A 144179-nucleotide genomic window follows, 5' to 3' on the forward strand; every position below is an offset into this window, starting at 1 on the left:
GTATGCTGGTCACTCTTTTCAGTATAATGAAAGTCAATGAGCACTGGAACCGTCAAACTCCAAAATAACAAAAAGGCACCATAAAGTTTTATACAATATTTCAAAACTTCTGAATTTATACAGACCAAAAGTCACTATTCCTTGAAAGAGTCTGACTGCTGAATGAATCATTCTTTGAATCAGATATTTTCAGTGAATTAGTTTCATCCAGTTTACAAAAGCATTGTGTATGATTTAAGAATCTACAGCAGTTCTTAAGTTCAACTCAATGACAGTTGCAGCAATTAACAGCCCACTGTAGGGAAAGATTATGAGTGAACAACAACTTACATTTCAAAACTATCGTGTTTCTTATGAACACAAATTATTCGCTTGGACCACCTTTATGATAGTCTTATTGGCCTTTTATGCCCTTTCTGAAGTCTCCATTCATTGGAGTTTCATAGAAGGGTGCCCAACACATCACTCAAAATTTCCAATGAAGAAAGAAATTCATGAGAGTGAATAACTCCTTTATTTTGTGTGAACTAATCCCTCAAATACAACTTTCCCCTCAATGCCAACTGATGTGGTTTCACAGTATCATACATTTCACATAATGTCATAGCATTTCGCTCTTTGCTGTCGCTCCCTATAGCACTCCAGTCATTCTCCACAATGCAACAACATGCCAACTGCTCCGTCAGTCCAGTGGGATTGTTTGAGAGCGAGACAGCCTCAGGGTTGATGGGCAGAAGAAGAGTGTGTGAGGGGCAATGTCATCTGCTCAACTCTGAGTGGATGTGGCAGTGTGAAAAAGCGCTTTCATGTTCAGCGTTTCCATGCCGCACACCATCAATACATAATAAATATAAAACTACACTTATGAGGCTCAGAATGCATGAGAGGTGTGAAAATTGCGAAATGTGGAAGGATGAGCGAATCTATTCAAGGTTCTTGCATCACATAAGTAAGAAAAATCCCAAATGAGACCCCTATAATATCTTAATTGTTTCTCCTAGACAGCACTGACATCAAAAGGAGGACAAAATAAGAGAGACTTGGAATAGTCCACCCAAATTCTATCATCATTTGAGTCACTGTCATTTTTTTCCGTGGAGCAAGAGACATTTGGGCTCTTGTCCACAAGTACAATTCATCTACGATTGTCATGCTCTAAAAAGGACCAAAAAAGGCTGTCTGTATGACTAATTGAAGCCATATGGCAGCCTTGTGAGGAATGGCCCATCAATATTCACAGAAAATATACCCTTTTGCTAAAACTCTGACATTTTATATGCATGTGTGCATAGATTGAAAACCTTCAACCTAAAAAAAAAAAAACTTTAACCTAAAAGGTCTTTAAAGGTAAATGTCAGCACCTTGTAGAGTGTGGGAAGCTGTGATGCACAAATAAAGATTCAGACAATGAAAACCTTTGGCCAGTTTCTACACAGTCCTCTTTAGAAAAATACTTGTAGACCTGAAGTCATTACCGATGTTAATGTTATCATAACACGCTTATTAAGGGATGCTATAGAAAAGAAAGGCAGCGTCAGAGTGGGAGATAAATATCAGTCATGTAGTAGATTAAAAGCAGTGTGAACAAGAGATAAACGCACATATCATAGAAACTGCATTGGCACAGAAATAGATTTTCTAATTAAAGATTTCAACTTGTAAATTGGCTTTCAACAATAGAGATTTCCACAAAGCGGCTTAGGATGTCAACCCTAAGCCCCCCGGTGACCAAGCACAAGGTCACTGCAATAAAAAGTCTAGAAGTGCCAGAAAGAAACCTTGGGAGAAACAAGCCAAAGTTGACAAATATGAAACAATTTTAAGCCCCGAAGTGAAGCTGTCTTTCCAGAATGATTACCGCTCTGAACTGCAGTAATCTTTGGGTCTGAAAAAGAAACAAAACAAAATGTATGACATTGCATCATATGCCACTGGGTAAGTAATAACTAAAAGTTATATTTCCAATACAACTTTATATTTGCCTCAAGTTACACTGACTAAAAGAATATGAAAATATCACACCTATAAATTAACTTATTTTTATAGCTTATTTTCAAATAATAATTATTTCATAATATTCATAACATATATGAAATATAACAAACAAATTGAATATGTTTATATTCTTTAATATTTAAATGTATTATATTAAAATAATATAGTAATATTAATACTTTTTAAATGATCTAATTCCAAAGGATAGTAACGGTTCAGAAGGAACTTTTTGCAAAAGCACATTTACAACTCTTAGTGGCTTCATTTGTACTGTGCCCTGACTGATACCATGCACGTGATTATCAGCTCAAGCAGAGAAAGTAAAGCAAAGTACATCATGAAAACACCTTATACATAGTTGCATACTAAATCTACTCTCTTACAGATTTGATAAGTGCATAAAAACAGCACAAAATCTCAGGAGGACTGCCACAAAAACAGACAAAGTCACGAGGCAACCTAGAAACCACAATGGCCTGAATCCCAAACTCTGCCAGCGAGTATACGTCTATATCGGAGACAGTGAGGTGACACGAAGAAGCTAAATTTATCCATGCGGACTCGCAACTAACAGCCTGCTTTGCATAGAGTCAGCCCATCTCTCCGGCTCTGTGTGACATGAAAGAAACTGAACGCAAACACAACGATCAGTCCCTTATTTTAGAACAAACTTTTGTGTCCCTCAGTCATGCAATGAGGGATAACCGTTGGGTTCTCACAGGATCCAAAATAAAAATGCCAATTCTCATTACCGTCACACAGAGCAACGCAGCAAAGCACTTCCTCAAATCTGTTATGTAGGTTTACTTACAGATTCACTCGGGAGAAAAAAATAACAAATTCAAATCAAGCAAACACGAGGCCAATTCAAATAACTGAATTTAGGGCCAATGCAGCACTGTAACAGCGTTTCTGAGATGCCCTCTGAATCTGTCTGACAGGGTGTTGTAAAACGCATGAATTGTGCCCTACTTTAAATCAATATTAATTTTAAAAGCAAGCACGGTCGACTGGCTGAATATAACTCAACCTCTCCTCTGGATTTGGTGGCTGCTGAAGTCATAGCAGGCCAGTTATCAAGCACACCAAATGAGACCACAATTACAGTGATTAGCACTGAACTGCCAGCCATTTACTTCCAATTAGAGGCAAATCAGGGTTTAATGAGAGAGACAATGTAGAAAGATGATACAAATCGTGAATGTTAATGCAAATTTAAGACTGTATCCAGACCTGCATAAAGTGGCGCCTGAGGTCAAGACTCTCATTCTTTCTAATTCCCACTGCTTAAAATTGATCATCCCTCTCCCAGTTTAAGCCTATCTGTCCTATTCATCACATCTCTTCCAGATAAAGTTCATATATTTATGCGTACATCATAAATTTGTCTACTTTGTCATAATGTCTCACAATTAAGACACTTCTGTTCAGTTTCTAATAATTTTTGGGCATTTATAATGTTTTATGACATTATGGAAAATGTCTCTCCCAAAGGGACGACCAGAGAGAGGAGTTCTTTTCCAAATGAAGGTGGCCAGAGGGTCTGAGGACCGGAGTCCACTTGTGTGGGAATCTTTTTCTAATTAACGTCAAGATTGATGATCACTTGCAAAACTCAGCTGCAGGGTGCAAGCCATTTAAGAGGAATCTTTAAATACTTCAGGGTATTATGCGTATTTTAGGGTATTTGTCATTTTTGTAACTTCTCTTTAACTCTGATTGTCCTTTTGAAGCTATAAATCAGCATTGAACATGCAAATTAATCAATGCTGACTGGAATGCCACAATATCTAATCCAATTCATGAATAAATTGCACTTTATTTACTCCAAATTTTCTGTTTATAATTACATTATATATGCATGAAATGCAAATAACTCAACCCCCAGTTCAAACGGGAAGGCAATGTATGTAACCTTTTCTTATTTTAAGCATACGCTGCCATTCAAAAGTTTGTATTAGATGTTTTTGAATTAAGTTACTTATGCTCACCAAGGCTGCATTTGTTTGATCCAAAATACAATAAAAATAGAAATATGTTCATTAACATTTCAACTTTAATATATTTTATAATATGAGTTATCCTTTAGAAATCATCATTATTATTAATAATTCAAAATTAATGTACATACATTTTTTAATACATATTTCTTATGAAAATTGTAAGATCCTCCTATGGAAAGAAAGTTTAAAAACAGCATTTATTTTAAAGAGATCTTTTGTAACAATGTAAAAATCTTTATGCTCAGCTTTGATAAATTATATATATGTAGCAAAATGTAGAAATGTTTATGCTTAAAAAAAAAAAAAAACCCTTCTATTTTGATCAGTTTTGCTTCTTAAGAAAATCTTGTTTTACATATAAAGAGTTCAGATGCAAAATCCTCTTAACGCCATTTGAAATTTTCTTCTAAAATGGGCATTTTTATCATGTGTAGGTTCAGTTATTTCAGTTTAATGGCAATGAATAGGTTAATTTCATTGCCATTAAACTGAAATGACTGAGCATAAACATAGGAGGCTGAGAACAATGCTAGCAATTTCTGACGGCTCTTATGCATCTGAACTCTTCAAATGTTTAGATTGAAAAACAAGACACATAAAGACAGATATATTACATAATATAAGACAGATAAGTTTTTTTTTTCTGACAGTCCTGTCAATACCCACATCTTCAGTGTTGTTGTTTCTCTCCTGATATCAATCATTGATAACGAGTAAAAAAGAGCAAGCTGTTATCTGATGGGTGCTTCCAGACACCCAGACCATCACTGGATTCATCTGCTCATGTCTATTTTGCATAAATTGCCTGCAGTCACGTTGGCTGTCTAATTGTTCGACATTCTGCATTCTGTGATGCAGAATCCACACTAAAAACCCTCTCTAAATGTCACAGGCATCACAAAGGCTTCTCGTCACATCAGAAACCATAATACAGGTTCATAATTGCTTGATAATGTGGAATCAATCTATTATTAGAGCCTGAGTGAAGTTGTGCACTCATTTAAATAAGGGTGTTGTCGCAGTAGGATGTGCTGGAATTCATTAGAATTGATGTTTGTTTATCAACACTTTGCAAACACTGCGGGACTGAATCATTGTGAAGACATAGGGTGAAATGTAGGCTACACTCCATTGCGCTAAAATTTCCTCCACTCACTTCCAGCATCAATACCACCGACATGTACTAATGAAGTCCTGGTGAGTCAGTAAAGATTTGACTCTTCACTTTCATTTAAGTTGTCCGCTCTAACCTCGCTCGGTAATAAAAACCTTCCGTGCTTGTTACGGTCATGAAACTGGCCATTACATACAGCATCTGTCGTTATGGCAACACTTATCACTTCAATAATAACACAGTGGTTTGCATTATCGGTCGGGGTCCGACAAATGAAATGACTATGGAGAGTATACAATATATGGAGCTTTCCAGAAGGCCGGAACCAGTAGGATAATGTCTAATAAATATCTGTTCTGTTCATAAAGATCCTCACTCTCCAGAGTAAAAAGAGGAAAAAAAAGAAAAAAAAACACCCACACATGAACCATCATCACTTACACTTATAGTGCAATGCCTATATTAAGAAAAGAGAGAGGAAGAAATGAAAAAGAGAGATCCACCTCAGGCATGGTTGTTCTTTTTTGCCCTCTCCTCTCAGCTTTTCCAATATCAGGCCTGCTTCAACCATCTGAAAGAACAGGAAATGAAGGCACCCATATCACAGGCTAATAATACAAAAACAGTGATAGCAGCTCGGCCAAAACAGTCGGTGTAGACAGTACAGAGTCATCATCGGGAGAACTGCCACTATACAGACACTCTCACACACTCAACACATTCACATCCTGCTGCTCCTCACATCTACAAACCTAACAACCGAGCAAAGTGAGGCTTTCAAACGTTCTACTGAGGTTAAAAATCAAAAGATAGGGATTCGAACTCTAGCTTTGATAATAAAGCCATCTTGTTAGGTAAATTGGTTAATTAAACAGTTAAGATAGGCTATTTAAACAACAGTTACAAGTTTAAAAAGAAGTGTAAAAGAAGTGAGAGATGGAAGTAGCCTATCTTTGCAGCAGGTGCACTAACACATTACCTTGACCCAACCATGCCACCTAGTGCACATACAGCAGTGTTACGAACTTCATTGCACATCATCTCTTTTTCTTCTTTATAATTTAGCAGCTATTAATCAAAATCCATTTACAGTTCTCTTACTATACAATACTGTTCCAAGGTTTGGGGTCAGTAGATCTTTTTAAAGAAATTAATACTTTTATTCAAAAAAGATGCATTAAATTGTTCAAGTGTGGGAGTAAAGAAATTTAGAAAGTTACAAAACATTTCTATTTCAAATAAATACAGTGCTTTTGAATATTCTATTCATCAAACAATCCTGAAAAATTTTAATAATGATGGTTTCCACAAAATACTAAGCAGCACAACTGTTTTTAGCATTGATAATAATAAGAAATGTTTCTCAAGTACCAGCATATTAGCATGGTTTCTGAAGAATCATGTGACAGAGGACATAATAGCTGGATTTTCAGTGGCCTTAAAATTTAATATTTTACAATAAGGCCATTTTTACTGTATTATTTATCAAGTAAATACAGCAATAATGAGTATAAGAGAGTTAAAATTCATTGACCGATTACCAGCCCCAAACTTTTTTAGGTTTTAGGGATAGTGTACAGTGTAGGTTCTTTCCGAAGCAGCCTAATGTTAAATGGTGTATACAAAGGTGATGGGTTTCACTAATACTTCTTTTGAATTTATCACAAATCTTGATTATGTCATCTTTGCTTGTCAAACCCATGTGCAGATAATAGCTTTTTTAATTATTATTTTAAGTTACATTAAAAATCAGGTCCAGTTCAGACAATCAAAAGTTGTAAATTTAAAATATAAAGAAAGCAATATTTATGAGCAGATTTAATCTGAATATAGTTCTATCCTCACTCTTCCAACATTTTACTTCAAAAGACACTGAACCAGAGTGCAGAATTAGAGCTAAATTCTGCACAGAATACTGCTCCCAAATAAGATCTGCTTCACTAACAGGGATCAATATCACCGATGCGTGCAAACAAAGTCAAGATTCACCCTTCACTTTCATTTAACTTGTCCAGTACAAATGGCACTGTAAAAGCACACCATTTCCATTGCTTGGAAATCAAATCTTCCATGCTTGAAACAAAAGCTCACAACAAAAACACTGCTTTAATATTATAAAAAAAGCATTTTAAGTTTATTACAGACAACATACAAGCAGCAATACATTTTAATTCTCAATATATTAAACTAAACATACACAAAGCTTTAACCAAGCTATGCATCTGATAGGTAGATATGGCACCTGAGACTGTCTCTGTCCATATATCTCTGTCCATAAGTTTTAAGCAGATTTAAAAACCATTGTTTGATCTGTATTGTCCAGAAACTAAAAGTAACTGCTAATTCATATTTCATACCTGAGACAGTCAAAGTAGAATAAAAGAAACCTGTAACATTCCCTGAATGATGACCTCTGATAGTCATTTTGATCCTCAGATTCTACGACATTTGAACAAACTCTTAGAATATTATTAGCTTCATAGTTGTTTTCCCTTAAGCCTAAAGCATATCCTGTTCTTTTAGTAAACAAATAATTCCTGGTTTAAAATAAATAAATGACCTGAAGTTAAAACTTTCTAGCATGTGAATGCAAAATTATTGATTTAGACCATGATGTTGTCTGAAAACAACATTTGGCTCTATCTTAATGAACCCCTTATTTCTTTTCTTTCTTGTTTTTAAGGTGCATGTACAAGGTGGTCTTTATAAGCACAGCCGCATTGCATTATCTTGCATCATCATCATCTGAGAATTTGAATTTGGCATAAACTATTAGCATAACCACTGACATTACCACACACAAGGAGCCAACTACTAAATAAGCAATGCCCAAGAAGTCGTTCTTCCCTCCCATCCAAGACACATTGCTGAAGACCACCTTCTTACGTCCATCAAAACTCAGTACTGGGTAGTCTGGAAATTATGTGGTTAAGGAACAAACATATTGCATATGCATAAAAAAAATGATTTTTTTTTCTGAAAAAACAAGTGCTTTTGAAAACTTTGCCTTAAAGGTGCACTAAGTGTGTGTTTACGTTGAGCAGGCAGTCATTTTAGACAAGCTTTTTCAGTGTTTGCAGTCACTAATACCATTGTAGAAATCCTCTATTCATTAATATGCATAAGTAATTTATTCCATGTTCAAAAATGGCAATAACAGGAGGGTTAAAAAAATCAAGGAAGATTTCAGCTGTCATGTTGTCCCTTTTTAAAGAAATTAATACTTAACTCAGCAAGTATGAATTAACTTGATCAAAAGTGGTAGTAAAAATGTTATAAAAGACCTTAAAAAACTGTTCTTTTGAACTTTTGTTTTTTAATTCATCAAAGAATCTTGGAGTCTTAAAAATGGATCATAAAACTATTAAGCTGCTCAACTGTTTTCTATATTGATAATAAGAATTGTTGCACCAAATCAGCACATCAGAATGATTTCTGAACGATCATGTGCCATTTGCCATCACAGGAATACATTACGTTTTAAAATTTATTAACATAGAAAAGAGTAACTCTATAATGTAATATTATAATTCACAATGTTACTGTTTTTACTGTATTTTTCATCAAATAATTGCCTTGGTAAGCATATGAAACTACTCGTAAAAACATTTTAAAGAATCTTACAAACCCTAAACTTTTTCAAGGTAGTTTACATTTAAGTTCCTTTTAACTTGTGTCAAAGGGGAAAAAATTACAAGTGCACCTTTAAGACATCTGCTCTTTTGACTGTCCTGCCTTTTCATCAATTTACATATTCAAAACCCTATGATTGTTGCCTCTGCATTCTGCTCTGCACCAGCTAAAAGCCACACACAACCTGCAAAACCTGTTGGCCTGGATCACAGGCAAACATGCTCAAAAAACAGTCTGTGAAACAGGACTGATGCCATATGCGGTCTTGAGGCTGAAACATCTGAAGACTTCCTGATTGAAGGCATGATGAGGCTTTAAGTCCTACAAACTTCAGAACTTGGTAAAATGAATAAAATATGAAAATCCTATTATTAATCTCTGTGTTGAGTGAGTTTTGACTTTCATGAGAAGGATACTGTAATGGACTGTCAGAGAGTAGTTTCCAGCAGGGAGCCCTGCGGCATAATCCCCCTCTGTGATTCGCCGGTACAGCTTCCTGAACTGAGGAAGTGCAGCTCTCCTCATCCACACTAGAAAGTCCTGGTTCAGGAAACCGTTGTTGTTTGGATCTGCAAGGTCCAGCTCATATGCTGTCTTAGGCCAGTTTATGGGCTTCACTGTACCTGTTAATCAGCATTCATAAAGAATTTAAGTTCTATTCCTCAAGTCTCAAATCCTATAACTACTATTACATTACAACTTTAAGGCAAATTACCATCAAACGCGCTTGCAAAGGAGCCATTCACAGACGAAGGGTTCCTGTACTTTATATTGTAATCAGTCCACCAGGAGATTCCTTTACCATCTAATGGAACCTTCTTCGTCGTGCCATTGATTATTTGGTAGAGCTCAAATGTGTCTGCACAAGACACACAAATTATTAGTAGTCCGTTTCAGAGCTTAATACATACATACATACATACATAAAGTTCATCTACAAATCTGAAATGATACCATTGAACATGCTGTTCGCTATAGCTCCACAAGGGACAATGGGGATTTTTTTAGAGTCATGCGAATATGGATTGCAAACTTCTTGTGGACTCTGAAAAGTCAGATGAAAATAAAAATAAAGAAAGTGGAATTCAATACATAAAAGGAAAGATCCAAAAGTTGAAACAATATTTAAAAGATTGTTCATGCCAAATGCAAACCTTGAAATACTGCGTATCGCCAGTGAGCTGATAATAGTCTTTTGACACACCATATTTTCGGAAGTTCTGGTAGTAATTAGACAGGCCATAATAAAAGAAGACAGGGCCCTGTAAGCACCACAGACGTTATTAGTCACTTTCTAACATTGAGGGAGAAATATCAGGCTTCAAAACAGAGTAAAACTCAAAGACTTTACCGTAAACAATGTGCCAAGGGAGAATGTGACTTCACAGGTGCAGTTTTGGAGACTTTGGATCGTACAGCGGAAACAGGGTGAATCCTTCTCAACGCCTGTGTAATCCATCTGTGACATGGTGAGAAAAGATAGCATTAATGTTTAATGAATGTCTCTCACCTTGCACAAAGCACCACGGTATGTCAACACCTCCAAACTAATTCAAATACTAGGTGGTAATGTGGAGTCAGGGGTACATTAACTCTAAAACAGACTTGAATGTGTAAATAGTGTTGTCTATCCTTTAACAAACAAGCAATAACTGACCTCAGTACATTTGTTTAAACTATCAGATATGCTACTTAACCAAAGGATGAACAAACTCTACTGTAAAATGCCATGTCATCCACCCAGTGCAGTTTTTTTCTGTTGTTGTCCCGCAGTAAATGCTTACCTCCAGCACTTGGATGGTCTGTGAGGTCAGAAAGAGGCCAATTCCGATGCCTATAAAAGCCAAACCAATGATTAGAAAGCCAGGAATGACGATGCCAGCGGAGAGTATGGGCTGCCATGCCGGGAGCCGTTGCTGCGTGAATGCCGTGTTGTCAGGCCTTTCAGTCGCCTCTCCCTCGTTCTTCATCCTGATGTCCTCTGAAAGAAAGGACAAGCTTACTGCGTACAACTCAATTTCATAGATAAAATAAACAATACTAAATAGCCCAATGGAAAAGAGATCAGAGTGCGGTGCAAAAAACAATACATCAGACACTGGATCTTTCATCAACTTTGAGAAGTTTTATAACCCAGGAGTTTATATTTTATTAAAAAGAACAGATTTTACCCTTTACCTTTTTTGTTATATGAAGGTTATTTAACCTCTGATGCATGAATTATTAAATCACAGAGTAATATATATATTTTTTCTATGTTTGATTTTACTTTTAAAAATCATGCCTAAACAAATGTGTCAATATATTATATTTTGAGGGAGTTACATATATATCCACTGTAGTGGACACCACGCATCAAAGGTATAAAAAGTGAATCAATAGTACTAAATGTGTGGTCTTAAAAAAACAAAAACACGCTTTTAAAATATTTACTACGTGAAAATGGTTTGAATACACATAAGAACATTCAATAACAACAAGCTATGTCATGACGGCACAGAAATATGAACTGTAACAAACAAAACGTAAGAGTGTGTCTCTATGGAACAGGGGTGTGTGGGGCAGCATGGGGGTGGTGGGCTATTCATACACAGGTGCGCACAAATACAAACACACACACCCTCCCACCACGCACTCAAACAAAATCATGCACACATATATCTGCACTCATACGGTATACATGTATACATGCCTACAGTTTTATATGACCTCATAAATAAATATAGACGGTAAGCATTGAAATAAATGATAAAAGACTATTTAATATTTCTGTACAATAAAACCATTCAAGTGTAAATTATATCATAATTTTAATAAAACATACAAAATAAGGCAGAACCTACATATAGGCCTGTAGGCAGAATTATACCCTTTGGTTCATGACATCCACTGTAGTGGACAGATATATTTTCTGTCACAGAAAAAAATGTACAAGAAAAATATTGTTAAAATATGGATGAATCTATTTTCTGACATCCTATTTAACTGAAAAATATATACAAATATTTTGTACCTGTCTGGTTTTCTGATAATAAAAGTATTTAACACTTATTATGTGGTGCATCCCCTTTTCCCGCCGCCACTTTGAATATATTGTGCAATACCTCAAAATAAAAAAATAAATAAAAAGACAACAATTAAATGGAATCGTAGACAACACTTTGGGGGTTCACCAGTTGGTGATTGGGACATGATGCTGCATCTTAAATGGTTCAAATGGCTTCCAAATATCTGTCCCCTGTAGTGACCACGATGCATCAGAGGGTTAAAGATGTATTAGAAACTTCTTTACTATGCCTTCACCATTGATGACTTTTCAAATAACTTTTTATGTATAAAAATATATTCAATATCTTGAATTTTAAAATATGAAAATTATCATAAAAATATGAATTAATGTTAACTATCTACTACCATAAACCATTTTAATATTTATTGCGTGAAAATTATTTATATACATTTATATATTAAAAAAACTCCTCAGTGGCATCATTTCCACCCCACAGAACAATAATAGTTAACAGCATGCCTGAGATAAAATGTGTTAACGCAAATTCATTTTAACATATAATTTATATTCATTTTTATATATTTTTATATTTCATTTTAATATATATATATTATAATATTATTAAATGGATGATTAATACATGACTTGAGATGCGGTGAATATTACTTAAAAATGACAATTATTCTGTGATGCATGTTTAATAATAATGTTTATTAACTGTAAAATTAAAACAAATAAATCTAGAGACATTAAAAAGTGTTTTAATAAATGTGACTTATTATTAATTGACCATCATAAATCTATTAACTCTGTTTACGGCCATGGTTATAAACAGCTCAAAAGTTTGGCTAACATGATAAAGACTGGATAGGATGTTTGTAAGAATGACCTGCACTACAACAACAACGAGTGACGTCGAAGGAAAACAGAACCGTGCTTCATAGATCTCTATTACCAATCAATCACTTACTCTAAGAGCAGAACCTTTAAAGCTTTATAAACAGATCAAAACTCACCTTTAGAAAAAGATCAGCGCGCTCAGTTTAGCCTATTATAGGTGCCTGCTTTATAAAATGTTGTACATCGACAGCAGACACAGCTTCACACCGTCTTGTACCTGTTTTACCTGTTTTACCTGTCTCGCACCTAGATCAGCCTTTCCCCTTTGCGTTCGCACCTCCCACCGCGCCTACGTCACATACCTGACTCCTCCCGCTTCCACTTCAGTCCGGTGGAATAAATCAATACGTTTGTTATTTCTTAATGTTTTTGTGTCGATTCCAAATGTTACGGTTTATTGGGATGCCTTTGTCTCTGATGTTGCCTGTAGGATAGTAGGCCTATGGCTGATTACAAATAGATGCTTAATTACTAATAAGATAAAAGAAGCTTCTTTTCGAATTTTCCATCGTATATATCCTATTAATAAGATATATATATATACATACATATATATATATATATATAAAGATATCGATACAAGCCGGTATTTGTATTTATTTATTTATTGCTTGCAACAGCACCCGAGAGCCTACAGTGCATTTATTTTGGCACTGCCATTACTCTAAACTGTTGTGTAAAGACCTCTGCTTATTTGTAATTGAGAATATTGATAAAGATTTTTCTTTACTTTGAGAAAATGTTTTGTTTGGATTTGTTAATAATAATAAAATAGTGCATAAATAAATTGTACTTATTTTATCTCCTTATCCTGTTAACAAAATATTATATACATAAATGTAAATTCTCATGTCAGAAGCCACTGTTTTATGCTGAAATACAGCATTACTTTGGGACTATTTCTAACTCATGTAATAAGAAGGCTTTAAAAAGAGCTGAAATTTGTAAGCTGTTTAATCTCTTCTTTTGAATGTTTTGTTTAATTTTATACCACTGTCTAGGAATTTATTTGCTTTGTCATTATAATTATAATTTTTTTTATTAAATTATTTAAAATATTAAATTTTCTTTTTATTATTATTATTATTAGTTTGTATTTTTGTATTGTAACTGCTTTTTTATTGGTTGATATAATGTTCGAAACAAAAAAAAACTTCAGTCCAGTGTATTCTTATGACGGTTTAGCCTATTATAGAAAAACATGTAAAGCCTATATATATTGTTTGTAAGTTTAAAACCTTGTTATTCATTGGGTGAATCTCATATTCATTAATATAACTTAAACTAATTTAACTTAACATTAATATAAAAAAAAATGATGTCCATGTTGCACTTATATATTGTTCAGCAGATTTAGCATTTTAATTGTCGAAATATGTAAATATAAAGACCTTCATTGTAAATAACTTTGTTATTTATCCCTTGCAAATTTACCGACGTCCTCCGGTGGGACCTGAGGGCCCCTGATTCAGTTAAGTTAATTTAAGGTATGGGACCTTTTATGTAATTTATTTAAGACATGAATTTTGCATACAGGTGAACGTTGCATAACAAATTTGCATAAAATGAACCTGAATTTATGAAACATCTGATAGATCGCTCTTATACCCAATTAAAACACTGGAGAATTTAGATCCCGCCTTCTATTCCCTCGTCGTCTATCCGGATTGGTTGAGCGACTCCCGGAGGGACAGGCGTCTGTTTCTTTGTGCTAGACTCCCCACAGCCGCGAGGAGGTAAATATTAATAATATTTTTATAAACACAGCAGAAGACGGTGAATGAGACCAATGCATGCAATTTATAAATGTTTAATACTTTGTCATAATTAGAATGAATACACTGTAATGAAGAATTGTGGTTTTCCTGGAGTTTGATAAGCAGAGAAAACAGCTCGTGTCGCTAGCAGTAGCATATTAGCTAACCAGTGGATGAGGGTACCAGTTATTTTCTTATTTCCTCATATTTTCAAAATGTTTGTCAGCGACTTGAGAAAATACATTCTTTAACATCTTGGCCCACATTCAGAGCTGCGATTTGGTGTAGTGATCTTAAATATGTGCGGTACAGCGTTTGTCTGCTAGCTCTATTAACGCAGTTAAACTTGTAAAACATATTCAAGACGATTATTTATTGCGTTTGGCTGCCGAATTTGTGATCTTGTGATAATAGTGTTTCCACGGTCTATTGAGCAGAGAAATTATGCCAAAATATTGTAAGTTTAGCAAGCTTTAAAGAGAAAATCAATATACAAGGTTTACCCTCATCTCTAATCTCCACTCATACCCGAAAAGCTTGTGTCTTTCCAGCATTGCCTGTTTGTTCAGAGCAGGTGCACAAGTGCGACATTAAACTTATGCAAACCTCATGTGTTTTGAGCTTTCACAACCATTGCTTCATGTGCTCTGTGTTAGAAAACAGTACATTATTTACGTTAGGTTTAGGACCAAAGTGTGGAAGGACTCTAAGATGTTCATTATTAATATATATGTAGATTTATATATAGATAGCATGTTGTATTGTCTCAGTTCATATGTTCTGGTTACCTTTTTTTGGTTCAGCTCTTGTTTCTTCATTTTAGGAGAGGCTTCTTTTATCTGTAATGCTGTCCAGTAAGAAGTCAGACCCAGGTTCCTCCGCTTCCTCAGGGAGTAACGGCGGAGACCGTGCTCCTGAAACCCTCTCTGCTCCTCAGGCTGGTCCAGCTGGTCCCTCTGGCCCAGGTTTAGCAGATGTGAAAAAGAAAGAGAGAGCCTCTCCAAGTGGAGAACCAGGTGGGCCTCCTCTCTTGCACCCTCCTGGACCAGGAGGGGTTGATCAAGACTCTGCAGAAGGGCGCAGGACCAGTCGCCGTAAAAGAGCAAAGGTAAACATCTCTTATGAACTTTTCCTGTTCTTTGAACAGGGATAATTGAGCCAGGCCTATATATTTAGCAGAGTCAAACTGAGACTACTACTCCTGCTACTTTTTATTGCTCTGAAACTTTAAGTCCCTCTAATTACTAATCTAAATATGTACTTGTAATTGTATATTTAAAAAAAAATCCAACATAAAATCTTTAAGTAAAAACTGGATGGATCATTACTAGAAAAAAAAAAAAACAGTTGTGATGTTTTGTCTGAGTAGGGAATAATTGTCATGTTTCACCCCAGGGGAATCAGAACGAGGTTTTAATGAAGCTTTTATTGTGCCTCCTGCTGCAGGTGGAGTACAGGGAGATGGATGAGAGTCTCGCTAATCTGTCGGAGGATGAGTATTATTCGGAGGAAGAAAGGAACGCCAAAGCTGAAAAAGAAAGGAAGCAGGTGATTCCTCCACCAGCCCCACCAATAGAGGAGGAGAATGACAGTGAACCTGAGGAACCATCAGGTATGGAAAGAGGTTGGATTAATCAAATAATTTTCATCTTTTACAGAATTTTAAAAACATTTAAAAATATTTCAGGATGCTTTTGGTCATGAATGTTGTGACTTCTCAGGTGTAGAGGGGGCCGCCTTCCAGAGCCGACTCCCACATGACCGTATGACATCACAGGAAGCTGCATGCTTCCCTGACATTATTGGTGGACCACAGCATACTCAGAAAGTGTTCTTATACATCCGAAACCGAACAGTGAGTTCACAGCTGGAGACATCATTTTGTTCTAATTAAAGGATTTTAGCTTAGTTTTTTAAAGCTGATAAGCAGTCTTATTGACTAATAATACACTGTTCTAAAGTCTGAGCTCAATAAGTTTTTTTTAAATTAATACTTTTATTGAGCAAGACTGCATTAAATTGATATTAATTAATACTTTTATTGTGCAAGACTGCATTAAATTGATAAACTGCACAAACTGCACACAAGTGACAGTAACATGTTACAAAAGTTTTCTATTTCAAATAAATGCTATTCTTTTGACATTTCAGTTTATCAAAGATAGTGAAAAAATGTATCATGTTAAGCAGCACAACAAACACTCGTGTCTTGAAAAACACATCAGCTTGTTAGAATGATTTCTGAAGGATCATGTGACACTAAAGACTCGAGTAATGACTGCTGAAAATTCAGCTTTGACATCACAGAAATAAATGACATTGTAAAATTGTAATAGTATTTCACAAAATGTTCCAGGACTGAGTTTGGAAGTAACTGACCCCAAACTTTTAAATGATAGTGTAGATTATATTCAAAGTTGATTCAATAGAAGCATTTCAGAATCATGTGTTTTCCAGTCAGTTGTGAAAATGTCTTCTCTCGAATGTTCAGCTTCAACTATGGTTGGACAACCCCAAAATCCAGTTGACCTTTGAGGCCACTGTGCAGCAGCTAGAAGCTCCATACAACAGTGAGTCCATTTCACCTGACATTGCTCTGATTCCAAAATCCTTTCTCTGAGAATTCTGATGTTATTACACTTCACCAAATACATAGATTATATTGTGTGTTTTAATATTTATGTGTATATTTTTAATTTGTCTTTGGTTCTTCTCTGCAGGTGATGCTGTCCTGGTGCACCGGATACACAGCTACCTGGAGAGACACGGGTTCATCAACTTTGGAATCTACAAGAGAGTAAAGCCTCTACCAAGTAATTGAGACACTCGATGTTACAACAGAGCAGATCTAGATATATAAATATCCAAGCAAACAGAATGACAACAGTACAAGTCTTTTTCCACAATCACATTTAATTTGTCTGGTGTAGAGAACAATGACAGCTTGTTTGCAGCAGGCATTTAAACAAACAAATGGTACTAATGTAAAGACAGAAAGGGTAATAAACCACAACACAGAAAGCACTCTGTTCTCAAGTGTTGTTTTAATTATACTCTCTTATGATCTTGTAGCAAAGAAAACTGGAAAAGTCATAGTGATTGGAGGTGGGGTGTCAGGCCTGGCAGCAGCGAGACAACTGCAGAGTTTTGGGATGGATGTGACTGTTCTGGAAGCAAGAGTAAGTACATACTGCTTTGAAACTCTACAGCTGAGACAAGTTTTTTATTTTACAAACCTTAATTGTTCTTGGTAGGATCGTGTAGGAGGGAGAGTGGCCACTTTCAGGAAAGGGAACTATGTAGCTGACTTGGGTGCCATGGTGGTGACTGGACTGGGTAAGAATGATCAAATACTCCTCTCTCCAGGAGGTGGCACTGTTGACTATGAAAGACTCATATGTTTAGGCAGATATCTCTGAGGTTTTGCAATAGTTTGAAATGGAATCTCTTTTAGGTGGAAACCCCATGGCTGTAGTCAGCAAGCAGGTCAACATGGAGCTGGCCAAGATTAAGCAGAAGTGTCCGCTCTATGAGGCTAATGGACAAGCTGTGAGTGCTTTTGAAACAAAAATAGACACGCATCATATTAGGATTCATACATTTTTATAATATTACATGTGCGCCAATGTTCTGAACTTAGGTAGAAATATAAGTATGAAGTAATGTAATAAAAGTAATTATTAAAATAGGGATATAATGGGAAAACTCACAATTTGATGTACGGCATCCCTAAGACCTCAGTGCTTTTACAGTGTTATAGTGCAGTTGTTTTTCAGACTAGTTAAACTTGTTTAAAAGTCAGTGCTCCTTCCATTCTCATCTGATCGGCATCTTAATTATGTTTAAAGTCAAGCACTCAGACTAACGAAGAACAAAAGAATAATCTAACGGTCTCTTTCTCTCTCTCACTCTGCCCCCTCTTAACCCCCGGACATTTTCTCATTGCTACATCCCATCCATCTTTTTTGTTTTTATCTCTCACTCACTTTCACTCCATTTTCATTTCTTAAACTGATGGATTGCCCTGGTTATACAGGGAGAGCGCTGCACAAGTGTAAGTATTTCTGTTTATAATACCATTCAACATATGTAATTAGAGGAACTGTTCTAATGGATTTATTTGCACACTTCGAAACAAAACCCAGTGATAACTGCTTATTCAATACAGGTTTATGACTTATGAAAACTTGATGGAAATGAACACCTGTTTAATAGCAGACATCCTGCTTTCATAATGCGTTCTTATCCTGTAAATTTGTCAAGTTAATTATCTGAATTGTTTAGTGATACAACTGAAATTATGAATTAAGCTCTGTGTGTCAGTTAAAGTCAGTGTAATCCCTCAGGGAAAATCTCCATTAATAAAATGGCACAATTAGTTTTTTTTGACACAATTTCAATTCCAAGCACAACATTGTTCCAAATTTTTTTCTTATTAATTTTTTTTGTGTTTAGCACATGCACATAACACACAGATACATATACATCATATATTAAAACTATGACAATGTATTTATGGATAGATTATCCTCCATAATATGAAGTGTTTTGAGTTTGATTGATTGCTCATTTAATGGTTGTACTTGCTCAAGGTCCCTAAAGAGAAGGATGAGATGGTAGAGCAAGAGTTCAATCGCCTGTTAGAAGCGACATCATACCTCAGCCACCAGCTCGACTTCAACTTTCTTAACAACAAACCTGTGTCTCTGGGACAAGCACTGGAAGTAGTCATACAGTGAGTGAACTCTGTGTTTATTTGCTACATATTTTGTTTCTGAGAGTTGAGAATCAAGAGTAAAAGCAATTATTGTCCTTAAAAGTGAAAAGATAATAGCATGCCATTGACGTTGCTCATCTCTGTTCAGGCTGCAGGAGAAGCATGTGAAAGATGAACAGATTGAACACTGGAAGAAGATTGTGAAGACTCAAGAGGAGCTCAGAGACCTTCTGAACAAGGTCTCTGCATGCATGTACTACCTCATTCTGTTACAGCTTACTCATCACACACAATTAATTTAATTGTGCCTGCTCTTGTTCAGATGGTGGCTACTAAGGAGAAAGTGAAGGAGCTGCATCAGCAGTATAAAGAGGCCACTGAGGTGAAGCCACCCAGAGACATCACAGCTGAGTTCCTGGTGAAGAGCAAACAAAGAGACCTCACATCACTTTGCAAGGTAGAAGACCAAACTCACCACATTGACCGAATCCACATGACCTCACCCCACACTGACCATATAAACATTGTGCATGCTTACACGTATAGCAACTCTTATAGGAAACAGCGTCAACAACAAATTCAGATTCTGTCTTGGTTAATTTCTCAATCCCATTCCAGCGGCCAAAAAAAATGGTTTGTGAAAACTGCATTTCTGTTCCTTTCAACTTATCCTTTTTGTCAAATTAAATCTGATGTCTAATTTAAACAAAAGTCCGAAGCCTTAAACTAATTTGTTGTTCTAGAAACTGACCAGCTCGCCAGCAATGCTGATTGCACATTCAACAGCCAAGTATCTCTCACGATGTCTCCTCGTGAAGTGACTGCCGACACCTCTGGATCCGTCATGCTTAATCTTAATATCTTTTTACTGCACAGCAGTGTTTTCCAGCCATGCCAAACACCTCTGCGCTTGGTAATGGAGCATAATACCATTTCAGCCTGCTGTTTCAGTTGGGTTGTTTTAGTACTTTTTCCAAACCGCAGTCTAACACTGCCGTACTCCCTTTAGCGCCCACAGAGTCGAAAGTTAAATTCCTAACTTAAATGGTCTTAACTGGTGAGATTTTAGCATGTTAATTCACATAATCACTCTCAATTGTAGCCCATTAGAGGCGTTCAGACCATTTACGGTTGAAACATGAATTTCGACGCACAAGGGTTTGACTTCATTTGAAACTTTTGAGATACTTTTAGTGCATGACTAATGCAGATATGGCGATAAACCTTTCAGATGAGCAAAAATTTCAATGGTTTTATTTACACTGTCATACACTCAAATAAAAAAAAAATATTTTACATATGCACTTTGGGGTTTTAAGATTTAAAAAAATGTAAAAAGTCTCTTATACTTAACAAGGCTGTACTTGTTTGATCAAAAATATATAATATTTGATATACATTTAAGTTCTGAATAATATTAATTAACTACATAATATATGAACTACATCATAACTGAATAATATTAAATAACTTGCTATATGGTTAGGATTAGGGTTTGATTTAGGGTTACTTGCATGTAATTATGCATAATTTATTGTTATTATAATAGTAAGTACATGTAAGATGTGTAACAAGGATACCTTAAAATAAAGTATTACCAAAATATATTTATACTGTAACTACATTTTGTGGAATATTATTACAATTTAATATAACTGTTTTGAGTTTTATTCCATTTTCAGATGTAATTTATTCTTGAGTTGGCAAAGCTGAATTTTCAGCACTTTTTACTGCAGTCAGAAATCATTCTAATATGCAGATTTGGTGATCAAGAAGCATTTATTATCAACGTTGTAAACCGTTGTGCCACATAATATTTAAAGTTTAAAAGAACAGCACTCATTTGAAATACTTTTTTGTAATGTTATGTCTTTACTCTCACTTTTGATCAAATTAATACATCCTTGCTAAATACAAGAATTAGTGAATATGCTTTCACCTTGTGTGGAAAATAATATCATAGAGTGCGCTTGTTGATTTCATGCGATTTAAAACCTGTTCTTGCTGACTGTAACCATCTGACAGACAGAGAAACTATAGCAGGATAATTGTGTGATGTGGTTTTGGGGGAGGGTTTTCTTTAAATAGTCATGTGCTGGTTAGATGGGTGAACGGCTGGCCCGCTCAGAGAGGGATGACTCTGCCCTCTGGGATGAAACCACTGCCCTCAGCCGTTCAGCAATGAGTGTACACCTCTGAAAACCTCACACTGGGGTGCTGGGGAGATAGGAAGGTCTTATTTTGAACTGTTCCATGTTCATTGCTAAGAATAAACTTCTGGTCATACAAATTTTGTGGCTAATGTAAATTTCGTTCTTTTTTATATATATATTTTTTTTTATTTTAACTGTGTAAAAAGTGTGCATTTGATTCACCAATGTTGCGTCACACATGCTTTCTTTAAAATGCATTATTATCTGCATTGTGTCAGCTATTGACCACCCTGCTCTCTAGATAAAGGTATTGCCATCTTTCATTTAAAAACCCACGTGTGCTGATTTGTGATCCTGTCCTATTGCTGCAGGAGTATGATGAGCTGGTGGAGATGCAGGTAAAATTAGAGGAGAGACTGCAAGAGCTGGAGGCTAACCCACCCAGGTAATCAAATACAACACATGACCCACTGAGGTCACATTTACATACCTGTCTATCCTTCCAAATGGAGTCCAAGTAATATCATTCTGGATCTCTATTTCAGTGACGTTTATCTGTCTTCGAGAGACCGACAGATTCTTGACTGGCACTTTGCAAACCTTGAGTTTGCCAACGCTACACCTCTTTCAACACTCTCGCTCAAACACTGGGATCAGGTACAGCATGGCTACTTTTTTTTTTTTTTTGCAAAGCATCTTTCATGTCTTAATAGTGTTTGTTTAACTCAACTTGTAGAGAATGGTGCTCAATATGGAAATGTCATAGGTTTGATTCTCAGTCAAATCTGAAAACAAAGCTTGCTTCTGCAACCTGTCCCTTTTACTTTTGTGTTTGAGTAGGACGATGATTTTGAGTTCACGGGCAGTCACCTAACGGTGCGAAACGGATACTCATGCGTCCCAGTGGCTCTTGCAGAGGGTTTGGATATCAAACTCAACACGGCAGTGAGACAGGTCCGATACACATCATCTGGTGAGTCAGTCAGTCCAGCTCCTGCTGTTTGGGACTATATTTTGGTGTGATTGTGTATTTACATTTATGACCATCATTTCCTCCATGTCTCAGGTTGTGAGGTGATTGCGGTGAATACCCGCTCCACTACCCAGACGTTCATTTATAAGTGTGACGCCGTGTTGTGTACTCTTCCTTTGGGAGTGCTGAAGCAGCAGCCGCCAGCCGTGCAGTTTGTGCCGCCTCTGCCAGAATGGAAGACGGCTGCTATCCAGAGAATGGGCTTTGGGAACCTCAACAAGGTATGAATAATTCCTGTTTATTCTTTTGCAGACGGGAGGGTGTTGATGTAATAATGACAATGCTGGCCTGTATCAGCATGGGACATTTTATGTGCATATCTAACTAATCCACATTGGCTAAAACAGAGTGAAGCTTAGGGTTGAACTGGTTAGGTCAAGTCATTTTAATATGATAGATATAGGTGTGTATTCAGTGAGTACTTAATGAATTTACCCCCTCACATATTGAGTGTCCAAGATGCGTCATCCTCCCCCTCTGCACTCTCTCTCTCTCTCTCTCTCCCCCCTCACTTCATCTCCTAGTTCAGCTGCAGCAGAAAAATACTGCAGTATTATGCAATTGTCCCGCTCCATTTCTCTGTTTTTGTCACAAGAGGGCACAGTGTGGTACCAGATTAATTCACAGTTCTGCTATATCAGAAACAGCTTTCTGCATACACCGCAGGATGTCAGAAATGTTCATTGAAACGCTTTTTCATTGACTCCATTGAAAACAAGCATCATTTAATACTGCATGTGCTTTTTTATTTTTATCATTTTGTATCTAATCTCTCGATTGTAGCTTTAGGCTTCTTTGTGGCATTTGCACTGTATTGTCAGTTGTTTTCCATTGTAAACATCTGCTAAAATATTTGCATGTGATTAAAAAAAAATTGCATTAGGAAGGTGGTGTAATTTAAAGAGGCTCGTGAGTGGACTTGAATACATTTCAGTTATGTTGATGCAGCATTGGACTGCTAGTGTTTGAATGGGGTTTAATTAAAGGGTTAGTTTACCCCCAAATTAAAATTCTGTCAGTTTCTTCACCCTCATGCCATTCCAAACCTATATGACTTACTTTATTTTGTGAAACACAGAAGATATTTTGAAAACTTTGGTAACCAAACAGTTTTGGTGCCCATTGACTTCCATTGTATAGGCAAAAAAGGGGAAATTTGCACAGGAAAATGTTCCACAGAAGAAAGTCAGTCAGCTATATTTAAAAAGACCCATTCTGTCCTAATCTTTGTTGTCCTTGTCCTAGGTGGTGTTGTGTTTTGATAGAGTCTTTTGGGACCCCAGTGTTAACCTCTTTGGACATGTGGGAAGTACCACGGCCAGTCGAGGGGAACTGTTTCTCTTCTGGAATCTCTACAAAGGTAATCATCCTTCAGTTTAAGGATGCTTCAGTATTAAAGTTTAAGTTAAAGTTTTTGTTGTGGTTGTATTTGTTATTTCTTTATTTTCTTTATTATTCCTAGACATATGATTATTATCATTATTGGCTGTTGATGTATTAGTTAAATTAAATAAAACCATTTACATTGGTTAGACTTTGTTGTCTGATCCCTCTTTTGTTTTGTGGCTTTAAATGAGCGGGTCATAACACAGAACTGGGGGCTCGTCCGGGATAGCTACATGTATAAATAAATGCATGTTTTTGTGTGTTCACCTGTCCAAATGAGTAAACTTCAGGTAGTTAAAGTTTCCTCAGCTGGGTTTATAATCCTTCCTTTGAGGCACTGTTTGCTATTTTAGTTTATTTTTCCTTTCTTATTTTTGTTATTTTGTTTATTTTGATGTAATGGATGATAATGCATGGGGGAAAAAATGATCACAACATTATTTAAAACACAAACAATAGATATTCATTTTGAGATTTGCGAAAGACTACATCTTACCATGCTATTCAACTATTTGTGTCTTCTCAGCTCCCATTCTGCTGGCTCTGATGGCGGGAGAGGCTGCAGGCATTATGGAGAATATCAGTGATGATGTCATTGTTGGCCGTTGTCTGGCAATTCTCAAGGGCATCTTTGGAAGCAGTGCAGTACCTCAGGTGAGCTCGGATGTGCCAGAATATCTTAATTTGTAGTTCTTCACTGTGCAACAAAAGCTTGTGTGAAATAAGTCATGAGAGGAAATGCCAACCTAAACCTAATGAAAAGAGTTCAGTTCTCTAATATATCACACACTGAGACTCTTTCCCGTGGTATGGAGCATCTGGCTCTGCTCCAACGACAACAAACCGACTATGTGTTCTGTGTCTGTCGTCATGGCAGCCAAAGGAAACGGTGGTGAGTCGCTGGCGTGCCGACCCTTGGGCCCGTGGGTCTTACTCGTATGTAGCAGCCGGCTCATCTGGTAATGACTATGATCTCATGGCCCAGCCCATCACACCTGGTCCTGCCATACCTGGAGCCTCACAGGTGAGTGTCATAACTTATTCCTCATTTCCTCTGAGATGCTCTTGTCAGCAGAAGCAGATGTCATGCTGACTGTGTACGTTTCGCAGCCTGTTCCACGTCTGTTCTTCGCCGGAGAACACACGATCAGAAACTACCCTGCCACGGTCCACGGTGCTCTGCTGAGTGGGCTGAGGGAGGCAGGAAGGATCGCCGATCAGTTCCTGGGAGCCATGTACACTATGCCACGCCAAGCCACTGCCAATCCAAACTCACAGCCGTCCCCAAGCATCCAATAAACATCTAAACCCACACATGATGCGCACAGAGAGAGAATGTGAGTTGGGGATTTTCAGCAAAAGAATGTCTTGCTAGATAAAGAGCAGGCGGGCCAAGTAAGGACACCGGGTGACTCCTTAGACTGGGAATGTGTGTGTTTGTCTGCGTGTAAGAACATGCCTTTAGGGAAATCATTCACTAATCTGGTAGCTGGAGATTTAAAGCAACCCTTCACTCATTTACTTTCTGCTGCTGTAGCTTTTCTGGCTAAATTCTATGGCATCTAAAAGGACAGGTGGATGGTTCCAGAAGAATTCGCAGGGAAATTTCGGAATTTACCTGGAATGATTTGTTCCCCACTGAGGCATATATAAGAACAGGGACCATTATTCACACGTAACGCAACACATGTGAAGTCCTCGATCACAAAGTATCAGATGTTTCAAGGCAGAGCATTAATTACAATTGTAAAAACCAAATTGGAGATGGATATGGATGCATTGGTTGAAATCCAACTGCCTACCCAACCTATTCCTTTCTATTTTTTCAGAATATTAAAAAAAGAACAAAGAAAATCAAAAGCAAATGTTATGACTTTGCTATGTCCCTCACTTTGTAGCTTGAATGTTTTTGTTAGGAAAAATTGCTTATTAGCTGGAATGCACATGAAGTTTTGCTAATATGCCTGTTTCTGTTAAAATAGAATATCAGTTATAGCTTTGTATCTTTCTTCATTGGCTCATGTTTTTCTTAAGTTTTATTATGTGTTCATTGTCATTGCAATCTTTTTTATATTTGTGTGTTTTTGGTAGGAAAAGTAAATGTGAAGTCTGCTTCATACCCCCAGCTTTCTGGTAGTTTATGGTTCTTTGTGGATTTTTCTTTTTTCTATTTATTCATTTCAGTATCAGGTTAGCATTTAATAAAGAGGTGGTGTAGAATGAATGCATACTGTGTGTTCCACTGTGATGCTTTTATTTTATGTAAACGTTAAATGTACATTTTTCACATTCTCCTTTAAAACATGTTGAGAACCTTCTGGTTTTTTCCATTTTTCAGTGCTGCGTCTCACATTGACTGCGAACAACCTCACAAGTTTGCCGCCTTAGGTCAGTCATGTTAAAGTTAGTGTAAAATAAAAGTTCTAAATGAATGTTCTTGATCTTGCTGTAAATTTATCAATGAGTGTTTCATTTTTTACCATTTTTAATCAAAATGTAAGAACTTCAGGTAAAATGACAGCCTTCTTTCTGGCAATGTATGCAGGACAACTCCAATCATTCCAACATTAAAATCTTAACCTCATCTCAGCCCTGCGCTCCTTTCTGTTCCTTGAGGTGCATTCCGTTTACCATCGTTTTGTGAAATTTTGGGTGTGTGTAATCCATAATTTCTATAGGGATCCACATATAGAATACAATATTTTGGTTAAACACTCTCTTAACCTGCTTCTTTACCCTTTTGCTCATTTTTCTTCTTTTGGTTATGGCTGTTTCCTTCCCATTTCTGGCTGCTTTGCTTTTTTATTCTTAGTTTATCCAGTCTCTTCACATGTCATGCTGCCCAAAGGGCTTTTTTGGCCTCTCTTTTGGCTCTCTCTGTTCTTGCCATAACCCCTCCAGGCCTCTGGCCTCAGCCCCAGTTTGTGTGGTGTGGGCCCTGGCAGCTGCACTGCATTGTGGGAGTCTGAGGGACCTGAGCTGATATTGGTCCCAGCAGTTTGGTTCATGATTAGAGCCTTGAGCAGCCTGCACCACGATGCCACAACCGTACTTTAATTCATAATACTGCAGTCGTCCAGTGGTTTTGATAATGTGAGTACATTCGGCTCATTGACCGCAGGGCCGAATCACCCTCAAATCATGTCTATTAGATATTACGGTATTTTGTGGATGCTTTTATGTTGAACTGTTAACTGCAGGCAACTTCAAGACCAGTCCTTCTAGATTTATTGACTTTTCTAGAGCCACAAAGTTAGCTGGTAGCAGGAAATTATGCGTGAGCTGCACAGGAGAGACTCCATAGCCATAATCTGGTTGCATAATATTAAAATTGACAATTCAACTCGTATTTTAACACCTATGACGTACTGCAATATTCTCAAAGACACCTGGATGACCTCTGGGATCTCTGATCAATATTTCATTGCGTTAGACTTGGAGGATGTCTGTTTTTGAATGCGATTTCTGATGCACAGGCATTGCAGTAATGGGTACACGAGCATGTCAGAACTCAAACCTGACTCATCCTGTTCACAGGCAGATGCTACTTTTAATCACCCACACACTACAACATCTTCACAATGTGCCCTTCAACACAGAAACCCCCCCACACACCCTGCAGCCCAGAGTGTAGAAACATACTTCCCATGAACTAAAATACTCCCGCATGCGCACAGACACTCATACAACACCTTCACACTCAGATAGACCGTCTAATGTTTCATTTTGTTTTTAATCACCTAGTCAGTTTCATGTTAGCGCTCCATTAAAATGCTTTTAAACTCTTCTTCGACGGGAACAAGACTGACTTCAGTCTTCACTTTTCTAACTTATCCATTTTGAATGTCTTTCAAAATACTGTCCTATTAGGCTGATAAATCTCAGTCTCAGAACAGGATTAAAGCTTTGAGGCGTTTCAAGGACTTGGACAAACAATAGTGAATTCTGATGCTGAGTGAACTCTTAAGTCTGGTTTTAGAGTTAATTGCAGCATCCTGCCAGATTTATGGTATCTTTCCCTCTAAATAGTCTGTTGCTTTATTAACTCCCTGAAATAGTCAATGTTACTTATCAGTACCAAGCCATAAAATACAGAACATAACGTTTACTTTACTATGTACTGATGCCTTAAAAAGGAACAGTTCACAAGTCATTTACTAACCCTCGTTTTGTTCCAAACTGTTCACACCAAAAACAATAACTATATTAGTGTTCACACCAACAGACGATAACATTCAATTAAGTATAAGTGAACGGGTGCAATTGTCGCCAACCTCTAAAAAATGCTCACTTTCTTTAACGTTGTCTGGATTTTGATTGGCTGTCAATGTTTTAATCGTTTATCAGCTGGAAAATAAAATGTTCTGAAAGTGATTCCAGTAATAATGCTGTATAGTTGTGGTGTGGACTTAACTATTCTCATCATAATTATCATTCTTGAAGTAAACGGGCCTTCAAATTCCCAGTGAATTTTTGAATAATATCCAGGATTTTTTTTTTCCCTTATAAAATGTGAATCAGGCTCTCAAGCTTCAAAATGACAAAAATACATGGGTAAACCCCTCATTTTTAGGCATAGCCTACACCTAATGTTTACGGTCATGACTGGAATATAGTGTTGCTTATTCTTAACTGAGGAGTTGTATTTAGATTGATCTATCTGGCACCACACAAAGAATGTTCCTCCAACTGAAATCAAAGGGGTGTGAGTCAAATATACTGAATATCTATCAAATTCCTTTGCTTTGTGTTTTTATTGCGCTGTTATTACCAATATATGTATTAAATGACGGCGGAGCTTCTTGGATGTACATTCAGTCCATCATGCCTAGTAATCAGCTGCCAGCAGATGAACTGACAAAAGACTCTAGACAAAAACCTGTTACAAACAAGTTGCTTTTATTATATTAGCTGGAATACATATAGTCTGCAGTTCAGCCTAAAGAGATGTCCTAGCTCCATGCACAATGCTGAAACATGTTAAGCTGAAACATGCACAAATATTACAGTACAAAGGTGTAAGACTGAAACGGAGTGTGTTATTGCTGACACTGAGAGGCTGAATACAATGAGCATGTTCACCTGTGTCCTCACCGCAGGTTCACGCTATACCAACATCTGTTTGATAACCATTCTGTCTCCCTTCTTTAACGATGCAGGCCTGTATTTATATGTGCAGTGTCTTTGAGACAGTGTAAGCAAATATCAGTGAATTTTAATTCAGTTACTGTGTGTTACAGCATGTTTGCGTATGTGTGTTTAAGGCCTGAAATCTGTCTTTGGCAGAGCTTTTAATACGGCACAGGAGATGAATGAACCCTGAATGAACAGAAGGGAAGCCCACAGTCTGAGCGGTTAATAAAAGATGAGAACAGCACAGAACTGAACCATACTGAGCCTCTGGCTCAACATATCAATCTAACTTTACATAAGTACTTCTCATAGAATGAAAGGGGAAAAAAGCAACATTTGAAAAGCTGGTGAATTAACACTTTTAACTGAGTTTGCTAATTTTAATAGTTCATACAAATTATGAATAAAACATTGAAATTATAAAAGAAAAAACTCTCCAGGAGCCCAATAAGGTACACATCTACACAATAAAAAAAAGGGAAGGGGAGGGGATGGGGGGTTAACATATCTTAAACATGGCCCACTTTACAAAATTACAAGATACTTTTAAATAAAACCTATACGATTGTAGTTTGAGAAGAAAATAAGCAGATAAAGAAGGAAGAGCTTGTCAACAGAAATATTTACCCTTTTAATTTCAATAATGCTTAAGAAGCTGTTTGTTTCCTTGTAAACTACAAAAATATCTTGGAATGATTTTTGGCACATTACGTGTCAACTGAACCAGACGATACAGAGCACTTGACCATACAGAAAAAAGAATAATGACAAATTAAAATAAAACACTTTGCAGTCTATACGAATATTGTGGACAGTCCATTTGTCAACCCCAAAAATACAAGATCTGTCTCACAGTTGCTGCAGGTGAACTTATTCTTTAATTCTGGCCAGTGCACAAACACGTACATATATACACATCTTTGATGGCTGTACAATCAATTAATTAGGGGGAAGTGAATTAGGGGAAAAACAAGCATATTAGAAAATGACATCCATAGAGGTTGAGGAAAAGGTTAAAAGAGTAATTTACGGTAAGTGCTGGTTAAGTGCAGATTCTGGAGGGATATTTCATGACACCGTGACCTATTTTTGACCTTTCAGGACCAATGCCGGCTCACAATGCGGGTATAACACAGCCTTTAAAATTTATCTTCTGTACATTCAATATTACTTAATTGCTTATAAACGACATTTAGAAAAAAATAACTACTCTCCTCAATAAGGCTTAGAAAATTATCACTAAAAATGATTCAAAACCATTCTGAGTCATCATCACCAACTGTCAGAAGCTAAACATGGTTATGCTTACTGACTGGTGTCATAACTAGGTTAAGATTGACCTCATAACTGTACACAAAAGTGACGTAGATGGGAAAACCTTGATGTAGGGAGATATATTTTCATGATTTTGTTTTTTTAAACGAACAGTATGTGAAACTATATAACCTTTGATCTGTTCTGAGACGTGTAATCGAAGCTCACAGCCATTATTTCCACAGAGAGCTAAAGACAGAAGTGAAGGAATGAAAATCAGAGACATGTGTTAGATGACTTCTGAGGGCGAACGGCACACTGACACATTAGTAAATGGGGTTGAGAAATGAGGAAGAATTCCTTGAGAATTGCGGTTTCAGTCGGCCTCTTTAAAAAGACCTCTTTCAGAAACTTTGGACTGTCTTGTGAGCACATAAAAACTATGGTTTCCGACAGCTGCGGTTGCACGTTGAAGCCGCAGAGCAGCCGAGAGACCTTTGCCTGGCCGGGGGGTTGGGAGGGAAGAGTCTGCTGGTATTTCCAGTACAGAGTCGCACTATATCATCACATACATTTGGGTCATGCTGCAGTTTTAGGATCATGTTTGCAAGCTTTGAGCGGGCACAATTTTATTATCGAGGGATTTACAGTTCTTAATGCCTCAAACTATTACATGTTGAAAAATGGCTAAAACTTTACAGAATCCACACTGACCCCCCTGGTTCTTCTTGGTACCACACATGGACACCATCCAAAAGAGTTGGCCATTCACCCTTTCTGCTTCCTCTTTGGATTTTTTTTTTTTTTTTTTTGCTGCCAGCTGGTCTCACTTCCTCATAAGTTATACGCCCATCAAATGCAGCACTGACCTCCGACCTGCAGCCAACCCGGGGGTTGTATATCAGGCCTGCTGCCACTGCTTTAGCCAGCTAATAAAATGGCTTTAGGGACCGGCAGCTTGGATTACAGCAGCTCAGAGCACTAAGGTATTCTGAGAAAGCAAGGGCATGAGATACAGGAACCAGCATGTTCGCTTCAGCCCAAGACCCCTGAACAGGAAGTAGAGGTGAAGTCTGGGCAATGCATTTGGAAAGAGGCATGCTTGGTTTTACTGCGCAGAACAAAGCAGAAACCAAAATTTGTGAAGTACAAAGCCACACTACCGCCTGATGTCTAATGAGTTATTGAAAAACTTTCAGAAATTAATGAAAAAATATGAACTATAAATGCTGTATGGTGTAGAAAATGAAGTCTTAGTTTTATGTTGGGTGGTAAAATCATTACATTATTCGTTACACTTTAAGCCACGTTATGTGTAGTGTCTCCATTTCTGAGGCATAATCCAAACCTAAGCTGTAAAAACATTTATACATCAGAAATGACTGATTTTCAGAAGGATCTAGTCTGTTTTTGTACTTTATAAAACTGTTTTAATGATTTAAGTGCAATTACAAATTTATTAGAACGACTTAAATAAAATAGATCAATCGATAGACAAAAATAAATTTCCACTCGTGTTTCAAAGACTCCATCCAGCCCAAGCAGAGCGATGAATACAGGACACAGAAGCACATGAAACCAGAACAAAGCAAAACTGACCATGATGGTGAGGCGTGGATCTTTTTAAAGCTGTAATAACCAAGTGAGATGCTGCAAAGAAAGCAAACTGCCCACCTGAACATCAACTCCCAGAAATTTACATGTACAGCATTAGATTAAAACAAACAGAAAAATAAAACATCCCACATTCCAGTGACATTGGAGACTGAGATCATCTGTCGGGCCGAGGGATAATAGACCCTTCGCCGTCATCGTCGGGTTCAATCAAGACACGGTATTGTATAAGAGAGATATTAATACACACAGACACTTTAGAGGATTCAAGGACAAGAGGAATCTGAGCCTGAATGAGAAAATAAATCATTGGCGGCACTAGAGTTTAAAACCTAATAGAAACAGTACAAGACATTTCAACTGCAGTAGCTCTATTCAATAATATTTCCGCACGAGGACAAAGTGATGGGCATTCCGATGGTGAGGTCGTTTGTCCAGGCACAGGCATTCCTAACTTAAGCATTCTGGATCCTTTGTGGTGTCATGCTAGCCACCTTCAAGGCTTAACCAGCTTAACAGCTGAAATAACTGAAAACACGACCCATCTAGGTTTTTTTTTTTTTTTTTTTTTTATTAGACTGACTCGGACCAGCAGAATCCCTAACGCTGGTTTCCTGTGACACACTGAGAATTCGGATCAATGTCTTTCTGTGCAAAGTTTGCGAGTAGAGTCGCAGAGCGGCTGTGAGAAGTCCGCTCTGAAAATCCTCCGTAAATGTCCAGCATTTGGGTTAATCCCGGTTAGCTACCGAGATGGACGAGGTCCCATCCAGATGAGCTCTAGATGATTGGATTCTTCTCTAGCTGGTTTGGAATCCAAAGCCAACATCCCTTCAGAGCTACTGAGACGGGGAAGAGTCAACATGCAGATGCGTTTCCCAGCTTTTTAGTGTTGGTGGTCCTGTGCATTCGCTATGCTGGTTGTGAGACCATCAAATCCAGTTAAAGAGATGAAGATGAAGGAATTACACAAACTAGTAAAAGAATACAGTTCAATAGACATGATCAGATACAAGGAGCAAATTACAAATGAGATCAAATAAACTTGGTCACCAGGCATGAAAAACTGGGTATATGTACATTAATGCATACTGAAGACTTAGCATGTGGTTGACTACTGGCTCTATGTGTGAACGCCTGGATAATCAATGAATTTTAGCTGTGTTAAATAATCCCAATGAATTCCTGAATTAAACACCATCCAGAAAAAAAAGTGATTGTCAAACTACTTAAAAAGCCACAAGCTGTAACTTGCTCCTTGTGAAAACACATGAAACTCAAGTTTGGACCTGTGGCACCAGAGAGGACTGTCCGGGGTTCTCAAAATGCTGATCCAAAGCCCCTTTCACATCCTCCAAACACCAAGACAGTCACATGTCTGCGCCTCTCCCTTGTCACATCTGAAGACTTTAAAACACTACGAGGAGCAGAAGAGGATTCATCGCTGTAGGAACATGTGACTTCTGTTCCCAAACGACAGCTGAAAGATGGTGAATCAATACAGGTGTTGTTGATGTAAGAGCACGATGAGGAGGTTCCCAGGGGTCACTGCCTGGAAATCTGTTCATCTGATGGTCTTTAAAGATATGGTGTAACTGAAGAGATGAGATGAGCTTCATTCCTTACGCACAAGAGCCGCTTTGAGATGTAAGAACTGAGGCAATAAAAACACACGAGGATACTTTAGGTCAAGACTCATTAACATGTGAGTAATTAGCTTCTAGCTTGCTTTAAGTATAACCCAGAATCCTCTATGGTATCTAGATTTAGATAAGTTTAACTGAATAAGTTTAAGAAAAACACCTCTATTTGGAAATGTGGGTAATCTGGGTCAGTTGTCCAAATGGCGATTTGACCATGACCGGCTTCCATCAGCTATGCGGTTTCTGCTAGACCACGCTCCACGACTCCCAGACCTATCGTACAGGTCCACGTCACCTGCGGGCTGCCTTTGCCATGAGGATGGAGCAGTTTCTCGATCGTCTGCAGACTGGGAAGAGAACAAACATACAACAAATGTGATAAAGCATACTAATGATTTCAATTGATTTATTTAGCCACCAAATTCTGTCATTTTCTGAAGGGATATAGACCTGTCACAATTGCCTGACTGTGAAATTTTCATCTTATTATATGCAACATTACTGATTGTGGACATAAAATCCCTTTATTTGAATGGCAATATATGTAACTGGCATTTAAAGCAAATAAAGAAATTCCATGAAATGCAATTTTTATTTCTCTCTTCAGTCATATATTATACAATATTACTTTTCCACTCAATTGTGATTATTGTATAAGATGCATTAAAAAATAAAATTAGAGACTGACAAAGAGCATTTTCTAATGGATATAATAGATACATTTATAGAAATTTTGAAGACTTTCCGTGACTTTTTGATACCTTGTCAATTTCCACAAATTTTTCAGGCTGATATTTACAGGTTTTACGCAACTGTAGGAACATGTATATATGTGACCCTGGACCACAAAACCGGTCTTAAGTAGCACAGGTATATTTGTAGCAATAGCCAACAATACATTGTATGGGTCAAAATGATAGATTTTTCTTTTATGCCAAAAATCATTCATATTAAGTAAAGATCATGTTAGTAATATGCATTGCAAAGGACTTTATTTGGACAACTTTAAAGGCAATTTTTTTGCACCCTCAGATTCCAGATATTCAAATAGCAGTATCTCGGTCAAATATTGTCCTATCCTAACAAACCATACATCAATGGAAAGCTTGTCAGCTTTCACATGATGTATACATTTCAAAAAAATGGTCCCACTTCATATTAGGTGGCCTTAACTACGGTGTATTTACATTTAAATTAATAATTTGGTGCAATGCACTTATTGTGTACATACATGTTTTTACATTGTACTAATATTTTTTTAAAACACCTATATGTAATTACATCTGTAATTAATTTCTGATTACAATTATAATTACATTGTTGACCCATCCCTCACATCTTAACCCACCCTTTAACCGACCCAAACCACCAAACCTGCCCCTAACCTCACCCGTATACCACCTCAGTAGCAGCAAAAGTGTCTTGCAATACAATATGACCACAATAAGTACATTGTACTTATTTTTTGATGCAAGTACATAGTGGTTAAGGCCACCTAATATAAAGTGTGACCCAAAACATTGACCCTTATGACCAGTTTTGTGGTCCAGGGTCGCATATATCATGCAAGTTTGGGTTCCAAAATGTAAAAAGAAAGAAAAAAGAAAGAAACAGTGTGAACAACCAAGCAAGGACCTAAAGAGAACTATTTAAACTAAACTAAACTATCTATAATTAAAATCTTTATTGTCAATTCCAACAAAGGCATAAGTATCAGACCAAACATTTATTAGACACGTCAGAAGAGAGAAATTGCTCAGACCGCAGAGCAAGTCCTAATATAGAACGACTATTGTCTCTTTTCTTTACCATGAAGGTGGAGACTTTACACAGCCAACCAAATGGTTTATGACGTCAGTTATAAAAAGTTCCCAAATGAGGCAGCAGGATATGCCACACACTGCTGTGGAATTTCGTACACAGCAGACAGATGCTAATTGTCCATAATAGGGCTTGAGGCCTGCTGGGATATGAGAAGTGGGTGTACAGGAAACCAGTTACGATGCATCGGCTGCCAAATGGGCAGGCACAACCTTGCAACTTCCTGTGCCACTCAGGAAGGGGCAATGGGTGGAAACGACCCAAGCACAATCTTACAGAAAGATGTCATGACGGAATGGATTCCATGTAAATCCATGGTACAGGAAAACATTATGTGAATAATGTGAAGGTACGGCTTGGAACTGTAACTTGCTTCTTGTGGTAGTCCTGAAATAGCAAATGTCTAGAGTTTCTTGCTCTCTTTTTTAAATTATTGACTGGCTAACATAGATCAAGCGTTTATGTACTCCGTAACAAGAGCAGAACATGTGGCCTGTTACAAAAATAAATTTGAAATTCTGTCTTTATCTATATTCAGTGCGATTTATGTGATTATGTGAGTTAAGTATCCTTTTAAAAGTTTTTTTTTTTTTATCTAAAATTCAGTGCAAACTAATTTAGTTTATAAAAAAAAACATTTTAAAATACAGTGGAAAAAGAAACAAAAGGTAACAATAACATGGTATTCTTTTAATGCCTATCATTATCATTCAAAATCATGGCATACTGCATAACAAAGTACTGCAGTATTACCTTCTGATATACTTACTGTACACATTTAATTTGTGTATGCAACATTTTTATAAACTCTAAAAATGATTAAAAGTGAATAACCAATTCTATTTAGTGCTATATATTTTTTTTTTAAATCACACTACACAGATGCCAGTAACCAAAGTGTTATTATATTATGTAAGCAAAGTGTTATATTAATAAGTAGCTAATGGTTGCCTGCCTAAGCACAACTGTCCCATATTAATTTCCAGTAAAAAAACTAAACAAAAAAAAAAAAAAAACCTGTGATCAAAATTCCTCCATAAAGCACTCCAGATTTGTGTATTTATATACGCAGGATGAAAAGTCATTCCAGCTCTAAACATAACATGACATCTGGCCAACCAGGATTACTTTACTTTATACTGCTCTCCACGCAGCAGGAGTATTAATGACTTTAGCACATATATTTGACTCACATAGGCTGTGTCAGAGACATGAAACAGATGACCTTGATCTGTGAGGACAGTCCAGGACACGTGCCTTCATTAATAATGGAGGAGATAATACCTCTGCCCCCATCAGCACAACGACACCACATCATTGATGGACAGATTGAATCTCCCTCTAATCACTGTGGTATTGATCTTATATAAGACACAGTCTGCAAATCCATCTGAAGGTTTAAATAAAGACATCCAAGGTAAAATTATTCCACTAGATACACTGAGATAAAAAAGGAACCAGGAGATGTGATACAGGTCCAGAGACATAAATAGAAATAATGAAACCAACAATTCAATACTGCATTCACAGCTGTGACCACATTTCACTTAGCAGATCTGCTTTACTAGCTGAAGTCTGCGGAGTTTACAGGGCAACTCGTAATTATCTACAAACAGCTAAAAAAGGAACAAATTCTCAGTTTATAGGGTTTCTTCATTTAAACATTGATCATGTTGTGTGTCACAATCATAGTGATAACCCTGAGTGAGGTATTTATTGAGATGATTAGTATACATTCAGAGTTAAAAAAAAAAAAAAAAAAAAGGAAAATCACATGAGTTGGAAATAAAGTTGAATGCATGCCTGACCATGGCTGATTAGATAAATCCTTCCTAATGGACTCCAGATTGAGTGGGAATGGATAAAGTTTGCTTTCAATCAGTTGCTATACTGAGAATATGTAGTTGCTTCTTTAACTATCAACATTTTTATGTCCTAGGAGTTGACTTGTATTCAAACTAAACGGGCTATATTTATGCAACTTTTCAATTTAATGTGTAGATTTTATTGTTTTAGACTTGACCCAGACTTTCAATCTTAAACTATGCAAATCCATTATAAAATATATTTTACATATTTAAAAAATTGTGTAAAAAAACAAAGTGTCACTCTTTACACAAAAAGTATGAAAATATTATTCCATATTTAGTATATATACAAATTCTAGCTGAGAAATTTGCATTATCAAGACAAAGGAGTGAGTTATTTTATTCTAAAATATTTCATTCACTATTATTAAAAATTTGCCATCACCATCATGGCAAAAATTACATAGTAGTGGAAATGAAAACGACTGAACTCAGAATTCTTCTGTGACGTATGAGTAAACACTGTTGGATGTAGTAGAAAAATTAAACAAACTCCCGAGAGAGTGTTTTGATAGAGTTTAATTTTTCCCACAAGGCAAAAAATGCACACAGTTGAAGAAAGGGCCATGTATACATATTTTTATCTGTTTTTCCCCCTTTCAATTTTAAAGGTTTACGGTACAAATCACATTTACATCTACAGATGGAAAGACGCTTTAAGCTGAAAGAGATAAAAGATTAAGGACAGAGAATCGCCGACAGAGAGAAATACGAGAGAATGAATGATTGTGTGATCACAATAGCAGTATATTAACTTACAGCTGCAATGACAGCATGAGGAACCATCTGTAGTACAAAGAAAACTAACCTTCACTGAGTGATAGAGAGAAGAGAGTGAGACAAATGATCTGACCTCTGGTTATGCAAGTGCTAGAATTCACTTGTGCATTAATCTTTCGGCTTTCTCAGAATAACACACATTCATCAGAGCAATAGACAAAAAAAACAAACAAACATGGCATGAAATAGAACGTGAGAAAGAGAGATTGAAGAAAAAGAGGCAGTTTTTGTTTTTGAAGTGCCAGGAAGGGGCCATGTTTGAAGGCCATCTCAGTGAGTTAATTAGGTCTTTGTGGCTAAATTTGTGGGCTGGTCTGTTTGAGATGTTTAATCAGAGGATGATGGTAATGCATGGACTGATAGGATGCAGCTCTATTCTCTTACTTGTATTCTCAGAAAGTGAAAAGGCTGAAAGCTAGTGAAAAGGGCCAGCGTTCCCTGTTTTGTTTTGACTGCTGGGGTGACGCCAGACTCCAATTGGTTTAACTACTGAGACAAACACTGCCCGTTGACCTGACTAACAGTTTTGTTGAAAACAAAGGCATGGCCTCTGACCTGTCCTTCATTAGCTTTCAACACTCTTTACATGTATCAATATCTTACAAAGAAATATTACTTCCAAAAAATCAAAACAGCTTTATTCATATAGGCCTAAATATATAAAAAAAAATGTGTTGGGACCTACATAAAACTGGCTGAACCCATTCATTAGGATGTGTCCACATAATGTTCGCCATTCATTTGGAGTATTATACCACTTTAAAAGGAAGCAAAAATATTAACTTGAAGACTTCAACCTGATCATAAAGTTCCATACTCTGCAAATAGCGATGTCAAGGAAAAAGGGGGAAGAAAGCAGGCTTAAACTACTAATTAAAACAATAAGAGCCTAGTTTATTAATTCACACTTCAGCTTAGTCTTGCATGTACTTATGATCTATTCAAACGCCAAAGACATAGACCGGCTACAACTGGAAAACAATTTCCTGGTTAGGATTCCATATCAAGAAAAACAGAAGAGAAAAGTTACCTCAAGGGCCTATTTTTCTCTTTCGGCAGACAGAGAGTGATCTAAAAATATTTCATGCTTACAAAATATCTGTTCTCTTCACCTTCTTCCAGATGCAGAGGATTACAAGAAAAACTTCCAAATCAAACAATAAAAAAAGTGTTATATTCCGTGGCTAAATATTAAAACGTATTAATTATATTAATAATGAATAATAAGAATTAAAATGGTGGCTACATATATGTGCACAGACCTGGGGTGGGGGTTGGAGGCGTGGGGGGGAGAGAACACAAACTACCTAGTGAATAAACAAGCAATATGCTGAAACAAACAATGCTGACCTAACCTCAATTTTACCAGGATATTTTACGTAGGGATGCTCCGCCCGATCAGCTACTGATCGCTATCGGACAATATCGCTTTGGAAAATATGATTGGTGGTCTCTATAAAGGCCGATCTCAAGCTGACGACACGCCGACATGCCGTGAGCAGTTTGGAATGATATGCAGCGTCTCAATCTCTGTACGGCATGGGTAAAATAATTATAATGCTGAAGATGAGGTACAATTCATATTTCTTTATTAAATAACTTACAAAGTAACTTTCAAACAGCATGAATGAATCAATGCGCGCTCACTATCTTTCCCTCTCAAAATGTGCAAAAACCTTTAAAATCACCACATCGCGTCTGCACTATAAGTGAAATGCATGCTGCACAGTTGACACTGGAATTGTCACTTGCACAATCGTGTCGCATCTTCAATAAAGTTTATAATTTGCATTTCTTTTTAAGTCTTGCCAGTGTTTAAGCCATTCAGCACTCACACACTCTAGAGACTGTGCGCTCATGCACACTCGAAGTCCACACACATATAACCAGTGTTGGGGAGTAGTTAACTACAAGTAGCGACACTACTAACTTAACTACATTTTTCAGTAGCTTGGCAGTAGCTCAGTTGCTTTTTAAACAGTGTAGCTTTTCCAGTAGCTAACTACTTTTTGCAGCAAGTAGCGGTGTAGCGCGAGCAAAAGCTACATTGCGTTTTGTCGAGCCTGCGCGAATCAGCGCGATGCAAGGATATTCTTCTTGTTTGATTACAAACTCATTTTTTGCCATTACCGCCACCTGTTGTTTAATCACGCATCTTGCGGCTAACGGTTCACTGACGTACAGAAGTGGGTTGACACACCCATATTATCCATGATGGAGCAAGACGTGGCGGCAGATTTGGAGGATGGAGAAACAACTAACGTTAATTACCCATGGCCTTATTTGTCCAAGTTATATGTCTCTCAAAGAAACGACAAGTAAAGGTTACACTTTTTGTAACAGTCTGAGATATTTGAGTGTTGTGTGTAATAAAACCATAATTAAACAGAAATCATAATTGTATTGCATTGTTTTAAACACTAAATATTTTACTTAAAACATTCCTCAGACACTTATTCAGTTATTTATAATATACGTTGTTCAAAAAAAATCAAAAGTAGTTTCAATGTAGCTAGCTACTTTTTGATAGTAACTTGTAGTGTAGCTAACTACTTTTCCAAAAGGGTAGCTTGACTGTAGTTTAACTACTTTAACTTACGAGTAGCTTGTAGCTTGTCAAACTACAGTTTCAGAGTAGCTTCCCCAACACTGCATATAACATTCACCTCGCTTCTGCGCTGTTGTACGCGGACCGCACGGTCACAAAAACTGAGCTGCATGTGGCCTGTGCATGGACATCCATGGACACTTCTGATGACGAAAACTGCATCACAAGAACAGTGTGCAGACTGTCCCAGAAAGCTGCAGAATGCAGACGGCCGGAGTTTGGGCTTAAGGCCGCATCACATACAGCTCAAGAAATCAGGATTGTGCTGGGTGTAAGCTATTGTGCCCCATTGTAAAAACAAATATCCTGATAGAAGCACCCTGAATTTTATGCACCTGTTTAACTTTATCTTCATTGATCTAAACTGACCATGTTGAAAAACATCCAAAGGTGGACTGAGCAGTACAAATTTAAATTTGCAAGAAATATAATGCATTCATACTAACAAGCTAGCGTATATCATGATTATTCAAATCATGAATTCAAAGTAAACGTGAAACTATGCTAAACACCTGAATCTTTTAAAAAGGTCAAATAAATTTATAAAATGTATTTAAAAGTTAAATTAATTTATAAAATTATCTATGGCTATGCTTGTCCAGTCTGTGAAAGGAATCTACATTATTATTGAATATGGTCAAAAGGTAAAAATCAGTACTCACCATAGGGTGTTTACGGCCTCTTGGATGAAGTTGCTGAGCACTGACAGGCTCATGTGCAATAGCCCTATCTGGTGAAGGAGTCTTCTTGTTCCGTCGTCCCAGATCAGGGACCGATGGTGCTGCATTGTTGATCCTACGCATGTATACTTCGACTGGACTTGGTTTACCTCCACAATTAGCAACAGTACTGTAGTTTGATGGAGTGTCCAACACTGTAGTTGCCCTATACGCTCTCCAGGTGGTTGCAGACTCGCCCTCATCCTCTGAGCCATCTTGCCTTAGTGCTCGAGCAGATTCATCCACAGAAGCTGTCCCACGGCTCCTCCAAGTGCTCCTGACAGTGACGTTTCTCATTTCTGGCAAACTGTTATCATATGAGTGGTGGTTGTGTTGGCTTCTCCGGCTGGTCATGGTGGTGCTGTTACTGCTGCTCTCAAAGCCAGACTCAATGTCATTGTTCAAGTCTGAAGCTTCCGAAGTCTGGAGACTGAAGCTGCTTTGAGATATGAGGGCTGCCTCCACAGGAGCAGTCTCAAAGTAACTGTGAGTTTCAGAGAAGTCAGCATCAGCCTCACTTTGACGTAGAGTGATCTCACACTTAGGGATGGATATTTCGTAAGGTATAGAGATGCTACCTCTGTGCTCAATACTGGGGCTGATGACAATATTACTTGTGGAAGTGTGCCTTTCCTTGGAAGGAGGCTCGCTTGATAAACTACTGCTCCGACTGCTTGTTCGAGAGGAGCTGGGGTCATTGGGATAGAAGGTGATACTGCTGGTCATCTTGCTAGTCAATACTGGCTTAGTGGAGATCTTGGGTTTCCCACTGGTGGTCAAAGGCTCTGTGACTCCCCCTGACATTACTTCCTTTCTATCAATCTCAACAACAGCTTGCTTGATGATAGCTTTTGACCGGAGGGCTTCACGAGGGCTACATACCCTGCGGACCTCAATACCTGAGGTAGAATGCGTAGTTTCCTGGGTATCCCCTTCCACCGTAAGAGGCCTGTGTTGCTCCTCGCTGAAGGGGACCTTTGAGGAACCATCAGAGTAAGATTCTTGCAGCCGTGAATATCTAGTGTATTTTCTTCCACTTGACATCAGGGGGTCATTTTGCTCACCTGCCGATCGTCTGGAGCCAGTGGATTCTGTTTCAGAGGCTGAAGAGTGACCATCAGAACCATGGTCACTTACAACAGATGGAGATACATGGGATCTGTAAGCAGTATAGGAACCATTTGCTTTGGACATACTCAACATTGCAGAAGCATCCTGATCTAGACTCTGAGGTGCGATTAGTCCTTTCTCAGATGAAGCAATGACAGCAGCACTGGCTGAAAATAGGAGTGACCCATCAGAGTTATTTGATTCACTATCATTTCCAGGGTACCTGGACAACTTCTCTGTTCGAATCTTATTGCTATCACTGTCGATTTGCTTGACCGATGGCTTCCAAGACTTTTGGTCATTAGCAGCAGGAGGATAGCGACTAAGGACTGAAGCTTTCTTGCTTTCACTGAGCGTACTTGATGAGGCACTTCCAATTTTTTCATCTTTCTTTCCATCTTTTGTCCCATTATCAGAAGTAGTACTGGAAGCACCAGTCCTCATACCTTTCCTGACATTATGTGCTGGACTAAGAGTCCTTCGTACAGTCTTTGGGGAGTTTTCTGTGGAGTGACGCAGGTCTTTGTTTCTCTGCTTAGTTTCTCGCCTCTGCTGAGGAGATGCATCTCTGCTTTTGTACTTCGAGGTGACTGGTTCAGAAGCAGCAGGACTCCTATTTAGCAATTTAGGTTTCTCCTGTCTGAAGCCTCGTACATGGATCTCTTCATTTTCTGCCTTGCCATTCTCCAGGACCTTTGTAGTGCTGGTAATTGCAGAGTTTCCATTACTACCGGTGCAACCATTGAGCTGCATTTTCATCTGCTCAACCTGGTCATGGAGAGCTTGACTACGATTTCTCTCCTGCTGGTACTTTTCTATCAATTCAGCATTCTTGGATTCCATGTCCTCCTCCACTAACTCCATCTTCTTCAAACGATTCTTCAGTCTTTCCACTTCCTGGCTGAGGTCTTTAACCTTATTATCCTCTTGCCCTTCTAAGCTATTTTTCTCATTCTCTGACTCATTTCTCAAATCTAGGTCACCTGAATGCTTCAAGTAGTCAAGACGATTCTTCCTGGCCAGTTTGCATGTAAGGCCTGGTGAGAACTCATCCTCGATTCGAAGATCTCTAGAATCAAATCGGCTGTGGTCAGCTGGGCCTAGTTTGCTTTTCTGGCGTTCAAGCTTCTCAGTCAGCTTGAGGATGATTTTCTCATCCTCGCTCTGCCTTTCCAGAAGTCTTTTGCGTTCAGTCACAAAAGTCTGAGTGAAACTCTTTAGTTTCTCCATCTCGGCAGTAAGGGATTTTTCTGCCCTGTCTAGTCGAGCTTCAGAGGTATCTACTTCCTTAACCCGGGCCTTCAAGGCATCAATCTCTGCTGCAAGCTTTTTAGTCAGGTTTTTCTCTTCATTAAGACTAAGGCACAACTGGGTACAGTCTGACTTGCTTTTACCAAAAGCCTCTTCAAGCTTCTCAAGTTCAGTCATTCTACGCTGAAGACGCTCAATCTCTGCTTTAAGATCCTTGGTAAATTTCTCTTCCTGATCTAATTTCTCCCTAACCTCACGACAAAGATCCTCCGCTTTCCTGACCTCTTCATCTTTGCCTTCAATTTTGAGCAATCTCTTCCGCATTGTCTCCACATCGGCGAGCAGTGAGGAATTGCTCCCCTCAGCCTGAATGATTTTGTCCTGAATCTCAAGAAGTTCATCTTCAGCTTTCTGTAGTTTGCCTCTGGCCTCTTCAAGCTCATCCAGACGTCGTCCTAGACTCTGCAATTTGTGTCTCAGATGGCGACTTGTTGTGTCTGCCATTTTTTCTTTCTGATACTAATCTACTGTGAGGTCTTTATGATTGTTTGATGGAGGGGTACACATTTGTATGGTGGTGTTTTCTAAGTGGTTCCGGGACTCTTAAGAAGAAATTATAAAAGGACCGGTCCACGTTTTCCTCCTACTTACAGGAGGATGTTTTGAAAACTTTTTTATTTCAGCCTTGTCTCCACTATCACTGCTGCTCCAAGTGAGTTTTGACCACCTGCAAGACAAAAAAAAAAGATGACAAAGCTTAAGTGCCTGTTGTAAAACAAATACAAGCATATTTATTGTATCTTAATGTCTGTAAAATTAGTTTCACACATCAATGAGTGTTTAGTTAATGACAAAAACCTGAATACATACTGCATCTGTGTTTCCAACCTTCAGTTTCAACCTTCACCCCAACCAATTTTTTTTTTGTTATTTTTAAAAATCAAGCACACATTAAGCCAATAAGCCAATGGAAAGATCTAGCCACTAAGCTAAAGAAGACCTTGGAAGGGGGAAGCGGATGACAAAGGAGAAGGGACATGCACTGCTTCATTGGCCCTCACCACAACCTATGATAATTGCAGCATCGATTTCTTGCTGCACTTTTGCTGACAGCAGCACAACTCACTGATATCGCCCTCTGTCTATATGTCTGTCTCTATGGCAGCATTCATAGTGACAGCCACCCCTAATCACACCCTCAGGATGCTGAGCAAGATTTAGAACGTCTTAGACGCCAGTTCTGGCCACAGCAACGCACACTATAAGTAGCCTACAGGACAGTGCTACTCACATTAAAAATAAAACTTGTGTAGCCATTTTTAATTATAAATTTGATGTTGTGAGCCAGTACATCTCACGAATTTACTGCTTTTATTTTTTATTTACCAATCAAAATCTCATGTATAAAGTCTAATGCAACATGTCTTAATAGCAGTTGTCTGTTAAGTCACCAGTTGTTTGGTAAAACCCCAAGCTTTATTAAATATTCCACTAAATGCAGCAAAAGCACTCACAGTAACAGCAGGTCCAGAGGTAATAGAGCATTTTATACAACTTAATCTAAAGTGAATTTCAATATGACCGTTCGACAGGCAGGCCCACCAAGATGGAGATGGGCCCAAATGAATGAGCTGCTGTGTGTGGATTGCAGGAATTCTGTCATAATACTTTCATAATCCCATAATTTTATGGTGTGCGAGGCACAGGCAGCAGTACTTCTGGGTTTAGAAAGGAAACGAGTTATCCAGTAAATGTACCAGCCAAGCAGGAAGGAGATCCAGCACATTTAAGGCAGATTTCCATGACACATAATCATTCTGGCAAGATCTCTCAGTGAAGGGGCTTCTAAGGTCAGGATTACACACACAATGATTCACATGCACACAAGAGCAAACTAACATATGCATGTCTATAACGCCTATCTACCGTGGATAACGATTCAACAACACATGCAAAGTAAATGCCTTTGGCTTTTGATATAATTTTTAACTATGTAACGAAGCACACTAAAATCAGTAGTGGTGACGTGAGTGAGAGATGGTTATCACAGAAACTCTAGATGCTGAGGATCTAACAGAAAAAAGCAAAATCGGTGACTAATAGTGTGAACTATGAATGGTAAGAAAAAAAAGTTTTGTAAAAAATAATGTAAGCGTAGACGTAGAGACAAGAAAAAAACTTGAAATTTAAAAATGTGTCAAGAAAATATGAAAGGTCCTTGAACATAGGGAAATCTAAAGGATGGTAACAAGTCACTCGTTCCCCTTGAAACCGCTGCAAATGCACAAACATGATTTCACCTAATCAGGCAATTAGGAAGAAAAGTCCTATTGAAAGAACTCTATAATGGATCAATAACTGGGCTCAAACTTTGCACCTTGCACCAGAGATTGAGGAGCAAACAAGGAGCATAAAATGTAATGTCTCATGTAATATCTTTAGAGCTCAAGCTAGAGTACATTTCGCATGACAAGTAAAAAAAACCCTCAAATTTCTCTTGAGGCAACTATAGTGGTGCGAAAGAAATGAAAAACACACCCATAAAGAAAAACATCACAGACACTAAAAGCATAGTAATGCACCTGAATGCAAAGGAAATACTTCATTCTCTTGCTTCTTTGCTTCTAGTCTCTCATGCACACACTTTCTCTTTCCTCCTCAAGAGCCGCACACATGCAATCATGCACCATATCATTAGTTCAAGCCACGCTAAGCGACTCATCGGCCTCCTGAACATTCTGTTCCCCCGAAGAAAAGGGGGGAAAAGACTTTCCCCTGCACTTGACATCAGTTTGGTTGGCCTGCCTGAAGCTCTTTATTCTTTATAAACATCCCTTAATAATCCCTCAAAACCAGAAATCATGCCAATCACAACCAAAAAGAGACAGAGGGAGTGCACGTTTTACAAACATGGCCTCCAGATGAAATTTTTTTGTGATCACTACAAGGTGAGGTTTAAAGCCACACAAACGTCAAGATAAAAGAAAAAAAAAAATAATTCTAGAAAATTAACATGTAAAAATAGAATATATTTTTATCATTATTCTACTTTGAAAAGCAACCAATTCATTTGCACCTAAAACATTTAAGTGTATGGGAATAATTTGCAGCATTGCAGTATTTTGTTTCTGTGTGTGGACAGAAACCACACAGAATAATGAAATGATTTATATTCACATCAATTTCTCCTCCATTTGCCAACATGTGGTCCTGTAACTTCATTTTTATTGGAAGTCCTTGCATCATGTCTTTTCTTATCAGATGGCTAACTGTCATGTTTGCTCTTGACTAATTTGCAGTAAAAAGAATGACTTCTGTTTGCTTTGCTACTGCATGAACCTTCCTATCAGTGCTGATCCTATATTGATTCAATGCTTTGTCAATATTGTACGGTTAAAAGTAATGCCAAGACAGCACACTGAATTGAAAAGAGAGCCAGAGAGAGCGAGAGAGAGAGAGAGAGAGAGATGATGATGATGATGAGTGTGCGTTTGGACTCCACTGAACTCGTGCAGTTCTGGCAGAAACTGACAAACCACAATATAGTGGCAACCTGAATCTTGAAGCAGCAATTTTTAAAATTTTTCCATGAAATCGAAAACCAGCCTATAATGTTCAGTTTGTTGTTTCCTGTGCAGTCATGTCATTTTCTTCTCCCTCTCTTCACCACATTTGGAGAAATGGAAAAGTAAGGACAGGAAGTCTAATGTTTTAGTGGGGCTGTACGTCTGAACGGCCGAGCAGACAGCAGGGCTACAAAAATACTCTGGTGAGAAAAGAACGGTCTAGTGTTTAAAATAAAGACATGTTGAATTCAGATTTGTTTGGGCTTTCAAAAGAGTTAAAGATATAATAAAAAAAAAAAATGGCTAAAAGGACTCATTTAAGCCCCATCAGACCAAAGGAAGACACAAATCACTATACAAGCAAACAAACCCTTCATCATAAAAACTTTGACAATTTGGTTCATACAACAGCTTTAATGCCAAAATACCAAGATGTAAAGTTCATCTGCAGTCTAAATAAGAAAAAGATTACCCAATTTTATCGAATATAAATATACAGCGAGTTCAAAAAGTATCTGGACACTTAAGAGACACTTGAAAATATCTGAATGTTATTGCTTTAGATAAAAACATATCAAACCAAGTGGCATCAAGTGATGCTAGAGCTCTTCTCAGAACTTTAAGACTCTTTAAGATGTTTTTCCTGTTACATTTAACAAACTAAATGTCTGAGTAACCACAGGTGTAGTTTATCACACTAACTTAAAGGGACAGTACACCCAAAAGTGTATTTAATTTACTCATCCTCATGTCGTTCTAAACCTGAATGCATATCTTCTTTCCTCTGCTGAACATACATGAAGATATGAATATTGGTATCCAAACAGTTTCAGTTCCCACGGACTTCCAATGTGTTTTTGTGGAAGTCACTGAGAACCAAAACTGTTTGGTTCCCAACATACTTCAAAATACCTTCCTTTATGTTTTACAGAAGATTTGGAATGACATGAGGGTGAGTAAATGAAATTAATTTACATTTTTGGTAGGACTCTATTTAATGTTTTTTAATATATTTTTTTACTGACATCTAACAACCAGACTGTCAGAATATTTGGAATAATCGGAAACAACGTATCTGTATTTGATGTGCTTTCTTTCTTTCGAATACTTTGTTGTTGTTTTTTATGAAGGCATATATTTTTATTGTAACTTCAATGTCAAAACTAAATATATTTGGGGCCTAGTAGAACACCACGTCATTTTTTTCCATTAATCACACTTTGGAAAATTAGACATTTCAAATCATACATTTAAAATTTCAAAAAAAAATTCTAACTAGATACAATTATAATGAGGACATGCTAAATATTCTACATGAGAAATGAAAGGCAGAGAGAGAGAATGAAGGGTAACGATTTTTAATTATTGGCAGAATGGTAAAAGCAGCTTAGCCACATCTCATGCGCGACCTCATCTTGTGTGTGTCTAAACAAACGTGTTATTTTGAAATTCAAATTGGTGCAAAGATTTGTGTGGCATTACTGCAGTTAAATATACACAGAGATGCTCTACTCTTTAATAATCTTTCATTGTCTTTCCTGTATCTTTCTTATATCAGAACAACATCACAGACCCACTCTCCTCCATCTCCTGGACAACAGGGACAAATACATTAAACGACAAACAGTTAAAAACTGTTAGTTATTTACCTCCGTATTTTGAGGTTTATAGCTCCAGAAACGTAACATTCATACGTCAATTTTGATTTAGTAAAGAGACAAATCATCACACCGGTCACTGACCCCAGCAGACACAAACAAACCGTTTTCAGCCCAACATAGACACTTATCAAACAGGAAAGGCTGGAGAGAGCAAGAGAGTGATCAGCCACATATGTTTGTTATAAAGTCAGGTACTTGAGCAGAATTTATTCTGTTATTTGAGTTTCTGTGGAGATTTCGAGTGAGGTCTAGGACTCACTCACTGTGTGTATGTTTGCAATTGTCTTTTGATTATGTGTGCATTTCTGAGAATACCAGTTTAGGTCCCTATAAAGCAGGGATACAAAATTTCACTGGCGTTTCTGAAGCGCTGCATGCTGTGTCAGTGTATTTCAAGATACTAAGCTAAACTCTAAAGCATTTGTCCGTAGGATCAGCAGATTGAACACAGCAGACGCATTACTGAAAACCGTGCATAATTGCAGTTTACAATCATCCAAAGGGCTACAAAACGGTGTGAGTCTGTATAACACGTCTCTGTGCCATATAACAGCTGTTAGAGAAGGTCTGCCTGTTTAAAAAAATATTATGACATCAGACAGATTAATTGTTTCTCATTATTAGTTTTGGCAGTGTGAACAGGAAAGGAAAGGAACTAAATGAAACAATGTCTGTTATATCATTAACTAGTGGTTTTCAAACTGGTAGGTCACAACCTAAAAAAAAAACGAACCTTTTCTGATAGGACTATGGACAGTGAAGAAATACGCTATTAAATAAAAGCAACTAACCACATATGCGTGCATAGTTTAAATAGTAAATTAAGAGGTTTTTAAACTTTTAAAAGGGAACTGCTTTCCATATTCTTTAGTTGTTAATAATCAGATGTGTCAATTACACACACACACACACCACATACACACACGTGCATGTGTGTGTGTGTGTGTGTGTGTGTGTCAATATGCATATGAATTTCAACGTTTGACTGAAAGGATATTCTTGTACAATAAACATCAAATATAAAATCTTTGTCCTGAAGCAAAACCTGTCGAGAATCACTGTCACAAATCACTGACGTAAGCTTTAAAGGTGGGGCTGTGATAAAGCGGGACCAGCAAAGAGGAACTTTCCAGGCTGATCTTATCACTCAAGTCACAAAAAAAAACATACTATAATAATTATTCACAGCATTACTGTATTTTGCTCAAATAAATGCAGCCTTGGTAAACATTTTTTTTTTTAAATCCCAAGCTTCTGAAGTCAATGTAATAGTAAATGTTAACTCGTGACCACATTTCCTGATCCCACTCTGGATGGCACAGAAAAGTGTCTGCTCTGTTTAGGTGACCTGCTTTAGCTGCTTGTGGATTACAGCACAGCAGGATATAATGCAGCAGGACTTACCTAAATAAAACCACAGTCCCACAACTATTACCTTAAATAAAGATTTCACTGGAATTCTGAGTTTTAGTCCATGAGGTCCACTAACATTTATTAACCCCAAAGGATTAATGCCAGTTATCACTGCCTCAAACAATATGAAGAACCACCTGGACAAAGTACAGACTCTCAGAACATAACCTAGCAACAAAGGTGCCACAAAATATGGCATCATAGTTTCATCCCAGAATGTTTTGAACAAGGTACAAGAAAATGTTATGCCAACAATGCAAAACAAAACAATCCTAAGACATGAGAATTTCTGAGTCAAATGTTACTGTCCACAGAGAAAAAGACTGTTGATGATGGCGATGTGATCTTCATTATCTTGTTTGTTATGTGTGTGTTTACAGCTCTACGGTACTAATAAATGAATCATCCTCACTGACACACTCTGAAAGGATGCGATCCTGGAAAGTGTATGTGCATTAGGGATGGGTATCGTTAAGGTTTTAACGGTATTACTACTCTTATCGATACTGCTTATCGATCCGGTACTTTAACGGTATTCTTATCTGTACTTTTTGTTTTACTTTGTTTCTTTGTTCATATTCTTACAGTATCTTATCTTATGTATATAAAACACTAAAAATGCCTGCAATTCATCAATTTGTAAATGCACCAGTGTGCAGGTATTTTTAGTGTTTTATATACATAAGATAAGATACAGTAACAACATGAACAAAGAAACAAAGTAAAACAAACTGACAAATACAATAAAACAAACACACAAACGAAATGAAATAAACAGTGCTTTCATTTTTCCATGAAGGTCTACTAATATTAATGTTCAGGTAAGTAATAGTTACAAAAGTAATCAAATGTAAATGAGCACTGCATAGTTTTCACTGTATGTACTGATAGATTTATGTTTATTAAAGCTATAACGTTGTTCAGATTAAGAGCTGTGGGTGATTTTCTCTTTGCATTTTGTTCTTTGATTAACATTGATGGCTCAAGCTCCAGTCTGACACTTTAAGACAATATACTGACACGCATCGGATTTTCTCCCAACTGTTCTCGTCCACTTAAAACATAAAAGTGAAGACTCTCATAACCGGCCATTTTGACACATTGTGTGTGTATTTTTTTGGCATATTTTTGTGTGTTATTTCGACGCGCCCGAAGCTCAAAGTGTACTTTGCTTGTCCGTTTTGGAGCACGCCGCCGCGCAGGCACACGCACGCACACACATTTCAGCCTGAACAGCGTCACTTGTGCAGATTGTACTCTCAACGTTTTACTATCAAATATGTTCTGCAATGTAGCAACAGTAAAGACGGCATTTTATAACAATCACTGATTGAGCTGATTCAGATAAGTTTTGGTTCGGAGGAACGAATCCGCGCCGCTATGAAGGGAAGGGAGAAATGCGGCTATAATCCTTGGAAGCCAAAATCGAAAAAAAAAAAAAAAAAAAAAAAAAAAAAACTTATAGGCCTAAAGTGTGAGCAGATGTTTGAATAGTTGGTTCTCTCTTCTATCATAATTAAACAGGACTTTCATGTTGCGTGTGCTGAAGCTCATCCGCGTGAGCGCGATCTGGCTTCTGAATTGCGCATAACAAAAATGCATCATAGACAAATGTTTGAATATTATTGCACATAAAAACAGCTGGCGACATATATATATATATATATATATATAGAGAGAGAGAGAGATAGAGAGAGAGAGAGAGAGAGAGAGAAACACAATAAATGTATGTGTGTTTTCTTAATTTCTCCAATACCGACAGAAGTACCGATAACGTCAGAGCTTATCGATACTCCGGTCTTTCATAATTTAGCCCCGAGACCGATTTAATACCGAGTTTCGGTACCCATCCCTAATGTGCATGTGTTTTATTCTTTTACTTTGACATCCAGATAACCACAGGTTCACTGCTAGTGTAATATCAGTTAAAGTGTTCACAATGTGTGCGAGTTTGTGAGGAGGAAATGGTTTGTTAGTGTGCATACAGTCCCAGAGTCCATCTGAAGCCTTTGTGAGCGACTTCCTTTAAACCCGGCGCCACTGTTCCTTCCCTCTACAGCTCTGAAGTACTGAGTTCAAGCTTTGGTGTGTCTCACTCATTTTCATTGTTACACATATTTCAAATTTTACTCTTCCTTTTGGACGCACCAAATACAGTCATCACAAACTGCAATGGCACAAACATCAACTGACTCAATATCTATGACATTAATTAGGTTGAGATGATTAAAACTATATCATTAATATTGTCACAATGCAAACAAAAAGAACTATGTCCATGGGTGTGGGTTTACTTAGCAATTTGTTAAGGACAGCTTTGTCTCCAGATGTTTGATTGAAAATATGTAACAAAACCATTCAAACATTTGGAGTCTGTAAAATGTTTTTAATGTTTTTGAAAGAAGTCTCTTATGCTTACCAATGCTGCATTTATTTGACCAAGAATACAGTAAAAACAATGAAATAATTTAATATATTTTCAAATTAAATGTTTAAAATTGTATTTTTCAAATACACTAATACATCTTTTCCAGGATTTTTGGACAAATCGACAGCTCAAAAGAACAGCATTTATTAGATTTTTTTTTGTAACATTATAAATTAAGTTACAGTGACTTCTGATTAATTCAGTCTTTGCTGAATATAAGTATTCATTTCTTATCTCTCTCTCTAAATATAATCTAGCGTATTATATTTATTAATATATTTGTAATTTGCTTATTATAAATAAATACTATAAATATGTGGCATGTCCTTATTTATACAGTGATGTAAATGTGTGTTTGGTAGTTTTGCTCTCTTTCATACTTGCATGAGTAAACAGTTTGCAAGATTCTGGCCAAGGTAAACAGAAGTCTGTAAGACACAGACACCCACACAGACACAGACGCAGACACAAGACACCCAGACACAGACACAGACACAGACACCCAGACACAGACACACACCACTTGTGCTGCTTTGTTGCAAGTCTTTCTTCCTCTAGCTGTATCATGTTTTCATTTCAATTCCATATCTCTCTCACTCACAAAAACACAAACAAGCATTAATTAATTATTAATAGCGAAGACCTGTAATTACACGACAAATGAGGTAAACCCAAAGAAAACCACACCATCAACATCAAGTAACAAGATCATGTACAGTTCATAAAGACTGAATTTAAAGACCTGAGTGATTTTTATCAGTCGACTATCATTGGTATTTCTGCTCGTCACTTTACAACAACAGACCATTCAGAATAGAGTATTCAAGGGAGCGTTGCAAACACCATACATCATTGAACAAGAAACATTATTTAGACAAAGACTTTCATAACTATCTATTCACTAATGTGTCCATCTGGATAAGAACTGGAAGCCTAAAAGCAGATTATGGACATGCAGATATGAGCAAACCTAGCTTAGTGTGCCAACAACAAATGAGCTGATTGGAACAAAAACCAACCTATCAGGAACAGCTACTAGGAATCACACTCTGAAACCAGTTTCAAAAACTACACAAACTAAATTAAAGTACACACTAATAGAAACTTTAAAGCAAACGTATTACTCACAAAACCTACCGGAGCACAAACAATCATCGTCTCCATGAACTCAGAAGCACCACACGATATATCCAAAGCTTGTTTTGACCTCTTTCTCTCATGCTGTACAGGAGCCCATTTCCTGAGAGTGATTAGAAGGGGGAGATCACGGTCCAGAGAATTTTCTCTCTTTGTTGTTGTTGTTTTGTCTGCGAGCGAAGGGAAGGAATGCCCAAATTAAACACGTGGAATTTAGGACGCCCAAAGAGGTACGAGGTTCAAAAGATGGCACGAAAGACAGAGTGTGTGCGTGAGAGAGAACGGAGGAGAGAGAAAGAAAGAGTGCAAGAGAATTGAGGGGGGAGGGAGGAGTGAGAGGATGGGTGATTAAAGAGAAGAAAAGAAAAATCTTGTAACATCTTTGGAATCCATTTTTTTTATTGTCTACTGGCACATTAGTCTGGCAGCTGAATGTTTGTATTCATGTTCGTATTTTCTAACAGGCAGGAATGTTGAATAAAACGCCTGAGTCCGACCTGAAGAACGTGTTCTCCATTGCGTTATTAAACACACACACATTCTGTGCAGCATGCAAAACACTCACACCCACCTCCTGAGGAGTTAACCTGAGTGTGATTTCAAATGGCAGGACGCATTCACAACTGGATGAGCAATTACTGAAGACTGATGAAGGTAAAGAAAAACAAAACAAAAGCTTGGGTCAATAACATGAGACGTCATGTTTGGTCAAAAATGTCAGGGTAATACAACTGTCCTGAGGTCATAATGTAAACAGCCTTATCAGAAGTATGATTTTTTAAAAGTAATTCTTAAGCAGTTTAGCATAATTTAAAAAAAATTATTATTAGAGATGCCGATATTATCGGAACGTTATCGGCCAATATTGTCAAAAAGACTCTTAAAATATCAGATATATTTGCCCTTTTTATCACAAAGCATAAAGCATATCACAAAGTCACGTGACACCCCAAAACTAATGATATTTATGAATTAATACAAGATTTTTTGTGATCTTGAATATAACGATCACAAAAAATCTTGTATTATGTGGTGACACTTTACTAACTTTACTTACTACACTTCACTAAGCCTATGTATAATGCATTATAAAAGTAGTTTTAATACATTAATTATGCCTTGTAAAGCACCTTATAAATCATTGTACAATCTCATGAATAATTATAACCACAGTTAATAAATTACAGTGCTTCATAATACTTCATAACTTCTCTAATTCTTTTTACACTAAGCATTTATTTTTATACTTAATATAATTATTTACAACAAGATATAATTATTACAACACACATTATGAATGTTTAATGCATTATACCCTTTAATAACCATTTATACTGCATTATACATGAAGGCTTTAAGGCTTTAATGTGTTTTTCAAAAGCATAAGAAACCAACATGAATTCCAGGAGTACACTGCTAAGAACTTGGCACATGTTTAAAAAAAAAAAATCTCCAAATAAATCCAGGAATAGTTTTTGCACAAGTGTCAGGCAGGCTTATATAATCCATGTGAAGTGCCTGGCTGTAGAGGGAGAGTGGATAAAACCAGAGAGAAAGAGAGATGCCAAGAGCAAATGGTAAATGTGAGATTTGACTGCATCATGTCCTTATAAGGCCTGAATAAAGAGCCTTTTCCCTCTAAATCCATCTGGTTGGCATGACCTACAAACACAATACCAGAAGACCAAAATGATAAAACGACATCATTTACACTGCATTCTCCAGAGCAAGAATGAAAAAGAGAGAGAGTGGGATGAATATATCAAAGTGGGTGGGCGTTTAATATGCTTGACCTTTGGCACCGTTTTCTGTCTTTGACTTTGTTGTAGAAAACAGACAGAAAGCAAACAAACAGAAAAAAAAGAATGGCTTGTATGTGTGGTATGTTTGTGCAGACCTCTCCAAACTGCCCTCAATAATTGGGTGGACACACACATATACACACACACACACATTAGGGGCAGTGTTGGGGAAAGTTACTTTTAAAAGTAATGCATTACAATATTGCGTTACTCTTTATAAAAAAAAAAAAAAAGTAACTAATTGTACTACTTAATTACTTTTTAATGGAAAGTAATGCATTATGTTACCTTTGTCACCTGGGCTGGGCTTGCTCATTTGTTTTTTTAAAGGGATAGTTCACCCAAAATTAAAATTCTGTCATTAATTACCCTCCCTCATGTCGCTCCAAACCCGTAAGACCTTCGTTCATCTTCAGAACATAAATTAAGATATGTCACATGGACTATTTTAACGATGTCCTTACTAGATTTCTGAGCCTTGACTGTGGAATTACCCTTGCTGTTTGTGGAGGGTCAGAAGGCTCTCGGATTTCATCAAAAAATATCTTAAATTGTGTTCCGAAAAAGAACGAAGGTCTTACTGGTTTGGAACGACATGAGGGTGAGTAATTAATGACAGAATTTTAATTTTGGGTGAACTATTCTTTTAATAAAAAAAAAAAAAGTTTTGTCAACTGTAAAGGCCCTTTCACACCAAAAATTAAATTCATATTTTTTCTCATTAAGAGATATGAAATGTGCCAGAGAATAAATTGATATAATAAATTGAATAAATCTAAAAGCGATGTGTTACTTTACTAGTTAGTTACTTGAGTAGTAGTAGTATATTTTTATTTAATGCCATGTCAGCTTCTTAGGCTATTTTCACGGCAAAAATAATTGAAAATAAAATACGATGTTAGTTAAATAAAATAAGTATGTTAGTTACTTGAAAATGATTACGTAACTCATGTTACCCCCAACACTTAGAGCCTCTGTTCAGTGACAGAATATGTGGAATACTGTTTAAAAAAAAAAAAGAAGAAAAAAAAAATAAAAGCAGAATGGCTTTCACAATAAAAGTTTGACAACTATATTGACATGGTAACACTACCCACACACTACTGCCTGCAGATGAAGGGAATTCCAGCACAGAAAACTGCCTCATCCTCTTGTGAAGTTACTGGACATTTGGAAACAGTCTGGGAATTCTGATACCCATCAGGACTTGGGCCGCCTCTCTCTCCTAAAGAATTCCTTATTCTGTTTGTCAGCATGTGTGTGCTTTGTAGGACACAGACAGAGAATTCTGCATAAGGCACCGATGCCGCAGCAGGAGGCCATGTCCATATCCTATTATGGGTGGGAATGAGTCAGGTCAGAGTCATGTTGACATAGTTCCAGGCAGCACGGCTGACAGACTGACAGCTTTGGGGCCGCGGGTAGAAACTGGAATAATAATTGTTAACTGACTGATTGCACCATTTATGGGAGACTGATGACTGCTCTATTTGTCATATGACCAGAGTTTGACATGATGAGACAGAGTGAGTGTTGTGTCTGCACAAAATACAACTAAAAGTACCATAAAATTGGTCCATACAAAATGTGCACTATTTCAAGTCATACAACATATTTTTTATAAGCATCAGACTTAAATTTAAGTTGCTATTCACTGAAAATGTTGCCATTTGCTTAAACTTTCCTTGGCAGGTTTATAAGCATTCCTGAGATGCCCGATTAGTGGATGAATTGTTCTTTTGAGTCAGATCTTTAATAAATCAGCTGACACACATTTATATGCAATACAAAAAAAAAAAAAATATATCTCCATTTGTGTTTCACAGAAGAAAGTAAGGCATACGTGTTCGGAACAGGCTGTAAATAAATAATGACAATAAGCAACAAAAAATTGTTTTAGTTCTATTTCAATACATTTAGATGTCAAGCTTACATATTTCCTTTTTTGAATAACACAATTGCCTACAGGTTTCTCTCTAATTAAGACATATGTAATGCATTAAAAATCTAAAAGATACATATCGCACAAGATAATTATATCCCTTTTTGCAAAGGCATTACAAGCCGATATTCTGACAGCTTAACCAAGGGTTTCCACAGTTCTAAATGACATAATGCGGTATGGAATTCAACCAACTGAACACAGGTATTTTTTGGTTATAAATATCAAGAAGCAACTAATGACAGGGAAGAAGACGTAGAACACTTTTAATCGGCTAGACAAGACAGACTTTGATTTAGCCACAGTGACGTCAGGCATAAAGGAAATTAATGAACTACTTTAAATGGATTGAGAAGATAGTCATAAATAGGGATGAAGAGGAAATGATGAGTGTGTTGAGGGGGAGAGAAGGAGCCTGATAAAGAATGAGTGCGCAACAGAGGAAGAGGAATGTTGAAAATGAGATGCATCGTCATCCAGATGGACAGACCATGAAGATTCACATGTGTTTATGAATCGGTGTGTGTGCAGACACAGCAAACCTCACTTAACACAAGCCAAAATCAACAACATCCTTTTAGGAGCGGCAGTGCCAAAAGCCCCTCAATCTATTCACAAACCAAACGCCTCGTCACAAGGGCCTAAACCACCACATTTATCAGACTGAAAAGAGGGGGAGAGAGTGGAAGGTCTGCTAAGTCCATGCTGCTTTATACTTTCTAAGAAAAACAGAGACAAAAAGAAGAGGCAGAAGACCTGCAACATGTTAGCCTGTACATTCCTCTCCCTGAGAACATGTATATTTTCACTGATCAAAGAGAAAAACAATCCAGCACAGAAGGGCCATGAGATCGCATGCTTGGAGAGAGAGAAACAGAGGAAGAAGAAAAAAATATGGGTCTTTCAAACAAACGAAGCATCAGTCACCTCCAAGAACCTCAAAGTGAACTAAACCAGAGCTTTTCTACTAGCTATATAAGAAATATGAAGATGGTAATAATATGAGGTCTGCACATGAGACCAATTGATCTATTTTGCATTTTTAAAATAAAATATAATAAAAAAAAAAAAAAAAAAAAAACAATTAGAAAAAAAAATTACACACATTTTTGAATGTCTTAATATTTGGTGTATCTATCTTTTGCCATCAACAACTCCAAATATATGTAAAAGCTGATCATGTTATCCAACAGAAAACTATTTTATTTATTTCCAGATTTATAGATGACCAGGTTATTGTGGACCTCACTGTACAGGGCTTGACGCTTACCTATTCCCCAAGGAGCACATGTGCTCCTAAGTCAAAAAATTTAGGAGCGCATTAAAAACATTTAGGGGCGCAATGCAAATTTTTCTAATTAGGTGTTTTAGCTTAATAAGGGGATACAAAGAGACATTTACAAGCACCATTATTTAATTTATCAGAATACAGAAAGTACACAAGGTTTTTAAATAATTTTACTTCAGACACTATTTAATAGGCTAATTATGTAATTAGTTATAATCCTATTAAACTGTGTCGGTATAAAATTTTCACAATAATCATTGAAGCTTTTGTCACGGTATATGTTTTTGTTTTTAAATCACAATATATAATTTCTAAGTGAAAAAAGTGTTGTCGTCCTAACAGGTTAAATAACTTTATTAAAGATAATTTACTAAAAGACTTTTATTAAAAAATACTTAAAAATATAAAGTAAACAAGTGTTTCAAGATTAGAGTGCAAAAGATTGTTCAAATGAACGAAAGAACAATAGGTAAGTAAGGTCCCATTTGTTAACATTAGTTAAAGCAGGTTAACATTAACTAAAAATGTGCAATAGCTAATTGTTGCAGTAGTTAATCTTCTTTGTTAATGTTGATTTAATAAAAAATATAACTATGTTAGTTAATGTTAGCTCCATTGAATTATATTAAGACAACTTTTGATTTTATAATGTATTATTAAAAGTTGAAATTAAGATAGCATTATTAATAAATGCAGTCATTGTTTTTTTCATGTTAACTAATGGAACTTGTGTTACTGAACAATAATAACGAATCAGTCGTTGATATATAGATAGGCCCACTGTTCTCTATTATAGATCAGTGGATGGGCCATGTTTTAGCTTAGAAACAATGTTTGAAAATAAATAGCTCATTAAGTCTTTAAGTAAGAATTATTTGATGCTATTATGAAGATTAAAGCGAATATAAATATCTAAATGACTGAGTGTGAAACATTATTTACACAGTTTTAGGAAAGTAGCGCAGCTGATTTGTTTACTGGGTTACCGGGGTAACGGCAGCGCCCTCTAGTGGCGAATGTGCGTCATTCAGCGCGTCTTCACATTAACTCGCTCCGCTTTTCTTCTCATCTGTGCTCATTTAAATTAAACCGTTGCCTTTTTAAAGTTCTAAAGTAATCATATGAGGCTGCATCGCAATTTTTCCATAAATAAACAGAATAAATTAATACGTTTGTTATAGGCTACTGTATAAGTTAGGCTGTTTTGTATTTTGTTTTGTATTCGCACTTGCGCTCCTAAATACATTTTCCAGTTCGCACACATCTATTTTTAGTCGCAAATGCGAGTGAAATGCTCGCACTGTCGAGCCCAGGCTATAGACAAAAGGAAAGCTGCAATGGCAGAGACTCATCTTAAAAGATTTGAAAAGGTTTCAGGACTTCAGGATTATGATTATGGAGGTTCTTCTCATGTACGGTAAAATTACACCTCTCATTCAAGTTTTCCACCATTTTTAGCTTGAGCGTGTATAAGGAACCAGAACAAAGCCAATTTATTTTAACGAAGCCAATCTACCAGGACCACATTTTTCTTCTGTGTTGGTGAAATTAGAGTACAAGAGTGACAAACAAGACTTATTTTAAATCGCAAACACAAGCATGAGTGCCTGCAGCTCTGTTTACAATTAATCATGACGTTAATAAGCTCTTAAATCAATGTGAACATGTTGCTCTATACATCCTAACAAATGCTGAAATACTTCACAAAAGCACTGCCGACACTCAATCAGGCGGATCAAAACAAATCGGCTGAACACTGTGCATCTAATGAGGTTTTTAATCAAAGAGCAACCGCTGACAGATGGAAAGTTGGACGTGAGAAACAGACATGGAGTTATTGTCCCACTCTTGGACTGAGAGTTGATAACGGATGATGACATAACAAGGACTGACAGCGGAGCTGGAATCCAACCGCTGAGTAAAACACAGGCCAAGTTTCAGCTCCAATTTCTCTTACTATTCATCCATTGCTTTATCTTTCCTCTTTACATTTACATTCACTCTCTCTTTCTCATTCTGTCTCTTTGTCGTTAGAGACATAGCTACTAAAGCATGTTTCTTGTTCAGAGGCGAGGAGAGCGTCTGGAATTGAATTTCCCCATGTGTTTCTCCATGCTAACATGCTGCTTCCTGTTTCAGTGTGTCTACCCCTCAATCAATCCCACCAACCACAGCACAGGATTTATGAAAGTCAGCTTCAGGATGTTGATACAGGGGCCTGCGCCACCCCTATTTCTCCCTCTCTCACATACCTCCAGACACTGTTAACCTCTTTCTACCCATTTGATTTCTATCACTTCATCTAGTTGTGTCTCACATGTGTCTTTGTTGTAGATTAGAGAGACAAGCCTTTGCAGACCAGATACAAGACAATGACATTTTTGAATTAATACTTAAGTAAGGACAAACTATAAATGAATCAAAAGTGAGAACTTTTATGTTGTTACAAAATAAATCTATTCTTTTGAACTACATAATCAAACAATCCTCAAAAATGTTACCTCGGTTTCCACAAAAATATTAAGCAGCATAACTGTTTTGAATAACAAAATAATAAAATGATTTTACAAAGAAACAGTCTCATCTGCCTAAAACTGTAAATAAAGATCAAAAAGGCAGAAAGAAATACAGTCTCTTTATTCAGGCCTTTAGTCCCGTAGATACTCAGACAGACTGACAGCTCTAAATCCAATCAACTTGTCACCAATCGACAGCAAGTGGGATGGTCAGAATGTGCGGCAGCTAACTATGGAAATGCAGGTCACTAGGCATCGCCAAAGGCTTTGAAAGCTTGGTCTGATCTTGTGTGTTGTCAGGGTGACCATGACATCAGTGATTGCTTTTTTTGAACATTTTATTCAGTGGAAGCAGCTAAGAGCAATCTTGTTGCAGTGACGCATGGAGACGGCCAGATATTAACTAAACAGAATACAGCGTCTAACTACATAGAAGAACATTTTGTCATGATTTTTTTATTTATTTTTTTAAATGCATCCCCAAAATGCATGATATTTGATACTTTTTCCTTTGGAAACACTTCCTTGAAAAGCAATGATTAAGTTGTAAGGTGTAATTCATGGTATTCTTATATTCAGTATATAAAATATACTGTTTTTTTGTTTTTTTTTAATGTTACACCACATGACATATTTGGCATCATATAATTTAAACTTATCTTGAAAATGGTCTAAAAGTTTTTAAATCTACACGAAAACAATATTAATACAGAGAGTACATGTCACAAGTACACTGAAAAAAAAATCTTGTAGGATTTACTAAAATCTTCATAACAATGTGCACTAACACATTTTAAAGGGGTCATCGGATGCCCATTTTCCACAAGTTGATATGATTCTTTAGGTTCTTAATGAAAAGTCTATAACATAGTTTAGTTAAAATTTCTCAATGGTAGTGTAAAACAACACCCTTTTTAGCTTGTCAAAATCAGCTCTGCAGACATCAACCCGTTTTTTTGTATGTTGCTTTAATTGCTAATGAGCTCTGCTGACCCCACCCCTCTCTTCTGTGGGGTGATGAACCGTGCTCTGAAATGAGATTGTTTACTTTAGCCGCGAAATTTGCTAACTAACATGCTATTAGGAATAGCAATTGCAAAGATTCATAAAAAAATCCCTTATACTCACTTCTGAATGAATGAATGAATGAATGATGCATTTATATAGCACTTTATTGTGTATTGGCGTACACCCAAAGCACTTCACAATCATGTGGGGGGGTCTCTCCTCAACCACCACCAGTGTGCAGCATCCACTCACCACACACCAGCTACAGGTGGAGAGGAGAGAGAGTCATTGAGCCAATCAAGTGTTTTATAGTATTTACTTGACCACAAAATCATTTTTATCAGTGTACTTGGTACATGTTTCTATAATTTTACCTTTATTAAAAATATATATTTTTACCTTTTGTTTATCATGAACACTCTGAAATGAAATCAACCCTTACAAATGAACCTCTAACAAGTTTAACAATTGCACTTGTCTTTTTCTCTCTACTACACACAAAACCAACCTCAAACAAACAGACTCATTCCTGCAACTCCCATACTATAATTCATCACAATTATAGATAATAATCATGGAAAACCACCAATAAGCTCCAATCTCAACAACAATCTTTCCTTCATCCATTCTTTAATAAGAATGTAAATGGCCTGTAACAGAGTCACCCAGTTAAAATACTTCTTTATTAACTAAAAGTACAATTTCCAGAGTAATAGGGGATCATACATGGGAAAGACACAAGAAAGAGATCAGTATCCACATGATGAGCTGTTAAAACCCAAAGTTTCTGCTGAGACAGAGAGATTCATTTAATGGGCAAAACTCATGCTGTTTTTCTCTAGTAAATGCTCTTTTAAATTACTTTTAAAGTCCTCAGTACAGAACAGGATTCTGAGTGTTACACAAGCCTCTTCCATAGCACGTCCCAGTGGGCAAAAAGTGGACCTTGAAGCAAGCTGGAAAGGCTTCTAAAAAATTCTAACTATGCCCCTTTTCCCCTCTCCCTCCCCAAAGATTGAGTCCAGCCCAACTTAACCATCCAACCCAGAGCATTCCTGTGTTCTCCAGCCCCTTTAACAAAACACAGTGTGAGAGAGACGTCAAACACATTAATAACACAACTTTCCACTCAGCTGACCCAGACATCCCTTTTAAGGCCACTTGAGCAGTTCAGATTTCTCTTTTCATTAAGTTCCAAAAATACCTCAAGAACACAGAGAACGAGCAAAGGGAAGAGAAATAATTGCACTGCCCAGTTTGAGCTGACATCTCCTGGCTTTGATGACTAGAAGAGAAAGACAACAGCCCTTACAGATTTGGATTGACCTGATAAAAACACTCAGAGGCCTCAGACATACATATATGAGACAGTTTTGATTAGGATTCAGACTCACAAAGGTAATGTAATGGGAATTTATATTTTAACCTTTTCCTCCTTCTCCTCCACATGTATAACGATTCCTGCCCAAGAGCGACACTGTTGAACTTTTTTAAATGTTCTGAATTCACACATTTTAGGTGCCATCTTTGCCTAACAATCTTCTTTAAGCTGTTTTTTAAGAACAAACTTTTGAGGGATGTACTAGTGAATCTTAGTATTCAATTAATCATAAATAAACCAATCCAGATGGAGAAAATAATACATTTTGACTGTGAAAGTAGGAAGTCTTGCTCCATCTAGTCACATATTATTCCTAATGTTCATATTTCGTCCATTTCTCAAAAAAAAAAGTTCTTCAGAAAAGGGAAAACAATAGTCTGAACATCTGTATACAATGTGCACCATTCCTAGAGGTCATTTCTATTTTGTTATGCCTTAAAAGAGCTTTTGTAGAACATTCTTGGAAAATTTTCTGAATATGTTTGGCTTTGTCTACACTAAAAACAAAGAAAAAAAGTTGGTTCTGAGATATTACATTGCTTTTTGTGAAGTTTTATCCACCTTTATCTTTTTGACAGAAAAAGGTCTACAACTAATAACATAACTGCATTTTTTTACATTTCTTCACAGGTGTAAAAGTAAAAGCAGAATAGGTTTTATCATGCATGAAGGACATGAATGGACATGCAGGGCAGAGTTTTCAGTCTTTAGGCTTGAAATGCCCTTTCAAACAGCAAACATTCCCAACCATATGCAAGCCATTGCAGAACTCAGGAAAATGTTTACAATCGAGTGTCACAGTAGAAACATGTTTTCTATCAGAGATAAGGGAGAAAAGGCCACGAACCAGAGCAGACCAAATGTGCGTCAGCCTCAGTTTAACTTTCTCAACGTGTTTGCACAGTTCACAGGTCACAGCTATCCTGCCTCTAATAAAAGATAAACCACACTACAGACGTCTTGCATTTAGCTGTGGTGCATCTGTGTGCGAAAGTCAAGAATGAGACAAAGGATGTGTTATGTTGTTCCTCAGAACGAATCCTTCTACATATATGGTTTTACAGTATGATGCTGAATCATCACCAGTAAGTGGATGCAGCCGATACAGTTCTCCGTCTTCTATCCTATTGCTAAGCAGTACTTTAAAAAGCCAATCAAATGCTAGCATGTTTCCATTAGCTTGATATGTGGTGTCCCTCTAGGCAACGTTCTAGGCCCCTTGATTTTTAAACAGATTAAGGGTTTGCAAGTAGTTGATTACAAGAATAAGCTTGTTGTTAGGATGAATGATGGAAAGCAATTAGGTCCGTTTGACACATGTAGTGCAAAAGTGAAGTAGAATATCTTAAAAATCAGCCTTATTCCGTTACGGTTACAGTTCTATAGAGGAAAAAAAGAGTTTTGGGTTACTAGACAAAGCATTTCTTTTAATAATTGCCATAAAATATAAATGGTTATCAAGAGTAGGCCACTGACAAAGTAGGGTTGTATTGAAATTTTGGCCACCACAAAAGAGAAAAGTTGAATTTTTTTGCTAAAAAAAGGAACAAGTTAGCCTATTTTTATATCTGATCTGAAACAGGAATACTAACAAAAGTAAGCCTCATTAATGTCAAATGACCCTAGTTTAATTGCATTACTCCATCTTACATACATCAGCTGAAACAATGTCCCAATTGGTGAACTTGATGTGAACTTGTGGATGTCATAATGGCCAAGGACCAATATTAACCTACTAACCAGCATTATGTCAAAGTGTGGACTTTGGAGGCACATTGCAAGGCTTGAGGTTGCATTCGGGACAGGGCTCGGTACACTCAAACATTTTAACAATGCTTTCCTCTATATAGAGCACAAATGCATGATGGGTGATGGCAGATGTTCAAGATAAAGGAAAATATGATTCTCCTAAATTCTCCTTGCTGCATTACTCGCAGATTGCAGTAAACAAGTATTATGAAAGCAATGGCTCACCCTCCAAAAACACTTTCATCTGTCAGATGTTTGACAAATGGGTCCATTCAATGTTTATTCAATAACACTCACTCTGAACTTTATAGTACTGTGTGTAGACAGCAACGTGGCTAAAACGTCAGCTAAAACTAGAGTTCATGCATCAGTGAGAAACAGTGTGGAGGGAGGAAGGGCACAGCCTCTTTCCCTGCCCATGCTTGAACCTCTCTACTAGACTGGAAATCAGGTCAGCGCTGGACCCGAGAATCTCTGCTTGTGTTTCCATGTGGAGGGTAAAAATAGGCAGCACAGAGCAGAATTAAAAAAGCAACAGCCTCACAGGAAACGAAAAAGTGAAATGTGAATGAGTCCTGAAACCAGGAAATTTGTAAGGCCGGGTGATATTGTTACAAAAGTATGGAGCATAAATATAATACAGAAAAAGAAACAAATATCTGAATATTTCTCAGTCTTTTTTCAGCCTGTCATATTCTTGCAATAACTGTGAAATTGTTTAAAAAAAAAGTAATTTTATCTTCAATCAAAGGAGCCATCATCTTGACCAAACAGCTATAGGCAATTAGATTGAAAATGATTAAAAAATGTAATTCAATTAAATTGCATTGTCCAGAAATGGGTTTTCACTAAATTGAAAAAGTTAGGGGAAATTATATTTAATAATTTTCATTTATATGGACCAATTTAACAATATATATTGTGACAAACAACTATTTTCCTACTAGAAAAATGAGACGTCAAACAGAGACATGAATATTTTTGAGTGACAACACAAACGGATTACTGAATTGTTGGAGTTCATAATCGAAATAGGCAGTTAACTTGGAACAGATTCATAAAAATGAATTCAACATCACTGTTGTTAATAAATGTCCCAAGACAAGAAAGAATCACAAAACCAGTCTAACATTTTCATCTGGACATTACTTTTCTTAATTAACATCCATTAGGCTTCTTAATGTCCATAAAAAAAATGCATTCTAATCACGAATTAAGCGTAAACAAATCAAATCAAGGCAAACACATTGTGAATACCCAGTATCTTGTCCAGTCCTAGTGATTCATAGACTAAAGGTGGAAAAAACTCTGTAAGAGGCCTATTAGTCCTCTGTAGTACACTAGACTTTACAACACAGGAGAAGGAAATCAGGACAGTGCTTGAGAGCCATCAGCCAGATCCCTGATGGAATTCCCCATCTCCACCCAATACAAACACGCACAGAAGCTAATGAACTTAAATATGACCATTTGGTTCTGCAGAGGCAGAGTGCTGCAGCTGTGTCCGGCATGCCGTCTCGGATACAGAGTGAACATTACACCATCACAGAGCATGTGGGCTGCTGTGAGTGAGTGCATCACTCCGGTTCCGCTGAGCTATTTCAGGAGACCTTAGAGATATTTCAAACACACTCCCACTCTCGCACCCACACTCCTCAACAGCAGCGTGGATACTGTCACACATGAGGAGGGAGAAAAAAACAGGGTCAAAGATCAATGAGGAATCATTTGCTGACTGACAAGCATTTGAGATGCACGCCAATAACCAGGTGTGAACAGCGATCTGTCTCAGCTGACCACTTGCAATCTGGTCACCGACACGGATCCAGGTGTAAAAATACCATATAAATACACACCTGCTCTTTAACGTGCACTAATGTAAACACGGGTGTGTTTGTGCGCAGGTGAGAAAGCGGAAGGGTGGGGCGCTTTTAAGGAGAAAAGACATTTGGCATCCTTTACAGATGAATTTGAATGCTTAGAACTGGAGAATCTGATGAGTTCTTCTCACAAGTATTTTCTATGATGCAAAACATCACAGAAAGAACAGGTCTGAGCAGATCCAAGCTCAAATCCCAGACACAGTGCAATACTTGGAATATCAGTTCTGGCTGTGTGCCTCTTTATTACTTAACTGAGTTCTTGCATGCTAATAGTGGTCAACTGACGTGGGTTTTTTAATAGCCAATGCCTATAACAAGGGTCGCCAATGGCCAATACAAGCAATACAATTTAATCACAGCTAACAGAATTTACTAAAAAATTGCAGCATGTCAATGCACACCCCTTTAAAACTGAACTGAAATCTATTCAGATAAAAAATATATACTGTTGTCTGTCTTACACCATCTTGCCTAGGTCACAATATGCCAAAAAATCCAACCAGACATCAACTAGACCTGTAGGAACCTGGATTGCAGACCAGACTACACACTTTCTCTTTCCACTTCCACAAAAAGTAACTCTCTCTCCCTTGAACGCAAAGTATACTTAATTTTTGTATACGTGCTAGAGTCTGCGCATGCACAAACGCAAGCGGTTGAGACACACGCTCTAGAAAGGTTTATCTTAGTCCAGTGTCTGTGCTATTTTTCTTCAGAAGTTATGACAGATAAAAATGCCAATGTACTTTTTTAAACTAAAGTTATGGGTATCACAAAACCCACTCACACAAGCGCTTGTCAATGCAATTTTCTACAGTGAAACGTCGGCCCCTGGCCAGTGTTGCCACTTTGTGGAACAACCAATTAATGCTAAACAAATTCAATGTGTATATGTGCAAGTTTTCAAGGAAAAGTTCAGACTACTTGCACATTTGTTCATGTGAAAACCACAACCCAAATGTCATGAACAAATTAAATAAATGTGTTGGTTAGATGCATCAAATTCTACAGGCCCTGTTTGCATTACAGTGTTTCCCATACATTGATTTATTTGTGGCAGCCTGCCAGAATATCCACATCGACCACCAAATACCCACCGCACATTGCCATCAACTCCCTTGTCTCACACACACGAGCACATTAATATGCAAATTAATGTGTGACGTCACCTGCCGCCACAACTGTTACAAAATCCTGTGGGAAACACTACATTAAGATCCATTTCATGTGTTCCAAATGTGATTTCCTGGTATTAATACACCTACCATATGGACAGACAGATAAGGTGCTGTTAAAATTTGCAGACAAAAAAGTTCCAGTGTCTATTGTCAATATAAGAAGCACAGCTCACACAGAAGCCACTTTCAAACAAATAGCTTTCTATGAATCCATATGAATAAAGTCTGAGTTGAGAAATCGTTCACCCAGAACACAAAATTCCCAATCGCTTGGATCCCTTTTGAAATTAATAGCTGATGCCTGCAAAAATTCATAGACCAATGGTAAAATGTAACCACACGTGATTTGATCACATGCATTTTCGACAAAATATACTGGGACCATTTTTACACCTGAATTTAGCACACTTGTGATCAGATGGCCAACCAAATTAGATTCTGGAACTTTTAAGAACATATTTATTAAAATGTCAATACACAGAAAGTCAATGAGTTTAGCGTTGTTTTGTATGGATGAAAAGAGTTTAAAATACCTTTCTTTGCATTATACAGGTCTGGAAGAATAAATGTTAATGGAATTTCCATAATCCCTTTAAAACCACGTGTAAACATGGTCACAGAAGAAACACCCTTGCTTCGAGTCCTGTGGTACTGTGTGAAGGTCAGTCCTCAGGGCAGACTGGGACAGCTGGACTGGTTCAGTGTATGTTTGTGAGTGGGAGGAGCTGCTGGAATCTTTTTGTGTTCACACTTTAACACCTCTTCCTCAAGCTAAAGGTCTGTCAGCAAGCTCTCCCACTCCCTGACATCACAAAACTGAAGAGTGACTCAGCTGTGCACCAGATCTGGTCACCCTTCCCCATGAACGCCTCATTATATGTCAGAGTTCACAGAAACACCAAGAATTACTGAAAAAGTTGTAATTTCTTTCAAGATTACGTATACTGTATCCACCGCCATTTTCAAGATCATTTTACTGTCAAGGGCAGTGCTGCGAATACGTTTGCTGGATGCCAAAATGCCAATGACGTTTACAACAACTTTATACCGTTTGACATGACATGTAAAGCGTACATCTATGTGGTAAAATACACAACAAATTTCACTTCCTTTTGCATTTAAGGAGAAGTGCCAAATCACAGCCTTATTCTCACAGAGAAAGGAGAACAATGATGTCATGTAAAGTACCAAACTGTCCCATAACGTTCCAGTAAAACTACGATTTTGTAACAGAAAGAAGACCTACTGACCAGTGGTGTAGTCTAGTTTTTTGCAGTGAGTACTGTGATTAGCCGCTTTTCCACTATCAGGCCGAACGGTTCTAAGAACTGTCAGGTACGGTTATAGTTGTATTTCCACGTGAACCTGGTACGGCGTGGCACGATTACAAACCGTTTTCCGCCCGGTTAGACAACCATGCTGAGTCATGCTGGTAGAGTGCGTGTGCGTGACATCGCCACTTTGTTGTCTGGCTACCAGTTTCTCCATAGCTGGCTAAGCGGAAGCGCACTATTTGATCAAACAGCCAAGTAAACAGCTATGCTACGTTCAATATAAAAAATAAAAAAAATGTCTGAGACAGTCGAATATCTGATCATTGTCCTTATCACTGTTTACATTACACTTGCGTTACCAAGGCAACGAATGACGCATTTGTATTACATTTTAATGGGCTCCGTTATCAGCACCAAAGTGGAAAATGAAACCGCATCCGAGCTGACTGGCCCGGATCAGCACGGAATGGAATGGTTAAGCAAAGAGAACCGTTCGGCCTGATAGTGGAAAAGCGGCTATTTTTCCTTCCCAGCTTCATATTCACCCATCCCAGAGTAGCCCCTCATAAGCACCACCACATTCACTAAACAGGGCTCTACGCTTACTTTTATTTTTAGGAGCACAGTAAAAAAAAAATTCAGGAGCACCTTCTGATCAATTACAAAAATTTGTCTTCCCATTAGTAATATTGGAAGTAATATTCCCGAAGTAATATTGGACTACTTAAATTTGCAGGGGCATTTTTATTTCTAACTTTATTTGAAGTATGTTATCTTTTATATCAAATTCAAAAGTCTATTTTTATAAGCTTTTTTCAAAATTTCAAATTAAAACAATGCAAGAAGAAAAATAAGTTACCGATCAAATAAAATCAGTATTAACAAAATTCATTTCCACTACAGACGTGGCACAGAAGAACACAAAAGTGGCTTGTAGGTATTTACAGACATTTAATGAGGCTCAGAGGTGGCATGAGTGATTCGTTTGAACGGCTGATTCATTCAGTAACAAAGCAAGTGACTCTTTATGAATGGGTAATTGAACTGACTCGAAAACGCAGATTCATTCATAAACGAAACAATGCTGTGTTTGAATGGCTCAGTTGTGAGTTTGTTTGAAACTATTTTAGTTGACGAAATAGAGCAAAATCAGGCAATACTGTTATATTCAGACGATATAGGCCTAGGTCACTTAATATTAACATTGTTTATTGAAATCACTTGTTCTTATATGCCAACAATCCCCTGCTGTTACAGTTTTACGTAACGTATAAACTACTTTGACGTACCAGGTAATGCCACAATAGCATCGGCCTCATTTTCTGTACCGTGTAGGATAGTATCAGCCTTATTTGGCTCATTTTCTGTAGTTTCTATAATGTTAACATTTCTGTCATCTGTTTGCAGTGTCACCCGAAGCAGCAGCAGCTTCAGGGGCAGGATTACGAAAACACTGGAAGGGTGTAGTTCGTTTCATATCTCCTTTAGTGATTCACATTAATTCATTTCAAGCTTGCGCACTCAGTGCTGTGCAAGTGTTGCACAATAGCAATAGTCGTCAACAGAAATACGGCATGATTATCAAAAAGATGATGCTTCGAATCGCAACACAGACTGGGTGAATTTATGAATGAACGTGTGAAAGATCGGTCACAAAATGATGTTAATTATCCGCGCACTTTTTCAAGTGGGTATACGCAAATCCTTGACCTTTTCAAGTGGGTATACGGCGTATACCTGCGTATCACGTAGACTACACCACTGCTACTGACAAAGTGGTTTCAGAATCCATCGGTTCATTTGAGTGAGAAAAAAAAAAAGAAGATTAAGAGAGGGAACACCAGGACTGAACCGCAATATTCAATTTAAACCTCAAACTAGTCATTTAGCCTCTCCATAATCCTGGGGTCTGGTGCTAAGTCTGGTAATTACTCTTATTGGACACAGATAACCATCACAAGAGTTTCGCTGCATGCTTCCTCCAAGTGGAAAAGCAATCAGTAGACTGGCAAAACCAGAAGCGGGGCCTGCTCATAAAGAAAAGTGGAGAGGGAGGGCAGGAATTGCAACGCACCGGCATCCATCGCTTGATCGTTGTACAAACTGTCTCCTAACTTTCTCTTGAGCGAGAACTGCCCCTGCCTTCACTCTCTCATAAACACTCTCCCATCCTGTTTCAGTTGACAAAGTTCACATGTACTGTTGTATAACCAACAATAACAGCTCATCAGAAATCAACCTTTGGCCGTCTAAGGTGAGAGACATGTGAGAAGGCATAGCAGGTCATAAAACACATGAGAGACTGAGAGAGAGATAAGCTACAATAGAAACGGACAAAGAACAACACAAGAGTGTCTGCTGGCTTTTGGCAGAAAGCAAATACATCCGGCTCTAGAATGTGGTCCAAATCTCCAGCTGAACATACTCTAATACAGTGGCTGTCAGCTGGTTTTGCTTCAGGACCCATATTTTACAAGTGACAACCAAACACAGCACCTACATTTAATGCTTAATGTAGTCAGGGACAGGGTTGTATTTTCTTTGACGCTATGTAGATTTGTTGATGTTTTTGAGGATGAGGACATCTCAAACATTCTTTCAATGTTGATAACTGACTAATTTGCTTTAAGGTCATTGTTGTTGTTTTTTGTTTTGTTTTGTTTTGAAGGAAGGAAACTAATAGTCTAATTGAGCAAGAATGCAGTGACAGTAAAGTTAAGTCAGTAAAGTCCAATTAATGCACCGACTCATATAAGCACCTTTATCAAAGCAACTCACAAGAAAGTGCAAACATTTACTGATTCCATAAAATTCCTGTATCAACACAAAGACAGGACTATAGCAAGTTACTATCAAGTGGAAGTAAACGTTAATGGTATTTGAGTGAGCTACATCACTGTTCATAAAACACACACAGACAAGTGTTCTAGAGCCTTACTGGAAATCCGTCAATGCATTGGAGTATGGGACAGGTCATGGCAGGTCCTCTCTGTACTCGTCTTCCCTCTCTCTTGCTTTATGGGCCCCACCTGCCTAATGTAATGGAGCTTGTACAGAGGTTGCTGTTCTTTCTGTGCTTAGTGTTTCATTTTTCTGTCAGCTCCCCAACCCCCCAGCCATCACCACTGCTGCTTACCTGACAAAATGAAACCTGATGTGTATATTTTCTAGTGGGCTATATTTTATAGATTTTTCATGAATGAATCTTTTAATTAAATCATTACCACTTTATTTCACAACTATTTTTTTTTAGTTGTTACATTCAATGAAATATTCCGTTTTTGAGGCATAAAACTGCTTTTCTGCCTATTGGATACCAATATAGATTAACTATAGTGCAAACCAATACCATCTGAGTACGGGCTGTAAAGAAGCAACACCATTGGTTGGATCTATTGAGAGAACACGCCCCCTTTACTTAATGAGTCATTAGTTGTGCACCAAATGACATACTATAGGCTACATTATGCACTCTACTGTCTAGTTAAGCATGTGAAGTGATCAACAATCCAACTTTGTATTTTTGATTTAACAAGCGCATTATCGGACACTTTTTCTTGTTGGAATTTTCAGTGTGAACACGCCTGCATTATTTATACGACAAAACAGAACTGAATAGTGCATAAGTACGAAAATTGAAGCACACATTCTGTTTTGAACACTGAACAAGTAATTTCAGTTCAGTTTATAATTTAAAATAAAATGGAATATTCATGAATAACAAGAAACTTTTTCATGAACAATCGAATTAACTAGGAAATTTTTCGTTTGTGAACAAAAAGGTAACAAGGGACGTTGTCTTTTTTAATCTGATTAAGTAACTGCCATGTTTAAGTAGTAATGCATTTTTGGTGATTGTTTCATAAATATGGTGTATTATTCAGACAATTTATGTTAAATACTTTTTGCATACTGTGTAGTAGACAAGCGTGGACTCAATTCTCGCCACCTACCGACGGAACGAAGTAAGCTGCAGAAAAAGTCACTGAACAAACCTTTGGTGAAAGGATTAAAAAGATTGAAATCACTGAGATGAAACTCATTTGCGTGCGTGTATGTATTCTCTGCTGGGACATGAACATACAGTAATATACACAGACAGCCAAAACACATGAGGAAAGCATCAGTCTTCCTGACCTCTACTCACATCCCACGGTTCTTCCAGCACGCAAATCAAAAACAAACACCTGATTTTAGGCCAAGGCAAAAACAAGACTTCCCATTTCTAATATAAGCCTAAATATGAGCCATGTAAGGTTTGGCGTATTTTTAAAGATATCAAACGCGTTTAATTGTGCCGTGTGTGAACGCACCTCGCATCTCTAATAGCGGCTGTCAACAATAATAGCCATGGCTTGAAATACATTTTCTATTCGCGTCCGACAGTAGTGCAGGTCGGGACGCACACTGCGTCAAAAAAAAAAAACTACACGTTACGATACAGAAATCCAAATTTAACACGGGATATCTGACAGGCGAACACGACATTGCCCCACACCGGAATGAGTCTTGCTTGCGTATTCGGCAGAAACGTGCGAAAAAACGCTTTCCAGGTTAAGCACATAGAAAAGTGCTTTCTGTAAGAATGACACTATTTAGACCCTGGCTTGTAACCGACCCAAATTCCCTCAAAGTCTGCGGTATTGTTCTCACAGAAAGCGACTTTTCCTGTTTGAAAACTCACAATAATCTTGGGAACGTCTGGTGTACGTGGCGAGGAATTTAATTCGGTTTGACATTTCAGTGCTCGCCCGCAACATATAAAGTGCAAATCGAGCTTAAATGCTGTAAACGTAAACTTTATTTCGCTATATGGTGCTATGCTGCTGACGTAGAACGCCTCAATCAGAACACAGAGGGAATCTCTGGTAAAGCCCCCTAAAAATCAGAACATTTACGTTACTCGATTATGTTTTAGTTAACCACTCGGCTATAAACGTCCGCCGTTTGGAAAGTCCCGGATAAGTTTACTCTCGCATCTCTACGACGCTATCATTCCGACATCAGTCACAAAATAGGTCGACTAAAATCGCCGCAGTCCGGCTTATCGAGCACCTCCGCTGCAGAGAACAGGAGGGGGAGGAGGGTGACAAAGTTGCCGCAGTTTGGAGTTGTGTCTAGGGGGCAAGATTCCACCATTCAGCTCCCCTTCCACTAAATTAACCTAATAGCCCCGCTTTGTTTTTCTCTTACCTTGAGCACCAGGAGAAGAACGGTGACAATTTTTTTCGGAGGTAGCTCTCTGGAAGGGCAAAGTACTCAGTCGTGTTTGACTTTTTGAGGATGAATAGAGCAGCTCTCAGCAGGGTCCTCGCTAGTTCCGTCTCTCACCCCCTCCCTTGCGCCGCAAGATCAAACCATCACATTCCTTCGAGATCCAAACAATGAAAAAGGTGGGTTTTCCTTTGCCAAGAAAGACCCACCCCTAGATCGTCTACGCCGCCTGTGACCGCAGAAAGAACGCCCTGCCCGGCTAATACAGTCCCGCCTTCCCCGATGAGAGCGAAAGAGCGACGGTTCAGACAAGCGCTGAGCTCCAGAGGAAGCTTGGGTAATAACGGAAACCCAGTTCACAAGCAAAGTTTTTTTTAGCGCTATAATTAATAAAGGTGTTAAAACTTTTTTTAAAAAATGTAAATAAACACAAAATAAAAAAATGTAAAATAATACAAAATGTAAATAAAAACCAACATGCCAACGGCAATATTTTCTGTATTGAATAAATGTGTGACGTCACTGCACAAGGTAAGCAACATCTAGTAATATCTCATCTAAAATATAATATATATATATATATATCTCAATATCTAATATAGAGGTTTCTTGCTTGGGTTTCCAAAGCAGGATAAGAACCAGCATCTGATTGCTGGTTTACAGCCTCAGCCCACAAGCTACCACCAAAATCACAAACACCCTTATATTTTTAGGACCCACGCTGTTTTGGGTTGCATTCTTTTTATTTTTCATTAGAGTAATTTCAAAGCAATGCATTGTGGTTTCTCATTAGAAAAACAACTCTCACTTCACTTTTTTTTTGCTAGATGTTGAGATGAAAGAACACGCACATTTCTCTGTTATTTTCTATAGTGAATTCAGTGCAAACATTTATATCCTCTCCAAATGCAGACAGTCCTGTTTTCGGTCCAAAAGGAATGGAAAACATTTAATTCTGAGAGCAGCAGTATGTTAGAATGGTGGCCAAGTTTCATCCTAGTTCTGCAATTTACTATTTAAGTACTCAGAACTCAGTGAACTCCGTGAACCAGGCATACATTTGGTATTATTACAACATGAAAAGTGTATAAAAAGTGAACGCAGCCCACCATGGTAAGGCAAACACCCCTAGACTGTAATCCACAATCAGACATAGACTCTTCTAAGCTGGTGTTTACAAGTCAATGTACTGTATATGGACTGACAACTAGAATACTGAACATGTTTTGTTTCGTTCAACCTATCGAAATAAGATAAGAGTGACTCTAATCATGTCAAATGTGTATGTATCAAGTCAGTTGACATCAATGAACCAGGCTCACTTCATCACAGTCCAAGCTTCATACTCTGTTCATAGCAGTTAAAATGACTCTTTCTCCAGTGGCAGTGATCCTGAATAAGCACATGGCAGAAATAAAATTCTAAAAACAGTCTAGTGGTCTCAGAGTGGTTGAAGTGTAACCAACCAATAGTTACACCTGCAGTAGTCAAGGATAATCTTCACCATATGACTTTGATCAGCCTGTTTAGGAGAATTACGCTGTATTTTATTAGCCTCTGTAATTTCCATATAACGGCATTTATATATCTATATTCATGTTGCAAGTACAACCTGAAATTTGGGATTTTTTTGTTGGGATGTTTTTTTATTATTATTTAAATAAAATTAGACCTAAAAGACTTTCAAATCACATGAGCCAATATTTTATTCACAATAGAGAACATAAATGTTTAAACGGAGAAATTGTACACTTTTCTCCACTAAATGAGCTCATTTCAAATTTGATGCCTGCTACAGGTCTCAAAAAAGTTTGCACAGGGGCAACAAAGGGCTGAAAAAGCTAGAAATTTTTAAAAGATTCGGCTGGGAGAACATCTGGGAACTAATTAAGTTAATTAACATCAGGTCTGTAGCATGATTAGCTATAAAAGATATGTCTTAAGAGAGGCAGAGTCTCTTAGAAGTAAAGATGGGCAGAGGCTCTCCAATCTGTGAAAGAGTGCGTAAAAAGATTGTGGAATACTTGGTATGGGGGTGCACAAGTGCATACAGTATGGACAGCTTGCATGTTTTGGAAGGCATTATGAATACTGAAAGGTAAATAAAGGTTTTAGAGCAACATATGATCCCCTCCAGACGACGTCTATTTCAGGGACGGCCTTGTGTATTTCAGCAGGACAATGCAAAACCACAAACTGCAGCCATTATAACAGCATGGCTTCACATTAGAAGAGTCCGGGTGCTGAATTGGCCTGCCTGCAGTCCAGATCTTTCACCTATACAGAACATTTGGAGCATCATTAAACCAAAAATACGTCAAAGACGACCACAAACTCTTCAGCAGCTGGAAACCTATATCAGGCAAGAATGAGACCAAATTCCAACACCAAAACTCCAGAAACTCATAACCTCGATGCCCAGACATCTTCAAACTGTTTTGAAAAGAAGAGGAGATGCTACACCATGGTAAACATGCTCCTGTCCCAACTATTTTGAGACCTGTAGCAGGCATCAAATTTGAAATGAGCTCATTTTGTGCATAAAATTGCAAAATTTAAGTTTAAACATTTGTTATCTATGTTCTATTGTGAATAAAATATTGGCTCATGTGATCTGAAATTCTTTTAGTTTTCATTTTATTCAAATTTAAAAACCGTCCCAATATTTCCAGAATTCGGGTTTTATCAAACCGGTTAGCAGGGATGCCATATAGGATACAACAATACTTAGTGATGACTACTACAGGAAGGTTTGGACAAGTTTTGAAATAAATTACTAGCAAAATATGTATATATCAAGATAATATAGCAAGGTATTTTTTTATCTGCACATCTGAACATCTGTAAAGAGTTTGAATGTCAGGGGATAAAGCACAAGTGGCTTTCAGATCTTTCACTCCTACACATCAGTTAAATCAAAACCAAGTCCTTCCCTCTTTAATTATTTTTGTATAAGGCCACTGCATGTCACAGCAGGAAAAGCTGTAGGTGGGGAGAACATCACAAGCTCACACTTTGTTGAACGTTGAGCTAAATATGGGAAAATATGCTCTTACATAATAGATTAGACACTTTGTCATATGACCACCCCAGTTATTTAGGTTATTGCCTTGCACAGAACAGTTAGTAAGTTTTATGCTTTGCTTGCAAGGTGCAATTACTTTGTATAAATAAAATGAAAGACGTATGGAGATCACAAACAAAATATCTATTCATTCCATTTTTTCATTGCATTCATTTGTATCCCAAAAATCTGTTACATCATTCTGATGTTAAATCATTTAAAAGAACAGCCTCAGCCATGTGAAATGCATGATACAAAAGCAAGGCATGCTGGGACATGCCCCGGTATCAGTGTGTCACAACACCACAGAAATATTTTGAGTATTCTTGCTGTTCTGTCTCTTTATCTCTTGCTCTTGCAACTCTCTCAATTCACTCTCTCCCACATTCAAATGCGGGCTTGCAGGTGTTAGGTGAAGAGATTTATATTGAGTGAAATGTAATCATGCTTTATTATCATATGCTTTATGTTTTGTTTTTTATGTTGTTGTTGTTTTACAGATACTTATACAAGCTGTTTTATCTGAAGTGCAGAGTTGTGAATCATCCATAATATACTCCACTCTTAGCCAATTAGAATCTAGAGTGAGACCAGACATTAGACGGCTCATTTTGTCTTTTTCACCGTCAACGGCGTAGTCCTGAGATGTAAGCAAACCGTATTGTTATGTCATCTAATTGTGAGGGGATGTATGCAGTGAAAGGTTTTTCAGATTATTTTGGAATGTGGCTCTGTCTATCTCCACAATATCGCACGAAGCCTTTGGGCTGCAGGCCAACATTCCCCAAAGAGCACCTGGGTGCATTTGCCCCATCTCTTCCCCAGATTCCATCTGCAGGACCGAATGATTGAAGTTTTAAGAAATGCAATGAAAATAATGGTGTGTTGCCCAGACAGAGTGCATGTTAAAAGAATTCATTCAATAAAAGTGACATAGCTCCAGAGTTATGTGAGATTCCAATTTTTATTACCAACAACACGACTGTGAGTGTGACACAGAATGTAGCTAACACCGAGTAACCAGCATTAACTTACTGAATCGACACTGAGTGTGAGCCTTCTCTAAAGCTGCGTATAGCTGAATTGAGCTTGTTTCATAATTTGTAAACTTTGCAACAAGTTAATGAACTAAATTAAAACAACAAAATTGAGCTGAATAATGACATATCTTCTGTAGAGTTGCTTTACAGCTGAAAATGAATTTGTTTCATAATGGTCAAATTTTATAACGCTGTTTTTATTTTCTTGTTATTAATGTGATGCTGCTTTGAAATAATCTTTACTGTATAAAGAGATACATAAATAAATGTAACTTGTCATTTTAGACACACTATGCCAGTTATTTCTGTGATCAAAACATTTTTTCAGAAAGATTTAATTCCAGAAAAGAATCAGTGTTTTTGACTGAATCTGTTCAGAGAATGATTCAGCGACTCACAAATAAAGAGTAATTAGCTTGTAACACTATAACCTGCCATTTGACTGTATATCAGCAGTGTAAAAACAACGACCAGAACAAACAAACAGACAGATGTGAGTTATGATTATGAACTTCATAGGAAACAATGCCATCTAGAGAATTTTGCATGCATGCAGGCCTACATTTAGAAAAAAATACAAATCCCACATTTGCTGAAATGCTATGAAACTACATCCAAGACCCCCTTTCGTTATCCTGATTCTGTGCCACCCAAGTGTAAAGTCCTGAACATTTAAAAAAGATTAATCTCAGAGACCATAAAAACCACAGCGAGAATGTTTCATAAAGAAGGCTCGTAGATAAGAGTGTGGCTTGTGTTTTTATTGTGCCCTGTGGTTTGTTCTGCTCCATCAGTATGTTTCTCATCTCTGTTGCAGGCAGTGCTACCCATCATAACAGGAGTTTGGTTAAAGACTATCGTTAACCTTAATCCAGGATTTAGCCTGTGGCTCCATCATGGCTACGGCTGTGTGTTTGTTGTTAAAGTTAATATCTATTAAAACTAAAGTAGCATTGCATGAGTCAACTCACTTTAACCATAAACTCAAGTATTTTTCCATCCTTCTTTTTTATTTATGAGCTTTGTCTCAAGGAAAGCTGCATAATTTTGTGAATATATGTTGCTGTGCTAGTCATCTTCCACAGACTGGATCGCTCTAGTCTAGACTGATCTCTGTCCCCTGACCGATGAGCACTGTGAGAGAATATATCGAAGGGATTGTTGTGCCTGAAGGGGGAGTAGCTGCTCTGTATCAGATTTTCTGTTGTTGTATAGCCATAGCTGCACTTTTTATGCTAATATTTGCCATAGCGTGCCATAGTCGTGTGTTCTTTCTTGCTTGTTTTACTTGCACTCCACTTGTGGTATTGAACAATTATTTAAAAAGTGAAAAATAATATTGTAACTGATGTAGCAGGCTCACCCCAGATGGGGTCCTATAATTCGGAATTATTTACAGATTTAGCTTTGTGGGTTTTAACATTTTTAAGGCTTAAAAATATAATAATCATACTACTTGAAAAATATAACAATTATACTAACACTTTTTTAGAGTCCTAATGGGAAACAGGAGAAGCATTTGAAATCAGAAGGCATGAGGCAATATTCTTGATTAATTGGTGCCCCCATGTGGCCACTATGAGATCTGCAAAGTAAGGTGGGCAATGCGTGATTTCACGTTTCTAGTTTTCTTAACCCGTTAACAGGCCCCTCAACTGACTAAAGGCACATTTTGAGTTAATAATAATAATAAAGTTGTATTTATAAAGTGCCTTTCTCAAGCTCCAGGTCGCTGTAAGACATCCTGTTAAAATCTTCTCAAATCAACTTGATTTAGGCATATACGGTATAGCTATCTAGCTGCACTTTACAATACTTCATCATAGTCGCAGTCATCACTTCAGGATGTTTTTATTAATTTTTAATTTAAAATACTTTTAGAAATTTTCAGAAAAAAACAGATGGAATCAACTACCAAAAGCATTTAAAAAAAACAAAAAACATTTGTGTATATTTATGTATTTGTGTATATAGCCTATGCATATAATATATCTAGAATTTAATTTGGATTATGTAATAGATTAGCTACATTAACATTAGGCTAGTCCATAGCCCATAGTTATAAATCAACTGACATGATCGATAATGGTGCAAAATGCATTTACTTACACATATTTGAGAATCGAGATATTTCATGACACAATTAAGACGTTTGGAAACATTTCGAATAAAAAAGGAAAAATGAAATAAAACAGCTAAGCCTACTACTGTGTGTCACATGAGAGGCATGACACCCCACCTCCCCCAACCTCCTTCACTCGTATACCCCCTCAAAAATAATAAGTGCATGACATTGACGCCCTTGTTTGATATCAAGTTAGTTTGATGTAGGATTGATCTTTTCACTCATAACAGCGGAAATATATTGTGCTTTTATGCATAAAACGTTTTTATATAGGGCATTTATTAGTCTGGCATAATCATAGTCTAATTTCTCTTTCATGAAGATATCTAACATTTATCAAATCGCCTCTGTTAAATGCATTATAGTTTATATAGTTCTGTCACACGGGGTACATTTCTCAAGTCATCCTATCATCTGCAAACCAGAATGTACATTTCTCAAAACAATTTGTAGAAACAGCACCACCCAGTGGCTTACCTGCAAAAGACTTGATCAAAATCTTTCGTTCATCTAACCGTTTATGTCAATGAACAATGGCATCAGAATAAGTATAGTGTCATGTTGTCAATAGGCTTACAACAGTGTACTCCGTAAGTATTTCCTGATGTAAAGTATGGCAATGGCTTTCAAGAAAATTATTGAAAATTCACAGGCCTGCACTTCCCACACGGAAATAACCTATATAAACATATATGTTTTAATATAGGTTTTGATATATGTTTTTAATATATGTGACATATATAAAATTGGTCGTTTTCCTATAATATATGTACATATATGTACATATATGCACATATATGTACACATATATGCATACATATGTACACATATACGCGCATACATGTACCTATACCTATATATAGCATGTATATATATATGTGTGCATATATGCACCTATATGTTTACCTATATATTAGTAAAATTATTAAAATCCATAGCTGCTAGACAACATAAATAAAAGCCCAAAATGTCGAAATTTACATAGGGCTTATATGTGGATATAAAGAAGCAATGCAGGAGACCTATATGGCCTTTATATGCACATATATGCACCTCAAATTTGCCTATATGTGGCATATATACGCATATATGCAGCATATATGTTATCATATATGTGCATATATACTGCATATAGGTTTCATATATGCGCATATATCCTCATATAGGTTCTTTCCATGTGGGTTTTTCTGTATGGCATAGACAGGGGCGTCGTTGGGAATTCTGGGCCCTGTGCACTGACTTTGCTATGTCTCCCAACCCCCAATGATTACTATATTATTACAGGGTTTTTTTCAATTGCTAATAAGCATTGTTCAATATCGAAGCCAGTAGAACAGAAGTCTATGCTAAACTGTCAATATTTTTTTTAATTGCTTTCAAACGAAATGCATTCAATGACCACATTTCTCGAAATCCACGAATACTTTTGTGATTCATACAGATTACTCCACAACCTGCAAAACACTATATATTTTCAGCACATTTTTCAAATGCTAACACACTGCTTTCAAACCTGATAAAAGCACATTCAAATCAGAATGATGGCAAACTGTCAATTTCTGCAGGAATTACATTGAAATATAAAATTTTGTAATTGTTGATGTGTTTTGTTTTTTGGTCTGTTACAGTTTTTTTTCAACTGCTTACAGACTAAATCTTTACTTGTCGCACAATTTCTGAAACCTGACACTCAAACACCAAATCTGCAAAACCATACACTAATTCTCAGCCTTTGACTGAGTTTTCAATTTCATAAACACTTTTTGCAAAACACAACACACAGTTCTCTATATAGTACACAAAATCTAACAGGAACTAATATTATGGCAAAGGTGTTTGCAAATATTTGCTTTTGAGATGTGTTTGTGATATTTTGAATGCAGTGCTTCATTTAGCAAGAGATACAGTATGAAGCATTTTGCATTTTGTTTGTGCAATTCTTGGATTTGTGTGTAAAGTAAAAAAAAAAAAAAGAGGCAAAGTTTTGAAAATGTAAGCAGTCACAGCTTTTTTCAATTGCTAACCTAAATTTGTTCATTTGTGAACTGCACACTTGTAACACTTGGTCTTCACTGGGGATATGTCCCCGGGGCTAATCCAGGTGTGTGGCCTCTGCTGACGATCAAGGCCGCAGACATCATCTCCCGGCGCCGATCCACCATCTGATCCGGACACAGACTGAGAAACAGAATAAGAAAGAAACAGACAAATATTAGCGTAGATGCCATTCTTCTTACGATGTAACAAGTACATCGTGTGTTATGAGGGGTGTTCCCTGTTCCGGTTGATCTAATTAATGCAGCCTAACAATCCTTGGACGGATTTGAATAATAGAAGTGTAGTAGTGTGTTATATGTAAGCCAGGTTAAAGAAATGTGTCTTTAATCTAGAGTTAAACTGACAGAGTGTGTCTGCCTCCCGAACAGTGTTAGGTAGATTGTTCCAGAGTTTGGGTGCTAAATAGGAAAAGGATCTGCCGCCCGCAGTCAATTTTGATATTCTAGGTATTATTAAACAGCCAGAATTTTGAGAACGCAGCGGACGTGGAGGACTATAATGTGATAAGAGCTCGCTCAAGTACTGAGGAGCTAAGCCATTCAGGTAAGTAATAAGTAATTAAGTAATTAACAAGATTTTAAAATCTATACGATGTTTGATAGGGAGTCAGTGCAGCGTTGACAGAACCGGGCTAATATGGTCATACTTCCTGGTTCTAGTAAGGACTCTAGCTGCTGCATTTTGGACCAACTGTAGTTTGTTGATCAAGCGTGCAGAACAACCACCCAGTAAAGCATTACAATAGTCTAGCCTTGAGGTCATAAATGCATGAATTAGCATTTCTGCATTTGACATTGAGAGCATAGGTCGCAATTTAGATATGTTTTTTGAGATGGAAAAACGCAGTTTTACAGATGCTACAAATGTGGCTTTCTAATGAAAGATTGCTATCAAACAGCACACCTAGGTTACTAACTGATGAAGAAGAATTGACAGAGCAGCCATCAAGTGTTAGATAGTGTTCTAGATTATTACATGTGGGGTTTTTAGGTCCGATAATTAACACCTCTGTTTTTTCAGAATTTAGCAGTAAGAAGTTACTCGTCATCCAGTTTTTTAAATCGACTATGCATTCCATTAGTTTCTCAATTTGGTGTGTTTCACCAGGCCGTGAAGAAATATAGAGCTGAGTATCATCAGCATAACAGTGAAAGCTAACACCATGTCTCATGATAATATCTCCCAAGGGTAACATGTAAAGCGTGAAAAGTAACGGCCCTAGTACTGAGCCTTGAGGTACTCCATACTGCACTTGTAATTGATATGATACCTCTTCATTCACTGCTACAAATTGATGGCGGTCAGATAAGTACGATTTGAATCATGCTAAGGCACTTCCACTAATGCCAACAAAGTGTTCTAGTCAATTTAAAAGAATGTTGTGGTCGATAGTGTCGAACGCAGCGCTAAGATCCAGTAGAACTAATAAAGAGATACAACCACGATCAGATGATAAGAGCAGGTCATTTGTAACTCTAATGAGAGCAGTCTCAGTACTATGATACGGTCTAAATCCTGACTGGAATTCCTCACAGATACCATTTTTCTCTAAGAAGGAATATAATTGTGAGGATACTACCTTTTCTAGTATCTTTGACAGAAAAGGGAGATTTGAGATCGGTCTGTAATTAACTAGATCCTTGGGGTCAAGTTGTGTTTTTTTTAATGAGAGGCTTAATAACAGCCAATTTGAAGATTTTGGGGACATATCCTAATGACAATGATGAATTAATAATAGCCAAAAGAGGATCTATGACTTCTAGAAGTAGCTCTTTTAGTAGTTTAGATAGAATAGGGTCTAACATACATGTTGTTGGTTTAGATGATTTAACAAGTTTATACAATTTGTCCTCTCCTATAGTAGAGAATGAGTGGAATTGTTCCTCAGGGGATCTATAGTGCATCTGATGCGATACTGTAGCTGACGGCTGGATGGTTACAATTTTATCTCTGATAGTATCGATCTTGGAAGTAAAGTTATTCATAAAATCATTACTGCTGTGCTCTTGGGAAATGCCAACACCTGTCGATGCTTTATTTTTTGTTAATTTAGTAGTTAATACATAGTGACTGTATTGAATAAATACCGGGGGTTATGTTTGTTTTCTTCTAGAAGAGACGAAAAGTAATCAGATCTAGCAGTTTTTTATGCTTTTCTGTCAATGTACCATATAATCATAAATGTTCTTTGTTTTCTGCATTGGGAAAGAGCAAAGCGTCACCCATTCTGTTTCCTTTCTACTCTTCCAGTCATAATGTTACATAAAACACTCCACACACACAGTAAATAATACATAAGAATGTTTAATTAAGAATATAAATAAATATGGTAGTTTAGGGCCCAATTCTCACTGTTATCTAGTTGCTAATTAGCATACATTTTACTTGCATATTGGCTGTTTATTAGCACTTATAAAGCACATAGTGTCTTATTCTATTCTATTCTATTCATTAGTAGCAAACTAAAGTGTGACCATAAACGTTAATAAAAATGTGAATAGATATAGCCCTGTGCCTGGGAAAGTTAAAAGAGTGAGTTTTTCCAAAGAATTTGTCCATGCACTTTTATTTAAGAAACTTGGGACTGAATCACATTCTTCTGAGGTCCCAGGCCACACATTTTTTGGAAACCCTTTCAATTCCCAATAGTGGCTACTTCCCAATAATGGCTATAATTCCCAAAGGCTACTTCTCTTGAATTTTGATAAACAAACATAAAATGACTATAAATATTAGGCTAGTCAAGGACAGTGTGCCAAACGATCATCTTAGAGGACTCTAATCTCATGAAGAGGTGGTGGATAACTGCATCAATTTCAATTTTATTAATATTGAAAACGAAGACTTATCACAAAGTTCTCTGGAAAGCAGCTGGGAAAATAGGAAGTGACAGCGAGAGGCGTGTGACTAGTGATATGTGAAAAGCTGAGAGCTGAAGGCGTGAACGCTCAGAGCGCAGCGCTCGAACATCACATTCACCCGGAATTACAAGGTAGGATAAGAGATAAATGTAGTTTTGTGCTCATTTAAAAGCTATTCACACTGTGCCTATGCTACGAGCGAGTGACGCGACAAAGGAAAGCACACGTAAAAGTGTGCTTTTTCATATGTAATAGACTAGAATAGGTGATAGTTTTGGCGTTGCTCGCAGTATTGACCGCGGACTCACTTGTTGTGATGTTCTGTTAAGACAAAACTTGTAATCAGATACTAATCAAGAGCAGCAGCATTATTGTTATACATATCAGTTATGTGAAACTCTACAGTTTGTTGGTGTTTCAGTATCGATATTTTAATGTCGTTTGGTGAAGATGGAATATCGACACATGTAATGCAAGCCCACTGTATGATTCATATGCAAAACAATGTCCCATACATGTAATATTTAACTTAAAAGTACAACTGGACAATTTATTATTAGTGTAATGCAAACATTGCGATATAAAGTGAATAATCAATGTTAGTGGTTCTTCTTACAATTATGCATTGTTTTTTATTACTATTGTAATCAGTTATAGGAGAGTGCGGGGCTAGTTGTCACAGGGGTTGTAGGCTATATCAAATAACCAGACTAGAAAATAAGCATATATATTCAGGTAAATGTCTACTATATAATGTTGACATTGTATAATATGCTTTTTCTTTATTTGCATTCCTTTTTTTAACACTTTTACTGTTTCTGAAAAGCCGGCGTTTACGGGCAGGTTCCATTGCGGCAGCTTACACATATTGCGTGACAATATGCTATAGTGCAAGATGCCCCTTTTGCATGCCACAAAGGGTAATATGGTCAGTGAAGTTCCTGGGTGTTACCAGCAGAAATGTTCACAAGCTGTTTTGAGGTCAAGACTTTAAGGTCTCATATCAATTGCGTCTACATTATACACTGAAGAATGATAATAACTTTTATATTTAGAAAATGCTGAACGAAAAGTACTTGATAGTATCTGACATTGTAAGTCCTGATAAGAAAAACATATTTTGAGGTAATATAGTGTCTGTGGTTTTTTCAAAAAAGCAAAAGCATCACAAATTAATTTCCTGCTTTCAGTAAGAGATTGCAGATAAATATGCAACGATGAGAAAACAACCTAATGCTTTCTAGAACATGCAATCATGAGAAATGTGTTAAACAGTGTGTGAAAACAGTTTCAAACTATTTCAGTTTCATTATTTCAATGTGGTGCAGAAATTAGACACGTTACTTTTATGGCAACACTTACTATAAAAAACTTGAAGTCTAGAGTGTTTAATAAATTCTAACCATTATAAACAGAGAGGGGAATGCTATGCTCCATCTCAAGCTACTTCAAAGTATATTGGAAGGAACCAAATTTAATTTTATATTGCCTTTTTGGTCTGTTTTGTTCTCAGGTGCACAAGATGACGACTCCTACCACTGACGTTGTGACCGCTGAAAATAACAGCTCTGCCAACGCATTCATTGACTCAAAGTTTCGTTACACTGTCTTTCCTATATTCTATGGCCTGGTCTTTGCCTTGGGGTTAATAGCCAACGTCTACGTTCTTTATGTGCTCCACCATATGCGGGAATCTAAAGCCATGAATGAGATTCGAATCTACGTTACCAACTTGTCCGTTGCAGACTTGCTGTTTGTGTCCGCTCTACCGTTGTGGATTGGCTACTACATGAATCACGGTGATTGGAAGTACTCAGATGCCCTTTGTCGTGTCGCAGGCTCGTTTTTCTTCATCAACACATACTGCTCTATTCTCTTTCTTACTGCCATCAGCATTAACCGTTACTGGGCCGTTACCAGGCCATTGGCGGCCGCTTCTTCTGACTGCTGGAAACGTGGAGCAATCGTCTCAGCGTTCATCTGGATCGTCACTCTTGCGGCTGCAGTTCTATATCTCACTCAGCCGGGAATCCAGGAGGACAATAACATTTCTCGCTGTTTTGAGGGTTATCAAAATGAGGATGACTCTGATATATACACCGTGGCTGTCACCCACTTCATCATTATTGGCTTGTTCTTTCTTGTTTTCTTGATGTTGATTGTCTGCAACATTTTGATTGCTCGAGCTCTTCCGATGCAACCCATTAGTCAGCCTCGAGCTAGCACAGGAAAGCGTCCCGGTTACACCAAGCACAGAGCTTTGAGGATGCTGTGTGCTATCATAGGCGTCTTTGTGATCTGTTTCCTGCCCCACCACGTGGTTCAGGGTCCCTGGGTGTTGTCTGTGCTGCACTTGAGGAAAGATTGGAACATGAAAACTCACCAACGCTTAAACGATGCTCACCAGATCACCCTTATGCTTATGGGGCTCAACTGCCTTCTAGATCCGCTGGTGTATTGCTTCGCCACCACAAAGTTCCACAAGTACATCCGGGGCCATTTCACAAAGGTCAAGCATAAAAAAACTGTTCACGCACCATATTAAGCATGGCTATGCCACTGAAGAGCAGACATCAAAGTGAAATATGTAGAGCAGAAAACAGCTGAGAAATATTTGGTGTCTGCTTATTTTAACCAATCATAATCTTACATAGACAGTTTCAGATTTTAGTCCAATTTTATTTCAGTGAATCCAAATTAGGTTCTGTTTATATCCTTAAAGGGATAGTTCATCTAAAAATTAAAATACTGTCATCATTTACTCACCCTCATGTTGTTCCAGACCTGTATGATGTATGTTTTTTTTTGTTGTTGTTACAATAATAATAAAAATGCCTTAAACAAACCAGTCAAAATCTCTACTTTTGTGTTCCACAGAAGTAACCGTGAGGCTGGGCAAATGATGATAGAACTTCCATTTTTAGGTGAACTACCCCTTTTAATGTAATAAAATTATTGACATGATTTTCAATTGCTGCCCCTTGCAGACAAACAAGAGAGAATTCAAACTCTTCAAATTTTTCAATGCATATGATAAATCCTTTATAGACTGAAATATTAAGCTTTTTCAGCCTCATATTTGATTCTTATATTTTCATATTGTTTTTTAAAGAAAGAATTCACCAAAAAAAGGAACACGCATGATAATTTTTTTTTCCTTTGATGACAACATTTTTATTTTTGGGTGAACTGTGCCTTTAAATGTTTGCACTTGTGTAGATTGAATATCTATATAGGTTAAGCAAACATATCTGTAAAAGGATTATTATTCTCAGTTAGATGTGGTGTTCATTCTTGTGTTGAGAAAAATTTACCTTCTTTCACCACAAAGAACCTTTTATGAAACAGAAAGGTTCTTCATATGTTAAAGGTTCTTTATGGAACTATTTAGACAAACAGGTTCTTCTATGGCATCGTGAAGCACCTTTATTTTTAAGAGTGTACCTTGCTTGTTTTGAAGTAGCTCTATGAAGAGAATTCCTGTGGGCCAGTTCTTTTGCCACACAGGAAATTTATGTATTCTTTTGCAATGGCTTGTTTTCCTGAAAACGTCTCACATTTTATCAACTGTAGATGCTATTCTAGTACAGCAACTCTTTTTATATTTCAATATAAAAAAAATTATATTTCAATGAAATAAGGCTTTGTATGTCATGTAAACTAAATCAGCACTGAAAAGGCAAACTAATAATAATAATAATAAAAACATTGAACTGTATGTTTTGGCTTTTCTGTGCTTTCAACTTTACATGTTTTGTCTTGATATATAATATATGTTCTGTTTTCAGGTATTCAATAATAAGCAGCTTTAGATTTCAGCAGTCATGCATGCTAGGTTCCAGGTTCATATCAACATTGCGTGCATCTGCGGCCCCCAGTGGTGACTTAAAATAGTGATCAGTGATTAGTCTTTTGTTGCCAGATAAGTACAATAAAAACAGTCAGTATACTTTAACTTTTACTCAATTATTTTTCCAAGGGCAAAATTATGTTATGTTATTTACTATACAAAATTACATAATTCCTATAATTAGGTTAAATAAAACTTTAAAGAGACGGTTCACCCCAAAAAGACAATTTACTAATGTCGTCCCAGACCTGTTTGGTCTTTCCTCTGTGAAACACAAAAAAAGAGATATTCATAAATTATAAGTCACTGTATGCAAATGGTGACAGAATCTTAATTTTTGGGTGAACTCTCTCGTTAAGATCTATAGCAGTGGCCAAAATTATTAACACCTGACAGATCTAAAAATATTGACCTTTCTTGCCTCCAAAACATGATTCAAGATTCAAGATTTTTATTTGTCACATACACAATTATACAGAGTATAACCAGCAGTGAAATGTAAGTCAGGTCCGCTCCAAGGACAGTGCAATTATATAGAATACAAAACACAGAATGTACATAAATATTAAGAAAAAAAAAAAAAAAAAAATAGAAGATACAAATATTAATATAAATGTGCAGGTCAGTGTGTTTGTTGACTTAAATAGTACTATAAGAAGGAATGTGCAAAAGAATGTGCAAAAAGTTGTGCAAAAAGTTGTACAGGGTATGTACATAGCAGCAATACGAGGTAGAAAAAAAAATGATGAATAACTTATTGATATAGTGATATTTACATGGAGTCAAGTGATGTTATGACACAGAGTTAGAGTTTAGGAGCCTGATGGCCTGGGGGAAGAAGCTCCTCCTAAGTCTCTCAGTTTTTGCCATCAGGCTACGGAAGCGCTTACCATATGGAAGCACAGTGAACAGTCGGTTACCAGGGTGATTAGAGTCCTTGATGATTTTGACAGCTCTACTTTTGCAGCGTTTGAGGTAGATGTCCTGCAGAGAGGGGAGAGCAGACCCTGAGATGCGCTCAGCTAAGCGCACAACTCTCTGTAGTGCTTTGCAGCAGTGTTAATTTTGGCAGGCATTTTTGATTTAGTCTTAGTCTTTATCTTGAGACGAAAATGCTTACTAGTCTTAGTCACATTTTAGTCATTTGAGTCTTTCATAGTTTTAGTCTAGTTTTAATCGACAAAAAGTCATTGCATTTTTGTAAACTTTTAGTCATTACTTTTAGTCAAACTGCAGTTACCAATACACTGCACTGAGTCAATACACTTTCTATGGTCCCTGAATAGAAAGTTTTCAGGATTGCTTGTGAGACCCTGAATTTCCTCAGCTGTTGCAGATGGTACAGTCTTTGCCTGGCTTTCTTAACCTGTGTTTGGATGTGTGTAGTCCAAGTCAGGTTCTCGGAGATGTTTACACCGAGGTACTTGAAGCTACTCACCCTCTCCACAGGGGTCCCACTGATCATAAGAGGAGTGTAGGGCCACGATCAGCTCTTTAGTTGTGCTCACATTCAGAGAGAGACCTCAGAACACGGCCGGTTATCCAATCAGGTCCGGCTGCTTTCCTGACGTTCACTCTCTTTAGTGCCCGCCGAACCTCATCCTCCGACACGGTGATTACAGGATCATCGCTGCTCTGCCTGCTGCTTCCTGAGGTGCTGGACGGCAGAGTCGCGCTGCCGCTGTTGCAATCGAAGCGGCTGTAGAAGATGTTTAACTCGTCGGCCAGCAACGGATCTGCTCTCACCTCAGCGGAGGATTTGTTTCCGAAGGCACAGATGGTCCTCAGTCCCTGCCACATTCGTCGAGAGTCATTGAGCTGAAAATGAGACTCAATTCTCTCTCTATATCGGGGGAAAACTTTCTATTCAGGGACCATAGAAAGTGTATTGACTCAGTGAATCTCAGTGTGTATCCATTTCATAATGTTCGTGAAACATGCAGCTGGTTGCTCTGAGCACAACAAATATCAGATGAAGTGAGTCGTACTGTTTTTATACACTTTTAACTTTAATATTTGTTATGTGCACTTTTTCAATATATTTCCTGAGAACTTCAACACTAATGTTGAAGCAACTCAAGCCTACGGCTTTCCTTTGAATGTACTATAGATCTGTCCAGTTTATTTTCCAACTTGCTCCAAATTTGCTAGATTGGGTTGAGGTCCGGACTTTGAGGGGGCCTGTCCATCATTTTCAATGTTCCAACAGATTCTTTCCATCGCTGGTAGTCCTGGCAATAGTTCGTTTTATGGGTATTGTAATGGCCAATTCAACAAAAACAACTGAAACCTCTTAAATATGATAACTGTTCTAATAATTTTAGCCACCACTGTATAGACAACATCTGTGGCCTGTGGTTGATCTTAGAAAACATTTTTAACCACCTCCCAATAACAAAAAAAAAAATGTATTTACAATAATACTTAATACAGCCTTACAGGCAAAACAGGTGGAGGGCTTAAAATTAAAAATGTAAATATGTATATATCTTCAAGTGCAGCAATTTTTTAGTTTGTTATTTCAGCTGTACCGTGGTCATCTCTCTGAGGTGGGGCTGCTTTTATAGATGTAGAAATTCTATAGGTCCTGGAGAGATACAGCAAAAATAATCAGATTTATTTTTTAGTATTGGTCTTGTAAACTATAACGTTAATGTAATTTGTTTGCAAATGTTTGCTAAATGCATAAATATACTGCTAGAAATGATTTGCAAGAAATGTTTATCAGGAGACAAACAGTATTTTATACATTTTAAGCTGTTAAACAAATTTCTCTAAAATGTAAAATAAATCAGCTTCCTTCCTTCTGAGGGACATTCTCATTAAATGCTTAAACTGTTCCCTGATTAGGAATTTTTTCTCAAATCATTAGTTAATGAAAATGTCACAAATTAGTCTATGAAGATTGTCTTGATGCCCCCAGTGAGCAAATTCTCTTTTCTTTTGCACACTGTATACATCTAGACTGTATTGATTATTTCGAGGAATACATGATTGTGTGTGTGTATGTGCTGTGGGGGGTTAGTTAAGCAGAAAATAAAACAAATACAAAATAAATAAAATAAATAATAATATATTAATCATGTTCTGTTAGCTGGGATCGGCTACATCAAAAGGTCAGCCGATGTTTATTAATTTAACTAAACATGTTTAACAACAGCTCCCTAATTAATGAGGCTATGTGAAATAAATAATAAAGTCTGTATATATAGCTTGGTTTAAGACAAAGTTTTTAGAAACATGAGATAACAGCAAGTGGTATAACATTATTTACAACCAATAAATATTGATCATGCAAAGGAAGTCTTAATAAAAATAAAAACAAAATTTTCTAACATGGCTTTACAAGTTTCTCCCCAAAACCAGAAGGTGTTTTTCTTAGAGTACATTTCCTGATAAGTTGTTACACTTGGATGTATGTCAAAATGAAGAAGAAAAGATATGTTGCTACGTCTGATCCAGTCTACATTCAGGTCTGCTTTTATAGAGCATAAGAAACTGGACTAGAAAATACAAATATTAGTTCTAATAAACACATTAAATACTGAGACTGTGTGTACTTCAAGAAAATGTTAACACAATTCACTCACACTGAAACAAAACTTACTTACAGTTGACTACTTACAGTTTACTTACCAGACTTACCAGTGTTTTTATGGATTAGTGATATATCCTTTCAAAAACATAAGAATCTTACTGAATATATGATGAATAGAAAGTTCAAAGGACCAGCATTTATTTGAAATATATTTTCTATAAGATTACAAATGTCTTTACTGTCACTTTTAATCAAATTATTGCGTCCTTGCCGAATTAAAGTATAAAATATTTCATAAAATATTTATATTTTTAACATAATTAAGGACAGATCTGATAAAAAAGAATACTGAGACTGAAATATGTATAAATATAATGAATACTGAACGAATATTAAAATAAATTAAGATACATATATAATAAAATATATATTAAATCAATTTACATAATGTTATAAATCGCCAGCACACTAGTAGGCTACTAACGCATTAAAGCGCTCAAATGCTGTAATAATAATCTAGTGCCCCTCCTCTTAATTATACTCACCTGCTGCCTCCAGGTCCTGGTGTTCATCCAGGCGAGGTGGAACACAAGACTAAAGTCAAACTCAATGAGCACCGCAGAAACTCATCCTCCTGCAGGTGGAGAGAACAACGAACAGAGAACAATGAAAAAGGAAAGTGCAGAAAGAAAGCAAGACAAATTAATTTGCTTTGTAAAATCCCTCCAAACAGTTTAACTGAAAGTGCTTTTACTAAGAGACTTATTACAGCAATCAATTTATTTTTGTTTCCTTTATCCCTCGGAAACCAATTAGTAAATTGAATTTCACTCAGATTTACTGCGGTTTCACTTACAGCGGGATTGTAGCATAGAAGAAACTAAAGAAGACTATTGATCTGATGCTAATAGGAAAATTTGCACGATTGAGGCGGTTGTGTTGGGGTGCGCCGAAGAATGAGAGAGACAGAGAGTAATGAAAACCCCAAGTTTTGTTATTCAAAGTAAATGTTTGATTTCCCACTGGGAGAGATAACAAAGTAATCGTATTCCACGCATTCACTTTGTGCACAGCTCAGCAGTTCGTTCGTAAGGCCTGTTAATGTCTTTTAACGGCTGCCATTCTAATGAATAGCCACTGTGTGCAGCATTTCTGCTGTCATTGATCATTCATCCTGAAGTGACAACTGCTGCCATAAATACACCACTAAGTGGCAGCAGCAGGCAGCAAATGACCCGCGTTTGTCTGGCAGGCCTGTTTTTTTGTTGTTTTTTTTGGTCAGGTCTCTTGGTTTCGCTGAGGCTGTGCAGTCATGACGTCAAAATGACACAGGAGAGGCTGTACAGATTGACAGTGGCATCCCAGAATGCCAAAAGAGTTTCACCAGTAGTTCTTCTGACACAGTCGACATTCGTTCAGTGAGTTTGAGGACTATTGTTTGTTACAGGCGTAACAAGAGGTCATGATGGCACAGTTAAACGGCCTGTCAGAGCCCTGCACACCACAGTGTCTGTATCGGATTCTGCCTCCGCCGCTAGACACATCCGCCCCACGCAAATATCAACTGCCACTGCGCATCTCTGTTCATTTTCCCCCCTCGCACCTGCCCTGGTCATTCACTTAGTATGAGATGAGATGCCATTCATGTGTTTGATGGCACTGCTTGTGTGGATTCCTCCCCTGAGGCAGGGGAACGCCACTGTTTATCATGAACGGAGTTTTGCAGTCTCATCATCCATTTTGTGGGAAGCTGGCGCGCATGGGGGAAATTGGATGTCAACTGTGTTTGTCACATTAATGGGAAACGTGTGATTGTGACAGACAGCAGCTCGCTGTGGCGCTTCACTGCTTCCCTCAGAGCCCTCCAGAGAGAGATGGAGAGAGAGAAAGAGAGAGATTGTGGGGAGGGGGATCACAAAAGGGAGAGAGAGAGAGAGATGGGAAAGAAAGAGTTACATTTCTAGAGAGATCAGAAGGAGAGAAAGGCAGCGATAGAGAAAAGTGGAAAATAGATTCAGTCTGAAGCTCCACATGTATCATGTGGCATTTCCCTGGTATGCTGCCACCACAAGAACTTATGAACTCTGAGTATTTTCAAGGAACTAAAACTAATGTGGTCTACAATATCTGTAGAAAGCCGTTAGCATTACCATTCATCCCAAAAAATGTTGCTGCTTGGCTGGCACAGTGGCTCTTATATTGCTTGAAAAAAAAAAAGCTTTTGAATTTCAGTTAAAGAAAGATAGGATTTTTTCACCTGGATGGTATAGTTGCTATAATATAATGTCTTATATAATATAGCAAATTATATTATAGCATAAAAATGGAAAGAGAGAAACAAACAAACAAACAAACAAAGGAAATAATATAATATATCCACTAATATATTTTCGTATTACTTGTTAAAGGGAAATGAAAAATGAATCAAAGAATAAATCAATAAATAATAATAATAATAATAAATGATCAGAATGCACAGCTATCTTTTAAAAGCAGTTAAGAAAAATGCTTTTTACATCGGGACATTATAATGTTAGTCGTGTGACTTGCAAAAAAGAAAAGAATGAATGCATGAAAAATAAATAAGTAAGCAAATGATGAAGATGATGAGTATGGTAACACTTTATTTTAAGGTGTCCTTGTTACACATTACATGTACTTACTATTATAATAACAATACATTATGCATAATTACATGCAAGTAATGCTTAGCCAAACACAAATCCAAATTCTAACCATATAGCAAACACATGTAGTTTATTAATATTACTCAGTACTTAAATGTATAATTAAACTGTAACAAGGGCACCTTAAAATAAAGTGTAACCATTATTATTTATAATAACAATAAATAACTGCATCACACAGAAATGTTTGGCAAGGTGTCCTTGTTACAGTGTAATTATACATTTAATTACTGAGTAAAATTAATTGCCTACATGTACTTACTGTATGGTTAGGGTTTGGCTTAGGGTTACTTGCATGTAATTATGCATAATTTATTGTTATTATAATAGTAAGTACATGTAACGTGTAACAAGGACACCGTGTGTTAAACTTTTTAATGTCAGTTAATTAAGAAAAATGCTTTTTGCATCAGGATATTATAATGTGTGTTATTTATATTGAGCGAATAAAGGAAGGAAGGAGGGAACGGAATGCACAACTACTTTTTAATTTCAGTTAATGGCGAAAGATGCTTTCTGTATCTGGACAGCGCAATGATAATAATGTACTGCTGCAGATGGTGCCATTACATCGTCTACCAGCAGGTGCTAACTGGACCATGACAAACCTTCCTTGACCTCTCACTGAATTTTATTTTAGATCGCTCATCTTCCCTCATCCCCTTTTCTCTCCTTCTCTCCATTGCTCATTGATGCCCAGGGGTAATTAGGCAATTAAGGGCTAATTGAAAAGCTTTGTAGAGAGAGCTGAGGGCTTAGAGATCCCTTAGCAACACACTGAATCACCTTAAGGAAGAAGATCCACACACACACACACACACACACACACACACTGACACGGGAGCATTTGCGCACTGTTTAAGAAAACAAAGAAGGCAATATTAAAGATTAAAAAGTCATAAACCAGATCAACACCACAAAAAATAATCTAAACAGAAGAACCTGAGGACAAAGATGTATTGACGATGCTGGCTGACAGTAAGCATGCAGAGGCTGCCAATGCCTGATAGAGAACATGCTGACTCTCCAGATGTAATTCATGGAAAATATATTCCATCTGAACCAGTTTCTGTCTCTAACACTATAAAATGCTTTTAAAACTACATTCGGCTGAGCGCAGTGCACCACAGGACATCAGGCCCCTCAGAAAACAGATCCTTTGGAGTAAAAGACAATATTTTACAGTAGAAAGTCAATGTAAAAAGAATGATTTTGAAGTATTTGTTCAGGGACAATTATGCATGTAAAAAAAAACACTGAACAAACAATTAATTTAGAAAAGAAAAGAAAAAAGGAAAAGGTGTAAGGAAAGAAAGATTCCTCTGGGATGTGCAAGGCTTAAGATGGAAGCTTCTAGGGTGGAGGTCAGGGGATCTAGAGACTCAAGGGTTCTGTTTTCTATTTCCAGAGGTATAAAGTTGCAGAGTAAAGGTGCTTGCTGTCTTTGTCCAAGATTTGTACGTTTCTGAGTGATTCCAAATGGTGGTTTTACTTGGAACGACGTCAAATATCCTCTTGCGTTTCTCTAAGCTGTTCCCTTTTATAGTTTTTTGCAGTTTTCTTAAGTGTTCCTCGATGTTCCTCAGAGGGTCTTCCATCTGATCCCTTGTGCTTTACAAAGGGCAACACAAAGGTTACCATCTTTTTCTCACCTCATTCTTTGTGGATGGGGAAACTTTACACCAACTAACCCACTTGATAAAAAAAATAATTAATGGGCTCAAACAAATACATATGTCTGCTGATACTTTAGCAAGTACAACCGCTAACATATATAGGCATTTGAACCTCTCTTGCCGCCAGCCTATGTAAAGTGAGTGTAAATAATCGTTATTCCTAATTTAAAGGCGTTCAAGATGCATTAGCTCTTCTATAATTACTTAAAACTCAATTACGAGAATCCACTGAAGTGCAGGCCTCAGCTGCAGGGCTCAAGCCACAGACAGAACAACCACATGGATGAGAGATACTGAGATGGCAAAAGAAAAGGAGCACTACATTGTTAGGTGGAGGCAGAACATGGGTGTCACTTTGTTTTTAAAAGCGTTTGGGACAATGGAGCCAGAACTAGTTTGAGAATGTGTGCTGGGATGGTGGAGTGTGGTACGCATATGTTGAGGGTTACAGATGTTCTCATCGTGGTGTCTTAAAAAGGCAAAAGCTTAGATATTATTTGGGTTATGCTCATAAATATTTCATAAACAGTCTAAGTGACCCTTGTGAAAAAGAAGTACATTTTATTAAATAATTTCATCTAATTTACAATTAAATTAAAATGTATGATAGTTTAAATTGATATTAAATGGAACTTGTTTTTTTACACACTACAGTCAAAAATACATAAGATTAGTAAAACAATGATTAAGACTGTACTATAGAGGAGATCTTTTAATTAGAAACATTGAAAGTGTACGCTAAGTTCACTTAAGTGGCCTTTTATTTAATATATGATCTATACAGTTTTTTTTTTTAAATAGCCACTACAAGTGCACATTTATTTCAATTAAGCACACTTCTTTTTCACAAGGGGATACATCCATCCAAAGATCAAGTCTTTTCTTTTTTTGAATTTTAAGTATAATCATTTTCTTTAAATTTATTTTAAATCAATTTCTATATCATTTTAAAATTCCTTGTTTTTATTATTTTTATTTCCATGTTTTTATTGATTTTTAATGTCTATTTCACTTTCTTTTATGTAAAGCACTTTGAATTAACACGGTGTATGAAATGTGCTATATAAATAAACTTGCCTTGCCTTGCCTTCTCATGTGCTCATGTGCTGAAAGCATTTTTAATATCACTTTTCTGTCAAATTGTCCAAGAAATTATAAATAAATAAGAAAGAAAAATTCTGAAATATAAACAATAATATTAAGATTACAAATAAAAATGTGCAAAATCTTTAAACTATTTCAACAGCACATTGAGTGGTCATTTATGTTTATTCAACATAAAATTCTTGTTGATCCATCCAAGAGCTCAATTAAACATTTGACATTATATTTGATAACTTCAATACTGTCATACCTCAGATTTTGCTGGTCAGTGGATGAATGCATGAACTAAAATGTCAATGATAACTTTTGTTGGCCTAGAGGAAACAATTTTGCCTTGTATTTGATGGTATTTTTGTGTTCTAATCCACCTTATTATAATTTTTTGTAAAAAAAAAAAAAAAAAAAAATCATTTTAACACTGTACCTCCACACATTATAAAAAAAGAAACAAAGAATCAAAAACACTACACAAATGAAATCTCCTACACAACAATCGGAGACGCTTCATCTGTATAACACACTGCTCCCATGAGCTTTTTCATTAAGTGTTGACAAAAAAAATCAGCAATGACAAAAAGTGCTCAATGATGATCAAATTCTCAGTCGTATGACAACATACATGATCCTGAGGGAAACATGGATTTACAGACACTAAAAATACATCTAATTTAGATTTCATATAAGCAGCTCTGGGAATTTGTTGGTGTAACTAGTATGAAAATAGAATTAAAATGGAATGAGAGGGAGGAAGAGAGATAGAGAGGAAGGGATCTTTGGAGATTTGCTGGATGGAGGGAAAAGCAGATGGCCCAGCACTGTCCCTACCTGCTGGTGGGTGTGGGCGGCTCAATGTACACACTTGTGTACATGTGTATGTGTGTTCTCATGCGGGTGTGTTTACATGGGTCAACAGGGTTACGCCAGCTCTATCTCTGTTCTGAACCAGATGGTACTAGAGAGGAGGGTAGACCCCCGCTACCATGTTAATAGGTTGCCAGGCCAACAGAGAGATTCACCAAAGAGGTATATAAAATGTAAACACTGTCTTCTTCAAAATAAATGCCACTGAGAGAATATGATGTGACCACAGAATTGTATAAAATAGTGTATTCAAATACACATAAAAGCGTATGATACTGGAGTACTCAAATACTGTATTCAGTATTAGATAAAAATGTGTTCTTAATTGAAAATCACTGTTAACATTGAAAAAACTGTTATTAAATCACCCTCTCTATTTCAATATAATCAGCAGTTAAGAAGTCTTTAGTAATTCATTTCTTTACAGACAAATACAATTGACAACCTTTCTCTTCCTCGTGATGGGAAAATAAAGAGTATATTAAAAATCAACATGAAATCAAAATAGACCCTATTTACTTTCTTAATGCATTTCCCTGGTTCTATTTGAACGACTCATTGGTGCACGTTATTCCAAATAAAAACAATTGCCTTTGCAATCAAAATCTAATAACTTGCCCTTCATCCTGTTTAACTCAGAAATTTGTCACATTAAGGAAGTAAAATAAATTGCAAATGGGAATTCACACTGAGTTTAAGATGTGCACATGTTGTAAGAGTTGCTGATAGAAGATAAGCCAAGATATTACAGTTTTTCTGATGTCATTTTGAGGAAGCTGCTTGTTTTCAAACTGTTTTATTAAATATAAAAGTAAAAACAATTATAAATGAATAAAAATGCAATACTGTATGTTCTTCAATAAAAACACTAGTTACTGAGGAAATCCGATGTCAGGTTTTTAATTATCATTTTAATTATCATAATATTTTTAAGAATTTATTGAGATACTTTAAATTGTCTGATTGAGAACAGCTGTTCTAGAGAGTGTCAAGCGTAATAACGTACATAGTTTTTGAAGTTAAAGATAAAGTTTTTTGAAGTTTGTGATTCGAGTGTAAATATAAAGCAATACGCTTACTATTACTTTCCTTAAAAAGACCAGATCCATGAACATAATCACTTTTTTATAATGAGCAATACTATTTTTACAAACACGTGTACGCATACATACAACTTTCCTCCCACACTTTCATATTAAAGATATGAATTAGTTAAATGCTGAGAGACTTTAGTCTTCTCTTCAGGAACTGCTTTAGATGACTAATCAGCAGCAACAGTGAGAGAGAAATTAGCATTTTCCTGCTGCAGGAACTGCTCACTTAATTACAGCTTCACTCTGCCACTTCACTGGCCCCCTCTCTCCTAAACACACTGCTCTCTTTCTGTCACATGCTCTTTTTCTGGTTCTTTCCATCTTTTCCTCTGCTTCTCGCTCCCTCTCTCTGTCTCAATCAGGATTCTATTGTGTGCTCAGAGTATTTGGTACTCTGAACCAGGCATGGGCTTGTCAGTCTAGATTTGCTTTCATCATCAGCTTCTACTGTGTTTAAGTGGCTCCCAATTACTCCCTGCCTTTCCTTCTGTCTCTTTCCCTTCTGTCTCTCTCTTGCGCACCTGTAAACCATTTCACCATAGAGAGATTACCACGGTGAATGCTCTCACCATGCGTAGTCCTGGGTAAAAACAAACTTTCTGGATATTCTCTTCATTTAAAGAATTCTGGTATCGATTATTAAGACTCCTCTGTGAATCTTTACGTCATCAGTTGCTGCACAATGTAATGTACCAAGAATTCTCCCTGTATCAATGTTTCATGCCCTGTGTTTAAGCAGCACTGTTCCTGTTCAATCGTAAAGCAGTTCAGCATTTTAGAGACAGCTTATCCTGCAAATTATTTCATATGTATTTATTTGAAATTAATTATACATCTTTAATGCAGTACATATAAGTAATTTTATTTTGAAAATAATCTCTTTTAAAAAGAGTGCAGTGTGACCAATGTGAAGCCCTGAAATGAATGACCTTTATGAGCTGGTTTAATGAACAGTTCAAACAGGTGAGTTACTCGAATCAGTCTGAAACACTGACCTGTATCCGACAAGAGAGACTTTCATGTGTAAAGAAAATGGGCATTTTGCTTACAAATCAAATGCAAATTCAGAATCGACTCAAATTGAGAGCTTGTGAAACAAGAAATCTGCATTGAAACCCATAGCCATATACTTCACACAAAAAAATAAAAGTATCCAGACAGAACTGGGAGGCCGAGACAGACCGAGACAGCCTTAAAGGCAGACTAAATTACCACCGTCTGAATTTAGCCCTCACATGTTTGATCAGTTCATAAACTTAAGGCTGAATGCAAAGGTCAGTTCACTACAGTTATCTGTCTAAGAGCCAATACACAACACGACACATTCCATTTCTCCTTTCTCTCTATAGACTTCCAGTTATTTTCACACCTGTCCTCTGCCTTTTTCTCAGAGCTATAGATAAGTTCAGAACACCTTGACCTTTTTAATGGAGACCAAACGACCGTGGGCTCTCTTATAAGTGCACAAACACAGTATGCTGTCTGTATGGTTTGATATTCATGAGATAGCTCAGAATAACCCTCCAGCCAGATAATTGGAATTTTAATTATGCATGATATTAACCTTGAAACAAAAACAATGCTATTCTATACCCTTGTGATGTTGTCTGTCTTGCAGTGATTCCATGAACCATTTCATTCAGAATTTATTCAGTCTGTCAAAATGGCTTCACCTGCAGGCAAAGCGTGCTGCACTACCCTTTTATGAGACAGTCATTTTGCAGATTAATTCCCTTTATAGCATTTCTTTTACAGAACAAAGAGAAAAACAAGAAAACAAGACAAGAAAAGGGTGAAAAATACAGAGAATCAAGAATGAGAAATAGATAGACAAAGAGGTGGTAGCTGCCCCCACATTGGACTGCCTCCTTCATTATTCAACTAATGACTCAAATTGTTCTATTAAAATATAGCAAAAAATTCACAGAATATTCAAGCTCTGCTGAAATTTGACATTTCAGCTAAATTACGTCCGTAATGTGCTACATTACCATTTCAAATCTTGAGAGATAAACTATTTGAATTAAGCCCGAGATACACTGCTTGATTTTCGGCTGTCCCAGATGAAAGACTGGAATCGTGAAACAATCGCGGCGATTTCTGATTTGCCACGATTGTTTCACGATGCCAATCTTTCGTCTGGGACAGCCAAAAATCATGCAGTGTGTCTCGGGCTTTAAGCACTGTGCCATGCGAGCACTTGCCATCATGAGACTATCAATACCAGCTTGTTATACTGTACTAACAAGACTTGGGAAAAAACAGATTATCTTGCATACATCAGTTCAATCTTCTTGCTATATTATAAATACATATTTTGCATGCATGGACACCCCTATCCTGCAGAGTTTATCTCAACCCTAATCAAACACATCTGAACAAGCTAATCAAGATCTTGGGGATCACTAGAAAGTTACAGATGAGTTTGATCAAGTTGAATCACTAACAGTAACAGTCATTTGTTTGTGAATAAGAATATTAGTCTCGCTGTGTTTATGATTCATTAAAAAGTACAGTGAATTTGTCAACACTGGTGACGCTGCATGTTGATGATTCATTGAAAGGAACTAATTTATAAGAGTATTTCATGATGTGTTCACACTCGTAGTTGAGTTCTCTTGGTTCTTTTGGTCTGGAACAAAAAAAGAAAATAATAAATTTTTTCCTGGTTGGCTTAGTGTTCACAATGCCAAGTTCTGTCATGAAACTTTAGATGGTACAGGCTGATGTGTATTAAACACAAACTACTGATATTCACAGTGTTAAGTTACTTGGCACAAGCTGATTGACTCATGTTGCATACGAAGCCAATAAGCTTGCTGCTCTACATTTAAATGGCTGGTTAGAATTCACTAGAGCATTTTGCAGCACACTTTAAGAGTTCTTCTGAAACCCTCCACCTTCCCCAGCTCCACCTGTATAGATCGGCTATGGGTTATTTTATATGATATTTGTACATCAGCAGTATGCCTTAAATACTAACAGCACTGTATCAGCATTTGTATTGGGAGTAGCAAGTTCCTGTATTTGCTTTAAAAAATGAATAATCTACAACAACAGTAATAACCAACAGCAACAGCAATTCAGCAGCAGCGGAGCAGATCTAGTCCACTTAGACCTAATACATTAACATTGTCATATCCATTAACATGCTAAAATCTTCCAAGAGTTGTCATGATAGAACTGTAATTTTTAACACCGAACCTAAAGATACAAAACAAATGGCATAAAGATATGGTCACAACCTGATTGGACAGCTTTTATATTTTTTGATTAAACTTACCGAACATTCAAAATAGCTTATAAAAATTGTAAAGGAGTTAAAATAACATGAGCAATTCCTCCGCTGCACACACAAATGAAGATCTACTGCAAGGAGATAGCAGTTCTGATGCCTTTACTGAAATGTAATGGGCAACATAGATCCTATGATGAGAAGAGAAGATTTTGGTTCACTTTGTCTTGGGTTCATTTTGCATTCATATTTCAGAGTTTGTTTGGAAGCAGACCGAGACCCCGGTCCAGGTTCGCTTGTTTGGTGCTCACAAATGTTTGGATGGCAGCATTCACACTTTTAAATGAACTGCACGAATAGCAATTGCACCAGAGTTTCATTAAAACGAACCAAACCCGTCAAGTGTGAACACACTCCTAGAACAAAAATCAGACTACACTGTTTGCGGCTCTAGTCTGTATTGAGAACAACTCAATAAGGAGGTGCTTACTGCTATTATTCTGCAATACATTGTCATTTGATTACATCCCTTTCAATGCAGAATGCACTAACATTGACAGCTCTGGTAAAATATGATTTATTTTGCCATGGTGCTGATTAAAGCAATGGCAGTATACATGAAAGGGGTGCATTTATGGTACATTCCTATATTTATCACACTTCCGCGTTCGAAAAGCGTAAGATTCAAATAGTAGCGTAAAAGAACTTCCGCTGCAGCCTCTATCAATGGCTGTGTCCATAGCACGGAATTGTTGTTTCACCCTTTTCTTTTGACCATTATTCTTGTAATTATTTTTTGCTCCATCTCCTTCTTCAAAGGGGGATGAAGTCAAGTGTTACTCAGTCGCTTTCTGCATCAATAGCACCCTGTTCGATCAAAAGAGCCCATCCAGAAAGAAGAGAGGCAAACAACACACATCCTCTCTCACACACTCACCTAAATTACCCCAATTAAGCCACATCCGTATTTTCCTTTCACTCCGTCTCCATTTTGTGTCTCTTTGTGTCAAAACTGGCGTTTCCTAACAGCAACAGGACAATGCAACACAGAACAGCATGTCACAAGAAATAGCTGGGTTGCCCCAGGATCACAAACCTTGAAGTTGCCTTGAATCTTGATTTTTCTCAATATTTCTTTTTACTTAACTAATATTTAAAGCTTTTCTGCTAGTATTAAATACATATTTATATTTGTTCTATAAATTTTAAATACTTAAATTTATAAACGTTTACAACATGGCATACATATGTATTTCTTTTATAAGAGACTTACAGTAGACATCCATTACTGGTTATCAGAGGGCCTGGAATTTACCCATAGTCTTCAAGAAGTGTCCCAGGAGATAGTCCTGTTTGGAAAGTGACATTTGGTGTAGCTTTTGGGAGCATGTAATTATTATATTCATAAGTCATTATAATAAGAGAAGTGGTGTTTAAACCAAATAATCTAGTCCCTAATGTTTGTCAGTGTCATTTAAGCTGGTGACAACAAGACTGATGTGATTGTCATCTGCTAATTAGTGCTTTGTTGATGTGTAAACCCGAGATGAAACATTCAAGAGTCAAGAGTTGTGCTTTAATGGTGTGGTTTGATCTACACTTAAAAAGGCTTCAAATAAAACATTATTTTGTTAACTCATGTGAAGCACGTGGTGCTGAAGGTTTCAAGTTCTTAAAACAAACAAACAAACACTGAAAAAAATGTCATAAAGGTTTTAGAATTTGTAATTATCACTCTTTGGGCCTATTTCGAGACTTTTTTTGTCTCAGGTGTGTGTACTTAGTGATTTTTAATCCCAAATTTGAAAGAAAATTAAATTAACAAAGTTAATAAGTCTGATAGAGATCCTGAGAATGGGTTGTAATTCAGGACTCTGAATTATACAGTTAGGTCGATATGTATTTGGACCCAGGCACAATTTTTATTATTTTAGCTGTTGACCATAACATATTCAAGTTACATTTATATAATAAATATGGGCTTAAAGTTCACACTCTGAGCTTTAATTTAAGGGTATTCTCATCAAAATTAGAAGAAAGGTTAAGGAATTACAGCTCTTTAATATGTACCTCCCCCCTTTTTCAAGGAACCATAAGTAATTGGACAGTTGACTCAAAAGCTGTTTCATGGACAGGCGCGGGCTATTCCTTCTTTATTTCTACATCAATTAAGCAGGTAAAAGTTCCGGAGTCTGCCATTTACATTTGGAAGCTGTTCTGAACCCACATCATGTGGTCAAAGGAGCTCTCCATGCAAGTGAAACAGACAATTGTTAGGCTTCAAAAACAAAACAAATCCATCAGATATATAGCAGGAACATTAGGAGTGGCCAAATCAACAGTTTGGTACGTTCTGAGAAAAAAAAAATGCACTGGTGAGCTCAGCAACATAAAAAGGCCTGGACGTCCATGGAGGCCAACAATGGTGGATAGTAACCGGCGTCACCTTTTGTCATTCAGCAACCGCTACTCTGTGTGTGTGTCTGTCAATCTGTGTTGTGAGTCTTATTTAGTGTTGTTTGTCCCTTACAACCACTTGAAATAAGCTCCACAATGTGTGCAAGCACTTGGGCGAGAGCAGATCACATTACAGGCTGTACAGTTTTTGAAACTGCTTGACAGTGAATGATTGGCCTTCTCTCACTCTCTTGACTGACGTGAGGATCGACTTAAACCGAGCAGGGGACATGCGTGCCGGCATCGTGGTCGGATCCCACACCACACCTAGATAAGTGGTTCTCTGTACTGGAGACAGCACACTTTTCTTGGCATTCAGTCTCAGCCCCAGCACTTTAATGTGTGTGCGAGAATGACATCTCGATGTCGAATCGCCACTTGCTCTGATTGAGCTAGGATCAACCAATCATCTATATAGTTGACTATGCCCTGGAGTCGCAAGGGAGCCAGAGCAGCATCCACACACTTCGTAAAAGTGCGGGGTGAGAGTGCAAGGCCGAAAGGAAGGACCCGATATTGGTATGCTTTGCCCCCAAAAGCAAACCTCAGGATCTTCCTGTGAGAGGGAAGGATGGAGACGTGGAAGTATGCGTCTTTTAGATCTATCGTGACAAACCAGTCCTCGGACTTGATCTGAGACACGACCTGTTTGAGAATGAGCATCCTGAACTTCAGTTCAACTGACGCAGATCTAAAATGGGACGCAACCCTCCATCCTTCTTTGGAACAATGAAGTGCCAGCTGTATAACCCGGACTCTCCTTCGTGAGGAGGGACCACCTCGATGGCCTCCTTCCTCAAAAGAGTGTCTACTTCCTGTTCCATGACCAGAGCCTGCTTTGGGCCCACCAACGTGGGAATCACTCCGTTGAAGGGCAGCGGCGGAGCGCCGAACTGAATACGATAGCCTTCGCTACAGTACGCAGGACCCACTGAGACACATTGGCAGTAGTTTCCACGCTGCCAGATGGTCTACTAAGGGAACCAGTCTCTCGAGACTGGCCTCTGATGTACTCAGGGCTGCTAGCTCGGTGTCCTGAAGCAGAGGACTGGCAGGAGACGGCCGAACCAGGAGCTCTAGAGACCCCAGCAGGGGTGGCTCCGCTACGTTTCCGGGCAGAACTGATTGAGAGAAGCGTTCGCTGGAGCCAGCTGCGCCCTGGAACTCTGGCAGGGTTGGCAGACTGATCTCCCGAGGGCACTGAGGAGAGACGGACACCGTGTAATGGGTTGTAACCCGCTCTTCCCCAGAGGGGCCTGCCCTCATTAGTCCTGGGCCATAGCATCAGGACTGCCTCAGCTGAAGCCTCCTATTGAAACGATGGTCCTCAGACCCGCATCGTTTCTAGGAAGACCAGACTGATAGAACCAGAGCCTACTCAGGCAAGACCCAATGAGACACTCTTGGCATGGGTTCCCACATCGCCAAGTGTCTACTGAGGGAACCAGTCTCTCGAGACTGGCCTCTGGTGTACTAGAGCTGCTAGCTCGGTGCCCTGAAGCGGAGGACCGGCAGGAGACGGCCGAACTAGCTACTCTAGAGACCCCCGCAGGGGTGGTGAGCTTCTCAGCTCCACTACGTTTCCGGGCGGAAATAACAGAGAAGCGCTCGCTGGAGCCAGCTTCGCCCTGGAACTCTGGCAGGGTTGGCAGACTGGTCTCCCGAGGGCACTGGGGGGAGACAGACACCGTATAATGAAGTGTAACCTGCTCTTCCCCAGAGGGGCCTGCCCTCGTAAGCCCTAGGCCACGCTCGTCAGGGCTTCTTGGCCGAGGACCTCTTAGACTGAAGTACGGTCCACAGATCCGGCTTAGTCTTGGAGGTCTCTGACCCAGAGCGTTTGCCACCTCAGCCCCGCCGCGGGGGTGCGCGAGTAGCACTGCTCTGTTTTGTGCCTCTCTGTATGAGGAGCTGGCACTCGGCAAGGGCTGCTCCCGCCCAGCAGCCCCCAGAGCTAGAGATCGGCGAGGGAGGAACCGCTGGAACACCGCTGCTTGTATACGGGCCTCCTGGTACCTGTCGTCAACGGAATTGACGGTGTCGCCGAACAGGCCAGAAGGCGCAAGCGGAATGTCCAAGAGGAAGACCCTATCTTGTCCTTCATGTCAAATAGGGTCAACCACAGAGGCCAGCGATTCTACGGAGCTCAGAGATAGCAGATTTGAGCTCCTCTTCAGATCCCAGAGAGTGGGCGCTGTATCTGATGGGAAAGGAAGAAGATAGGGGCTCGCCCATCTTCATTCCCTCCACCTGATCCATGTGCGATTCCCACGAGCGCAGCTGCCGCTCCACATTTTTTTCTTTTTCTTCGGCAGAAGCGGGACCGGCACTGCGAGGAACGCTAGTGAAAGCTCACTCCTCAAAGAGAGCCTTCCGAGAGAAAGCATACGCAGTGACAAACGCTCACAAAAAAAAAAGCTCCCTCGAGAGCTGACTCTGCGTGCTCTGCTCTCAAGCAGACCACACACGGACTGTGTGTATCCCCAGCAGTGATGTAACATTTGCAGGGAGGAACATACAGCCTGTAATGCGATATGCTCTCGCCCAAGTGCTTGCACACATTGTGGATCTTATTTCAAGTTGTAAGGGACAAACAACACTAAATAAGACTCACAACACAGATTGACAGACACATACAGAGAGTAGCGGTTGCTGAATGACAAAAAGCTGACGCCAGTTCCACTGCACATGCTTTTATGCTTCCTGGTCGATTACGTCACCCACCCGTGACGTCTTGCCCTTCCATTGGACAGATTACACATGTGATCCTAGCGTTTTCGATGCAGCTCGAGTTCCAGGAAGGGAACCCTTTCACAACATCTAGCCAATAGAAGAACACTCTCCAGGAGGTACACGTGTCACTGTCAAAGTCAGTGCAAAATTGAAATTACAATTTGAGCCCATGAAAATGGGAAGAGTGTGTATAAAAATGGCTGTAATTCCTAAGCATTTTATATTTTTGTTCAATTTCATCTGGATTTTTTTTATTTTAATTCAATTCTGGTGGCATACAGAGCTGAAATTATGAAAATTGTGTCATTGTCCAAATATATATATATATATATATATATATATATATATATATATGCACCTAACTGCACCTTCCCTTAGAAATATCCACTGCAGTAAAAGTGTTATAACTGCCCTCCTCTGTTCTATATTTAGCTAAGCAATGGATTGGACAATTTGATGGCTGACAGGATTGAACAAAGGATGTCTTGTCATTTTAGCGCAATCAGACATGTACTGAATTTGCTCTTTTGTTTCATCAGTGTGTTAAGATGTGGGATGCATTCTTTATGACTGAATACAGCTTGATGAGTGTTCTCTCTTTAAGTGTCTTCAGTATGTCAAAGGAAACTCTGAAGGAATTTAAGTTTTTCCTTCTGGTCACTTGTTTTGATGCAGTACAGCTGCCTTGCAGGAAAGATGGGACTGACCTGTGATGAAGCATTTCCATGCATTTCCAGCCAACTCTAGTGACACATGGTCAAAACTTTCCAAGGAAGCACATCTAACTCTGACCCTTTATCTCCAGGTTGTCCATGCATGTTGTGGGCCAGAGGTTTTGCACAAAAAGGGTCAGATTTGAGTATTCTTTTTGAGGAGGCTTTGGATATTTATTTTTGGAGTTTCCAGCTGGGCGCTCCGGTCACAGACACACCTGTCATTACTGTCTGTGTGTCAAAAAGAAAGTTATTTATTCCCAGTTTAAACTTCTAGGTGTCAAAGGAAGATGCCCTCTTTCTCTTTCAGTCTCTCTCTTTATCATTCCCAGACCACCTGATGCTGGAGGACCAGTTGAGCTGCCTCTCTTCCCATCTGCCCTAGCAGTCCCTCGCTTCCCAGGCAATGACAGGCACTGTTGCTGTGGTGATGGATGACTTTGTGTCGAGTGGCAGAGTTGGGGGGTCTTAGGTGATACCACCTGTCTATGAAGGAAAGCAAGAACGTAAGAGAGAAAAAGAGAGAGGGCATCTTTCTCCGTTTGACTGACAGTCTATTGTTTTTGCTACTCTTTTCTTCCCACCAGTGCATTTCTCAGTATTTTTTCATATGAATTTAAACTAAGCCTGCTATACATAAACAGAGTTTCCATCATTTGTTTAGAAATTTTAGATCTACATGTGAGTAAATGTACAGGGTCTTTGTCTTCTTATATATATTCTAATAAACGTTTTTTTATTTTATTGGTTTTGTGTATATTATTATTGTGCAGAGAAGTAGAAAAGGAAGTCCCACCTTTCAAATACAATAACAAATAGAGAAATAGATGCAAAAAGTATTCAGTGTAAATATTTAATGTAATAGAAGGTGTGTATATATATATATACTTACAACCCGAATTCCAGAAACGTTGGGACGTTTTTAAATTTGAATGAAATGAAAACTGAAAGACTTTCAAATCACATAAGTTAATATTTTATTCACAATAGAACATAACATGTTTATATAGAGAAATGTTACACTTTTATTCACTAAATGACCTCATTTCAAATTTGATGCCTGCTAAAGGTCTCAAAAAAGTCAGCACGGGGGCAACAAAGAGCTGAAAAAGCAAGAAATTTTGAAAAGATTCAGCTGGGAGAACATCTAGCTGTCACGGGTCGTGGTTGTAGATAATGCGCACAAAGAAGGAGTAAACATAAACATTCTTTTAATAGTCATCAACACACAAATTCCATTGAAAATAACATTAATACGAGACAAAGACTGAACATAAACAGAAGGCTTATAAAAGACATGCAAACTAATGAGCAAACGAGATGAATGATACAAGACAAGTGATAAGAATGAACAATGATTAACTAATGAGAAAATGAACTAAACCAAATATGGACAAACAGGAACTCAAACGTGTGACACTAGCAACTAATTAAGTTAATTGACATCAGGTCTGTAACATGGTTAGCTATAAAAGGGATGTCTTAGAGAGGCAGAGTCTCTCAGACGTAAAGATGGGCAGAGGCTCTCCAATCTGAGAAAGAGTGCATAAAAAGATTGTGGAATACTTTAAAATCAACGTTCCTCAACGTCAAATTGCAAAGGCTTTGCAAATCTCAATATCTACAGTGCATAACATCAAAAGATTCAGAGAATCTGGAGAAATCTCTGTGCGTAAGGTACAAGGCCAAAGACCTTTGTTGAATGTCTTTGGTCTTCGGACGACACTGCATCACTCATCGACATGATTCTGTCATTGACATTACTAAATGGGAATACTTACCCAGGAATACTTCCAGAAACCACTGTCGGTAAACACACACACACATTATACAGTTGGGCAAAAAAAGTATTTAGTCAGCCACCAATTGTGCAAGTTCTCCCACTTAAAAAGATGAGAGGCCTGTAATTTTCATCATAGGTACACTTCAACTATGAGAGACAGAATGGGGGGAAAGAATCCAGGAAATCACATTGTCTGATTTTTAAAGAATTTATTTGCAAATTATGGTGGAAAATAAGTATTTGGTCAATAACACAAGTTAATCTCAATACTTTGTTATATACCCTTTGTTGGCAACGACAGAGGTCAAACGTTTTCTGTAAGTCTTCACAAGGTTTTCACACACTGTTGCTGGTATTTTGGCCCATTCCTCCATGCAGATCTCCTCTAGAGCAGTGATGTTTTGGGGCTGTCGCTGGGCAACACAGACTTTCAACTCCCTCCAAAGATTTTCTATGGGGTTGAGATCTGGAGACTGGCTAGGCCACTCCAGGACCTTGAAATGCTTCTTACGAAGCCACTCCTTCGTTGCCCGGGCGGTGTGTTTGGGATCATTGTCATGCTGAAAGACCCAGCCACGTTTCATCTTCAATGCCCTTGCTGATGGAAGGAGGTTTTCAAAATCTCACGATACATGGCCCCATTCATTCTTTCCTTTACATGGATCAGTCGTCCTGGTCCCTTTGCAGAAAAACAGCCCCAAAGCATGATGTTTCCACCCCCATGCTTCACAGTAGGTATGGTGTTCTTTGGATGCAACTCAGCATTCTTTCTCCTCCAAACACGACGAGTTGAGTTTTTACCAGAAAGTTCTATTTTGGTTTCATCTGACCATATGATATTCTCCCAATCCTCTTCTGGATCATCCAAATGCTCTTTAGCAAACTTCAGACGGGCCCGGACATGTACTGGCTTAAGCAGAGGGACACGTCTGGCACTGCAGGATTTGAGTCCCTGGCGGCGTAGTGTGTTACTGATGGTAGCCTTGGTTACTTTGGTCCCAGCTCTCTGCAGGTCATTCACTAGGTCCTCCCATCTGGGATTTTTGCTCACCGTTCTTGTGATCATTTTGACCCCACGGGGTGAGATCTTGCGTGGAGCCTCAGATCAAGGGAGATTATCAGTGGTCTTGTATGTCTTCCATTTTCTAATAATTGCTCCCACAGTTGATTTCTTCACACCAAGCTGCTTGCCTATTGCAGATTCAGTCTTCCCAGCCTGGTGCAGGTCTACAATTTAGTTTCTGGTGTCTTTCGACAGCTCTTTGGTCTTGGCCATAGTGGAGTTTGGAGTGTGACTGTTTGAGGTTGTGGACAGGTGTCTTTTATACTGATAACGAGTTCAAACAGGTGCCATTAATACAGGTAACGAGTGGAGGACAGAGGAGCCTCTTAAAGAAGAAGTTACAGGTCTGTGAGAGACAGAAATCTTTGTTTGTAGGTGACTAAATACTTATTTTACCGAGGAATTTACCAATTAATTCATTAAAAATCCTACAATGTGATTTCCTGGATTCTTTCCCCCCATTCTGTATCTCATAGTTGAAGTGTACCTATGACGAAAATTACAGGCCTCTCTCATCTTTTTAAGTGGGAGAACTTGCACAATTGGTGGCTGACTAAATACTTTTTTGCCCAACTGTATAGGCCTAGGCCGATATACACACACACAAACATAATATTTAATATATAAAATCTTCTAACTTGCAACCTCTAACTACTAAATTCATAATTGTATAATTTATAAGATATATATATATATATTTATATAACACTCTAATTACTGGGAAGTTTAATTAATAATGGGACTTCCTTTTCTGCTTCAAAGTCACTTTTGAGTCAGGCATGAGCACACAAACACACGTACACATACACAAGACACACTAAGAGAGAGGCTCCTCATGCTGAAAGTCCCATGAGTTCCTCTCTTGTCAAAAACCATCGTTCTCAAACAGCAGCTCTTTGACAGAAGCCCACAATCTAGCAGAAAAAAACTCCACGCAGTGCAACAGTGCAACAGAATGCACTTTGACACTGCATTTCACAACAGAAGACCTTGCCACTTTCTCATCCGTGTGTTACAGTGTCATTGTTCAACACACTGTACTCACATTATAAGACACTCCATTACAGTCCACTGAATGAAAACAGTAAGAGAGGGAAAACAAGGGCGTTCTGAGATAAACTAGACCAGTAAACCTTCAGTAACAATGTATTGACTGAAAAAAAATTCACAACCACAGCAAATGCAAGTATTATGAAGAACAGGACAAACCGTAGCGCATCAATAGCTGTTAGATCTTTTCAAAAGTGTAAAATATGGATTTCTATGTAGGATAATAGCATTGACCAGAGAATGTTAGCGATCTGTATCAAATGTAACAATCCATGTGACAATATAAATAATAATGATACTTAGTATCTTGAGCATGATGTGCCATCAACACAGCGCAAAGCGATTTCTTTTTTGGGAAATCTTGTTTTTTTTTTTTTATCTACTTGCCACATTGTTTGGCAGATGTTTTCTTCTAGTTTGATGGTTCCATGAGATGTTGTGACAAACTGATACCCCAAACACGCTCAAGCAATCTAACATCTCACATATCTCAAAACCAAGTGACCAAGTTTTTGATAGAATAACCATTTTTGGTTCCCAAAAGAACCTTTCAGTGAACAGTTCCTAAAAGAACCATTTTAAGCTAAATAACCTTTTTTTCGACTATAAAGAACCTTTTCTGCATTTGAAAGGTTCCAGGGATGGTTCTTCATAGAACCATTGATGCCAAAAAAGAAACTTTTTTTAAATGGTGTATATTAATAAAAAAAATAAGGTTTTATGACAATGTGGTGCAATTTCACATTCCAATGTAATTTTTTTTATACCATTTACATTTATAAAGTGCATTAGATTAGTGGTTCTCAACTGGTTTTGGTGTTATGATAATTTTAGTTACATTTAACATTTTGTCCCCTATGAGAATCTGAACATATACTGTTCATCCAGTCAGAAATTAAACTCTGGATATGTTTTATAACTTCACATTACCTATGGGCATATTTCACTAAGTTTGACAAAGTGTTCAAACATTTTTAGTCTTAAATAGTCGGGTTTAAAAACGAGCAGATATATTAGGGAACCGCTGATAGACACGACTTTCAAACCATCTGTGTAAGCGCTTGGTAAAGAGCGTGAAGCGATGTTCATTGTAGCTAATCGCAGACATATCTGTTGAGCATGTGAACACAATGGCCAATCAGAGGTGTTCAAAATGCTTGAGGGAAATGCTGGTATCATCACATTTTTTAAATTAATTCAGTATTGACTGGTACCGAAGTCGGTACTTTTGACAACCCAAATTTCGTTAAAATGAATGACACCTGTGACCTGGCTACTTTTTATAACACCTGTACTGCCTACCATTTGAGACACCATCACATCAGGAGCACAAATATGTTGCCTAAAAATGCTGTCTAGGTAGGTTGCTCAGTACTTTTGAAACAAAGCTGTCAAAGTCTGCCTGATCTCTCACAGACACTTCTAAAGCATTTTACCTTACAGACCCTCATTCGACTTCATTCAGACTCTAACTTCACAGACCTTCATTCAGAATCATGCAGGAGAATGATGTCGAGCCATTAATCGAGAACAGCAAGCAGGCGAAAACAGACTCAGGAACTAGAAGGACTCACAGAGAGCAAGACAGGACATGAGCAACAACAATCTGACAACACACACAAAGAAACGCCAGCCAGATATAGGCAGTGCAGATGAGCTACACCCAGAGGTGGGTAGTAACGAGTTACATTTACTTCGTTACATTTACTTGAGTACATTTTTTGGGTAACTAATACTTTTAGAGTATATTTTAAAATGGGTACTTTTACTCTTACTCAAGTATATTTTTAGAGAAAAAACGGTACTTTTACTTCGTTACTGTGGGCGACTCTCCTCTCGTTACTGTATCTTAATGCAATACAAGTTAAAAATCCTTCGGTTTATTCCAAACGCGCCGTCTACTTTTCTCTGGGCAATGAACGATGCCCATTCGCGAATGATTCATTCTTTTGAGTCGATTCTGTTTAAAGGCTCTATAAAACCAGTTGGCAAACCAGTGAATCGGTTCGCGAATCAGTTTGAATGATTCGTTCAGTTCCCTGCCGCACGCGCTGAGTCTCTGAAGCGGTTCTCACTCAGATAACAGAGAGTTTAAGAACATCAAGAGCGCTGAAGACGTGGCTTTGGATCTACAGTCAGTTGAAAGCAAATCTGCAAAGGCTTGTTTGCTAGAGCTATATGAAGATCTTTATTAGATGAACACCGCGTGTGCTGTCTACTGTTCCACAGGTATAGGCCACGATACCACTATGACATTACCAGTTTGTTGTACATGTACCTTACATTAAATACAATGTATCATTTATACATTAAATGAGCTGTCACAGAGTATGAAATGAACACCCGCGGAACCCGCGTTAGCTCTGCGCAGCGGCGCGCGGCCTGTTCTAGACACAATTAATATTCATATTTTTACAATATTTACACTTGCAAAAATATAGGCTACATTTGTTTACATTTTGCAGAACAGAAGATCCGTCAATATGCATTTGTTTCGTTATGTTCAGAGCAGTCATGTGAGGCGTTTTCAGAGGTTTCAGTGTCAAAGGTTATAGGATAATACATAATTAATTTACTTTAAAATATAATTTAATTCAGTGTTGCAAATCAGAATTTTCATCAGCTGTTACTCCAGTTATCGGAGTCATATGATCCTTCAGAAATCATTATAATATATCGATTTATTACCAGTGTTGGAAACAGTTTTGCTGCTTAATATTTTTTGGAACCTGTGACATTTTGTTCAGGATTCTTTGATGAATAGAAAGCTAAAAAGAGCAGCACTGATAATAAATCAACATGATTTCTGAAGGACTATGCGACTCTGAAGACTGGGGTAAAGGCTGATGAAAATTCTGATTTGCATCACGGAAATAAATGACATTAATATATATATATATATATATATATTGAACGGCAGTGTGTGTGTGTGTGTGTGTGTGTGTGTATACACATACACATTACATAAATGTAATCTATATATCTAAATAAAAATAGACTATATTCAGTACATATATGATCCAAAGTAACTAGTAACTAACTACTTGAGTATTTTTTTTATCGGATACTTTTTTACTCTTACTCAAGTAACTATTCAGACTATTACTTTTACTTGAGTAAATATTTCTAGAAGTACTTTTATTTTTACTTGAGTACAGTTTTTGGGTACTCTACCCACCTCTGGCTACACCTGTGACGGCTCTGATTACCTCGTCAGGTGCGCGGTAATTAGGCAACGCTGACAAGCCCAACGAGCGTACCCACACACACACACACAGACACACACACACAGACACACACACACACACGTTGGTTTTTGTGGTTTATGGGGACTCTCCATAGGCGTAATGGTTTTTATACTGAACAAACTGTGTGTGCTATTGCCCTACACCAACCCTATACCTAAACTCCAACCCTATACCTAAACTTAGCCCTCACAGGAAACTTTGTGCATTTTTAGATTTTCAAAAAAACACCATTTAGTATGTTTTTTTTAAGCCTTTTGAATTACGGGGACATAGGCAGTGTCCTCATAAACCACCTTCTTATTGTAATACCTCTGTCATACCCACATTATACAAATTTGTGTCCTCATAAACCACATAAACATGCACACACACACAAATAAACCGTGACAGTGATAGGCAGGTATACGCCGTATATCCACTAGGAAATGTCAAGGATTTGCGTATACCCACTTAAAAAAGTGTGCGGATACATTACAACATCATTTTGTGACAGACCTTTCACACGTTCATTCATAAATTCACCCAGTCTGTGTTGCGATTCGAAGCACCATCTTTTTGATAATCACGCCATATTTCTATTGACGACTATTGCTACCATTTACCCTGTTGCTGTTGAGATCGCTTCCTGTTCCTGCCTGCCGTGCTGCTGTTTGTAGCTCCGTGTAGCTTTGTTTATCTGAAGAAATCTCTATCTGTTGTTTAAATCACTAAAGTATAATTTAATTCTCACCATATTTATGATTTAAGACTAATTTGACATCATCCGCCTTTAATCTCTTAATCTAAACCGCGAGCGCTGCGTTTAGCAGCACGTTAGCATTCCGTTAGCCTATTAGCTTGTCAATCGCAACTCCATTCACGTTTTCTACCGTTTCTTTTCTCTCTCTCTCTCCTTTTTTTTACGAGTCCATCAAACAGCGGAATTACTCTACAATCACGGTGGGTAATGGTTTCTCCTTGCATCGTCACCTGCACCGCTTGCCACATGTACAGTTTATCTGTCTCTGTCAGCAGCGTGGGATTCACATGTGATAAATGCAGTGAAACAGTTAGGCTGACAGAGAAGATTTCAGAATTAGAGGTTCGCATATCCAAATATTAGTTGAGGACAGTAAGAATGTGAGGGCTGTAAATACGGCTTTGGATGCAACTAGCTCAGGGACTCCTGTACATTGTTTGGTTCCGGTTTAGGGCCTCTGCAGCAGGGCAGCTGGGTGACTGTGATGCAGCATAGTCACAGGTTAAAACACCACTCTTCCATTCTGATCAAAACATCAAACAGGTTCTCCCTACTCAGTGACCCACCCACTGAGAAACCTGATGAAAGTGATCTAGATAGTGGCGATTCTATTGTACGGAATGTGAAAATAGAGACACCAGCCACAATAGTCCAATGTTTACCGGGAGCCAGAGTGCCTGACATCTTGGCAAATTTAAAAGTGCTGGCTAACGCTAAATGTAAATTCTGTAAGATTGTTGTTAATGATGTTCGACTTCGCCAGTCAGAGATCACTAAAATAATGTTAAAGAGGTGTGTGAACTTGCAAGCACGATGTCAGACATTGTAATATGCTCTGGTCCGCTCCCTGCTTACCGGGGTGATGAGATTCATAGCAGATTGTCGTCACTCAATGGCTGGATGTCTAAGTGGTGCCCGCAGATTAATATAGTAGACAGTTGGAAGAGTTTTTGGGGCATATCTGACCTGTTGAAAAGAGATGGTCTTCATCCCTCCTGGGGTGGTGCCGCTCTTCTCTCTTGAAATATGGCACATAGTCTTAAAGTTCATACTTGACTAACTGGGGCCCAGGACAAGAAGCAGACAGAATGGCAAACTGACCATCTTCTAGCCGCCTCACGTCACAGAAGTCAGTTAATTCTCAGTGCATAGAGACACTTTCACCTAGATATCAGACTATAGAGACTGTGTCTGTTCCCCGAGCTAGAAAATACAGAAAACGTACAAAACAAAGAGTAACAATTTAATTGATGTTCAACAAATAAAAAAACAAATGATAAAGCTTGGCTTATTGAATATTAGATCCCTTTCTACAAAAGCACTTTTTGTAAATGATATGATCACTGACCATAAACTAGATGTGCTTTGTTTGACAGAAACCTGGCTAAAACCAGATGATTACATTACTTTAAACAAGTCTACCCCTCAAGATTACTGTTACAAACATGAGCCTAGTCCAGAAGGTAAAGGGGGAGGTGTTGCTACAATTTATAGCAATATTTTCAGTATTTCTTAGAGGTCGGGTTTCAAGTATAATTAATCCCCTGTGATGTTTGTACTGGCTACTGTATACAGGCCACCAGGGCACCATACAGACTTTTTTAAAGAATTTGCTGATTTTCTATCAGAGTTAATGCTGGCTGCAGATAAAGTCCTTATTGTTGGTGATTTTAATATCCATGTTGATACTGAAAAAGATTCGTTGGGATCAGCATTTATAGACATTCTAAACTCTATTGGTGTTAAACAACACATGTCAGCACCTACTCATTGTCGAAATCATACTCTAGATTTAATACTGTCGCATGGAATTGATGTCAGTGGTGTTGAAATTTTGCAGCAGAGATGATATCTCAGATCATTACCTAGTTTTGTGTATATTCATTCCATATAGCTAAAGCTGTAAAGCCAACTCCTTGTTACAAATATGGTAGAACCATCACCTCAACCACAAAAGACTGCTTTATAAATAATATTCCTGACTTATCTCAGTTCCTCAGCATATCCAATAGCTCTGAACAACTTGATGATGTATAAGAAACTATAGACACTCTCTTTTCTAGCACTTTAGATACGGTTGCACCTTTACGCTTAAGGAAGATTAAGGAAAAGAGTCCAACACCGTGGTATAATGAGCACACTCAGGCCCTAAAGAGAGCAGCCCGGAAAATGGAACGCAGCTGGAGAAAAACAAAATTAGAGGTATTTCGTATTGCTTGGCAGGAAAAAAAAAAAAAAAAAAAACACAACTCCAAATATTTATTCAATACAGTGGCTAAATTAACAAAGAATATAACATCAGCAGGTGCAGACATAACCCAGCAGCACAGTAGTAATGACTTTAGGAACTACTTTACTTCTTTAAGATCAAAACTATTAGAGATAAAATTGTAACCATGCAGCTGTCAGCCACAGTATCGCATCAGATAGTACGCTATAGATCCCCTGAGGAACAATTCCACTCATTCTCTTCTATTGGAACTGAAGAATTGTATAAACTTGTTAAATCATCTAAACCAGCAACCTGTATGTTTGACCCTGTTCCATCTAAGCTCCTAAAAGAGGTGCTTCCAGAAGTAATAGATCCTCTTTTGACTGTTATTAACTCATCATTGTCATTAGCATATGTCCCAAAAACCTTCAAACTGGCTGTTATTAAGCCTCTCATTAAAAAAACACAACTTGACCCCAAATAATTATTTAATTACAGACCGATCTCCAATCTCCCTTTTCACAACTATGTTCCTTCTTAGAGAAAATTATGTTGGCATTAGAGGAAGTGCACTGGGATGGTTCAAATCGTGCTTATCTGACCGCCATCAATTCGTGGCAGTAAATGAAGAGGTATCATACAATCACATGTGCAGTATGGAGTACCTCAAGGCTCAGTACTAGGCCCTTTACTTGTCACACTTTACGTGTTACCATTGGGAGAAATCATTAGGAAACATGGTGTTAGCTTTCACTGTTATGCTGATGATACTCAGCTTTATATTTCTTTGCGACCTGATGGAACATATCAATTTGCAAAACTAAGGGAATGTATAGTTGATATCAAAAATGTATAGTTGATATCCACATTAGCCCGGTTCTGTCAACACTGCATTGGCTCCCTGTTAAACTTTGTATATATTTTAAGATTTTGCTAATTACCTATAGGGCCCTGAATGGTTGGGCACCTCCGTATTTGAGTGAGCTCCTATCACACTATAGTCCTTCACATCCACTGCTGTCTCAAAATTCTGGCTATTTGATAATACCTATAATACAAAAAACAGCAGGCGGGAGATCGTTTTCCTATTTAGCGCCCAAACTCTGGAACAATCTACCTAACACTGTTCGGGAAGCAGAAACAATCTGCTTAAATCTGTTAAAATCTAGATTAAAGACCCATCTCTTTAACCTGGCTTACACATAAAACACAATCGCATTTCTATAATTCAAATCCGTTAAAGGATTGTTAGGCTGCATTAATTAGGTTAACCGGCACCGGGAAAACTTCCCAAAACACCCGATGTACTTGTTACATCGTTAGAAGAATGGCATCTATGCTAATATTAGTCTGTTTCTTTCTTATTCCGAGGTCACCGTAGCTAACCAGATCCAGACTGTATCCAGATCAGATGGTCACTGCAGCCACCCGGATCCAGTCCGTATTCAGATCAGATGGTGGATCAGCACCTATAGATGACCTCTACAGCCCTGAACGTCAGCGGGGACCAGGACAACTAGATGAGCCCCAGAGGCTGATTCCCAATGAAGACCCTGTCTCCTAGTCGGCCATCGGGACAAGACCACAGGAACCAGATGAGTTCTTTGCACAATCTGACTCTGCTGCAGCCTAGATTTAAACTGCTGATTTTGTCTGGCCAGAGGAGAATGACACTATTTCGACACACTATTTCCCCGTCTAAATACTGTAAAGCTGATGTAAAGCCACCCTTCTTTATATCAAGCTGATGTAAAGCTGCTTTGAAACAATTTGCTTAACAAATTGCAAAAGCCAATTGTTAAAAGCACTATACAAATAATAGTGACTTGACTTGCTATTGTGCAACTATTTCGCTGCATTGAGTGCACAAGTTTGAAATTAATTAATGTGAATCACTAAAGGAGATATGAAACAAATTACACCTTTTCTGTTTTCGGAAGCCTGCCCCTGAAGCTGCTGCTGCTTCGGGTGACACTGCATTGAATGAATGATTCAGTGATCAAATTAGTAACTTGCCGCCACCTAATGACAGTTTTAGTTACATTATTAAAGTATAATTTTAGTTATTAAAATAATTGAATATTTAAATATTCAACATTTTATATTTAAAACATTAATAATTTATGAAGTTAATAATTTAATAATAATTTATTATTAAACATGATTAATTTATGAGCCTCATTAAAGTATGTAAATACCTACAAGCCACGTTTGTGTTCTTCTGTGCCACCTCTGTAGTGCAAATTAAATTTGTCAATACTGTTTTTATTTGATCGGTAACTTATTTTTTTAATTGCATTGTTTTAATTTGAAATTTTGAAAAAAGCTTATAAAAATACACTTTAGAATTTTATATAAAAGATAACATACTTCAAATAAAGTTAGAAAAAAATGCCCCTGCAAATCACTTTAAGGAGTCCAATATTACTTCAGGAATGTTACTTCCAATATTACAAATGGGAAGACAAATTTTTACTGAGCTCCTAATTTTATTTTATTTTTTTAAAATTAGCAGCACAAGTACTCCTAAAAATAAAAGTAAGTGTAGAGCCCTGTTGAGTGAGTGAGTGTGGTGGTGCTTATGAGGGGCTGCTCTGGGACGGGTGAGTATGAAGCTGGGAGGGAAAATCACAGTATACTCACTACAAAAAACTAGACTACACCACTGGCTGCCACATAATATATCAATTACAGCCAAACACACAGCAGAACTAGATGGAAAACAGTGACCTAAATAAAAGGTGAACATACATTAATCGTGCCAGCAATTATGACTTAACACACGTCTGGTCAGGGCTCGCGCTGACAAATAATCCACTTTATCTTGATTTAACTAATCTAGCCTCGCATAAATCATGTGATGCAGATATTCTGGATTGACCACTAAAAGTGCTGTTGTGTTATTGAACTGCTCTGTCTGTCTCTCTCATTTGTCTTGGTGAGCAGTGAGAAACGTCAGCCTGAGGCACGGCCCAATCGATCAGGGCTGCACTTCGCCTGATTGGTGGCTGCAGAGGATGGGGCGAAGCGATCGCCATGGCGATAGTAGTGACAGGGCTGTTGTGACAGACCCTCATTAGCCTGTTGCCACGGGAGACGGTGGGGTTTCTGGGCTTGAAGTGGAGGAGAGAAAGGGAAAGAATCGTGCAAGATGCAACAGATGTAAATAAAATGCTCATAAGTGATAAAAATATCAGATTTAACCTACAGCTCATATATGATTTGAAAGGGCCGCACAATTTAATTTCCTTCTTATGTACATGCTCTGATCAAAACAATCCAGGCTAGAGAGCAGATATATTTAAATTAATCTTAATGAGCAGGAGATTTTCTCACGGTTCCTGGCATGTTTGGTTTAAATAAGATAATTTGCTGTCTGTTGTGGGCTTTGATGAGCTGTGACAATGTGTTAATTTGAATCTCTCCTGCACCTGCAGTCTGTGAGTATGTGGAAGTGTTTCTCCATGTGGGTGTTTGTGTTGTGAGTAGTTACTTACCAGTGAATCTTATTGATAAGGAATGAATGGCAGTAATTAGGATTGGAAGTGTAGCTAATTGCACGCGAGGGCTCAGGGTAGACTGTGTGTGTGAATGGCCTCTTGGGCAACTGAACATTTCCAGCCTGTAGAAAGTGGAATGCACAAATGTATTAATTAAGAACAGCTTGTTTCGAAAGCCTTTTGTACACGCTTATGTGGTTCCTCGTCATTTTAACCCTCGTTTATAAAAAGCCCTTCCAGTTAATGATGGATACTGACAGGAAAACTATAGTAGCAAATATATGACAAGCAAAGCAGCTTTCGTTTTACAAATAGTGTCAAGTGTGCGGTGTAATGTCACGGCATGGCTAAGGGAAAAAGTACATCTGTTTTCTTCATGATAATTATGGGTAGCTGTGGGAGAAAAGACTTACATTTTAGGGAATTTTGTGGGATAAAATTAAATAACTGCCTGTTCTTGCCATCCAGACAGGAAATGTTTTTTAAATTTGAATAAAATGAAAACTAAAAGAATTTCAAATCGCATGAGCCAATATTTTATTCACAATAGAACATGGATAACATAAATATTTAAACTGAGAACTTTTACAATTTTATACACAAAATGAGCTCATTTCAAATTTGATGCCTGTTACAGGTCTCAAAATAGTTGGGACAGGGGGCATGTTTACCATGGTGTAGCATCTCCTCTTATTTTCTAAACAGTTTGAAGACGCCTGGGCATCAAGGTTATGAGTTTTCGTGTTGGAATTTGGTCCCATTCTTGCCTGATACAGGTTTCCAGCTGCTGAAGAGTTTGTGGTTGTCTTTGACGTATTTTTCGTTTAATGATGCTCCAAATGGTCTCAATAGGTGAAAGATCTGGACTGCATGAAGACCAGTTCAGCACCCGGACTCTTATACTACGAAGCCATGCTTTTGTAATAGCTGCAGTATGTGGGTTTTCATTGTCCTGCTAAAATAGACGTCATCTGGAGGGGAGCGTATGTTTCTCTTATACCTTTATATACCTTTTAGCATTCATGAGATGCTGGCTTTTGAATTGAACGTTGATAACTCACTGGAAGGTCTCCCTCCTCTTTAGCCCGGAGGACATGTTGTCTGTGATTTCCAACAAGAATGTCAAATTTGGAATCATCTGACCATAGAACACTTTTCCACTTTGAAACAGTCCAATTTAAATGAGCCTTGGCCCACAGGACACGCCGGCGCTTCTGGACCATGTTCACATATGGCTTCCTTTTTGCATGATTGAGCTTTAGTTGGCATCTGCAGATGGCACGGCAGATTGTGTTTACCGACAGTGGTTTCTGGAAGTATTCCTGGGCCCATTTAGTAATGTTAATGACAGAATCATGCCGATGAGTGATGCAGTGTCTGAGGGCCCGAAGACCATGGGCATTCAACAAAGGTCTTCGGCCTTGTCCCTTTACGCACAGAGCTTCTCTGAATCTTTTGATGATGTTTTGCACTGTAGATGATGAGATTTGCAAAGCCTTTGCAATTTGACGTTGAGGAACGTTGTTTTTAAAGTATTCCACAATCTTTTTACACACTCTCTCACAGATTGGAGAGCCTCTGCCCATCTTTACTTCTGAGAGATTCTGCCTCTCTAAGACATCCCTTTTATAGCTAATCATATCACAGACCTGATATCAATTAACTTAATTAGTTGCTAGATGTTCTCACAGCTGAATCTTTTAAAAATGTCTTGCTTTTTCAGCCCTTTGTTGCTTTTTTTGAGACCTGTAGCAGGCATCAAATTTGAAATGAGCTCATTTAGTGGATAAAAGTGTGAAATTCCTCCGTTTAAACATTTGTTATATTCTATGTGTTCAATTGTGAATAAAATATTGGCTCATGTGATTTGAAAGTTTTTTAGTTTTCATTTTATTGAAATTTTAAAAAATGTCCCAACATTTCCGGAATTCAGGTTGTACTATAACTACTATAAAGAGTTTGCAGACACAGACATTCACTGATATATTTAAACTTCTAAACCAGATAAAAAGACCAGTAGAAACCAGAATATATTGTGATGCTTGTAAAATGGACTAAATGTATAGAAATCTAGTAAATATTAAATAGATGATATAACGTTATATTTATATGGGAAACAATTCACCAGTCTTGTTCATTTAATTGAAGAGTACAGACAAATAAATTAGAATTTATTAAACTTTCTGTCCATCCATAATTGATAGATTTTACCAACATAAAACTGAATATGAAGTTAAAATGTTAAATAATGACTTTTTTTTTTTGAAGATTTGATACCACAGTTTCAAATATAACCCCCACAATTTCCAGCAGTTTCATTAAAACACTCCACAGCATAGTGACCATGTGACCCTTGACATAGTCAATGTCTTTGAAAAATCTTTGGAAGGTCACAACCTTTGAACCAGCCAGTGTGAATCCCGATTGACTAATTGATCTCAGCGGTCACAGGTGAAACAAAGACTCACATCGTTAGTTAATCCTCGGCCCTCTTAGATTTAGTCTTATCACTAGTTCACATTTCTATCTACTTAAAAGGCCAGCAGAGCTTATGTGCGCGTGCTCTCACGCTCTTTCTCTAATGGGAGATTTAAGCTGTGTGTGCAAATGTGGAGATACATATTCATTTCTGATCCATCTGCAAACCTTGCAGGCCTCTGCTGTAATCATTAGTGTATTCCAGCTGGACCCGGCCAGGACGAGATGATCACACTCTTTAAATGTCAGCTCTAATGGCCTACAATACACATAACAATAATGTAACATTTCTCCTTATGGTCAGTGTTTATATCTCGATTTAGATGCTACCTGAAGTTTTCGGGTCTGGATGTTGAATTTAATGGTTGAATTAATTATTCTTTTAGTACCTCAAAGGGATAAATATCTGGAAAACAGAAATGTAATTTTATTAACAAATTATGAAATAATTTTAATTAAGAATACACTTAAAATGATTGTTATAAAAGGTGAGTTTACAGAGTTTTTAGACACGTATGCAATCCAAGAATTGGCCTTGCATGAATGCATGCATGCCTATATTGTTTGTATAACAAATCAAAACATTAAAAAAAAACATTATTATCATTAACAACTTTAACTGCACACTGTCATGTGAACAACCACTCACTGAACCACTTACTGTTCAGGAATTGAACTAGCAGTGTAGTTTCATTTCGATTGGCCAAAAATAACTGACTAATAAGAGTCATCCTTTAGGGAATCAGTCTACACTAGTGGTGCTGCTTCGTTTTTATGTACTAAAAGGAACCAGCTCATTGGAGTCATTCGTTTGGGAATGGAACTACACTGGTTATTTTGTATGTTTTTGAATCACTAAAAAGAACCGGTGTGCTGTATGTTTTTGATTAAGTAAAAAGAAATGACTCTGAGACATCCTTTTAGGAATCAAACAACACTAGTTGTTCTGTATTTAATTTACTAAAAATATCCACCTCCTGAGATTCATTCAGGAATCAGACCGTATACTCATACTAAAAGAATGTATGTGCGAGACCTGCTAGCATAAAAAACAATTACATCAGAATACTTTATATAAATAATCAAGCATGTAATTAAATGTCTTCTGGTTTATTAAAGCTGTAGTGATTGACCAAGAAGGTATAAGAAACTATAAATTTTCTCTTCCCTGGGAATTGAAGAGAACATTTGTAATGAAGCTGTCGGATGATTTTGTGTTGTCATCATTGGGCTGCAAGCTATTTGCATGACGTTTTGTGTTTGTGTGTTTGTGTGTGTGTGAGTTTCCCACCGCACTCAACTCACACTGAAATCACAACACCATGACCTTCTCACTGCATATATTACAGTGCTGCAGAGAGAACAAGAGAATATGGAGGAGGGAGAGAGGGAGGGAAGAAACCCAAAATTGAAATCTGTTTTTATCACTAGGCTCTTAAATTAAGGATTCCACAGACAGCTTGTTAGCTTCATTGTCTTGGCTCTCTCTTTTTCCGGAACAATTACAGAAGACAATACCTTCCTAGACTGGGCTGCTGCCAGTGGGATGGGAGCATTTTTTTTCCTTCTAGTGATTTCTACTACTGGTGTTGCCACACAAATCCAGCAGAACAAAGCAGATGTGCTGAGGTGCCAGCTTATTCTCCCAGAACCCTCTGCAACACCCAGACAGCCCTCCACTGTACAAACAACTGCTGTAAACAACTGCTAATCAATCAAATCAATCATTAATCGAAACCAATGAGTCAGTGCTGCTTGTAACAGGATGATGACATTATCAGGAATAATGCAATGGTGTAAGACCAAGTCATGAATCTTGTTCCACTCAAATAAAAGAGATAAGCTCTCTGACGTCATTTCCAGACTGACTTATTCAATCTTGAATAATTTAGAACAATGTTTAGTATTAAACATAAACTCACTTTCTTTTTTGTTCTGTTTTTCTGTCAAAGTCTTTATTATAAGCCAAAATTGCTTTCTTTTCAGACATAAACTGAAAGACAACTGAATCAATGGACAGGTCACAGGGGCACAAACATTTTGGGAACAGACTGAAAATTAAACAACTGATTCTTCTGAGAAAAGTATAGTTTTTTTTTGCCACATATATGTGCAGTTGTGTAATATATATGATATTTACTTACATTTTTATGATTAGTGTTCACTAAAAAAGTATTATTTATTGTCACTCAACAAGATTTTAAATCTTAAATTCCAGTGCATTTTTTAAATGATGGTTTTTGATTTATGAATATAATAATGTCCATATTTAACATAAACATTAAAGTCTACAAATATTGCTTGACAACACAAATTACAAATAGTTAGAACTCAAACATGGATTTTAATAGCAGTTTTGTTTTTGAAAAGGCTGCTAACAAGCTGCTACGGACTACCAAAATAATGTGAATTTACTTGATTCAGACAATCAATAGTCCTTCTATAGCAAATAATTAAAAAAAACAACTTCAAAATAGCAAATTCCATAAGAAAACTGGTGAATTTCAATCACGTTTGACATCATGATTGAACATAACTGTTGTTGTATTATTTGACAGTCACCATTATGGTGATTAGTGCAATGAGCTATTTAGTGATTACTGTTTTTAGCCAATTCAACTGAATTTATTACATAAAAACAACACTATTTTATATCACAAATCTGAGTTCAGTATGTTATGAAAAAAAGTTAACTAATTGTGAAGACAACATCTCATGGCCACAATTTCTTGGTTATCCAATATGGCTCCCTGGTTGATCATCTAACTGTTTTCCCATCCATCTTTTTTAGAGGACAGAGAAAAAACACACAAAGAAGAAACTGGAGTTATGGGGTGCAGTCAACCATCTAAATCAAATGTCTACCTTTCCTGTGTAATGTGTGGTGACAAGTGCCATCTCCTCCAGTCTCTTATTGTCTGTGGGTGTTTGTGTGCGCACATACCAGCCTTCATTTTCATTATGTATTGGCAAAATGTTGTCGCCAAAACTTTAAAAGCTACATCTTCAACAGAGCGACACAGTCAGCATACAAAGTTATTGAGCACTTTAAGAAATTGTGGTAGGTTGGAACTTCTTAATGGCTCCATAAAGCAGAGATCTGGGGTGCAGGAGTCACTATATCACCGTGGTTTAGCCTCACCTCCCTCACGGGGGAAACGACTGCAAAACAAATGGGGCTCAAACAAAGTCATATTTTATGGCTAACGTAAAAGTGCCCTAAAGCTGCACCAACAGCAAGACGCTGCCAATGTCAGAGAATGCACTTCTTCAAGGATAAAGCCTTTCCCTGCCTCACCTCACTTCCTCCTGCGCCAATAATTCCTGCCTCTATCCAGCACGCAATAGACGGTATAATAGTCATTTTTAGATTCTTACACATACACCGTTGGACACAGGTGATGTTTAGAGGGGATCAAAGATGACAGCAAGGTGTGTGTGTGTGTCTGACATAAACTGACACTCCAAACGTGGCAGCTGGTTTTTGAATGAGCTGAAAAGAAACAACAGCAGATGTTCGGTATTACAGACAGGAAATTAATTACAATAATTCCAAAAAATCCCAGACCCTTACAGTTAAACTAGACTTGGAATTTTAAGCACTTTAAATAATTGTCATTTAGTCCAGGATAAAGCTGAACCTGGATCTAACAAACACTTGCGGGTCATTCTCCAAAAAAAAAAATCTGTCTTACAATTCTGTCTTACAAAAGTGACAAATTATATGCATAAATGAATAAATAAAAAAAAAGTTTGATGTTTCTCTAATGAAAGTCGATGGCATATATTAATTTTCACATTATTACTAAACATAAAACACTACACTATATTGTTTATTTATTTTACTGCTTAAAAAGGATTGTAACACCAATCACAAATGCTTGAATTAAATTAATTTTCTAAAAAACAAATCACAAATCGTACAAAAAAAAATCAACCAAAATAATTTTCTTCAATAAAAATATTTTACAAACATTAACCAAATGTATCATGGCATTTAAATGAACAATATGGGAAAAAATGTATTGAAAATTAAAATTAAATTTAAAAAAGTAAATTAATACCCTTTTCAGCAGGCAAAACAAAATCTCTTTGTGCATCATTTTTCTGAACTTTAACCTTCGAAGTACTTTTCCACTGCATTTTGTATTTTCAGAATACAAGTTAACACTGTTAACTCCAATGAAACAAATAAAATAAAAAACAATTACTGATTTCATTAATTGATTATTTTACACACTTTGGTCTGAAAAAAAAAAAATCTGTCACATTTACAATACCAGATGAAAGGAACAGAGAGTTGTTCAGATACTTGACAAATTCCTTTTTAAGTTTTTTGATTATTTAAAATCTTTTTTCATGGCTGAAAATTCAAGTGATATGTCACCACATTTTTAGAATGACGCATGTGAGAAAATCAGACCAAGACTTATCAACAGATACAAAAACAGAACAATAATATCAATGGCCTGTGTGCCGAAGTAGATATCAGTTACTGTTCTGGGGTGCTAGTCCAATATGTTAACAGCACAGCTTGGACGGGTCTTGTCATTATTGAACTGGAATATTTTGCTCATTGATAAAAGGCTCTGGCCTGACTTTAGCCATTGAGCTTTTGTGAGAAAAACGACTGCAATATCCGCCCTGCTGTTGTATCAAGACAATATTCTACAATAGTCTTTTCATTAGAGAAATTTCACATCCCTGGCGTGTCTAATCAGGCCTTCCTCTTGTACGCTGACAAAAGCCTGTCGTTCTGGAGGTCTCCCAAATGCAACTGGGGTTGAACAAAAGACCTCTCAGCTCAGATAGGAAAGATTTCATTGTTCCCAGTGCAATCAGTCATCTTTATGACAGCTCATTAGGAGATGGACAGGAAGTTGCCGTATATGTCAGCCAGCATGCTTATCTCCTTGGTTTTTAATAAGACAGTTATCTAAATGATCTAGACTCTCATTGAGTGTTTATGGGAATGTTGGAGTCTTTTGTTTCGTGGGGTTTGACTGTGCTCACTTCACAGGACTGTGGGTAATTGTGCACATATATAGTAGCAGTTATAGTGAGTTCCAATCTCACACTACCATCACATTTTAGATGGTTAGAAGGCCATGCTACAGGATTTACGCACTGCCGCAAGGATAGAAAACAAGACTCTTTCGCTGTGTGTCTGTATGTCGTGATGCAATAAATATAGGAAGGCATTTCTCAACAAAAGCAAAAGGATTTAAGAAGCTTTTCTGTTTTGTTCACTTGTTCCCAGATAAGAACAAGATTGTCCTTCAGAATCCGTACTTAAAGTGATTCTTTTCAAACCTGTCTGTTTCTTCTGAATCAATTCACCTGTCTCACATCTCGCTTGTCTCTCTGAAACAGCGTAGAATAGCCCCACACCTGAAGCAATCCCAGCATGTTTCAGATCTTAGTAATCCTTTGTGAGACTGTAAAAAGCTGCACGGAAGTGCAAAGATGTGGCCTTCATGTTAAATAGATGAAACTAAGAAACAGGGACAAGTATGTAATAGAAACCTTCTAATGGTTAAGAGAGAGTTGGCGAGAGAAGGGAAAGAGAGAGAGAGACTCAATTTCATGGAAATACTGAAGTCTTTTTCAGTAGTGAAGAGGAAATTCTAGTTTCCACATGCTGATTTAAAGTGCAAACAGCAATAGCGCTCAACCATATAGTCACAATGCAGTTACTGGATGAATGAAAAACTTATATGGTTCAATATGAAAATAAACAGTTAATGGTTAAATATAGCATAGGGGTGTGGGAATTTAACACACACAAAAAATCTATGATCTACAACAAGGTCAATGAAAATAGTACTTGGTTTGCAACAACTCAAGACAATGCTTTCTAATGAAATACATATATAAATATATATTTCCTTTTATATATAAATTAAATTACATTTTTTCTTGTAAATATTTATCTACAGTATTCATCATAATTCTAAACTTAATAATAAGAAATAAATAAGAAATCTAAATGAAGAAAAATAAATAAGCAAATTTATTGAAATGTGCATATGAGATCTGATTATTGTTTTAACTACATATATATATAAATGTGTGAGCTTTGTATAAAGTATTGCATTAAAGGAACTTACATCACTCATGTGCTACACAATCTGTAAAATGTCTGCTTGAAAAAAGGTAAAGAGGGAAATGAGGGAGAGCTAAAAATAAATTTATTTTAAATGAGAAGCAAAGACAGAAGGAACAAAAAAAAACAATTTTGTAATTTTGCCATTTTCTCGGCTCCCTATGAAAAGGTCAGTTGGCTGGTTCATGTATTAAAATGTGACTACTGATAATTGGTTTTTTATCATTCATTAAAATTTACAATGCTCCAAGGCACAAAACTATTACCAAAACCATTTTGCTGAAGTCCAAGGCCTTTCTGAGAAGAACGTTTTGTCCACTCCTTTCCTTCTCTCCTCCTCTCATTATTGAGTATGTAATTAAGTTACTTCGGGCCTCTATCACATTCCCTTTATTTTACTCTCTCTCTCTCTCTCTCGTCACACCGGCTGTCAGTTTTTGTGTGTTTTGTTGGCCACTTGCCCTTTTTAGCTGGACCAGAATGAAGGCACTTTTGTAGCAGTAAATAAACGAGTCATACTGGCGGAAGGGCAGATCTCTGACATCCACATCCCTAAATTAACACTGACAGAAAACAATACTGTCTTTTTATCATCCGTACATTATCTTTTCAACTGACTGAAGTGTGATACTAAGGTTTATCCTGTCACCTTTAGATATATGGATGGATCATGGATCAAGTGTCGGCTAATATTTAAGCCTTTAAGCCCATTAAAAGTCCATAAAATACAGTTTTGAATGAAGATTATGAAATAAAGCTTTTAGGAGCATCTAACCTGATGGGAGAGAGGTGACGTCATCCTGATCATAACAGATGGGGTGGGGCGGGGCGGTCACATCAGGCTGTGCCCTGTAGTGTGTGTATGTGTGTGTTTTGACGAGTTACAGCTGCCTGACTTTGGCTGAAGACTCAATGAGGCAGGAACAATTCCAGGGGAATTGTGGGTAATTGTGAAGCATCTGGTCTGGGGTGCTGGATCTGTTGTCAGGGGGAACACAGAGAGAAGCAAGTGAGGTGTGTGTGTGTGTGTGTGAATATAGAAACTGTTTTTAGGAAATGAATGGGGCCTTCCATATAGCATACAAGAGGGGAAATATGGAGATATTGTTATGTCTATATATAAATATGAGTTTGTGAAAAAGTTTATATTTGATTTATCAAGAGCATGCATTTACATGAGCATGCATGTATATAAAAGCAATTTTGTATTATGTTCAAAAATATGGTATCACTGATTCTTGATACATGGGACAAAACATATCCAGCAATTGTAACTTGTAATTGTAACTTCAGCCTTTGTGTGCACTCTAGAAGCTTGCGTTCTGCAAGTGAATGTTGTTTTATTGTGCCATCCCAAAGAGGCACAAAATCACTTTCACAGACTTTTAAATTAAATGTTTCCTCCTGGTGGAATGACCTGCCCAACTCAATAGTCCTTAGCTATCTTCAGGAATTGGCTAAAAACATATCTCTTCCATCTTTATTTGACCCTCTAACTCTAGTACTCTCTATTCTAATTCTATCTATTCTTATGTCCCCTTTAGACATATTTTGATTGCTTCCATTGTCCTCATTTGTAAGTCGCTTTGGATAAAAGCGTCTGCTAAATGACTAAATGTAAATGTTTGAAAATTAAAATATGTAAATGTTATGATGGATTAATAATAGACAACACAATTATCTCCTTCAATTTAATTTTATCATTATTATATCAAATCTATGACACTTATTGTCTTCTCACTACATCAAAAACAGTGTGTCCACAGAGAAGGGTTCAATTGTTCATGAGTAATAAATTGGATCAAATTATTTTAATATTATTATTATTATTATGAAAAAGAGCATATTTTATCAAAAGCAACACTTAATAATATCTCATATCAAAGCAAGGTTGTTTTTCAAGGACACGTGTGTTTCATAAGGTTTCAAAGTTGTGTCCCCACTTTTTGTCAACACCATCAGACATTCATGAAAATACAAAAATAAAAAATAAATAAAAATCATGGTATATCAGGGGCAGCTGTCACTCTAAATGACCCCTTGCCACATTGCACCTCTGCAGAGTACGTCAGACAGGCTCTGGTAAGTTTTATAGATTTAGAATATTTTAAATCCTAATGTTAATATTTCCTGTGTCACAACCATGATATGTCAACACCATCTTATTTGAAATGTGTAGATCATTTTATTCTCCTTAAGAAGGTTCTATTAGCATCTAGAATCAACAGAGAAAACAAAATGTCTACTAAATGAACTCCATTTGTTTTGTGAAAGAAATTCTAAATTTGTCAACACCGTCAGATGTCAACACCATACTATTTTCTGTCTGACGGTGGTGAAGGGCCAATGATGGAGTTGACATTCAATGTGAATTCATCATGTTTTTGTGGTTTTTAAGTCATTTTTATTTACATTAAATATAATATAGTGTTAACTTTTTTAAAGGGGTAATCGGATGCAAAATTCACTTTACATGTTGTTTAAACATAACTGTGTGTTGGAAGTGCGTACACATCCACCCTATAATGATAAAAATACACCCAGTGGATTTCTCTATTTTAAAATCCCCTTTCTCAAATCAGGCTGTTCTGAGATTCCTGTCAGAATGACATAGTTCTGCGCAGGCCACTTCCACGATAGTTGATTGACAAGGCCGTCTTACCTTAGACCCGTCCTGAGTGAGCTGAGAGCTGTCCGCCATTGTGTCGACTCCGGTGCAGGGGAAGACAAGATGTTTCCGATTAAGCAATTAAGGTGTTTTGTTGTTGGGGTGTAGTAATGAATATAGCAGTCGTCATTTACTCCCTACATCTGAGCCGCTGAAGACTCAGAGGATTAATGTTACTTTTGTTTTTGAAGGGAATGCACCGATCCCCAATCTACCTAAATGCATCTATGTTCACGCAAATCATTTGTGATCCAGCTTCATCTACAGATGAAGTGAATATAAGGGTTTTTATGAATCTTTGCAAATTGCCTTTCCTAATAATGTGCTAGTTAGCAAGTTTTGCATCTGAAGTTTACAGTCTGCTGGTCACCCCATGGAAGAGAGGGACAGGGTGAGCAGAGCTCATTAGCATTTAAAACAGCATGGACTAGAACGGCTTGCTGAAAACAGAGCTGATTTTGACAGGGTAAAAATGGTGTTGTTTTACACTACCGTTGAGAAATTTTAACCAAAGTATGCTATAGACTTTTCATTTTCATAAAAATCATATCAACTTGTGGAAAATGGGCATCCAATGACCCCTTTAATAATGTATATTTACTAAATATACAGAATATATTGCATTTGTGGATTGATATTCATCACTTCTAGCTAGTTAGCTAGAAGCTAGTTAGGGTTGAGGGAACATAAGGGAACACAAAACACTGGATAAAACATACCTATATATAATACAGTTAGTTTGTATTCTGATCATATGTGTTCTGATAATTTTTGGATCATTTGTTAAGAGTTCCAATGATATATCAAAAACTTAAATGTGAATCTTGAAGAAAAAAAGCTTTATAAACAATAACATACTGTTTGTTGTGTTTGTTTTAATACAGTAATTGACTGATTCAATTTTTATTTAGTTAAAAAGACTACAAATTCAGGTTTTTGTCACCACCGTCAGATGAATATTTTGATAATATTTGATTATAATATTTTAGATTTGTTAATGAATTGTTGGTCACATCATGTGAAATGAAATACTGTCTGCTAACATAAGAATGTGTTTTGAAATGTTAAAAACATCTTGATTGCTGTTAAAGATAAATTTAAAATTATATTACACAGTCAGGTAAAAGGCACATTTTTATTAAAAAAAGAGAAAAGCTGGGAGGTTGAATCAGCCTTGCTGTGCTTAATAAAATCAGAAGTGCAGATATAAGAAATGGGTTTTTGCTTTAAATTAAACTTACAAACATATAATATTGATTCATTTTAATGATTAGAATATTAGCAACAAAAAATAATATATTATGCATTTAAATAAATAAATAAATATATGAACAATCTCTTATGATTTAATCCATGCATTATTTTGCAGTTTCTAATAAAAAAAATACCTGCCAAATAGCTTTTTATTTTGTAACCAAAGCCAATTTTTGCTAATTTACTAAGTTTGGCAGGTATTAAATTTGGACCCTGCACACCCACACATGAAAACACACACACACACACACACACACACACACAAGCTCAAAGCATATTTCATTTTTGCCATCTCTCGGTTCATATATGAATTCCTCACACAGCAGTGAGAAGCTCAGAGACTGAAGAAGCCATAGAGACGTCTGTCTGTGTAGGGTAGGAGAGGACACTGGTGTTATTTCAGATGCACAGACACCTTCTGCCTCTCTAAAGTTAGTGATTGTCAAATTACCTCTTCTGATGTAAAAGCTTTGCAGCTCTACATTAAGGGAGAATATAACCTGCACAACCTTTGACCTCTGAGCTCTTCTTCACACTTAGAGGAAAAGAGAAGTCCATTATGACATATGGTATGTCTTAAGAATTCAAAAGGGGCTTAAAACGTCTTAACTCTCTCATATAGCATTGAAAAGACTGGTGCTTTTGAGTGAATCGCTTCACAAATAAAATATTCACAGTAGCTATTTGAGTCCTTGTAATGCATTTGGCATCTTTCATAGCAAAATATTTTGTTAAACGCAGCTATTCATCAGTGGTTATGTTTACAGTGTTGATTTAGTGTATGTGTATGTTTTCATGTTTTATATTATAACCTTACAGGGATTAAATCAAAATTCATTTATTCATAATCACCCATTGTTTTTTTGTTGTTGTTGTTTGACTGAGAAAACAGCTCTGGATTATGTTTGTTTATATACTTTTAAATACTGTAGCTTCATATTATTACTAGTTTTTAAGTGTACTGTATCTATAGGTATCAGAGATGCTCACAAGTCTCTGAGCTAGAGTCCAAGTCAAGTCTCAAGTCTCTGAGCTAGAGTCCAAGTCAAGTCTCAAGTCTCTGAGCTAGAGTCCAATTCAAGTCTCAAGTCTCTTTATTATATTAAGTCTCTGGTTATAATAAGTGTTGCATCACGTACAGCGACCCATCCAACACTGCATAGCTATATATAAGGAATTCAAAGCATGTAATATGTTATTATGACTCCTTTATCTATTAGCATACAGTATCAGCTTTGATTTTTACATATAATCAGTGTAAACAGGCTATTGCAACATGACAAAAACACCAAGAATGCTTTACTTTTAAGTTAATATTATCTGTATTTTGGCTTGTAGCATGAACACACAGTACAGTACAGACCAAAAATTAAGAAAGACTTAATATGGTCAAACATCACATTGTAGCTAAATACAAAACACTATTGCAACAAACCAAACGATGTGAAATATATGAAGAGTTCAGATGCAAAAGCCATCTGAAATTTTCTTTAGAATGATCATTTTTATCAAGCTTGTATATTTAAGTTCAATAATTTCACTTAAATGACAATGAAAATGCAACTAATCATAGTTTATAAACTACTGTAAGTCAACACATCCCAAACTCTCAAACCAGTGTAATGTTACATGATCAACAATAATCCTGAAACCTGTTTGCAGACAACGTTAACCCTTGTATGGTGTTCGGATCTGTAGGACCCGTTTTCATTTTTTACCAAGATAAAAAATTATACGATTAATTATTTTTTCAAACTCAGACTCATTGGGCTTGGCTCATTTTCTGTGAAGAATATATATCTGAACACATTTTCAATGACCACACTGGTCACACACTCTCTCTCACACGCAAGCACTCAAGCACACACGCGCGCGCACACACGCACGCACACACACACTCACTTGGATATGTGGTTTACGGGACTCTCCATAGGCGTAATGGTTTTACTAATGTACCAACTGTATAATCTATCCTTAAATCCAAAGCTAACGATGAATGGCACAGCAGTCGCCATGTTTGTTCGTTGTCCTCTAATGTATGGCGGCCGCACCTAAAATAAAACTTTTTAAAAAAGTGTGGCCGCGCCTGTGCGCAGCAGATAAGTCACGTGTTACATGGGCAGGTTATAGGTAACGGAGGGAGGGGAATAACAGCGAGCTCATCATTCCTAAAAATAAACATTGTTCACGAGTCCCGCAGCTCGAGTCCGAGTCGAGTCTGAAGTCTTTCGAGGACGAGTCTCAAGTCGAGTCTGAAGTCACTGTGTGTGCGACTTAAGTCGCACTCGAGTCCGAGTCTCAAACTCGAGTCCCCATCACTGATAGGTATACCTACTTTAAAAAAAAGAAGAGTAGCTTGACTATACAACCCAAATTCTGGAAATGTTGGGACATTTTTTACATTTGAATGAAATGAAAACTAAAAGACTTTCAAATTACATGAGTCAATATTTTATTCACAATAGAACACAGAGAACATAACAAATGTTTAAACTTTTCTCCACTAAATGAGCTCATTTCAAATTTGATGCCTGCTACAGGTCTCAAAAAAGTTGGAACGGGGGCAAAAAAGGGCTGAAAAAGCAAGACATTTTGAAAAGATTCAGCTGGGAGAACATCTAGCAACTAATTAATTTAATTGACATCAGGTCTGTAACATGATTAGCTATAAAAGGGATGTCTTAGAAAAGCAGTCTCTTAGAAGTAAATATGGGCAGAGGCTCTCCAATCTGTGAGAGAGTGTCATTAACATTACTAAATGGGCCCCAGCAATACTTCCAGAAACCACTGTCAGTAAACACAATCCACCGTGCCATCTGCAGATTCCAACTAATGTTATATCATGCAAAAAGGAAGCCATGTGTGAACATAGTCCAGAAGCGCCGTTGTGTCCTGTGGGCCAAGGCTCATTTAAAATGGACTGTTTCAAAGTGGAAAATGGTTCTATGGTCAGACGAGTCCAAATTTGACATTCTTGTTGGAAATCATGGACCCCGTGTCCTCTGGGCTAAAGAGGAGGGAGACCTTCCAGCGTGTCATCAGCGTTCAGTTCAAAAGCCAGCATCTCTGATGGTATGGGGGTGCATAAGTGTATACAGTATGGGGAGCTTGCATGTTTTGGAAGGCACTATGAATGCTGAAAGGTATATAAAGGTTTTAGAGCAACATATGCTCCCATTCAGATGACGTCGATTTCAGGGAAGGCCTTGTGTATTTCAGCAGGACAATGCACAACCACATACTGCAGCTATTACAATAGCATGGCTTCGTGGTATAAGAGTCCGGGTGCTGAATTGGCCTGCCTGTAGCCCAGATCTTTCACCTATAGAGAACATTTGGTGCATCATTAAATGAAAAATATGTCAAAGATGAGCACAAACTCTTCAGCAGCTGGAAACATATATCAGGCAAGAATGGGACCAAATTCCAACACCAAAACTCCATAAACTCATAACCTTGATGCCCAGATGTCTTCAAACTGTTTTGAAAAGAAGAGGAGATGTTACACCATGGTAAACATGCTCCCGTCCCAACTATTTTGAGACCTGTAGCAGGCATCAAATTTGAAATGAGCTCATTTTGTGCATTAAATTGTAAAATTTCTGTTTAAACATTTGTTATGTTATCTATGTTCTATTGTGAATAAAATATTGGCTCCTGTGATTTGAAATTCTTTTATTTTTCATTTTATTCAAATTTAAAAAACGTCCCAAAATTTCCGGAATTCGGGGTGTATTTGAACTACTTTAAAATAAGAAGTTTTGGAAGATACAGTAACAAAGTTTCTTCCTCAACACTGATAAAGTGTATGTGTGAACAATGAATCCCAAGTTCACCGCATTCCCAGTTAAAAGGTCTGAGTGTCTGTTAAATGGATGTGAGATTCCTCAGTTAGACAGTAGAAACGATAGTACCAGGATTTTAAAAGACTTGCAGCTCTGCAGTGCCATAATTCAGTCTTAAAATGCCTCACTGAGCCAACCACATGGATCTGATTTCCTCGGCTAAAATAAGAGTACAAACCCAATACTCAAAAAAACACATACACAAGGAGAGGAAGACATCCAGAATACCAAGGGTGGAATTCACATGTGGATGAAATTACACCTCTGGCTGATGTTTTACAAAACCAAATTAAAACTACAACTAGCTGTACATATTGAATGAAAACCTGTAGGGTCAAAGTACAAACGGTACAAACGACCAAACATGCTCAATAATTCAAATCATTAAAATCGGTGCAGAATTACTGTTTTTTTTTTTTTCTTTCTGATTAGAGACTCAACTGTGTGACCAAATATGGATATGTATGGGGATCTGCAGTGGTTTGACTGCGGCTCAATCAATATTCAGCTGCATAATTGATGTGTCAACACAGATTGAGACTGTCTTATTGAATTAAACACACTAGAATAAGCACATGATATACAAACATCTAAATTAGTAGTTATGGGTTTAAAACATTTATCTTCAATACAATTATATTCATGGATAAAGGCATCTATATATAAGTTTAAATGCAAAGTGACTTACAAATCAGGAACACGAGCGATTCATCATAGAAACAAATACGAGAAGTGCTAGTAGTAATACAAAGTTTCAAACATTGTTTACAATAGTACAAGCTAGAACAGAGAAGGACTAAGGAGTAGTGAAAGCATCAATTGAACAGAAGAGCTGGATGTTGATTGATAAATAAAATACAGTAACCAATACATAATACATATATAAATAAAAACAAAAGGTTTTACCTTAAAGGCAGAGGTGGGTAGAGTACCCAAAAACTGTACTCAAGTAAAAGTAAAAGTACTTCTAGAAATATTTACTCAAGTAAAAGTAAAAGTAATAGTCTGAATAGTTACTTGAGTAAGAGTAAAAAAGTATCGGATAAAAAAACTACTCAAGTAGTTAGTTACTAGTTACTTTGGATCATATATGTACTGAATATAGTCTATTTTTATTTAGATATATTACATTTATGTAATGTGTATGTGTATACACACACACACACACACACACTGCCGTTCAAAATATATATATATATATATATATATATATATATATATATATATATACACTCACCTAAAGGATTATTAGGAACACCTGTTCAATTTCTCATTAATGCAATTATCTAATCAACCAATCACATGCATTTAGGGGTGTGGTCCTGGTCAAGACAATCTCCTGAACTCCAAACTGAATGTCAGAATGGGAAAGAAAGGTGATTTAAGCAATTTTGAGCGTGGCATGGTTGTTGGTGCCAGACGGGCCGGTCTGAGTATTTCACAATCTGCTCAGTTACTGGGATTTTCACGCACAACCATTTCTAGGGTTTACAAAGAATGGTGTGAAAAGGGAAAAACATCCAGTATGCGGCAGTCCTTGTGGGCGAAAATGCCTTGTTGATGCTAGAGGTCAGAGGAGAATGGGCCGACTGATTCAAGCTGATAGAAGAGCAACTTTGACTGAAATAACCACTCGTTACAACCGAGGTATGCAGCAAAGCATTTGTGAAGCCACAACACATACAACCTTGAGGCGGATGGGCTACAACAGCAGAAGACCCCACCGGGTACCACTCATCTCCACAAATAGGAAAAAGAGGCTACAATTTACACGAGCTCACCAAAATTGGACGGTTGAAGACTGGAAAAATGTTGCCTGGTCTGATGAGTCTCGATTTCTGTTGAGACATTCAGATGGTAGAGTCAGAATTTGGCGTAAACAGAATGAGAACATGGATCCAGTATGCCTTGTTACCACTGTGCAGGCTGCTGGTGGTGGTGTAATGGTGTGGGGGGTGTTTTCTTGGCACACTTTAGGCCCCTTAGTGCCAATTGGGCATCGTTTAAATGCCACGGCCTACCTGAGCATTGTTTCTGACCATGTCCATCCCTTTATGACCACCATGTACCCATCCTCTGATGGCTACTTCCAGCAGGATAATGCACCATGTCACAAAACTCGAATCATTTCAAATTGGTTTCTTGAACATGACAATGAGTTCACTGTACTAAAATGGCCCCCACAGTCACCAGATCTCAACCCAATAGAGCATCTTTGGGATGTGGTGGAACGGGAGCTTCGTGCCCTGGATGTGCATCCCACAAATCTCCATTAACTGCAAGATGCTATCCTATCAATATGGGCCAATCATGCCACGTAGAATTAAGGCAGTTCTGAAGGCGAAAGGGGGTCAAACACAGTATTAGTATGGTGTTCCTAATAATCCTTTAGGTGAGTGTATATATATATATATATATATATATATATATATATATATGTATTTTTTTTTTTTATGTAATTTATTTCAGTGATGCAAATCAGAATTTTCATCAGCCTTTACCCCAGTCTTCAGAGTCACATAATCCTTCAGAAATCATGTTGATTTATTATCAGTGCTGCTCTTTTTAGCTTTCTATTCATCAAAGAATACTGAACAAAATCTCAGAGGTTCCAAAAAATATTAAGCAGCAAAACTGTTTCCAACACTGGTAATAAATCGATATATTATAATGATTTCTGAAGGATCATATGACTCCGAAAACTGGAGTAACAGCTGATGAAAATTCTGATTTGCATCACTGAATTAAATTATATTTTAAAGTAAATTAATTATGTATTATCCTATAACCTTTGACACTGAAACCTCTGAAAACGCCTCACATGACTGCTCTGAACATAACGAAACAAATGCATATTGACGGATCTTCTGTTCTGCAAAATGTAAACAAATGTAGCCTATATTTTTGCAAGCGTAAATATTGTAAAAATATGAATATTAATTGTGTCTAGAACAGGCCGCGCGCCGCTGCGCAGAGCTAACGCGGGTTCTGCGGGTGTTCATTTCATACTCTGTGACAGCTCATTTAATGTATAAATGATACATTGTATTTAATGTAAGGTACATGTACAACAAACTGGTAATGTCATAGTGGTATCGTGGCCTATACCTGTGGAACAGTAGACAGCACACGCGGTGTTCATCTAATAAAGATCTTCATATAGCTCTAGCAAACAAGCCTTTGCAGATTTGCTTTCAACTGACTGTAGATCCAAAGCCACGTCTTCAGCGCTCTTGATGTTCTTAAACTCTCTGTTATCTGAGTGAGAACCGCTTCAGAGACTCAGCGCGTGCGGCAGGGAACTGAACGAATCATTCAAACCGATTCGCGAACCGATTCACTGGTTTGCCAACTGGTTTTATAGAGCCTTTAAACAGAATCGACTCAAAAGAATGAATCATTCGCGAATGGGCATCGTTCATTGCCCAGAGAAAAGTAGACGGCGCGTTTGGAATAAACCGAAGCATTTTTAACTTGTATTGCATTAAGATACAGTAACGAGAGGAGAGTCGCCCACAGTAACGAAGTAAAAGTACCGTTTTTTCTCTAAAAATATTTAAAACCCATTTTAAAATATACTCTAAAAGTATTAGTTACCCAAAAAATTTACTCAAGTAAATGTAACGAAGTAAATGTAACTCGTTACTACCCACCTCTGAAAGGAACACTCCACTTTTTTTGAAAATAGGCTCCCCAAGAGTTAAACGGTTGAGTTTTACCGTTTTTGAGTCCATTCAGCCGACCTCCGGGTCTAGCGGTAGCACTTTTAGCATAGCCTAGCATAGATCATTGAATCTGATTAGATCGTTAGCATCGCACTCAAAAATGACCAAAGAGTTTCGATATTTTTCCTATTTAAAACCTGACTCTTCTGTAGTTACATCGTGTACTAAGACCGACGGAAAATGAAAAGTTGTGATTTTCTAGGCTGATATGGCTAGGAACTATATTCTCATTCCGGCGTAATAATCAAGGAACTTTACTGCCGTACCATGGGTGCAGCAGGCGCAATGATATTACGCAGCGCCTGAAAGTGGTCCCCAGCTAGGTAACTAGTTATGATATAGCTGACTACTTTCAGGCGCTGCGTAATATTATTTAAATAGGAAAAATATCGAAACTCTTTGGTCATTTTTGAGCGAGATGCTAATGGTCTAATCCGATTCAATGATCTATGCTAAGCTAAGCTAAAAGT

At 37.4% G+C, this 144179-nt stretch overlaps 4 protein-coding genes across 8 annotated transcripts; 2 read left to right on the forward strand and 2 right to left on the reverse strand.

Annotated features, from left to right (window-relative positions):
• Window positions 1-7220: 7220 nt before the first annotated feature.
• Window positions 7221-12897, reverse strand: tmem30b (transmembrane protein 30B). Its single transcript, XM_079385534.1, has 8 exons — window positions 12772-12897; window positions 10530-10726; window positions 10097-10204; window positions 9900-10007; window positions 9700-9790; window positions 9461-9604; window positions 9162-9368; window positions 7221-8025 (listed from the first exon to the last, which is right to left on the reverse strand). The coding sequence occupies exons 2-8, from the start codon at window positions 10713-10715 to the stop codon at window positions 7838-7840; spliced, it is 1032 nt and encodes a 343-aa protein (XP_079241660.1). The 5' UTR covers window positions 10716-10726; window positions 12772-12897; the 3' UTR covers window positions 7221-7837.
• Window positions 12898-14337: 1440 nt separating this feature from the next.
• On the forward strand, window positions 14338-26285 carry LOC306850580 (lysine-specific histone demethylase 1A-like). Of its 4 annotated transcripts, none has more exons than XM_079386274.1 (21): window positions 14338-14391; window positions 15236-15520; window positions 15859-16036; window positions 16134-16267; window positions 16904-16982; window positions 17133-17225; window positions 17485-17591; window positions 17667-17748; window positions 17867-17961; window positions 18449-18466; window positions 19005-19147; window positions 19278-19368; window positions 19452-19586; window positions 21654-21727; window positions 21828-21939; window positions 22123-22255; window positions 22349-22536; window positions 23561-23675; window positions 24228-24355; window positions 24579-24725; window positions 24812-26285. In XM_079386274.1, exons 2-21 carry the CDS (start codon window positions 15257-15259, stop codon window positions 24998-25000), a joined length of 2505 nt encoding a protein of 834 aa, XP_079242400.1. In that variant the 5' UTR covers window positions 14338-14391; window positions 15236-15256; the 3' UTR covers window positions 25001-26285. The 4 variants fall into 4 exon arrangements, with proteins under 4 accessions (XP_079242400.1, XP_079242402.1, XP_079242399.1 ...); XM_079386276.1 differs by having other exon boundaries at window positions 14340-14391; window positions 15859-16024; XM_079386273.1 differs by having other exon boundaries at window positions 14344-14391; window positions 15236-15519; window positions 15855-16036.
• A 5989-nt stretch (window positions 26286-32274) lies between these two features.
• LOC306850757 (leucine zipper protein 1-like) lies at window positions 32275-75226 on the reverse strand. Of its 2 annotated transcripts, none has more exons than XM_079386605.1 (4): window positions 74922-75226; window positions 41085-44229; window positions 33506-33692; window positions 32275-33356 (listed from the first exon to the last, which is right to left on the reverse strand). In XM_079386605.1, the coding sequence occupies exons 2-3, from the start codon at window positions 44004-44006 to the stop codon at window positions 33534-33536; spliced, it is 3081 nt and encodes a 1026-aa protein (XP_079242731.1). In that variant the 5' UTR covers window positions 44007-44229; window positions 74922-75226; the 3' UTR covers window positions 32275-33356; window positions 33506-33533. The 2 variants fall into 2 exon arrangements, with proteins under 2 accessions (XP_079242731.1, XP_079242732.1); XM_079386606.1 differs by lacking the exon at window positions 74922-75226 and adding an exon at window positions 53708-54012.
• A 10747-nt stretch (window positions 75227-85973) lies between these two features.
• LOC306850166 (platelet-activating factor receptor-like) lies at window positions 85974-89807 on the forward strand. The gene is made up of 2 exons (XM_079385632.1): window positions 85974-86221; window positions 87604-89807. Exon 2 carries the CDS (start codon window positions 87613-87615, stop codon window positions 88633-88635), a length of 1023 nt encoding a protein of 340 aa, XP_079241758.1. The 5' UTR covers window positions 85974-86221; window positions 87604-87612; the 3' UTR covers window positions 88636-89807.
• Window positions 89808-144179: the final 54372 nt, after the last annotated feature.

This window comes from Barbus barbus, assembly GCF_936440315.1.
Source record: "Barbus barbus genome assembly, chromosome: 30".
NCBI lineage: Eukaryota > Metazoa > Chordata > Actinopteri > Cypriniformes > Cyprinidae > Barbus > Barbus barbus.

What these genes read in the sequence shown, in the direction of transcription:
- tmem30b (XM_079385534.1), bottom strand. Translation starts at nt 10,715, where the DNA reads ATGAAGAACGAGGGAGAGGCGACTGAAAGGCCTGACAACACGGCATTC. An exon ending in CCCTTGGCACATTGTTTACG is followed by an intron (nt 10,008 to 10,096) that starts GTAAAGTCTTTG and finishes TGGTGCTTACAG; the next exon opens with GGCCCTGTCTTCTTTTATTA. An exon ending in AGCGAACAGCATGTTCAATG is followed by an intron (nt 9,605 to 9,699) that starts GTATCATTTCAG and finishes TGTCTTGTGCAG; the next exon opens with ACACATTTGAGCTCTACCAA.
- LOC306850580 (XM_079386273.1), top strand. Translation starts at nt 15,257, where the DNA reads ATGCTGTCCAGTAAGAAGTCAGACCCAGGTTCCTCCGCTTCCTCAGGG. An exon ending in ACCTCACATCACTTTGCAAG is followed by an intron (nt 19,587 to 21,653) that starts GTAGAAGACCAA and finishes CTATTGCTGCAG; the next exon opens with GAGTATGATGAGCTGGTGGA. An exon ending in CTTCTGGAATCTCTACAAAG is followed by an intron (nt 23,676 to 24,227) that starts GTAATCATCCTT and finishes GTGTCTTCTCAG; the next exon opens with CTCCCATTCTGCTGGCTCTG.
- LOC306850757 (XM_079386605.1), bottom strand. Translation starts at nt 44,006, where the DNA reads ATGGCAGACACAACAAGTCGCCATCTGAGACACAAATTGCAGAGTCTA. An exon ending in GAGGCCGTAAACACCCTATG is followed by an intron (nt 33,693 to 41,084) that starts GTGAGTACTGAT and finishes TTCTCTTCCCAG; the next exon opens with TCTGCAGACGATCGAGAAAC.
- LOC306850166 (XM_079385632.1), top strand. Translation starts at nt 87,613, where the DNA reads ATGACGACTCCTACCACTGACGTTGTGACCGCTGAAAATAACAGCTCT.